Source organism: Schistocerca piceifrons, chromosome 1, assembly GCF_021461385.2.
Source record: "Schistocerca piceifrons isolate TAMUIC-IGC-003096 chromosome 1, iqSchPice1.1, whole genome shotgun sequence".
NCBI lineage: Eukaryota > Metazoa > Arthropoda > Insecta > Orthoptera > Acrididae > Schistocerca > Schistocerca piceifrons.
The window spans coordinates 83,062,528-83,206,706 of NC_060138.1; positions in this window are offsets into that span (position 1 = coordinate 83,062,528).

Genomic DNA, 144,179 nt, shown 5'->3' on the forward strand with positions numbered 1-144,179 from the left:
GAAGGCCCAAACAATCTAAGCTTTAACAAGTAAGGAATTTAAATTTTAAGATAGCTGAAGGCCCATGATTGAAAAACACAACTACAATAAATTTTCAAAAGTCAGAAGGTACAAAGCTTTATCCAAAAAATATTTTAAATGAGGCTGAAGGCCCAAAAAATGCAAGACTTGACAAGTAAGGAACTTTCAATTTTAAAGCGGCTGAAGGCCCATTATTTAAAACCCAGCTAAAAGCATACAAACTCAAACCATCGGCTATGAGCCATTAAAATACACAATAAAACACCAGTAAGAAAAGGCAGTACAGTCAGCGGCGCTCTGGAGCTCCCGGGGGTCGGTCTGCGCTTGAAACATTAACGTTCGCTTAGGGGAGACAGGGAGTCGGCCCAACTACATCCGATCCGCCGGCAACCCAACCAAGAGACAGGCAACGGACCCACCGCAAAGCCGACTTGCTTTCCACCCGACCAGTACACAAGGAACTCCAAAGCCAAAACGTAAAAGGAGTAGCAACCTGCAACCAAGTATGCAAAAGCTGTCAAAACTACCCACACGCGTTTGACAGCGACAACACGGTGAGGAAAGGACACTGCCTGAATTTTACGTCAGCGGCCAGGGTAGGTAACCGGAACGCTAACGGCCACAAGGCAGAAAATTCCGCTGGTGCACTCGGACTTCAAATAACCAATATATAGTGACACTCCATCGGATGGTGGCCAAACTTCCGCCAACTCGCCGTTGCTCTTTGGAATACCCCCAACAGCCAACCATGAAAACCAGCGGCACAATGTGAACAGACTGGCTTCGGTAATTAAATCACCACTCAACTTTGATGTCCTGGGTCGGTGAGCCGCGAACCTCGTAGAAATCGGAACAGCTCCCACACATTCCGACACTGCGTGGAGAACGCCAGCGGGCCCGGCCCACTGCGCCGCGCGGAGATTTCCTGGCTGATCCACACCGACCGACCGACTGCCACACATCAGCACGGAGACAGCACAATGTCGCAGCTTGTGAAATTTAAATGGCTCTGAGCACTATGGGACTTAACATCTGAGGTCATCAGTCCCCTAGAACTTAGAACTAGTTAAACCTAACTAACCTAAGGACATCACACACATCCATACCCGAGGCAGGATTCGAACCTGCGACCGCAGCGGACAGCACTAAAATAACGGAGCAGTCGACATCACAAGCTACACACAGTTTCACGAACACTTGCACGAAGGACTAGACAATACTAACGGCAGTGACAAGGACGAATCATGAGTAGGCACACGCAGGCAACCCATAAGCGATCGCCGGCCAACATACACGTCGTCCGACAAGGCGAGCGACCGACGACCAACCAAGGTGGTCCGCACTCGAGTGATACGTATCGGCAACCGTCGGGCGAATAATGGCTGTCCGGACCTCACTGCAGCAGCGTCCCGAGTGAACTTCTGCCGCGTCCTAAGTCAAACACTGTCAGGTCCGAACTGCACTGCTAGCGCCTCCCAACTCACTGGCAGATCCGAACCAACTCCGAACACACGACAACCGGGAAGTAATAGCAGTCAGCAAAGATAATACGCCAGGGCTTATATCGATAAGCGCCGCTGCTGCCGCTTCCGGCCAGGCAAGGCGGCAACTCGGTGACACCAGTAACTGAAACTAACATAACGAGGTGGTAGTACAGTAAAAACAGGATGTGAAATGAGATATGGCACGAACACGAGCCGCGCACGGCTCACAGATCCCTCCCCAACTCAAAAAGTTTGGAGTATTAAGGGCAGGGCCCCCCAACCAGCTTGAGATTTTGACGGTATAATACGTCAATTTGACAGAATTTAGCACGCTATCCCTCACCAGGACATCCAACTGTCAATCAGTGCCAAGGCGAATAACTGCTTGCATGAGTTCCAGAGGTGTACCTAAGCGTTATTAATAATTGGCAACCAATGCTGTACAATCGCAATAGAGTCATGACATGTTCAATTGACTCTTTTATTAGACCAGGTTACGCGTTTCGGGATTACACACATCTTCAGACATCTGTTACAAAAAAGTACAAAACATAAGTGAGCAACACGTCTCAACCTTACATACCACGAACTTGAACTCCTTCCTAACCAACCAGGCGTACAGCCTTGACAACTCAAAGAAAGTGTCGAATAACATATGACTATAACTGCGACACAAGCAGTCTTGAGGCAGAGCGTATAGTGACGCTAAACAAGTCGACTAGCAGCGAAGCGCCGTCAGATGATGTTCAGATGTGTGTGAAATCTTATGGGACTTAACTGCTAAGGTCATCAGTCCCTAAACTTACACACTACTTAACCTAAATTATCCTAAGGACAAACACATACACCCATGCCCGAGGGAGGACTCGAACCTCTACCGGAACCAGTCGCAGTCCAGGACTGCAGCGCCTGAGACCGCTCGGCTAATCCCGCGCGGCGAAGCGCCCTCTGTAGTGGGCGCTGCATGGTCATGTGCTCCATGCATTCACATGTAATTTAACAATAATGTACTCAGCATATAACATCTAACAGAGTGTAATTACGGCTAGCAACCGGAATAGTACTTCCGTACACGTTAACACTAAAGGGCTTTTTAAAAAATTAAAAAAAAACTCCAAAATTTTTTACATTGCCTTACTATACCTGTAGCCAGTAGTGGCACTAAGTACAACTCAAGCCATATGTCAATATAAAGTAAATAATAGGGGGGGGGGGGGGGAAGTTCTTTCTTGAATAAACCTTTCAACCGCTTAAATCTCTAAAAGAATACCACCAAATTAAATATAACTAACATTATCTGTCATAAACTAAAACCCTGTGATCAGCTCGCGTACGCAAACGTCTTAGGCGCCATCTGTTAAAGCCAACTGCAACCACATCGGCGGCAGCCATCGAATTACAGCCAAGTGATATTCATGGGCCATAACTGCTCAAATAGAAGCCTTCAAACAACAACTTATTAATTTACTCAACTTGTGAAGGTTTTCGTCTTGAACAAATCATACAGTTTTTCTGAAACTGTGCGTATTTGTTTGTATGTACATGTGCGTCGGAGTTACCGATTTCCGTCCCGATGGGATAATTCCTTCGTGGTGCATCAGTTTCTTTTTTTCGTTTTTTATATTTGGACTTCAGCATTCTTAACTAAGCCTTCGTATCACGGCTTAAAACGTTGACTTACATCTACTAGCGTTTGCTTTTTCTTTAAATAGCAACTTTCGCTACAAATATACCTCTTTGATGTAAACGCAGAATGTCACTTGAGTGAGAGACGTAATAACCGCAAGCTCTAGTAACGAACCACGCATCACCACTAGTCGGGTCCTCAGACGGTAGCGCCGGATACCCTTTGTCGGTGCTTCTCGCCGTACTCGAGCCGCCTGAAACAACAACCAGCGAGGCTCGTGACCCGCTGCTGGAGTTCCATTCAGAAAATGTCACTCCACGCCAGCGCTCCGTGATGGCACGCGCGCCTGCGAGGAAATTGCTTTGCGCCCGCAGAACGAGAAACTGGATGAAAGGCCCCCATCCGTCACGGCCGTGTCCCGCCGACGGCCGCTGCTCGGTAATTACTGCGAATAAAAACCCTGCTGCGGCCCTCCACGCCAGCCGAGAGCGCTACTGGCTCCCACCTACACAGCTCACTTACGTAACAGAAAGGCCATTTCCTCCTGGCGAATCAACAGACTGACGACCTCAATTACTTTTCCGAAGCACTCTCAGCTACAGATTCTGGGCGGTATAAACAGTGCAACGTAATACAGCGTTTTATTTCGTGAGTGGTTTTAAGTATCACCACTAGGATCTCGGCAAATAACGGAACACTTGGTTGCACTTAATCCTGTTGCAGTGGTGTTACTCGCACTTACTAGAGTACGAAGTAGGCACCGCGCACAGGTGTTTTCTGACGGGGTCCACGAGATATACGGGCCCACTAACGAATTTGTGACGTCACTCCAGTCACCTCGTCCGCCATACTTCGAAAACCCTTAGATCCGTGCAGGGTCCACGGGAAATAAAATACGTCAATGGTTCAAATGGCTCTGAGCACTATGGGACTTAACATCTGTGGTCATCAGTCCCCTAGAACTGCTTAAAACCTAAGGACATCACACACATCCATGCCCGAGGCACGATTCGAACCTGCGACCGTAGCAGTCACGCGGTTCCGGACTGAGCGCCTTGAACCGCTAGACCACCGCTGCCGGCATACGTCAATGAAAAGGTGCCCACTAAAGGTCTTAACTTTCTCGAGAGCTATCCAGAGCCTGCATGCATTTAAACGTGCAATTAAGAATTATTACACTCATCTGAATAAGTTGTTCGCTCCCCGCCGGAGACGGCTGCTGACGCCGGCCGCGGTGGTCAAGCGGTTCTCGGCGCTCAGTCTGGAACCGCGCGACTGCTACGGTCGCAGGTTCGAATCCTGCCTCGGGCATGGATGTGTGTGATGTCCTTAGGTTAGTTAGGCTTAAGTTCTTCTAAGTTCTAGGGGACTGATGACCACAGATGTTAAGTCCCATAGTGCTCAGAGCCATTTGAACCATTTGAACGGCTTCTGACACTTGTAAGATCTGCAGTGTCACGTGCTGTGACGTATCCACTACAGCCTCGTCTGTGAACGCTGACGTCATCGTTGACCCTCCCGTCTTACCACACCGCATAGAACAGTGCTTCTCAACGTTTCTGAGAACATCACCCCCTGAGTGCAAGCAAACAGTAGCTAGAACATCCCCAACCCCTCCTCCCCATCCTCAACCACCATACGAACCTAAACACATAACTACAACTTAGAATGAAAAGGAATTTTCTTTGACCACTTCTGTTCTCGAAATGACGAAAGACAAATGACATTTAATTTCTGTAGATGTTTTATTAAGCCACAAACTAATAATTGGTTCTGCTTCTATCTAACAGCCTTCTTATGGAATGATGAAGAAATTTTTTGTGCCATCTACAACCGATTCTCATAAAAGAGAGCTAACTATCGTTCTTGAGGATAGACACTTGTTAGAAAATATGCTCCATTGCACTACACCTTTGACTAGCGACACTTGCTTCCTTCACATTCTGCACCCCGATTTAAAATCAACCACGTAACAATATATGCGCTGTGCTTTGTAAGTTACTTGACTCAAGACTCCTTACCTCTGAATTGGTATGGAAGACTCCACGCTGCCAACGCTCCGTGCATGACCAGTGCCACTAATAACAACACCACCAACAATAATAATAATAGTAAGAATGTTAATGTGTGGACGTTACATCAATGTAGTACCCATTATACAGTTACTGTTGTGTTGTGCTGTCAATTAGTGAATAATGAAGAAGTTACTGCTCCATTGCGAGAGCTACCTGCAACTCGAAGAAGGTGTTTTGTGAGATATCTAAGCATATGTGGTGTATATGTGAAAAAGTGTATGTTTGTGTCTAGGGTGTTGTTCGGAGTTTCCAATTTCTTAGTTCCTGGTGTAGTTTACATGGAATAGCGTTGGCGTGATTTTGAGGCCGAAATTCCTGGAGAAGTTTATCAGGTTCTCTCCAATCTTGTTTGTCCCATTTCGGATCCTACGCTTTCCTGTTGTGTCTCTGACTTCCTTTCCCTCACTGCTAGTAATGCATTTACGTGCTTCATGGGGGTTTTCTTGGTTGTTTGCTCCAGATTTTCCCAGGATTCTATCAGCTGTAAGTTTTCCCTGTTGCAATTATTTGCGGGGACATGTCCACTGATTTGTTATAGGCTTTGTTTCCAATTCGTGTCATGAGTGTTGATACTTCTTCCGATTTTGAAGTGAAATCTATTAGAGAGTCAAATATCGATTTCTGTACTACTCTACCGTTTGTTTAAATTGCAACACCAAGAAAGAAACGCACGAATTCAATTAATTTAATACCACAGGTTAAGTACGAGGGCAGCTCAATAAGTAATGCAACACATTTTTTTTCTCGGCCAATTTTGGTTGAAAAAACCGGAAATTTCTTGTGGAATATTTTCAAACATTCCCGCTTCGTCTCGTATAGTTTCATTGACTTCCGACAGGTGGCAGCGCTGTACGGAGCTGTTAAAATGGCGTCTGTAACGGATGTGTGTTGCAAACAACGAGCAGTGATCGAATTTCTTTTGGCGGAAATCCAGGGCATCTCAGATATTCATAGGCGCTTGCAGAATGTCTACGGTGATCTGGCAGTGGACAAAAGCACGGTGAGTCGTTGGGCAAAGAGTGTGTCATCATCGCCGCGTGCGGGCCGGCCGTGCACAGCTGTGACTCCTGCAATGGCGGAGCGTGCGAACACACTCGTTCGAGATGATCGACGGATCACCATCAAACAACTCAGTGCTCAACTTGACATCTCTGTTGGTAGTGCTGTCACAATTGTTCACCAGTTGGGATATTCAAAGGTTTGTTCCCGCTGGGTCCCTCGTTGTCTAACCGAACACCATAAAGAGCAAAGGAGAACCAGCTGTGTGGCATTGCTTGCTCGTCATGTGGCTGAGGGTGACAATTTCTTGTCAAAGATTGTTACAGGCGATGAAACATGGGTTCATCAGTTCGAACCTGAAACAAAACGGCAATCAATGGAGTGGCGCCACACCCACTCCCCTACCAAGAAAAAGTTTAAAGCCATACCCTCAGCCGGTAAAGTCATGGTTACAGTCTTCTGGGACGCTGAAGGGGTTATTCTGTTCGATGTCCTTCCCCATGGCCAAACGATCAACTCTGAAGTGTATTGTGCTACTCTTCAGAAATTGAAGAAACGACTTCAGCGTGTTCGTAGGCACAAAAATCTGAACGAACTTCTCCTTCTTCATGACAACGCAAGACCTCACACAAGTCTTCGCACCCGAGAGGAGGTCACAAAACTTCAGTGGACTGTTCTTCCTCATGCACCCTACAGCCCCGATCTCGCACCGTCGGATTTCCATATGTTTGGCCCAATGAAGGACGCAATCCGTGGGAGGCACTACGCGGATGATGAAGAAGTTATTGATGCAGTACGACGTTGGCTCCGACATCGACCAGTGGAATGGTACCGTGCAGGCATACAGGCCCTCATTTCAAGGTGGCGTAAGGCCGTAGCATTGAATGTTGTGTAGCTAAAAGATTGGGGAATAACCTGGTGTATTTCAATGCTGAATAAAACAACCCCTGTTTCAGAAAAAAAATGTGTTGCATTACTTATTGAACTGCCCTCGTACATGATAAGTAACAAATGATTACGTTTTCAAATCTGTACACGTCCTTTGAGCCCAACTATTCAGTATGTCGTGTGGCCACCATGCGCTGCAGTTAGAGCTGCTGTACGCCGTGGTATTGAACCAATAAGGTTCTGAATACGTTCCAGAGGGATTTCCCTCCACGCAGTTTGTATCCGAGCCCACAAATCCGTGCCACGAGGACCGCGACGCACCAGGTGCCGACCAACCATATCCCAGACATGTTCGATGGGCGACATATCTGACGAACGTGCAGGCCAGGGAAGAAATGGTGCCCGTCGCTCTTCGAAGTAGGCCTATACATTCCTCGCAATTTGTGGCTGGGCATTGCCCAGTTGAAATGTGGCCTGTGAAGACGCCTGAAGCAGGGGGAGTACCTCAGGCTGCACAACCTCCGTTAGGTATAGGTTACTGTTCAAAGTGCCCGCAGTACGTACGAGGCGAGATCGGTTGTTGTAACCAATGGCGCCCCAAACCATCACACTTGTTGTTTGTCCATTATGCCGCCCCACAATGCAGCCCTCCAAGCTGCGCTCACCACGGTTCTGCCCCACGCGTATACGACCATCACTGTAGGACACGTTGAAGCGCGAACATCCGGAAAGATTACATGTTGCCACTCAGCACCCCAGTGACGGTGTGCACTTGTCCACTACAGTCGGAGGAGCTTGTGGTTTCTGGACAATGGAAGCAGTTCAACCTGCAGCAGACGGCGACGCAGTGTCGATGCTGACAAGATCACGACTGTTGCAGTGCTCCAGCGACGAGCCAACGCTGTGGATGGCGCTGTACGGTCCGTAATGGCCATGCGGACAATATGACGGTCATCCCGTGCTGTGGTTATGTTCCGTGGTCCAGTTCCCGCTCGGCGCTGCGTACGACCTTCCTCTATCCACTGCTTCCACACACGCATCACTGTCGTAGCAGCATGCCCTATGCGAGCCGAAATGTCACGGTATGACAACCCTGTAGACCGGAGACCGATCATTCCGCCCCGTTCGAACTCGCTCACATGCCGATGTGGCTCCCTTTGACGTCGACGAGGCATACTGGCGCTCACTGTATTGTTTCCACCTTGTGTGACAGCTCTGCCCCGACTGCACTAGGTGCCACAACGACCCTGTCGGACAGACATGAGAGGGCTCTGCTCGGCCTACGTGTACCCCATCTTGCCGCGTATCGTATCACGTATTGCTTGCACACCCGTCGCCACTTCCACCAAGTGTGGCGCTATTCGGGTAATTCCTTCTCGGTGTAGCACTTTTCGCAAACGGCAGTGTACAAATCCTCTTCCAAAGAGTTTGAAATATCTACCTTGGATGGTTATGATTGGTTTCCTCTTGTATATTCTGTAATTTTCCGAATCACAGTGGTTCTCATCTGAGATTTGTGTTTCCTGTACTACTAAAACTTTTATACTATGTTTGGCAGCTGTTCCAATTTACATGGTTTCTGTTGTGGTTGGCAGGAGAGCCAACACCGGGTTACTAGAGGAAGCCGAAAGGCACGCGTTTTAGCTCACGCAGGCTGGCGCGAGGTTTGGAACAGGACAAGGAAATTTAGAAAAACGGACGTAGCTGGTGAAATACTTAACTTTAATCCATTAATGGTGAACGTTGGTCTGACGGTACATGAATCACAAGATCAATAGCAACTGATAATGGCGCCTTGCTAGGTCGTAGCAAATGACGTAGCTGAAGGCTATGCTAACTATCGTCTCGGCAAATGAGAGCGTATTTTGTCAGTGAACCATCGCTAGCAAAGTCGGATGTACAACTGGGGCGAGTGCTAGGAAGTCTCTCTAGACCTGCCGTGTGGCGGCGCTCGGTCTGTAATCACTGATAGTGGATACACGCGGGTCCGACGTATACTAACGGACCGCGGCCGATTTAAAGGCTACCACCTAGCAAGTGTGGTGTCTGGCGGTGACACCACACTTTCAGTAGTGAGTTCGAGTTCAGCGTTCCCATGTAAGATATTCTCTTAGTCTCAAGAAGATTCTCCTCTTTATGACATGCGTGATCTCCTGGAATTCGATAATCATGTTTATTACCCAGTCTTAACCACTGGGGCCCAAGATAGTGGATTCTTTCCCATTCTTCTATCGTCATTATTGCTTTGTGTTGAGAGTTCGGTGGTGATACTGAAAAAGATGTCACACTGGAGATTTGAGTTCCAAAAGACTCAGTCACAGCTAAGCTAACAGACCCATCAGACACTGGCCAGAGTACTGGCGGCCTCCGCTCAACGAGACGGGATTTTGGTTCTTCACCTGTAACGCTAGGCAGGGTCCCCCAGAGTCTGCTACCATCCGGAGCCAGGTGGACCCAGATATTCTGACAAAGTTGTTACTCTACCCCTCCTCATACATCATCAGTTGCGAGATAAGGCCTAGGGTTTCGAAACGGCTATGGTGGAGCTCTCACAATATTTACAATACAATATTGAAAATGCAATATTTAACTAATAAATAAGTTAATAATAATGTTCCAATACATTATTATTAATATTAAAATGTTTATTAGTTAGATAAATAAATACATTTACCTGTATTTAAAAATAGACTGCAGAGCCAGAGAAACTAATATAGTGTAGGGCCACAGCGAGCATGCAGAAGTGCCGCATCACGAAGTGGCATGGACTCGACTAATGTCTGAAGTTGTGCTGGAGGTAACTGACACCACGAATCCAGCAGGGCTGTCCATAAATTCTTAAGAGTGCGAGGGGGGTCGAGATCTCTTTTGAACAGTACAATGCAAGGCATCCCAGATATGAAACTTCCTGGCAGATTAAAACTGTGTGCCCGACCGAGACTCGAACTCGGGACCTTTTGCCTTTCGCGGGCAAGTGCCTTGCAAGGTTCGCAGGAGAGCTTCTGTAAATTTTGGAAGGTAGGAGACGAGATACTGGCAGAAGTAAAGCTGTGAGACCGGGCGTGAGTCGTGGTTCGGTAGCTCAGATGGTAGAGCACTTACCCGCGAAAGGTAAAAGGTCCTGAGTTCGAGTCTCGGTCGGGCACGCAGTTTTAATCTGTCAGGAAATTTCATATCAGCGCACACTCCGCTGCAGAGTGAAAATCTCATTCTGGACGCATCCCAGATATGCTCAAAAATGTTCATGTCTGGGCAATTTGATAGCCAACGGAAGTGTCCCTGGAGCCACTCTGTAGCAATTATGGACATGTGGAGTGTGGCATTGTGCTGATGGAAGTGCCCAAGTCCGTCGGAATGCATAGTGTACATGAATGGATGCAGGTGATCACACAGGATGCTCACTTACGTGCCACCTGTCAGACTCATACCTAGACACATCACTCCAATTGCACACCGCCGGCCGAAGTGGCCGTGCGGTTCTAGGCGCTGCAGTCTGGAACCGCGAGAACGCTACGGTCGCAGGTTCGAATCCTGCCTCGGGCATGGATGTGTGTGATGTCCTTAGGTTGGTTAGGTTTAACTAGTACTAAGTTCTAGGGGACTAATGACCTCAGAAGTTGAGTCCCATAGTGCTCAGAGCCATTTGAACCATTTTCCAATTGCACACGCCCCACACCATTACAGAGGCTCCACCTGCTTCAACGGTCACCTGCTGACATGCAGGGTTCATGGATTCATGAGGTTTTCTCCATACCCATACACGTCCATCGCATCGATACATTTTGTAACGAGACTCGTTCGACCAAGCAACATGTTTCCAGCCATCAACAGTCCAATGTCGGTGATGACGGTCCCAGGCGAGGCGTAAGGCTTTGTGTCGTGCAGTCATCAAGGGTAGAGGAGAGGGCCTTCGGCTCCGAAAGCCCATATTGATGATGTTTCGTTGAATAGTTCGCACGCTGATACTTGTTGATGGCCCAGCACTGAAATCTGCAGAAATTACCGGAAGGGTTGCACTTCTGTCACGTTTGACGATTCTCTTCAATCGTCGTTGGTCCCGTTCTTGCAGGATCTTGTTCCGACCGCAGCGATGATGGAGATTTGATGTTTTACCGGATTTCTGATATTCATGGTACACTCGTGAAACGGTCGTACGGGAAAATTCCCAGTTCATCGCTACTTCGGAGATGCTGTGTCCAATCGCTTGTGCACCGACTATAACATCACGTTACTTAAATCTTGATAACCTACCATTGTAGCAGGAGTAACCGATCTAGCAACTCCGCCAGACACTTGTTATCTTATACAGGCGTTGCCTATCGCAGCGCCGCAATCGCCTGTTTACATATCTCTGTATTTGAATACGCGTGCCTATATCAGTTTCTTTGGCGCTTCAGTGTATTACTGTACTCATTTAGTCAAGGGCTTTCGAATGATGTCAAAGGAAGTGTATGATTATATTAAAAATCTTTCCGGGAACGGAGGAAGGAAGCATAGAATTTAATATGGGAAAATGTGACCGTGTGTTAGTACTACTAGGGTACTTCCTATCAGCAAATTTAACTTGAATTGTCACTAGTCTGAAGTCCAATGATTTTTCAGGACTTGATTCCGGGGCTGCTCCTAACTTTTCGTTGTTAATCTAAAATCGATACGCCACTTGTTTAAGTCCGTGGAATGTCAGGATTCAAGGCTGCGACCGCCCCAGTATTAGGTCTCACACGCAGACACTTCATTGGCAACGTACGTCATCGTATTTTTACGCTGGTGTGGACAGCCAGTTTATGAAGTGATAAATTTATTACACTATCCAGTTCGGGAAGTTAATTTATATTAATCACATATATTAAAAATTAGAATTACATTTGAGTGTGGCGTTTGCAATTAGTAACACACAGGGTGTTTCATAAGTGATGGTCAATAATTCATACTGGAAAACATGTGAGAAAAGTAGCTAAAAAGCTCCAATAAACATGGACAAACAAATCAACAGTTGTCGAGATACACGTTTTCTGTTCACCAGTATCTAGCAGGAAATAGGATCTCTAAACGTTAAAATAGGTGCTAGAAACGTTGTCCATGCGTCATAACGCAGCACTGAACCCGCCTCAATGAATTGGGAATCTTCTCCGACAGTCATGGGGAATTCTATAAATGCTGGAAGGCTGCTTTGATCCGCAAGCGTAATTCCTCAAGAGATGACCTCGGTAGCGCAGACCAGGCTTTAGACATTACCCCACACACAGAAGTCAGTGGGGTTTAAATCCGGAGACCTTGGAGGCAGTGGCCCTCCTCTTCCTATCCAGTGTTAACCACACGTGCGAGTTAGAAGCCGGCGCATTCGTAAATGAAAGTGTGCTGGAGCACCGTCATGCGTGAACTACACTCCTGGAAATGGAAAATAGAACACATTGACACCGGTGTGTCAGACCCACCATACTTGCTCCGGACACTGCGAGAGGGCTGTACAAGCAATGATCACACGCACGGCACAGCGGACACACCAGGAACCGCAGTGTTGGCCGTCGAATGGCGCTAGCTGCGCAGCATTTGTGCACCGCCGCCGTCAGTGTCAGCCAGTTTGCCGTGGCATACGGAGCTCCATCGCAGTCTTTAACACTGGTAGCATGCCGCGACAGCGTGGACGTGAACCGTATGTGCAGTTGACGGACTTTGAGCGAGGGCGTATAGTGGGCATGCCGCAGGCCGGGTGGACGTACCGCCGAATTGCTCAACACGTGGGGCGTGAGGTCTCCACAGTACATCGATGTTGTCGCCAGTGGTCGGCGGAAGGTGCACGTGCCCGTCGACCTGGGACCGGACCGCAGCGACGCACGGATGCACGCCAAGACCGTAGGATCCTACGCAGTGCCGTAGGGGACCGTACCGCCACTTCCCAGCAAATTAGGGACACTGTTGCTCCTGGGGTATCGGCGAGGACCATTCGCAACCGTCTCCATGAAGCTGGGCTACGGTCCCGCACACCGTTAGGCCGTCTTCCGCTCACGCCCCAACATCGTGCAGCCCGCCTCCAGCGGTGTCGCGACAGGCGTGAATGGAGGGACGAATGGAGACGTGTCGTCTTCAGCGATGAGAGTCGCTTCTGCCTTGGTGCCAATGATGGTCGTATGCGTGTTTGGCGCCGTGCAGGTGAGCGCCACAATCAGGACTGCATACGACCGAGGCACACAGGGCCAACACCCGGCATCATGGTGTGGGGAGCGATCTCCTACACTGGCCGTACACCACTGGTGATCGTCGAGGGGACACTGAATAGTGCACGGTACATCCAAACCGTCATCGAACCCATCGTTCTACCATTCCTAGACCGGCAAGGGAACTTGCTGTTCCAACAGGACAATGCACGTCCGCATGTATCCCGTGCCACCCAACGTGCTCTAGAAGGTGTAAGTCAACTACCTGGCCAGCAAGATCTCCGGATCTGTCCCCCATTGAGCATGTTTGGGACTGGATGAAGCGTCGTCTCACGCGGTCTGCACGTCCAGCTCGAACGCTGGTCCAACTGAGGCGCCAGGTGGAAATGGCATGGCAAGCCGTTCCACAGGACTACATCCAGCATCTCTACGATCGTCTCCATGGGAGAATAGCAGCCTGCATTGCTGCGAAAGGTGGATATACACTGTACTAGTGCCGACATTGTGCATGCTCTGTTGCCTGTGTCTATGTGCCTGTGGTTCTGCCAGTGTGATCATGTGATGTATCCGACCCCAGGAATGTGTCAATAAAGTTTCCCCTTCCTGGGACAATGAATTCAGGGTGTTCTTATTTCAATTTCCAGGAGTGTATATGGTCAGGCGTCGGTTCAGTGGGATATCATAATGTACATCTATAAGTACAGTCCGCAGAAACCGCATCCGCATGTACTGCTGTCCGCTTAGTCTCTGTCGAAGGAAGTCTGGTCGAATTAGGCGGTCTCCGAGCAGTTCAGGCCAGACGTTTATGATGCTGATGTCGTGATACGAGTGTTTCATTAGGATTGAAATCGGCCCAAATGTGACAGTTACGGGACTGGCAGAAGCTCTCTTAGAGTACTTGTCGGCTTAAATTCGCCATACACTGCTATGGCTCAAGACACGCTCTTGGACAGTACTCGGACGTTCGTGTACAATGCGTAATATCCTTTCCTCAACATCTGTGTCGACCTTCTTGTGCATAGTGTGCGAAACTCCAGGTTTCTCTAAGGCGCTGGTGTAACCAGCTAAATGTACGCCTGTCGTATTGCCTGCGGAGAGGAGAACCTTCTTCATACAATCGTGCAGCCTCAAGGGCACTGCCATTAGCTTTGCCATACATGAAGTGCATGTCAGCGTACTCTTCACTGGTGTAACCTCTGTCAATGGTGCCTTCACGTTCGTAACTCATTGTGATGTCGGCGCGGCACAGTGCACGGAGAGGGAAATGGAAATAGTTGCTCGTGCGTAAACAGATAGTCGATTCCAAACCCTGAGACACCAACGTATATACTGCGTTATCCAGGGGCGTTCACAGTTGGTTCCCAATTCGAACTAATGCGATATCTCGGCACCGGTTGATTTGTGGACCCATGTTCGTTGCAGCTTTTTAGCTAATTTTGGCCTGTACTTTCCATGTGTGAATTATTTTCCATCGCTTCTGAAACAACCTGTATAAAATAATTAGGTGAACCAGGTGCCGGAATATATCTTAAGTATGCCATAATTGCTTTTACTTCCACAAAATTTATCGTATGCTGCACTGTAGCTAAAATTATTGGAATTATCGTTTACAGAAGTGCTCTAAAACAATTCATAGCTTTCTAACACTCACTAAGATTAGAACGAAAGTACTTCAGTATCTGTTTCCTTAGTTTTATTCGTTACTCTGATCGTAACAGCGCATTTGGGGACGCACTGTTACGGGTGTAAAGTAGTAGACTGCATTATGAGGCAGTGCATCAACGATGTCTGACACCGAATGGCTTGTCTGCGGCTCCTTGTCAAGGTCCGCGCGGCTTCCCCCCGCCGGTGGTTCGAGTCCTCCCTCGGGCGTGTGTGTGTGTGTGTGTGTGTGTGTGTTGTCCTTAGCGTAAGTTAGTTTAAGTTAGATTAAGTAGTGCGTAAGCTTATGGACCGATAACCTCAGCAGTTTGGCCCCATAAGACCTTACCACAAATTTCCAAAATTTACCGAATGGCTTATGAGGTGATATCTCTCAATCGACAGATGTTGTGGAATTGAGATAGCTGAGTCGTCCTACGTCGGAGGCCTAATGGCAGCGACTGTAACCGATAGTTTTTGTTTACACTCAGAGGCTCAAATCTGAGTGACCACTGAACAGACCGTCTGTGTGTTAAATCTGGCCATCAAACTCTCTTACGGGAGTTGGTTCGCTCTTCCTAGGTGTTCTGCAAAATTCGTCGGAATGTTCCATTAAGTTTGATTGGTCCCTACAGATTCTTTGCCTCACCTATCGAATTACTTACTAGCAACTGTTATTGTTACTGTGTAATTTTCTCTTTTTCCATGTTAAAGAAACACGCACTTGCGAAAAAATATCTGTTCTAAAAGCAATTCCAAGCAGTGTTTAATTTGCCAACGTCTCCCAGCGTCTGGAAATCTGCGTGTCCTGACAAGTCGTAAATTTCTTTGTCCTCAGTCTCATCTATAGTGCATTATCTCTGATCTGACCAGAACCCCACTGTATGTGATTGAGAAATCGTACCGGATTGAAGGCGCTGCCCTGACTGCGTCACACATTCGTTAAGACCCAGTGTTAAACTTTAATTGTCCAACGGAATCGCAATCTCAGAAACGACCCTAACATGGAATTCTAAGATGGAAAACTGATGTAATCCTGTTGAATGACTTTACTCAATGGACAATGAACTGAAGGAAACTACGAGTACAAGTTACTTGAGATGATACACAAATAAAATTACACTGATGGTTTTGTTATATTGAAAGGATGACATAGACTCAGTGATTGCAATAAAGCTACACATTCAAACGCTAATGCCAATGCAACCCACCAAATGTTTTAGTTACTCCAGTGGTTGGCTGAATGATAAATTAAAACGATACTGTCACTGAAACTGGGAATTACGGTACTGTGGCAAAGGTGCGTTCTCTTTGCAAACATCAGCGCCGGTGCTGATGAATACTCTCACCAGTCTGCTGTGGCGGTACGTCGGCCGTGCGTGGTCGCCTGTGAAGAACCAGAGTCTCGATCGTCGGGACTCGGGCACTGTGAAGTCCCGTCCACCGTCTGAACTCACAGTCTCCTAGGTGTAAAACGAGAGAGCTTTTATCTTCCACATCCAAACCAAGAGCGTCTAGCTTCACGTGTCCCTGTTCCCGACTCTGCAGTCTTGTACAAGGCGAAATTTCTCTCCAAAGAAGTACTGCATTAAAAAGTCATACATGATACTTCATATCTCCTGAACTTTGTGTCGCAAATGATATATTTTTCTAGGTGCATTCAGGGGCACATGCGGATGCTATCTGCGAAATGTGCTACGTGTAGAGTTAGTAGCACAGAAGCAATAAGTTAAAAGGTCATGCAGGATGTGGCAGTTTTCCACGCCTTTCACTATCATATCTCCTGAACTACGTGACTTACAATAACATATTTTTGTACGTACATTCAGCGGCATATGTGAATACTGTCTGCGAAAGTGCTACGAATAGAGCTAGCACAAAATAAGTACTAAATTTAAATGTGACGGGTAATTTTCCACACATTTAGTGTTTATGACATCGTGTTCATGAACTAAGTGTAGTACAACTATGTAATTTTCCTGGTACATTCAGTTGTGTATGTGTATACTTTTTGCAAAATGAGTCGCGTATACAGTTAGTAGTAAAGTAGTAATATGTTAAAACGGCGTGCTTCATGTGGCAGTTTTAATGCAAGAGCAGCGTAAACGTGGTAGAAGACAAACTTTTTTCCTTTTATCATTTTATGGGGTTGACAGAGAGAAAAAGTTTCATAAACGTTTGGAATAATGTGTAAAATTTGACCCAATTCTCTAAGTGCTCTCAAAGTCAAATACTGGATAAATAAATTACCGGTATCCTCGCGCCATGGGCTACCTGCTTAGTCACGCACCTCTTTGATAGATGGGTGGTTCTTACCCGCACAATGATCCTTTCCAGACAGTGAGTATCATATATACAAAGTTTGGTTGAAATCAGTCAGGTGGCTTAGTGTGGTGTCACCGCCAGACACCACACTTGCTAGGTGCTAGCCTTTAAGTCGGCCGCGGTCCGTTAGTAGACGTCGGACCCGCGTGTCGCCACTATCAGTGATTGCAGACCGAGCGCCGCCACACGACAGGTCTAGAGAGACGTCCTAGCACTCGCCCCAGTTGTACAGCAGACTTTGCCAGAGATGGATCACTGAAAATTACGCTCTCATTTGCCGAGACGATAGTTAGCATAGCCTTCAGCTACGTCATTTGCTACGACCTAGCAAGGCGCCATTACCAGTTTATATTGAGATTGTAATTATGTATCATCAAGAGCGATGTTCTCCAATTATGGATTAAAGTTAAGTATTCCAGAAGCTATGTACTATTTTTGGCTACTATAATTCCTTGTCATTTTCCAGACCTCACGCCAGCCTCCGTGAGCTTAAACGCGTGCCTTTCGGCTTCCTCCAAACTCCGTGAATTGGCTCCTGCCAATCCACAACACTTAGGAGGAGGTACATACTCATACATACGCTCATCCATTTGTATTATTTGTATGGATTTAAGCTCATGTGCTATACCGAGGATATCTACTTCCAGGTTACTCATGTAGGTAGCTGTTCTTCATTCCAGTACTGGAAAAATTAATTTTCTCTTCCTTGGTGAGGTAATTTAATTTTATTAGCACGCATAAGAACAGCTGGAAATCTCTAACTTCAGGCCTCATGCTTCATTGGCCTCAAGAAACGAGTTTCATTCAAAATAAAAGACAAGCTGTCGTATTGGATACCAAAGTAGCGTGAGACACCACAGTCCAGGTAGGAAAGGCTTTAAGCCCAGCACAGTATGATACCCATGGATTTCATCTATTTAGCTGTGCTTTTTCTCTGGGGACATATAGAACTTCTAATTCATTGTTTCTTTGAACAAGTTTTAATAAAAATGGGACACAATAAAGTTTAAACTGCAGTACGCGTGCAGTGAAGCAGCTAAATGAATACAGTAAAGCAGACCAGTGGCGATGTTTTTAACTGCCTTTCGCTTTGCGGCTCCGTGTTGAGTGTGATGCCCCACCAACCAGCTCTGAACAGTCCAAGATATAAAACAGTGCTACTCTCCCACTCAGCTGTGGCCAAAAACCTGCACCCAAAGGCCACTGAACCACAGTACGATCAGCATCGTAAAGAATATAGTGCAGCCGAGCGATCGATAACATACTTACCAAGTAGCTTCGTCGGGAGAAAACCCATCAAGCATCAAAATATGCTTGTTGTAAAGATATGTGCGAGATGATGGAATGTGTGAAAATGACCAAAGTCTTTTCGCTGAATGTGCTATATGGACTATGCCAAGATTTATGAAGATGATGTTTATATGCAGACTGATGCGACGAATGGAAATTTGTACCGAGCTCGGGCCTCCTTCTCACTAGGCGTAAGTCCTAACCGTCACGCCATCGTGGTACAGTGGCTCCTCACAATTGCACGGACTACGCCAGGGCGCCTCCCTCCACAAATTCAAATTCCCTTTCACGCCTCACCCCATTTGGTATTCCCAGTAAACTCGAACCGCGCTGCAGCGGCTCTCCAACTGTATTAGAATAGCACCTCAGCACTGAAAGAAATGAGATATCCTACCCGAAATTCAGGCCTAGCGTACTTTAATCAAATGAAGCAATGTGGTTCCAGAGGTCTTCTCCAGTGTCAAACGTCTGTCGCGTATGTATGCAGACTGAAGTGAGGAATGAAAATTTGTAACAGTCCACTGTTCAAATGGTTCAAATGGCTCTGAGCACTATGGGACTCAACTGCTGAGGTCATTAGTCCCCTAGAACTTAGAACTAGTTAAACCTAACTAACCTAAGGACATCACAAACATCCATGCCCGAGGCAGGATTCGAACCTGCGACCGTAGCGGTCTTGCGGCTCCAGACTGCAGCGCCTTTAACCGCACGGCCACTTCGGCCGGCAGTCCACTGTTCGAGTGTGGCGTAGTGGTAAGCGCATCTGCATAGTGATCGGAAGACACAGGTTCAAATCCTGCCTAAGGTATGAATTTTCATTCGCCGCTTCAGTCTGCATATATAAACTGATGTGCCAAAACGATTATGATCCTGTCCTTAATAGCTTGTTTATCCGTCTTTGGAACGATACGTCACTGATTCTGCGCTTCAGGAATCCCAGAGTTTGTTGGTAGGTTCGTTGAGGTATGTGACGTTAGATGTCTATGCACAGGTCATGTAATTCGCGTAAACAACGGGCCGCTGATTTGCGTACGCGGTGTTGTCGCCCGATAACGAGCCAGGTGTGTTCCATAGGATTTACATAAGGTGAATTTGGTCTCCAAGACGTCAACGTGTGTTCATTATAACGCTCCTCAAACCACTGTAGCACGATTCTGGTTGTGATCACGGACAACTGTACTGCTGAATGATGACATCACCTTCGGGGAAGACAACAGGCATGAAGTGAAGCAGGTGGTTCGTAGATGTCCACGTGTCTTCTATTATTACCACAGGTCCCATGGAAGCTCAAGAGAATGTTTACAGTAGCAAAATACTGCTCCCACTAACCTGGTTCCTTGGCGCACTGTAAGTGTCGAGGCGCCATTGACCTCGATGACGGTGTTCGTGGAGACGACCATCGACCTAGTGCAGCAAAAATGTGTTTCACCTGAAGTGGCAGCAAAAGAGGGGAAGAAAACCAATGTGCACTCCGTGTGCATACCGGGAGGAGTCATTCCAGATATGGAAAGGGTCCTTCCGGATACCATGAAGAGTAAAGGGTGCACCCATCTGCAGGTGGTCGCTCATGTCGGCACCAATGGTGTGTGTCGCTATGGATCGGAGGAAATCCTCTCTGGCTTCCGGCGGCTATCTGATTTGGTGAAGACTGCCAGTCTCGCCAACGGGATGAAAGCAGAGCTCACCATTTGCAGCATCGTCGACAGGACTGACTGCGGACCTTTGGTACAGAGCCGAGTGGAGGGTCTGAATTAGAGGCTGAGACGGTTCTGCGGCCGTGTGGGCTGCAGATTCCTCGACTTGCGCCATAGGGTGGTGGGGTTTCGGGTCCCGCTGGATAGGTCAGGAATCCACTAAACGCAGCAAGCGGCTACACGGGTAGCAGGGGTTGTGTGGCGGGGACTGGGCGGTTTTATAGGTTAGATGGCCTCGGGCAAGTACAGAAAGGGCAACAACCTCAAAGGGTGTGGGGCAACGTCAGGACATGCGGGGACCAAGCATCAATCGGTATTGTAATTGTAAACTGTCGAAGCTGCGTTGGTAAAGTACCGGAACTTCAAGCGCTGACAGAAAGCACCAAAGCTGAAATCGTTATAGGTACGGAAAACTGGCTGAAGCCAGAGATAAATTCTGCCGAATTTTTTACAAAGTCACAGATGGTGTTTAGAAACGATAGATTGCATGCAACCGGTGGTGGCGTGTTTGTCGCTGTTAGTAGTAGTTTATCCTGTAGTGAAGTAGAAGTGGATGGTTCCTGTGAATTATTATGGGTGGAGGTTCCACTCAACAACCGAGCTAGGTTAATGATTGGCTCCTTTTACCGACCTCCCGACTCAGCAGCATTAGTGGCAGAACAATTCAGAGAAAATCTGGAATACATTTCACATAAATTTTCTCAGCATTTTATAGTCTTAGGTGCAGATGTCAATTTACCAGATATAGACTGGGACACTCAGATGTTTAGGACGGGTGGTAGGGACAGAGCATCGAGTGACATTATACTGAGTGCACTATCCGAAAATTACCTCGAGCAGTTAAACAGAAAACATCTTGGACCTACTGATAGCAAACAGACCCGAACTTTTCGACTCTGTAAGCGCAGAACAGGGAATCAGTGATCATAAGGCCGTTGCAGCATCCCTGAATATGGAAGTAAATAGGAATATTAAAAAAGGGAGGAAGGTTTATCTGTTTAGCAAGAGTAATAGATGGCAGATTTCAGACTACCTAACAGATCAAAACGAAAATTTCTGTTCCGACACTGACAATGTTGAGTGTTTATGGAAAAAGTTCAAGGCAATCGTAAAATGCGTTTTAGACAGGTACGTGCCGAGTAAAACTGTGAGGGACGGGAAAAACCCACCGTGGTACAACAACAAAGTTAGGAAACTACTGCGAGAGCAAAGAGAGGTTCACTGCAAGTTTAAACGCAGCCAAGACCTCTCAGACAAACAGAAGCTAAACGATGTCAAAGTTAGCGTAAGGAGGGCCATGCGTGAAGGGTTCAGTGAATTCGAAAGTAGAATTCTATGTACCGACTTGACAGAAAAACCTGGGAAGTTCTGTTCTTACGTTAAATCAGTAAGTGGGATGATGGTATTGAAACAGAGGATGACACGCGTAAAGCTGAAATACTGAACATCTTTTTCCACTCAACAACCGAGCTAGGTTAATGATTGGCTCCTTTTACCGACCTCCCGACTCAGCAGCATTAGTGGCAGAACAACTCAGAGAAAATCTGGAATACATTTCACATAAATTTTCTCAGCATGTTATAGTCTTAGGTGCAGATGTCAATTTACCAGATATAGACTGGGACACTCAGATGTTTAGGACGGGTGGTAGGGACAGAGCATCGAGTGACATTATACTGAGTGCACTATCCGAAAATTACCTCGAGCAGTTAAACAGAAAACATCTTGGACCTACTGATAGCAAACAGACCCGAACTTTTCGACTCTGTAAGCGCAGAACAGGGAATCAGTGATCATAAGGCCGTTGCAGCATCCCTGAATATGGCAGTAAATAGGAATATTAAAAAAGGGAGGATGGTTTATCTGTTTAGCAAGAGTAATAGAAGGCAGATTTCAGACTACCTAACAGATCAAAACGAAAATTTCTGTTCCGACACTGACAATGTTGAGTGTTTATGGAAAAAGTTCAAGGCAATCGTAAAATGCGTTTTAGACAGGTACGTGCCGAGTAAAACTGTGAGGGACGGGAAAAACCCACCGTGGTACAACAACAAAGTTAGGAAACTACTGCGAGAGCAAAGAGAGGTTCACTGCAAGTTTAAACGCAGCCAAGACCTCTCAGACAAACAGAAGCTAAACGATGTCAAAGTTAGCGTAAGGAGGGCCATGCGTGAAGGGTTCAGTGAATTCGAAAGTAGAATTCTATGTACCGACTTGACAGAAAATCCTGGGAAGGTCTGTTCTTACGTTAAATCAGTAAGTGGGATGATGGTATTGAAACAGAGGATGACACGCGTAAAGCTGAAATAGTAAACACCTTTTTCCAAAGCTGTTTCACAGAGGAAGACGCACTGCAGTTCCTTTTCTAAATCCTCGCACAAATGAAAAAATGGCTGATATCTAAATAAGTGTCCAAGGAATAGAAAAGCAACTGAAATCACTCAACACAGGAATGTCCACTGGACCTGACGGGATACCAATTCGATTCGACGCAGAGTACGCTAAAGAACTTGCCGCCCTTCTAACAGCCGTGTACCGCAAGTCTCTACAGGAACGGAAGGTTCCAAATGATTGGAAAAAAGTACAGATAGTCCCAGTTTTCAAGAAGGGTCGTCGAGCAGATGCGCAAAACTATAGACTTATATCTCTGACATCGATCTGTTGTAGAATTTTAGAACATGTTTTTTTCTCGCGTATCATGTCATTTCTGGAAACCAAGAATCTACTCTTTACGAATCAACATGGATTCCGGAAACAGCGATCGTGTGAGACCCAACTCGCTTTATTTGTTCATGAGACCCAGAAAATATTACATACAGGCTCCCAGGTAGATGCCATTTTCCTTGACTTCCGGAAGGCGTTCGATACAGTTCCGCACTTTCGCCTGATAAACAAAGCAAGAGTCTACAGAATATCAGACCAGCTGTATGGCTGGATTGAAGAGTTTTTAGCAAGCAGAACGCAGCATGTTGTTCTCAATGGAGAGACGGCTACAGACGTTAAAGTCACCTCTGGCGCGCCACAGGGGAGTGTTACGGGACCATTGGTTTTCAGAATATATATAAATGACCTAGTAGATAGTGTCGGAAGTTCCATGCGGCTTTTTGCGGATTATGCTGTAGTGTGCAGAGAAGTTGCAGCATTAGAAAATTGCAGCGAAATGCAGGAAGATCTGCAGCGGATAGGCACTTGGTGCAGGGACTGGCAACTGACCCTTAACATAGAAAAATGTAACGTATGACGAATACATAGAAAGAAGGATCCTTTATTTATGATTATATGATATGATGCGTGCTGAACGATTTGGAGTGGAATGATCATATAAAATTAGTTGTTGGTAAGGCGGGTGACAGGTTGAGATTCATTGGGAGAGTCCTTAGAAAATGTAGTCCATCAACATAGGAGGTGGCTTGCAAAACGCTCGTTCGACCTATACCTGAGTATTGCTCATCAGTGTGGGATCCATACCAGGTCGGGATCACAGAGGAGATAGAGAAGATCCAAAGAAGAGTGGCGCGTTTCGTCACAGGGTTATTTGGTAAGCGTGATAGCGTTACGGAGATGTTTAGTAAACTGAAGTGGCAGACACTACAAGAGAAGCGCTCTGCATCGCGGTGTAGCTTGCTGTCCAGGTTTCGAGAGGGTGCGTTTCTGGATGAGGTATCGAATATATTGCTTCCCCCTACTTATATCTCCCGAGGAGATCACGAATGTAAAATTAGAGAGATTCGAGCGCGCACGGAGGCTTTCCGGCAGTCGTTCTTCCCGCGAACCATACGCGACTGAAACAGGAAAGGGCGATAATGACAGTGGCACGTTAAGTGCCCTCCTCCACACACTGTTGGGTGGCTTGCGGAGTATAGATGTAGATGTAGAAGTTCCGACACGTTTCCTCTGACTGACTGTCGAATCCCGCTTGTTCCCGTGCCCACTGCGATAGTAAATGGCGATGTTAGGTGGGTCAACATGTGAACACGTAGAGGTGGTATGCTACGGAGCTCCATGTTCAACAATGTACGATGAACGGTGTGCTCGGAAACCCTTGGCATGCATCAGCATTGTGCTCTTTCAGCAGAGCTGCCACAGATCACCACCTATCCCACTTTACAGGACAGACTCCGAAACTTATGTTCTTTGAAGAGTCACTGACGTCCAGTCATTTAGCGACTAGTGGTAGTTTGAGTGTCCCTCTACCCTTTTTCGTAGATGCTCGCGACAGTAGCACGTGAACATGCGACCAGTTTCGCCTTTTCGAGATACTCGTTCAGAGGCTCTGCGCAATAATAATGAGAGTTGCTTATTTCAATGCATTTTCCCATTTTCACTAGGGTGATCCTCCGTTCATTTCTGCTCTGCTCACGTATCTTTGTTGCCGCATCGCCACAAAGTGACATCCAACACAAGGTCAAGGTGGGCAATGGTCATAATTGTTTGGCTGATCATAGACATTTGAAACTGGAACCATATAACTTCATTTTAGTTAGCTTATCTCAATGCATTTCCTCATTCGCAGCCCATATCTTCGCTAGGACGATCCCCGTCCGTTTCTGCTCTGCTTCCATACTTTTGCTACCGCATCGCTGCCAAGCGGCGTCTAAAGTCACGGTGGGGAGTAGTACTAGCCTTTTGGGTAATCAGTGTACACTATACATGTCTGAGGCCGGAAAAAGTCTCTGGAGCCATATAGTTTCATTTGAGTTACCAAAATGAGGATTTTTTGAGATACCATCGTATTTTGCAGTTCTTCGTCTGTTTATATGTACCTGCCTAAGTCCACACATGATAAATAATCCTGTCAAGTATTTTTATCTGGTTAAGTTAATCTGTAACGTGAACTGTGCGTTAATACTCTGTGCACTGATAGTTCTCCTGTTATCGCGTACCTTTGATTGTCACAGACCGATGTATTGTCCTACGCTGACTGTGCTTCGCATCCCCGAGGAAGACAAATGGTCGTTGCGTTTCCAAAATCGATCTGATGGGACTCGTCTCGTGAACGGTCGGGCGGGCTGTGGTCCCAATGTGTTTGCAGAAACTGAGGTAAGCGGGGAAGCGGCTGCCGTAACCGGCCGGGGCGTTTTTCTCGCGCATGCGCGCCCGACAGATACACCGCACAGTAGATGCGTACTCCGCTGATGGATACACGATTGTGGTAATGCCCGCGCCTTTGACACACGCGGCCATTTGTCACCGGCCGCGATACGTCGCGGCCGCAGCCATCCGTCACGCTTCCGGTCCCCGCCATATCGCCCTGCGCGCCGGACAGATCGCCAAATAAACAAATGAGGATATACTGCTGCCCTTTGTGGCGTTACCCAATATCGAAGAGCATTTGTTCCCAGAGGAACCGAAAGTCCTATATTTGCAAGACAGCCGCAGCTACGTGTGCCTGTCACTGGGGCGTACGCACAATCAATCTTGCTAGCATATTTTATCTCTTTCCGATACCTAACTACACGCGTGTGTCTGCGAGCGAAATGCCGCAACTACATGGCCCTGGAATTACATTTTAAACGATTATTTTCCCTCTGCACCCTTGTCTCTCCACACATCATTTGCGCAGCACCAGTTACATGTTCGTATACATGAAATGTATTAGCAGCTGCGAATATGGACTGCCATCAGCTGTATAATGCAATGATGGCAGTGAAAATTTGTGCCGGACCGTGACTTTCGAACCCGGATTTCCCGCTTATTGCGAGCGGTCGCCTTATCAATTCTACCAAGCACGACTCACGGACAGGCCCAAACCTCCCCAAGTCGTTAACCATGTGTCTACATCCTGTACTCGTCAATCCATTACGTGTATTCCCGTACAGTTAAGACATTTTATTTGAAAGTCGCTTGGCCGGTGCTGGCGGTTAAATACGTTACAGCACTGCCTGTTTTATTCCGAAGCAATGTTCCTTCGGGCATGGATGCACATGGCAAGGCAAGCGCTCGCGATAAGTGGGTAATCCAGGTTCGAGAGTCCCGTCCGACACAAATTTTCAGTGTCGTCATTCCATTCAACAGCTGATGGTTGTCCATATTCGCAACTGTGAATGCATTTCATGTGTTTTATAGCGGCTGTAATAGTCGCAGCGTCTGTTCCTTCAGTCGTGTATGGACGTCCGAAAGAACATTTCATCGCAATTCGGAATAATACAGGCACTATCTATATATCGCTTGCGCCTTGTTCCTGCATTGTGTGCGGGGTTGGCGTGATTAAATCGCATTTGGCATGTTAAATTCAAGGGGTGGCCAGATGCCCTTGCTGCCGCCACCACGTACCTCCCGGGATGGGATCAGAGTACCCCATCTGTGTGCGTCTAGTGTAAATCATGGAAAAGTGCAGAGTCTGTGAGTCGTGAAACTGAGACGGGGCGTGGGGACCAGCCCGGTATTCACCTAGAGGGATGTGGAAAACCGCCTAAAAACCACATCCAGGCTGGCCAGCACACCAGCCCTCGTTGGTAATCCGGCGGGCGGATTCGATCCGAGGCCGGCGCCCCTACCCGAGTCCAGGAAGCACCGCATTAGCGCCCTCGGCTAACCTGGCGATTTAGGAATAATACAGGCACTGCAGTATCGTAATTATATGTCGGCAACATCTCCTCCTTACCTGTGTGGAAACAATTCCCAGGACGTGCGACTTTCACGATACACGAGCCTGTGTTAACATTTAATGCCTCCCAATTTTTTCATGTGAAAACCCTTAACGGGAGTGTAGGCAAAATTATTCAAAAGTGTTGATTTTTTTTAGAGTTTAATTCGTGCTGCGAATGATGTAAAAACCACATTGTTTCAACCAATGCTCAGTGTCACGCCCCTTTTTCCACGCGATCCTGCCCTTGTTTGTAATATTTTACTGTTTCCAGTCATCAGAGAAGACATCTGTAGAGTAAATAAGCCTGTGAGCCCTTTTACGGCGCGTTTAATTACGATTTATTAAAGAAATACACGCTTGGTGGAACACGTAACCTGAACGAAAGCTTTAATATCCTCGTTTAGAGGAGACGAACAAAGACAACAATTTGCTCCGCTGCTATTGTCATAATTTCCCCATACGAAGCTTTTCTGGTGTTCAGTGGTGGTAACACTGGAAGAATCAGGACCCTCATAAGACTAGTATTTGATACAAACTGCTTCACTGAAAACCTATTGAATGAGACTGATGAGGTGCGTATTGCTAATTCTCAAATATCACCGAGGGGTACTAAGGAAAGGGCACACCAGAAGGATCAGACTAGGAGAAAAGAGTCACATAAAAGCCAAAAAGACCAACTGTATGGGTACGACTAACATTAAGGTACTTGTTTGTGGCATGAATATTAATACAATTTGTTTCTGCATTTGCAGTAACTTCGATTTTTCAGTGCACAAGGAAAATTTTCTGCTGAACCACTGCAGATAAAAAGGTGAAATTTGCTACAGATTTCGTACATGCTTCGTGTGGTACAAAGTTTTTCAAAGTATGTTAGTGTGAATTTTTTAAAAACGTTATGAAATAAAAATAGCTATGTATCATACGCATAAATTTTAAAAAAAATTGCGAGATGTCTATGATCGATTTAAAAAACTGATTCACAGATTATTTTATCTATTACTAAGAATAACCTTCCATATTTTGAAATAATAAGTGAAGTAACTTATAGAAAACCATCATCATGTGATAGTATGTGTTCTGAAAGTATCCGACACTGTCCTGATCAAGTTCTTTGCCAGGAAAATCGAAAAAAATCTAATTATAGCCTGTAACATAATGACAACACGCGAAAATTGTTGTTCAACTATCTCTTAAACAGTAAAAGTTAAATTACCTTGTATGTACCCGTGTATTTTCTCGTACGTCCCCCTTAAGGAGACTAGTTCGTGAACACAAGCGCAAATCTAGAAAAATCTGTCAGTTTCTTAAACAGTGCAGCTCAAAGAATAGGAGCTGTAAGCCCATGTATTGCTTACTATCTTTTAGTAGATCTTTTGGGGACATTTTGATGTAAGAGCCACACCTTTTGCACTTACACTGTTTTCTAAATATGTTTGGTGTTGAAATTGAAATAAAGCAATTTAATTATTTATTCAGCGTAGGTACACATATATCGAAACAAAAACAAAGTAGAAGCTTTATTTTTCTTCCGGAGGTTCTTCACCCCGTTATCTTCAAAATTCACTTTTTAAAAAGTTTTGGTACATAAATTATGATTCAATTTTTTTAAAAACGAAATTCAGTAATTAACTCATAGTTTTTCTTTAAAAAAGCTTTTAATTTTAAAATTTAAGTATAAGAATTGTCTACTTTTTAGTTAAGTATATTTTAAGACAGTATAAAAACTTGCAGCCTTCTATCTACATACCTTTTAACCAAAATATTAAGAAAGTTAACTTCCAGGGAATTCAAGTTCAATTTCAGATTTGTTTCTCTGTCAGTCCTGCGTAACCCTAATGCATCCCGTGTCGAAATGCATTTCGTTTCTGCTGTTGATCTCCCTCCCTTTCCTTTTGCGGCGTTCTTTTATTTTTAGTTCTTTGGTGGCTTCCAACACTGATTTCTCTGCCTCGAAGAGTTTTCTCATTTCAGTTTTGAGTCCTACCATATAATTATTTCTCTAATTATTTTTTGTCACAAAGACAAAAAAGACCAAAAAATCATAAAAAGCAAACAAGCCAAAATCAAATTCTGTTTCTAACAGAATTGTCTGTGTGACGTGGGGGCGTCATCATGTGTGCAGACAGTTTAAATACTTCTAATTTTGGTGCTTTTTCTGTACAATTTCTTTGAAGTAAACTTTTTCTTATTCAGAAAACCACAGAGATTTTTTAAGGACAAGAATTAAAACATCGATGTTTTATCACTTATTTACGTAACAGAGATTATAGCTATTTGAATAAAACAAACGTTATTAACGAACATATTTCTCCCAACGAGTGACCAAGATTTGACTTTTTTGACGGAACCACAACCTCGTCTCTGCTTCCACCGTTTCATTACAATCAAAGTGGAGTTCTGGAAGTTGTTCTTTAAGTACTGTATACAAGTGAATATTGGGTGGGGCCACGTCCGGACTGTATGGAGGATGACCCACGACAATGAACCCAAGGCGTCGGATTGTTGCAGATGTCACGGCGCTGGTGCATGGTGCTCCATGTGAGGACGAACTCTTCGAATTTGTGTTTTCATTCTTGTGAGGCTGCCGCAGTACCTTGCAAAGTATATAGTCGTGCCTTTTTGGCATGAATTCCAAATGCACCACACCTTGAATATCCCAGAGCACTGCTGATTGCATGAACTTGAACCTTTTGGCGTCGACAATCCCTTGTAACGCCATTGGCGCTCTCTCGTTTTCTGGGTCAAAATGACGAACCGAGATCTCGTCACCCGTCAGAATGGCGTTAAAGAACCCATCAGCCTCACGCTATAAACACAAAAGAAATTATTTACAGATCCGTGCTCCTCTGTTTCATTTCAGGACTGAGCATTTGAGGCACCCACCGTGCCCGTAGTTTTTTGCCCGTTATTCCGCAATGTCTGCCTGTACATGCTTTCGCGATATGCCAGACTCCCCTGGGAACTATACCTGAGTCGTCCGACGGTTCCTCTGATGAGTTCATTGACCTGATTCCGATGTCTCGTCAGTTGCCATGTACGGTCGTACACTTCGAGCTATTTCACATACGTTCAGGTTGGCACCTCAGTTTCCTTAGTAACATGCACGAAAACCCAATGCCACATATTGCTGATGACGATACAATCATCACTACACACAGTTTTCATTCACCGAAATAGTTACGTTACACACCATCGTGGTGTGTATAACTAACTGCGCTACAATTCGGAGCCATCCAGCGGCAGAAATGTAAAATGGAAAATGTGCTTGTACGTAAATATGTTTATTCATACTGTTTCTCAAATCCATGTATCAATCACTGGAAACAGAAATTATTTTTTGAATAGTCTTAGCTTTGTAAATTTATATTCACATTGTGCCACTGAATAATACTATTGAAATCAAACCAGGACCAGAATTAACCTAAATCTGAAAAATATAGATATAGACTGTACATGAGTACACATGGTTCGAAATGCATCGTGCATTGAAATAAAATCGCGATTGTGACTGAAGGCCGTTGTTCTTTATTTTACAAAACTATTTCTTCCATTCAATAGTTCGCGAAGTTCTTCTTTACTTTCACCTAGGACAGCATTGTCATCATCCAATGTTACCACTGATGTCCTTTCAAGCAAAATTTTATTCCCACCTCTGAAACTGTCTTTTATTTCCGTTATTGCTGATTCGATGTATATATTTGTGCGGATTGACAAATCCTACGAGCATCTCTTATTTTTGCCTAGGTCTTGCAACCATTGTCAAGCGCAAGGTGATAATCTAACTCTCTGGTGCCCTTGCATTTCTGAAACCCAAAGTGCTCATCGTATAATAGGTTCTCAATTTTTCTTTTTTATTCTTCCGCTCACTATTCTTTTCAGCATCTCGGGTGCATGAGCTGTTAGGCTGATAGGGCGATAGAGCTCGCACTTATCTGCTCTTGCTGTCTTCGGGATTCTGTGGATAATTTTTTCCGAAGGTCTTATAGTATGTCTTCAGTGTCACAGATTCTATGCACATGCTTGAATAGTCGTTAGGTTGTCCCTTCCCGCAATCGTTTTAGAAATTCCAGAGGAATCTATTCCTCCCGTCTCACTTGTTCGCACGTCTTGCAAAGTTCTGTTAATCTCCGACTTTAATACCAGAGCACCTATGTATACCATATCGATCCCCATTTCTTCTTCTATCGCTTCATCAGTCAAGTCCTCCCCTTCGTAAAGCATTCTGCTATTTCTAATGTGTTTAACGCTGGCACTGCTGTTGTGCACCTTATGTTGACATCTTTGCTTTTGACTTTTTTATGTGCTCAATCATTCCTATCTATGTCAATTCCTTTTTAAATTTCTTAACATTTTTCCTGCAAGCATTTCATCTTGACTCCCTTATTAGTCTTATCTAATTCATTCACGAATGAATTGTATTGCTTTACTTTAATTCTTCCTTAGAGGACGTGAACTATTTCTTCTGTTTTCCAAGGTTTCTCTTGTACGTGTAAATGGCTGTACAGTTTTCATGGTTGCCCTTTTTAGAGATATCCTTTCATCTGCAATTTAAATGCCTCTTCTGGTATTACATACTGTAGTATCTGAAGCCTTCCAGAACTTCAGATGCACCTCATCATTCCTCAGCACTTCAGTATCGCCCTTCTTCCCGCTTTGATTCCTCTGGGTGATTCTGTAGTACTTCAGTCTACTTTTCATCACTACAAAACTTTGATCTGAGTCTGAATCTGCTTCTGGGTATGCCTTACAATCCAATACCGGAATCTCCCGTTGGCTATGATGTAATCCAGCAGGAATCTTCCTGCATCTGCCGACTCTTTCAAGCTGAATTAGTAGCACAGCTATAAAGGAACTGGCCCACTTTGGCTTTACACGACCTTGAAAATTACAAATGCTTGTTTGGGTTGGCTACGTGCCGCAGACGATGTCGTCACAGTTCATAGATGGCGAATGTGGGAAATTTTATAAATGCAAGATAGTGATGATGAGAAATTTAAAAAAAAAGAAGCAATATGGTGCAAAAACCTAAAATTTAAGAAGTTTAAAAAATCCCAGATCACAGAACTAGCTTATTTGTGGTAACTGTCTTTACGGTGTAGTATTCAAAAGCATGATTTGATGTTTACGCCACGTCCAAACGTATCCATATGATTTAAATTTTTGCGCCATGTTCGAAAGTATCGAGGCAATCTGAATTTAGAGTCATATTTAAAAGTATCTAAACACTCTTAATTTTGCTTTACGTTGAAAAGTATCCACACACACACACACACACACACACACACACATACACACACACACACACACACACACACACACACACACACACACACACTCACATTGTTTGCCAGTTCTAGGTTAAGAAGTACTTGTGAACACCCATAGCATCCATAGTTCGATCACTGTGCCACAGTTGGTGCAAGGCACAATGTGCCCTCAAATTAAATATGTCCACATCTAAACTGATCTATGAAACAACATAATGCTCTTGAAGTCTCGCAGTGTTATTTACAAGTGTAAGATGATGTTTATTTACACATGCTTCTCCCAAAAATGATATCTGAAACATGACTTTGAACTCTCAAGTTGAGTACCCACATGTGGTTTCTGTAGCTAAATTGTTACAAAATACTTGTGGCTAGGAAGTAACGTATTAAACAAACAGTCGTTATTTCATTTTTAGGCCTAATGAGGCTTTATACAGGAACGCACCTGACCAAGCAACTTCACAGAACACGTATTGGCTAAAATTCTGTGATAAGCAGGCAAGTAGTGATAGCTGACGCTGACAAATAGACAGCCTGAACTACTATCAGCTGCTGGAAGAGTGCTATTAATGTATAACTTGCACTTGATGTATAAAGCATGACTGCGAAGCCTCAAATTAATAACCACAATTCTGATTGCAAATCTACGTTGTTCCATTACTGTACAAATCACCTGTAGCATACTAAGCAAGCAATATTCCATCTTAGGTCTAAATGAAAGACACCTGACCAATCACTATTTTAGGGTGTACGGTAATAACTATAGACATATACACACATAATGTTTATGTCAAGTGTCTCAACGTTACTCATATTTAAAATGTACATAAGAAATAGTGCAACATATAAGATTTTTTTGTATAAATGCTTCTAAAAAAATATAGATGTTTTAATAGTACATCACCTCAGCAAGCATCGTTATAGGGGAATGAGAAGAATTTAATGCCTCACATTCTACGTTACAAGATATAATCAAGTACATTGCTATGCTAATATTGCATTTAACTGCTGTCTGTATTTTCATAATCAACTACTAAATAGTACAAAAATTTAATTGTCATACTCCAAAATATAGGATGTAAACATACACCACAACAAAAGACAAATGAACTGACTAAGTACCATTTTTGCTGTGATCTTTACTGTCACTTAATGTACGTGTTACCATAAAACATAATTGTAAGTTCATCATGCTCCAAACACAACATGAAAACAAGACTAAAAGCAATGACAGACAATGTTCGACAGACAGAGAGAGAAGTTCAGTAAGTCAAACATACGGTTTTTGAGTCAAACTAAAATTATTTAGGAAAATACATAACGATTTCAATCACAAAACACAGATTTTGTGAAATAAATTTGAAATTTCTAACTTGGCACAACAATAAATTTCTAGTGCAAATCACACTTGCCCTCGTTGTCATAAGTTAGATATTCTGTAATTGTAAAAAAAAAAAAAAAAGGACACATGACTCCGATATTGGCACTATTGATAAACCCTATGGGTTCAGCAGCACTTGCTAGCAACTAAAGTTACATATCTGTACCACTAGACAAATGCCACTCAAGGCACAATGTCACTCAAATTAAATGTTCCCGCATATAAATTGTCTGTTTTAGTTACCAAAACACACTCGAGTCTCTTATTGATACTACTGGTGTAATTTAAAGCTAGTCCTGAGGTTAATTGGATCGTTTTACCACTCATAAAGGAAACCGAAATGCATAGAAAATGGTTCTGTGACAGTATAAAACACACATGGGTATTACTGCTGATGCAACTTACAGCTTATAGTGCACTTATTGATGGCAAAATTTTTATTTTTGAACGTAAGTAAACAATGTTATTCCCACTTATGAATTTGTCAAGCGTTAGTCTTAGTTCAGCTAAAACTGATATATTCGTTAGCCAAACAATACAGTGACTCCTATGGTATGATATTAATCGTAACTTGCGGTACAAAACTTTTGTCGTCTTCTGCTAATAGAGCTAAATCACGCTGTCACACAGTGAACACCACATGATATTTTAAGCTGTAAATCGTCATATTACAGTAGAAGTATAATAAACTGGCCAGTACATCGGTACGATACAACAAAAGTGTAACAAAATACCCCATACAGAGTCATGTTACAGTAGAACTACAATAAATTGCCCCACATATCGACACGCTACTGACTTGGTTGAAAAGGGTGTCATAAGGCCATCTCCGTGTCGTTCACAGCGACCATTAAACATCTGATGCCGTTCACGTCCCATAAATACATTAAAAGCCTTGGCGGCAACACTCAACACGAATAACATCTATGCACTCTAGAGGTCGTTCTCCTTGTATAGAGAATTGCAACTCTTATCACCGCCGATCGTGTGCCTGTTGTACTGGTTGCTTTGGGGAGAACAAAATTTATTCATATTGACTTATGAACAGTGCCATGAATTAAGACTTTTATGATTCTTCAGCGATGTAAAAAAAGATGTACAGAAAAAATATTTATCATTCAGTGTAATTGTATTTAAAAACAATACCGTGTTACTATTATATTATTCTTTGTTATGCGTTAAAAATATTAATAGCTGTGAAACGGCCGAATGATTTTATGTAATTTACTACTCTGGTCTTGATCTTGGATGAGGACAGACGTGAGAGAGGTTGTAAGTGTACATACGTTGCATTTTGCTTAAATATATGTGTTCATTAGGTCTTAAAACCTTTATTTAAGTATCTTTACCATCCATGATTTGTTTTTTCGGAGTATCATAGAGCGCAATACAGCGCGACCCTATAATTTATTGTTACGGCCACTTGCACAGCCGCAATGTTTTATTTGAATATTTCCAATATTAAGCGGCACAGAGCTGCAGAAATAACTTACAAAGTTTGCATTTTAATTATATTATTTAACTTCAGTGTAATTTTAATTTATTTGCAAAGACTAATAGTAATTTTCATTAAGCTCCTGTGGTAAACGCGTAACGGCTAGCTGCTATGTCAGCTACGTAAATTCACAGAAATTAACTTACTCCGAAATGATCGGTGATAAAGCTGCCACACAATAATATTTCCCTACGCGAATCCATGACATTAAAGAAGTGTTAATTTCAATTAAATTGCAATGCGAAAAGAACTTGAGATATTTTATTAACATAGGAGCTGGTACAGTGCTTTACACTTATATTTACGTGTTTCACATTGGGGGCATTAAACCTTCAAATAAATTTCCTTAAAAGAAGGACAGTGTAAGTTGCCCGTGATAAGTTGTGTTGTCATTTTAGTATATTTGGCGTCATTTGATGTGTAACTATACGTGCATGTGTCTACAAATCATATAGCTTAATAAACTGCACACGTACGCACACTTAAGGTATACCATTTGACATACAGAACAAAACACAACATGCACATTAAAAACAACACAATCTGTGTGAAGTTACATTGACATCAACCCATGTCATCTGAGTGCTTTACATGTTTTATTTTTCTTTGTCAGCCAGTGTACAAAAAGCTATTTGAAGCCAAATATTACTTCGAAGCCGATGGAACTGGCTTATTTTACCACTGCTTACCCCATAGAACTCTGTGTTAAAAAATGGTTGTCTACAAACGGACGAAATGGTTAAGAAAAGAATAATGGTATTAATAGAATGCAGTACAGCTTCAGGAAAGGGAGGTACACCGCAGATGCGATAAATTGCGCAATGAATGTTGTGAACACCTCGGACGACCAGTAGGTGATAGACATATTGACTGATACAGATGGGGCGTTTGAAAATTTATTTTGGACTGCCCTGTTCAAAATACAGAAGCATGTGGACTGTCCCAGGTGTCTCTATAAAGCTTACAGATGAGTATACAGTGATTCAGCTGCCCTTATCGGTTCGTTTTATGCAACCTGCGCTACGTCTCCTACCAGCTAACAGTCACTCAAACCTTTGTGAGGGAACTTATATCTGTACGTGGCTGTCACTTGTGTGGGTGCTGTTCCTGATACAAGTGTAGAGTGGGTTGCATAAATCACCTTGTTTATCTGTGCGCCAGATCGCCGAGCGTAGTACGCGGAACTTCTTTCCTTTCCGTTAGAAAAATACTATTACTACAGTTTTTTTCAGTGTCGATATTTTATGTAGATTCCTCCCACCCCCCCTAAAAACCATAATGCTTAATGCATGGTTTGAAATTATGTTAAAATATTATGTGCTATATTTATGCCAATTCATGTGCGACATTTGGTCTGTTCTCGTACCTTGATAACAGAGTAATAAACAGCAGTAAGTAAATATGTAAAATGTCGCTGGATGGATTTGCTACAGTCTGTGTCGATGTGCACAAAAGACCGATTACAACAGAAACGAATAGATTATGGAGATCGATCATGACTCAAAATATCATAGCACGACGATGAATTTGACAATGATATAAATATTGCACTTCCGGTCTCCACCGGATCAGAAATACGGAACAACATGAAAAATATGCGCAGCTGGATTGTAAGGCGTACCCAGGAGCAGATATAGACTCAGATCACAATACAGTAGTGATGAAGAGTAGGCTGAAGTTCAAGACATTAGTCAGGAAGAATCAATACGCAAAGAAGTGGGATACGGAAGTACAATGGAATGACGAGATACGTTTGAAGCTCTCTAGCGCTGTAGATACAGCAATAAGGAATAGAGCAGTAGGCAGTACAGTTGAAGATGAATGGACATCTCTAAAAAGGGCCATCACAGAAGTTGGGAAGGAAAACATAGGTACAAAGAAGGTAGCTGCGAAGAAACCATGGGTAACAGAAGAAATACTTCAGTTGATTGATGAAAGAAGGAAGTACAAACATGTTCCGGGAAAATCAGGAATACAGAAATACAAGTCGCAAGGACATCAAAAGCTGACTCGCTATGGCAAAAAAGGCATTTCTAGCCAAGAGAAGTCTACTAATATCAAATACCGGCCTTAATTTGAGGAACAAATTTCTGAGGATGTACGTCTGGAGTACAGCATTGTATGGTAGTGAAACATGGACTGTGGGAAAACCGGAACAGAAGAGAATCGAAGCATTTGAGATGTGGTGCTATAGACGAATGTTGAAAATTAGGTGGACTGATAAGGTAAGGAATGAGGAGGTTCTACGCAGAATTGGAGAGGAAAGGAATATGTGGAAAACACTGATAAGGAGAAGGGACAGGATGATAGGACATCTGCTAAGACATGAGGGAATGACTTCCATGGTACTAGAGGGAGCTGTAGAGGGCAAAAACTGTAGAGGAAGACAGAGATTGGAATATGTCAAGCAAATAATTGAGGACGTAGGTTGCAAGTGCTACTCTGAGATGAAGAGGTTAGCACAGGAAAGGAATTCGTGGCGGGCCGCATCAAACCAGTCAGCAGACAAAAAAAAAAAAAAAAAAAAAAAAATTAGGTGCGCTTCGATTTGCAAAAGGAATAAAACGATGTAGTATATCGAACCAGTTGTGGAAATTTCAGAGGGGAAAACACACTACTAAAACAAATAAGTTTCTTTTTATCTGTGAAAGGACTGAAGGTGACTGGACTGTGAATGCGTCACTGTTGTCTGAAGGTCCCATTTGTTGAACACAGCACCAGTGATGAGGTACCTAATCACCCACTAAACCGGCACATCTTGGCACATCTTCCGAAGCGAGAAGTCTAGGTTGATGCAACTCATAATTCAAGGAAAGATAATAGTAAAACGTGGACCATATTGGAAAGATTTCATACGGAGAAGAAGGGATGATATGTGTCCACTAAATCAGGCGAATTCTGCTGTAGAAACGATGTTGATGTGATGAAGATCTCAGTAACAAACATAAGATACGAGAAAAATAGAATTTAAGGAACTGCTTCTAGATCCAAAGATAATAAAATAATGTGCTACTACAGTTAATCAAATTTATTATGTCGTGTTGTACCTTATTCACTTAAGTTAGTCACAACCTACTATTAGAGCAACAGGCTGAGTGCCTGGATACAGATAAACATTGCAAATGAAAGTCTAAATGTAAAATTTCTCTCTTGATATGGATATATGCCGAACACTCCATTCGTCCAATTACGAAATGTGCTGAATATATCAGCCCCATTTTTAATAAAGGAACTGCACACGCCACTGCAGGTATACTGGACCGGAAGATCGACTGAACGCAGCGTATAACGCGGTTGGCGGAGCGCTATCTCGTTCGCGCGTGCGCAGAGCCCGGGAAACAATGATGTATGAAAATTGGCTCGGCAAATCCCACCGTAATACTCGGCGTGATAAATTTGGCGCGTAAGCCCGTTAATGAGAAGTTATGTTAACGCAGAGTGCGCCAAACCCCGTGATTAAATTCAATTACTCGCATCATTTTTTCTTTCACAAGACGCTCTTTCTTCGGCCCACGGCGGAGCGGTTTAAAGTTGACGTCACCGTGGGGCGGGTGCCTTTCTTGGTCGATCTCTGGCAGAGCGAGCGCACTGCAGAACCGTGCTAAACTGCCACTCCTACGTCTGCAGGCCACCAGATATCTGTAAGGTTTTGTGACAGATTTTTCTATTCCCTGTGACTAGAAGACGATACACCGAAGACCGTTCAAATCTCTTACATTTCGTCTGACTATCCTGTTGCCCAGTGGTAATGCATCTTTCTCATTCATTTGATTTACACGGTGAACGGACTTGTAAGCAAAAAATCATTGCCTGTTGCAAATATCCTTGCTTATTCGCCAATAACTGATATAAGAGAATCTGAAAAGTGTGTTCTGGGAGGTGTGCAGCTGTCCTTTCCGTAACTGTCGCTGGAAGATGATGATAAGTACACATTGTGTCCCAGTTCCATTAGGACTGTGGCTATGAAAAATAAAAATCATGGATTGTAACAAGTTTGTTTTGCGTGGAAACTGTAACACCTACAGTGCCTCTCGGTGTTGAAAAAACAAAAATAGCTCGCAAATTAGCTTCCATGTCCTTAAAATGTCAATCAACAAAATGACCCAATTCCATCCACAAGTAGTAATTACGAAATATAAATAAAAAACAAATAGAGGGAAATATCTAGTATAGAAAGCAAAAGAAAAGAAAAGGAAAATTTAATTATAAATTTTAGAAACATGGGAAGGGGGAAAAGCAATAGAAAATATTAAAATATTAGTTATTCCAATACGTAAGAAAATCAATATTACAGTCATAGAACGTAGGTCTGGGACACTAAAGATAGTGTTTATTAAAGTATAAATATCCATACATTGTAATTACGATACTCCAGTCTCTAGTCTGTTCTAGTTCGGAAGTTATTTAGGACGTACAGCTTTAGAGAACAACAATTGGGACTTTATTAAACGGGGATCAAGAATAGATCGTGACGAGATTGTTTTTGAGGATTGTCGATTCAAGACTTTAATTTGGACATTTGTCAGATTATATAAACGGGAAAGTGAATAGTAATTTCTTTGGCTTTAATGTCAATTCGTGTGAATCTTTAAACGCTTTACTGAATTGAGAATTTTAACCGGATTCGGACTTTGAATTGTGATAGTGGGACACTTTAACTTCACGTGACTAGTGATCATAGTTAATGACAGTTTGCGGATATTAAATAGAAATAACTTATTTACCGAAAGTGACAGGATATTTTCTAACATCTCTGATTCTAGAGGGAATCCTACTTAGACATCTAACTAAAGAACTTCTTTGAATGAGATCGTATGAATGAACCTATTTATTAATAATTCTTGTCAATAAACTGACGTTGTTAATTTGAAACATAATACAAGTCTTGAACATTAATTTAACTTAGATTAATAAACGTTAAGGTTACGTGATCTATGCCAAGAACAAACTAGCGATTCGTAACTAAAACAATTGAACGAAAGGTTGAAGTATCGTCGTCTGTGAACATTGGTAGTAAAGCTACTAAAGATTTTTTTCTCTCAGAGTTGGGAAGACTATACGTGTAGTGACCCACGTTTAACATTGGGTTTTAAAAGTAATCTAACTGATACTTAGCCGGGACAATATTAAATAAAAGTAAAACCCTTCAATAACAGTCAATGTGTAAAAAATAAAATCAAACTTTCACCTATCAGACGAAAAAGCGAAAACAGAAAAAGGGCTGCTACAACACGCAGAATACAGAAAACCGTAAGCAATTACATATTCACATAAAAAATCGCGATGTGAACTGTTCGATAATCTAAAAATAATATAACTGTATCGTTATAGATCCCACTTATGATGCCTTTGAGCAAAAAAAGCCGAAACGCGACTGGGAAAATAAATGAAGCTGCAGCAAGAGAAGGCGCATTTATTTACAAAACAAGTATCGTCGATTATGTTCACAAAATCACTGTATTCATTCAAAATATTCTCCCTGTGAAACAACACACAGTTAAATTCGTTTTAAAAGTGTTTTGAAACAGACAATGTAGTCCATTTTTGGAATTCCATCTCGTTCTGCAATACCATTTTCTTGGATGTCCTCAGCTGCATCGTAATTGTGTCCCTTTTTGCCAACTTCAGTTCGAGAAGCGACCAGAAGTTGGCTGGGGCCAAATCCGGCGGAAATGGCGGGCGATCCAGGACTGTGATCCATTTTCTGGCCAAAAACTCGCAATCAGTCTTCACTTTGTTGGGCGGGGCATTGTCGTGCAGGAATGACCAGGAAGCTGTGTCCCGGTATTCCTGTCGAATTCGACGAATTCTCGCCCACAAACGACGGAAGACTGAAAAAATTTATGTTGCCTCACCGCTCCAACACCTTTTTCCGGTCAGGACGTCTGTGCAACGAAGCTAACACTTTGGCCTTCTACACAGCTGTTGTTGAAACTTCGAGGATCTGAATGCTACGAGATAGCGTTGCAATTTTTAATTTCCACAAGCAGTCCTAACTCAACTGGGACACAATGTAAAGTAGTCTTCGATGTATCAAGTGTGTGCTGTAGTATGCACCTCGTGCAACAGTTTCCGCACCATGCCTCAAATCAAAACAAGTCTATTCCCTAGCCTAAGGCAAGTCTTAGCTGATGTAATCTCTGTACTCCTCTGCCCTCTCACCCCGTGTGAGCAATGTTTCATACCACTGATTACTCCAAGTGCCTTAATCATACTCAAGCTAATTATTTATCCTGTTACCCTCAGTTGGAGTGATGGACAGATTCTGTTCAACCTATATTCTCCTGGTTTCGAGTTCTACCGTTGGTATCTCTGTCAATTTCCTCAGTGTTTTTGTAATTTTATTTTGTTGACGGTGGGACATTCAAAAACCCATTTGTCCTGGATGAAAAGCTTCCTATATGAGAATTTGCCGTTGGTAGGCGTTTTGTTCTGGACTTGGTGGGGACATTATAATGAGATGTCATTCTTGATATTTTGAAAGTTTGTGAATATTGACCAGGCGTCTTATTACTGCTGTCAGTTGCTTCTCCGGCCACATGTTTGAATTCAAGTGGCACCAACTTTTTTGTCCTTGTACTTTGGTAATTTTATGAGTTTTTCAAATATTTATTTTCTTCTACATACCGTCATTCGATTCTCAAAAAAATGGTTCAAATGGCTCTGAGCACTATGGGACTTCACATCTATGGTCATCAGTCCCCTAGAACTTAGAACTACTTAAACCTAACTAACCTAAGGACAGCACACAACACCCAGCCATCACGAGGCAGAGAAAATCCCTGACCCCGCCGGGAATCGAACCCGGGAACCCGGGCGTGGGAAGCGAGAACGCTACCGCACGACCACGAGATGCGGGCTTCGATTCTCAGATCTAGTGTTGAAACCCCAGATGCAACTTTTTTTTAAATTCAGGAAATGCTTTAGTTTTTGTCCCGAGATATCGAAGATGTAGATATTTTCAGAGAACACTTACAGATCCCAAACACTGTTCTCCTTGTTCTCCTTTTCCTCTGCGCTATATCGTATCCCAAAGAGTATGCGCCACAGAGTTACGGGTTAAAGTCCACAGTGGGGTTAATTCATCATATTCGCCTTTAGAGCTGTTACGTAAATATCTCACGGATTCAACCAATACGTCCCATGCCTGCAGACGACAATTCCAACTATTACACTCCCTCCACTCAGAGCTGTCATTTCACTTCTTTCCTTCCTTGGCCGGCCGGGGGGACCGAGCGGTTCTAGGCGCTACAGTCTGGAACCGGGCGACCGCTACGGTCCCAGGTTCGAATCCTGTCTCGGGCACGGTAGCGTGTGACGTCCTTAGGTTAGTTAGGTTTATGTTGTATTAAGTTCTAGGGGACTGATGACCTCAGCAGTTAAGTCCCATAGTGCTCAGAGCCATTTGAACCATTTGAAACTTCCTTGAATTTACAGCTTAAGTACTAGGCGTGGAATCTGTTGCTAGACCGACAGTATGTCTCAGTAACATAAACTAACTGGAAGCTCTGTATGTAAGTAGTATTAATATTCCGACACCGCGCGAGCCATAATTCCCACCTTTTTTTCTGCAACCTAACGCACTGTGCAGTCAGCAGTCACCATGGATCGATTCCCAGAAAAAGATATATCTCACTTTCTAGGCATAGCACAAGTTTCTAATATCTTTTTATCTCCTGAGACCACTGTGTCACACCCGGCATGCCCCTTTTCCCACGCCATGCTTTTGTATCTCATCCGGTGGTATTTGTGCACTAAAAAGCATTTTGGCACGTCGCACGCTGGTAGCTGCTTTAATGTTGATCATAGCAGTCTTAATTGCTATTCGCTTGATACAGCACCTGTTTCAGGTTGTTCAGTGTGCCTAGGAAAGAGTTTCCCATATTCTTAACGGATGATGTTTTTCTGCTTTCCCCGTATGCAATGTAAATCTTCGATACAGTGCCATTTAAAACACCAAACACTTCTACATCTATATCCATGCTCTACAAACCACTGCGAAGTGCATGGCAGAGAGCACGTCCCATTGTACCAGTTATTAGGACTTGATATCATTCCATGCACCGCCGGAAAAGTGTTTGAATGCGTCTGCGCGTGCTGTAATTATTCTAATTTTGTCCACACAATCCCTCTGTAAGCGATACGTAATGGTTGTGAAGTGTTGACAGAAGAGCCAACACCGTGTTGCTAGAGGAGGCCGAAATGCACGCTTTTAAAGCTCACGCTGACTGGCGTGAGGTCTGGAACAAGGTAAAATAATTATCCTATAAAGAAAAGAACGTAGTTCTTGGAATACTTAACTTTAATCCACAATTGTCGAACATCGCTCTTGATTGTACATGCTTCATAAGATAAATATCAAATGCTATGGCGCCTTGCTAGGTCGTAGCAAATGACGCAGCTGAAGGCCATGCTAACTATCGTCTCGGCAAATGAGAGCGTATTTGTCAGTGAACCATTGCTAGTAACGTCGGCTGTCTAACTGCGGCGAGTGCTAGTAAGTCTCTCTAGACCTGCCGTGTGGCGGCGCTCGGTCTGCAATCACTGACAGTGGCGACACGCGGGTCCGACTTATACTAATGGACCGCGGCCGATTTAAAGGCTACCACCTAGCAAGTGTGGTGTCTGGCGGTGACACCACAGGTTGAATCATCATTTAAAGCCGATTCTTCAGACTTTCTCGGGATAGTTTACGTCTGCCTTCAAGAGCCTGCCAGTTCAGTTTCTTTAGTATCACATCCCATGGGTGAACCAGATACAGTATGTGATCATTCGAGCTGCCGTTCTCTGTATACTTTCAGTATCCTCTATTAGTCCTATTTAGTACGAGTCTCACACATTTGAGCAAAATTATAGACTTGAGTCTTTTGTAAGCAATCTCTTTGTAGACTGGCTCCACTTCCCTAGCATTCTACCAGTAAACACAAGTCTACCACCTGCTTTACGCAAAACTGATCCTACGTGATCTTTCCACTTCACATCCTTACAAAGTGGTACATCCAGTTGTTTGTATGAGTTGGCAGATACCAACTGGGACTCACTGACATTATAGTCATAGAATAGTACGTTTTTTCGTTTTGTGAAATGCACAATTTTACATTTCTGAATATTCAAAGAAAGTTACCAATCTTTGCACTACTTTGAAATATTAACAAGTTCTGCCGGAATATTTATGCAGCTTCTTTCTGGCAATTCTTCATTATAGATAACTGCATTAAAGGAAAAAGTCTGAATTACGTTTAATATTGACCGCAAGGTCATCAATATACAATATGAACAACAAGGGACAAAGCATACTTCCCTGGCGCATGCCTGGAATTACTTATGCATCTGAGGACGACTCTCCAACCCATCCTTACTATCAAAAAGTCCTCAGCCAGTCATAAACTTCACTCGATACACCATACAATCGAACTTTCGACAATAAGCGTAGATCTGGTACCGAGCCAAATGCTTTTCGAAAATCAAGAATTACTGCATCTGCCTGACCGCCTTGATCCAAAACTTTCAGTGTATAATGTGAGAAAAGTGCGAGTTCGGTTTCACATGAGCGATGTTTTCGGAATCCATACTGGATGGCATGGAGGAGGTTATTCTGTTCAAGATATCTCATTATGTTTTAGCTTAGAATATGTACTAAGGTTCTAGAACAAATTGATGATAAAGAGACTGGACGGTAGTCTTGTTGATCATTTCTACTACCGTTCTTGAAGACGGGCGTCACCTGTGCTTTCTTCCAACTACTGCGCACGGTTTTTGTTCGTGGAATCTATGATTGATTATAGTTAGACGATCAACTAAATCAGCCGCAAACTTGATATAGGATCTGATAGTGGTTTCATCAAGCCCTGAGACTTTGTTTAATTTTAACGATTTCATCTGTTTCTCAACACCACTGACACTAATACTGATTTCACTCATCTTTTCAGTGGTACTAGTTTTAAATTGGGTCAGTTCTCCTGCGCTTACCTTTGTAAAGGAACATTTGAAAACAGAGTTAAGCGTTTCAGCTTTTGATTTGCTACCCTCAGTTACTGTTCCTATCTCATTCGCTATGGACTGGGCACTAACTTTGGTGCCACTAACAGCCTTTACAGACGCCCAGAATTTCTGTTGCTTCTGCGAAAGATCGTTTGACGATATTGTGCTGCGATAGTTACTGAAGGCTTCATATACTGCCCTCATGACAGCCAAATGCGTTACATTCAGCATTTCTCTATCTATAGTCCTATGCTTTGTTTTGCACCCATTATGTAGCCGTCACTATCCCTTTAGAAGTTTCTTTACAGTGAGTGTACACCATGAAGGGTCCCTCCCATTATAAACTGTTCTGCTGAGTTCATATCTATCCAGCGCATGGTCAAGTGTTCTTTTAAACTTGGGCCATAGTTCCTCTTCATGCCCCTGCCCTGTGGTGAAAGTTCCAAGTTCCGCATTGAGATATGACGCTACTGATTTTTTATCTGGTTTACTGAACATATATATATTTCTACTTGTTTTAGTTGCCCTTTGTGCTTTGATAATCATTGTTGCTACAACCGGATCGTGGTCACTAATACTATTTTCGATGCGGACATCCTTAAACGGGCGAGATCTGTTTGTTGCCATTAGATCAAATACATTTCCATTATGAGAAGGATTCCGAACTATCTGTTCTCGGTAGTTTTTAGAGAAGGTGTTTAGAAATCTTTCACACGATATCTTATTACGCCTGCCACTAACAAAACTGTAATTTTCCCAATTGATTGTCCGATAATTAAAGTCTCCACCGATGATTACAATATGAATGGGGAGCACACAAACAAGTAAACAGAGGTTTCCTCTACAATTATCGGTTACATCAGGAGGTGAGCCTGTTTGGGGATAGAAAGATCCCGTTGTCATTTTATGCCCATCCCTGATGCTGGGTCTCGCCCAAACCACCTCACATGCAGCTTTAATTTCTAGCTCAGTGGATTTGAGTTTCTTGTATGCTGCGCCATATACACCACCTCCATTTCCCGCTCTAGTTGGAATCACGAACGACGGGGGTCGCGTTTAGGCTTGTTCTGCGCATCTACGTCACGCATTGTCCGACAGCCGATAAGCGTTTACTAGTGCTCTCAACGCTCTGCTGTGAATTTCGTAGCCAGTGCAGACATTAATGGTGATCCTAGCGAATTACTTCACAAATTTTTATTCCATTTGTTGCGAGTTGTCATCACTGATGCTGGTGGTAAGCAAGCGAGAGACATAATTTGTAGTATACACGTTTTCTTCAAGCTCACAGCATGTGTATGCGCTTACGGCAATCGTCACTTGGACCCGGTGACAATGCAGTCTCGGTCTGTGTCTCGAGCGCCGCGAACTGCCATTGTCTGTGGATCCGACAGACATCCTTTCGACATACACGTAAATTTTCCACAAAAGTCTCACAGCTATCAATTTCAGGTTCCAACCAGCTTTTTCAGGTGCGTTTCAAAATCTGGTACTTTGTTGCATATGCGTCGATATTTAACCTTAGTATTTTGGTACTCTCGCCTGCGAGATGCATTCCTTTGGATCTTACTCTGATATTTCTGGTTTCCTACAGCTATGGTTATCTGGACTGGATGGAGAGTAGCCTAAGAAAAAAAAAGCCGCTTGTGTGCACCGCACACACGGTCAGCTACCTAGATAGCAGCCCATGATGTGTAGTACACACCTGACCCACTTAGATGCACCTTTATAGTTCACAACCCTATGGCGCAAGTCCATGTCTCAAATCTTAGCTTGTCACAGAACTTCCGAAGTCTGTGGTTCAGTCCTTCTACTCCACTCAGAACAAAAGGGCCACGATCTGTTCAGGATAATATTGCAAATGGTGAGTTTCGTTGAACCTTGTGTTCAAGGCTGGTCTTCTCTACCTTCTGTACCAGTTGCAGGAATGATCCCAGTATGATCTCGGGGCCCAGACAACAAGCATCCTTTTTTCCAACGTGCGCAACGATCTGCATCTGTTTGCACCCTGTTCCCTCAATGGCTGCCGGAACAGCCTCTCCAAGATGTTGAGTGAGGCCGCCAAACATACACACTGAGTGCACTTGGTATCCTTTCCTGCCACTTGCTGCCATTTCCGTAACGGGTACCATCAATCGCCGTACGTTTCACCTGCCCACGATTAATAGATCCCTACCCTTTTGCGTTTGCTTTGTCTTGACACTGGAGAAAACAGGTTTCATCCACACAGGTTGCGATAGTCAATATGTTCCTATGTTAAAAATATGATTCGGACTGTTGTTATTCGGAGTGATTGTAAGATTCAAATCGCATTTACGGTCAATAGTCTCACAAAAAAATCTCTTATTGTTATGTAACTAAAGCTTCGAAAGTCACTAAATATCAAGACTTGATCACGTGATCGAAAACGCTCTAGGTTTTTACGTACTTTTTCTGCAAATTATGTAGTTATTTAGTGATGTAAAACGCATTTACTACTTTTAAGTAACAGTAGAAAGAAATTTTGTGAACGCTGATAGTAGTGGAAACCTTACGAAAATTGATGCGTTTATGCTCCACTCATTTAGAGTGGCGATATGTGCAAGGACGTACATTCATTCCCCTGCTCCCTCCAACACCATTAAAACTGTTCAAAACTAAGGAAGTGTGGAACCTTCGCAAATAGGTCTGTTTCTTATATCTAGATTGTCAATTATCAGTCATGAAATACCACCCAAAGCACAATAAAATTATTCTTAGCAAATCTTAGAGCTAGTTTCCGCTATTCAAGATACTCAGGAGAGACAGAGACGAGCGCAGGCTCTGTGGAACATTAATTAGCGGATGTAACTATGGATAAGAAGAACACAGGCTTAAATCTTGGAAGGTTCACAAATTTTTAGAAGTTTTAAACGAAATATGAAAACAGTGTTAGTAAGAACTCAATGTAGCAGCAGTTTCGATAGTGGGATGTATTGAACACAGCTTCACATTTACCTTAGCCTGTGAAATGGACAAATGCGGAATAATGCATCTACTTTGCTTGCAAACAATTACCTTTTGGGGAAAGCACTGCTAGAATTGAAGACATCAGCATACTCCCGCAGTACAACGAGGTGTAGAACAATGAGGTTTTGTATATGGAGAGATAGAAAGCTTGTGCAATATGCAGGTAACACAAACGTAACGTCTGTGCTGTTTGTAAGTGTAAACTAACGTCAGTTTCTGAAACAGACTTAACTTCGTCTTATGTTCGATGATGAAATCTCAAAAGCTTAAACAATAAGGATCCTGGCTGTACAGTACGAAAATAAAAAGAACATTGTTTCTAATAATGTAAAAAGTGTGTGGTCACATTAACTAGAAAATATCTTTTTGAGTACGACGTGTGTGAACAGCTATTGCAAGTGCAAGCTCCTGTATACGCCAGGGAAAACATAACAATACTCTGTTTTTGATCGGTGATGTGAACTTTTGTAATTGTGATTTGATTTTCATATGAAAGTGGTGTCGATTTGTTTTATAAGTTAAAGTATTGTTGCATGATAGATTCGAACCAGAAACCCACGGATATCATCTTTTAAAATTCGACAATCCACGGCTCTACCAGCCCAACTACCAATGGTATGCAAAGAAAAGAACAATTTTTACCAAGAGCTTAATTTCGTCGACGGACACTATCTTTCATTGTAATATTGGGAAAACGTATCTCGGAAGTAAGTTAATGTTAACTTCACAGTGCAAGAGATTTTTAATTAAGTAAGGGAACTTGGGCATCGACCTGGTGGCATTTTGCCGGTACAAGAAAACTAAACCGCGGACGAACAGGCCGCGAAGGCGCAATGGTACCTACCGGCCGCCGTGTCATCCTTAGGCCATAAGCGTCACTGGATGCGGATATGGAGGGACATGTGGTCAGCACGCCGCTCTCCCGGCAGTATGTCAGAATGTCAGCATTACGAGACCGGAGCCGCTATTTCTCAATCAAATAGCTCCTCAGTTTTTTGCCAGTACAGTGCAACCAATTTTTACACACCTTTTCACTCTCTGAACACTCAAGAACAATTTTTCAAGAGATTTAAGCGTCTATTTCTACGGCATAGTAATACATAACATTTGTAATCCATTTTTCAAAACGTAAATTCAAAAACAAGACATCACTCTCAATTAGGTTCATGGCAGTAGGAGCAGCGAGTTAGCCAGTGACGTCACAGGCATCACATGACTCGAATAGAGGGTTTTAGCGGGATTTCAAATTATTTGAATTTCATTTCCGTTTCTATAAAAGAATGCCGAAATTCAAAAAGGAAAAAAAACGTTATGAGCATAAAATGACATAATTTAACATTTAAGACGATTTCCACAAAACAGTCAAATACCTTATTACGACGATAACCACGTGAAGACACATGCAAATCCTCAAGCAATCATGGGAGAAAGGCGTCAGGTTGGCTTTATTGTCGTTGTGTTAGCAGGATTTATGGTTGACAGATGCCTAAGGCCATACACTTTACCGAGGTAACAACTGATGTTCATCACCAACTTCTGCACTGAAATTATCCACTATATTGAAAAACGTTATATTTCCATAATAACAACGTATGCACGATCCTAATATCTACGCCTCGGACAACAGTACCTAACACAAAGTTCGAGTGAGCTATGGATTGGTCGTAGAGATCAAGTATCATGCCCTCGAAGTTCATGTAAGTGTAACACCTCAGATTGCTGGCTGTGAGTGCCTTTAAAGACGTTGGTGTATCCACACATCTCGGCAACATGTACACGTTACAGCAGTGTATGGACCATTCGTGTGACTGTTTCTGAAGGCAGCTAGGTGTGTTCGACGAGTACGACGTTATATGAGATGGAACTATGAATAACGCTAAGAACGAGTGACAACCACGTTGAGCGCCCACTGTATAGTCAATAGGCATAAGGCTGTCGAAGGGCACAAGAGCCAATACCACGATAAGTATTTGTTCCCAGACCTGTTACAACACTTTTATTTCTCTTTTTGATGAGTACTTAAAGAAGACCGCAAATAGGACCTTTTTAAAGACCGATTCTAGTCATCTTCAGATGAATTCGTTGTATCTACACAATTCGCTGGTGCCTGCTAAGAGATATTATATCTTCAATATTGCGTAAGCTTTCAAATCATCAGGGTTATTGTGACGTGGCGTTCTGAATCAAACAGATTGCTAGAATTCTTCATTTGTGTGGCCATAGTATCCGTAGTTGCTTTATAATTCATGAGGGTATTTTATATCCTTCGTTGCGACTACAAAAATGCGTAACTTTTTCACCAGATGCGTTTCGTTTTATTGAGGTAAAGCATCATCAGTGGTCCGTAATTAAGTTTATTTAAATTTTGATTTGCTTTTTAGATCGAAAAACAATTCGTTAAGAATAGGTTGGTTCGTACTTACGGTGATTTTTCGACTAATTTCTCGCTTACATCGGGAAATGCCGTCTAATAGCACATCGTCGTTTTCCTGTGTTAAACACTGATACTTTTCGCCTACATTTTAGATGTTCTGCACCGCTATGCATTTCTCACAACACACTAATATTCACACCACTGTATTCTGTTTGTTTTCGTACACAACTCTGACCTACAAATGTTCTTTTTTAAATCAAACTATTGTATGTGTGTAATCCTTGTATACCTTGCACTACAACAAAAATGGCATACAATGACCTACTACAACAAATTCACTCATAAAATAGGAAACATATTCAAAAATCATGGCATAAACATTGCTTACAAAACAAACAATTCATACAAAAGCGCATCCCAAAACTAAAGTCAAAACCAGACAGATCACAACAATGTGGTATCTATCAGCTCAGTTGTAGAGACTGTGAGGAGATATACAATGGAATGACTGGCAGGACATCTTCAACTTTTATAGTCCTGTCTTCCTCAGTTGCGTGTAATATTACGGTGTATTGATAATTTTTACTTATGGACCGTCTGTTGCTGTCAGACGGTCCATAAGTAAAAATTATCAATATACCGTAATAAGACTGGCAGGACGTTTGACACAAGTTATAAAGAACAAATTAGAGCATTCAAATGTGGTACAAGTCATTCAACATTTGAGGATCATCTGAAAGAAGTACACCATAGACCAAGCAATATTGAAGGCGATATGAATATCATGAAAATCGGTAAATACAGACACCTCCTTCCTTTCCAAGGAAATTTCCACATACAAAAAGCATTAACACAAAATAAACAGTTGCTCAATGACCAGATACATATAGGAAACCAGACTCTATATAGAATAATTGATGAAATCACATGAAAAAGAAAAGAGCCTTTTCCATCCTTTACCCCGTCACACTCTTCCACAAGCCCCCCCCCCCCCCCCCCGCACTTACAGTTTTATTTTACATCTCGCCCCTCACTTTCTCCTCAACCTAACACTCTATCACACTACTGTGTACTTATATCTCACGTACACTCATTATGCTTTCCCCCTGCAAAAAAAAAAAAAAAAAAAAAACCATCGCTATTCCTTCTCTACTCTTACACAGTACATAAATACACAGAAGCATGCTTAAGTAGAATTAACACACATACAGTAATCTAATTTTAAAAAGTATATTTGTAGGTCAGAGACAAAGTAGTGGGAAGGTTATTATGGCAACACTACAAAACACAAACAGCAACACATATTTGAAGCACAAAAACAAACAGAATACAATGGTGTGCACAAAAGTGTGTTGTGAGAAATGCATAGTGCTGCAGAACATCTAAAAAGTAGACGAAAATTATTCATGTCTAACACAGAAAAACGATTTGCTGGCAGACGGCATTTCCCGATGTAAGAGAGAAATCAGCCGAAGAATCACCGTATGTGCAAACCAACCTACTCTTAACCAACTTTTTTGATCTAAAAAGCAAATCAGAATGTAAATAAACTTATTTACAGACCATGCTTTATCTCAATAAAGAGAAAAACGTCTGATGAAAAAATCACGCATTTTTGTAGTTGCAACGACGCATCAAAAGTACCCTCAAGAGGTTGCTAGAAATGTTGTGATTACTCTAGGGACGAACTTATACGAATTAAAAAGCAAACCATAAAAGTTGCTTGTCACACTACCAACATTCTGAAGTATACTTTCTTGTGTACATTCTGGGTAGCAAGTATACTGCAGAGATGTTCTATATCACGGTATCAGTTACTGAAAGTATCACACTCTTTGATTAGCTGAGGAGGACACTTTGGCGAGTTGTGGCGGTAACCAGGTGGAGGTGAGCGTGGCTGTCTGAACCACACAAAACTTTCTAGTCTTATTTGGGTTTCCTGTCGGCGATTCCGGGTTCTCCAGTTTTGCTATGGACGAATAATGTATTAACTTGCTTTGAAGTTGCTTCCTGTTGGTCATTCTCAGACCACGAACTACAAATGTATGGTTAGGTTATGACTTGCTTTTATTCCAGCACCTGTTCACAAATTATTTTGCAGTAATGAGCATAAATATTCGCTAGCGGTTGAATAAAATGTACGTGGAAACTTAAGCATTACGTTAGGTTAAAATAGGAAGGATATATCTTGTTAGTGATCCGTAGTTCATTGTACAACCGAAAACGGTTACCAAATGTAAATCGAGAGCTAGACTGATTTTATCAGTTTTAATAATTCTGCTGTGTTCCTCTGGCACTACGTCTAATATTGTAGGTAGCTGTTATGTTCCTATACGAACCACATCAACTGCTGGTTGCGACTTTGTGTTTATAAACTTGCAGTTTTTTCTGACACGCAGATGCAACATTTACTCAAGCAAAAGGATGTTAAACGTCAACGCCCTGTCTACGGCGATGTCATTAGAAACGGAGCACAAGCTCGGATTAGGGAAGGGTGGGGAAGGAAAGCGGCCATCCCCTTTCGAAGGAACCATCCCGGTATTTGCCTTAATCGATTTAGAGAAGTCATGGAAAACCTAAATCAGGATGGCCGGAAGCAAGTTTGAGCCGTCGTCCTCCCGAATGCGAGTACAGTGTGCTAACCACTGCGCCACCTCGCTCCGTAATACTTACTCAGTACCACGGGTGCGAATTACACATCTCCTGGTGCCCATCGAGTAGTGTTTTCCCGCATAATTCGTTAATTAATTAGTCTTATTACGATCTGAAACTTGTAGCATCCTTAATCACCATGAAAACATAGACATACGAACATACTACCCATTACCCAAACACTAAATCTATCTTTTGTTTATGAGATTACATGTCCATTAATTTTATATCTTTCGCCAATTGTTCATTAAGATTTATGTTTAGAGGAATGCACTTAACGACAGGTATTTGAGTACACAACTCGGTTATGTCGCTTGAGGAGCAAACGCTTCGAAACGTCACTGACTCTTCAATGTGTCTTAGCTTTTCTTTTATTAATTTTAGAAGAAATGGCAAGTTTAACCAACTTAACTCCGCAACAACTTATAAACTAAAATTATGGCTCATTGGGCAAGTGTCTCTTGAAATCAAACTTTCAATTTCGGCCTTGGATATCGAATACCTCACAGAAGAGCATTAAAGAGTAACAGCTGTCATTCCACTTTTGCTGAACATCTTATGTACAAGAAATATAACCCAACAAACATCAATACTGATTTGAAAATTCTCAAATGCAGCAACAGCCCCCCCTCCCCCCCACAAAAACTAATAATTGAAGAAAATTATCAGATACAAAAAGCCATAGTGGAAGGAAAACAAATGATAAATGAATACACAGCTCTCTGCAATGGAACTCTGTTCTCCACCCTCAAAGAATTATTAGACGTCGGCCGGAGTGGCCGTGCGGTTCTAGACGCTACAGTCTGGAACCGAGCGACCGCTACGGCCGCAGGCTCGAATCCTGCCTAGGGCATGGATGTGTGTGCTGTCCTTAGGTTAGCTAGGTTTAATTAGTTCTAAGTTCTAGGCGACTGATGACCTCAGAAGTTAAGTCGCATAGTGCTCAGAGCCATTTTTTGCCAATTATTAGACAAGACCAAATAGAGCTCTCACCCCCCCCCCCCACCATCCCCCCCCCCCCCCTCGCAAAAAAATCCTCAAACCTACTGTCACACTCTTTCTTTCTTTCTTTCTATCTCTCTCTCTCTCTGTCGCTCTCTCTCTCTCTCTCCCTTTTCACACACACACACACACACACACACACACACACAATGCACAGACACGTCTGAAAGACTGAGAACAACCGCCAGGAACACCTTCAACTGTTCCACTGTCGGCCATCTTGTTTTTACACCTTCAACTGTTGCACTGTCAACCATGTTTGTTTTTACAGCTGGTAAACAGTGAAATAGTGACAGTGACAGCTCAATATATAGTGTTTAATAGTGATGAAGATGAGGAATAAGAAAACGTAAGTGACACATAATGTAAATAGACACACACACACACACACACACACACACACACACACACACACATAGAATTAATGAATTTCAAGCATAGAAATAACAATTTTCAAATCGTAATTTTGGCTTAAACAGTTTATCTACTTTAAGGTGTAAGTAGTTGCAGATGACAAACTGTGAAACAAAACAGTCACTGTAGAATCACAATACATCAGAAAACCCACACCATGTGGTAAAAAGGTATGAATTCATAATTTTATGTGTTTCTTAAATATCTGTAATTACTATTTAAAAACTAATAGTTACATGTATACAAACAGTAAAGAACATTCTTTATCTTTAACAGCCATAAAATAAAAGCCCACTGAAGGTGCTGAAACTGCAGTGTAACATGTTTGGGTTAAAAAACAAAATTGTGTTTTGCTAAAGGCGGACCCTATCAAAAAACATTCGTATTCTTAAAGCAGACACGGAAAAAAGAGCTTCAACCCCAAAATGATTATATCGAATACCTCAGTTGGTTCGGTCTCTCTACCGCTCCTCCTTTACAAGATAATATGGAAACTCACCACTTTTCACTGTCCTCCAGCAGACCAGGCTGTAGAGTCCGCTCCAGGGGCTTCACTGCGTGTTCTCGCATATTTATAACAGTAGTGACGGCTGCGTCCCTGTCACTTGCACTATACCTAGCCCGAACGCGCTTTCTGACAGCTGTCACTCTCACCACGTGACCCGTCTAGGGTCTGTCTGAGATCGAGTCCCTGTCTACCTGCTGGGAAATGTTACAGACCTACTAAATTAAATAACCGCTCGCAGGCACTAATATAGCGTTTCCAAAATGAACAGCAAGGGAGCCACCATTTGTAGGGCAACGCTGTGTCAACATGGTTCGTTCGTGGACTTCTTTCAGTTGCAAGATGAAAAACATGAGCAAAAATAAAGACAGAGAGAATATTACATTTCACATATTAGTTATTTCTTGTTATTTGTTACTATCTAACATTAATTTTGGATAATATTTTACCAGAAAATTAATAGTTCTAGGTCAGCGACCAGATATCATACGAATGTTTGTGTGCGTTTACATTTCTTCTCTCTGCAATCGCTGAGAGAATTTTCGACTTAAAGTAACCATCTGCTGCGCTCTGCTCATTTTAAAGACGTAGACAAAAGTGCGAGCAGACGTCAACTAAAGGAAGTTGCTATACTCACAGTATTTGAGCTATCAAAATGGTTCAAATGGCTCTAAGCACAATAGGACATAACATCTGAGATCGTCAGTCCCCTAGAACTTAGATCTACTTAAACCTAACCAACCTAAGGACATCACACACACACCCATACCCGAGGCAGGATTCGAACCTGTGACCGTAGCAGTCGCGCGGTTTCGGATTGAAGCACCTAGAACCACTTGGCCACCACGGCCGGCTGGAATTTTCACTAAGCACAGAAACCACGAAGTCCGGGAAATGATGTCGAGGATGTTCGAAACGCGTGTGAGAACGAAATGCCTGGTTCAAGTCAATTCTTCATTTCAGGTGAAGGAATAATGCAATGAAATTATGAAAAGGAAGATAGATAATGTTGTGTTCCATAAAAAAGTTAAAGGCAGTGAAAAATAAGTGCACAAGAAAGGAACGGAATATGTCTGAGTTATAAAATATTAAAAAAGCACTCGAAGAGGAAAACTTATTTTAATGATAAAATAATCTCACTATATGATCCTTCATCAGTTTCATGCAACTATCTTTAATAGATAACACGCCGGGCTTTTCGCTCCAACTAGTCAGAATGAAGCCCTACATTCTTTAGCACGTATGTGTAACTTCCCATCTTTTTGAAAAAGTGTAGTTAACGAGGAGCTTGGAGCGGTAAGGTATGGGGTGGTAAAATTTTACAGAAAAAGACATTTACCCTTAAACACAGGCTACCGCTAAGTTAAATAAATATATTTTATTGTTTGACGCAGCTTAAGCAATATGACAAGAGAATTTTACAGTTTTAATCTTGTAAGATATGAAATTAGTTGAGTTTCATGTCTGCAGTACCTATGTTTCCGTCTATATTTGTCAACACAGCTACACCAAAAACAGAGTCTTCATAGAGAAATGACGTACAAATAAAACCAACACAAAAGAGGATTGACATTTGGCTAAGAGCAGAAAGTGAGCCATAATTACAAAACACTATAAGAATAGTGGGCAATAAAAATATATGCAAGTGAAGTTCAAGAAAGAGATCCCACCATTGACTGCGGTAACACATATGGGTACAAATAATAAACTTCAGCCAGAGGCACATTCTGTATGAGAAGTTTGGAATGATAACTACGTACAAGAAATATTCAAGGGATTACTCCCAATTAATAATAACTAGAGAACTAAGACCATTCAGTTAACAAATAAGCCTACTGTCAACTTTCGAATTAAGGAAAAAATCGTTAAACAATGAACAAAGATAAAAAAGGTATCGAAAAGTTAACACCAAAATGACCCAGCTGGCTTTCACTAACAGAATGTTTGTACCAAAGACAGCACAAGTAATTCTACAAACTGCACATGGGTCTCGAACTCCATTGAACAGAAATATTTAAAAAACAACAATATAAGATTCTCAGCAAAATATTACTTCCATCCTAGACAATTTGATTAAAAGGTGTATAAATAGAATCAAAACAGGTTGCCCCAGTAGATTCAATTGAGATAAGAAAACTGAGCTTGCCTGCATGCCAAAGACATGTTGCACACGACTTAACGATCTTCATGAACTATCTACAATGTTCAAGGGGTAAATGCCACAGACACAAATAAGCCTAACGCAGAATAAAATTCATGGACGCAGTTACCAGTAAATACACCTTCGCAAATGTATCAGCTGAACCACAACGTACAAACAATCCAAAGCATAGAATAAAATACTGACCAAACAAGTCCATTTACTTCCTATGTTCCATTCTGCCAGTGCATACAGAGGGAACAAACAGAAGTGGTGAAAAAAGGCTTTCTTGCAATTCGAGTGCAGTTTTTGCATCAAAGGTAGTTTGGCGATGCAGACGCTGGTTCAAAACACCGCTAGACTCCGGAAGGTGCTTATAGCCTTCAAGATGCATATAACCGCTAATTAAAGTTGCTTGATGGTCTTCCTCTGGTTAGTGTTGAGCAACGACTCATTGCAAGGCGATTCAGAGAGGCGTTACGTAAACATACCAGAGCGCGTGAGTGCCCTCTCGTGGGACACCATGCAGAATGTCACTTGGCAACTGGCAGAGAAGTTACATTGTCCCTTCAGTTTGATGTTGAAAGTGTGGGCAGCGCAATTTCCCCCCCCCCCCTCCCCCCCTCCCACAATTGTTAAACTTGAGGGGAGGGAGTGCAGTTTGTAGCCAACCTGAATACGTCACACTAGGGTTTTTTATGGGTCTTGGCTCGCTTCACTACCAACTGAAGCACCCATCTTATCATACGGGATGGATATATTCAGAATCTCGTATGGACCAACGAATGCAGCAAAAATTTAGCAGATATTTTGTGTGCTCCCTTGCTATAGGCGCAAAAATTCTTTACAAAAACCATGTCACCGACCTTCAACGAGGTGGGTGCCTAATTTTGTTATGTCTGTGAGCCCCCCCACCTGTGTACGAACTGAATGCTGTTAATCGTCATGCTCCAGTTCCTTTTGATGATGTGAGCATCAGTTTCCTCTGGCAAGAGTCGTTCACAGACCAAAGGTTGGAGATCGACTAATTAACAGGGTAAGCCCATCAATAATTTAGCCGGGATTGTCTTACGTGCATCATGTACCACCGAATTGAATGCGGAATTAAGCCAACTAATAGATTTATCCCAGCTGCTCTGTGAGTGGCTGTGACAGATAATCAGAGCAGATCCAGATCACTAAGCGAGTATTTATGTGTGTCCCAGGAAATGGCAGCAGTTAGGTGCTCTTAATTCGTTTCTCCATTGCGGCTTGGTAGGGGCTTGGAAAGCGCATCACGGCCTTTCTCAGCCATGTCACAAACTGATCTTCAAAGTCATTGTATTTAAGCTAGATGTTACGAGACGTGACGTGCTTTACGTCATATTTCAGTGCAAACGCCGTTTGGTACTGATTGACCGAAAGTACTCTAGTGGCCGACGGTTAAAAACGCTGGCCACCTGCGTGCTCTCGCTAAGCTGGTTAGCGCTGCTGTCTATGCCGCCCGTAGCAACGAATCTCTGGAACTCTCACGGATAGTTAACAGCTAACATTCTCTCCCTGTACACTATTCCTCTGAGTGCATTTGAAATTCAAAGCATTTTCTTTGTTTCCTAGGCAAGCATGGTAGTTGCTTTGTCTGCTGCCATCTTGCCGTTCCGTTTTAACACACTATTTGGTGCATTAACAGAACTTCTCTATTGTTCTCAACAATTTTTCAGTTTACATATTTTCCCATGTGTAACAGTGCTACTTCCACTAATACTCTAGTATTATGGATTAGCGGCTCCTTTATCCTCTTTGTTCCCTCGATCTACACATGTGGGCCTTCGTCCATTACTCTTTTTCTCCTTAAATAGAGGTTTTTTCCGCTTATAGACCGATGGCCCACGAGTGTGGACCTTCTGCTTCTTAGTTTTAAAACCAGGGAGCAGCACGTTATAAGGAACAATTCGTGCATTAGTTTACAGCTATTATGGACGTTGAGGATTAGTTCAGATTTGCATAAATTTTGCTCCTTACTATGAAATAATACACTTTCTGAAGGTCCTACTTGGACTTCCGGTCGTAATGCTTGTTTCCTAATTTTAGTTTGGTCTTTCATAATGGAATACTGATTTAACTGTTATTTGCTATATTCTACGGCAATGTATGAAACATTAACCGATGAGCAGCTATAAGTTTTTCTTAATGACAGCAAGGCGGAATTGTCTGATCGGGAAGACGACGAATTTCCGTTTGTGACTGAAGATTTGCCTACTGATCCTGATGAAAGCGACTGGTAAACAGGAAGAATGTTAAGGTGTCGTGCCAGTAGCTAGGAGAAGAGGACGTCGCCGTACAGTGAATTCCTCTGACTGTGAAGGTCTAGATGATGTAGAAAATGTGAATAAAAAGCCAAGAAGGACTGTATTACAACCAGCTTCAGAAGTTAGGTTTACTGTATTAGCCAAATACCAACATTTTTTGAGGCAAAGGATCTGTCAAAATGTAAGAAACCTGGCTGCAATTCCAAGACAGAAGACTTATGTTTCGAATGTGTAATGTATTTATGTGTTACGAAAAATAATTGTTTTGAAGCTTGTCACAATAGGTATCGTAAAGATTTATTTATTGCCAACAACATTATTATTTCCATGCATTTATGGACCTATGGCGACCTATGTTTGGGAGGTTCCACTTGTCGGCTTTGAGTCTTTCTTCTATTCTGTAATAGATGATTTTTGTGCTTTTAAATTTCTAGTTCCTCTCCGCACATCCTGCAGTAGTAATGATTAGATCTTATAAAAATCTTTATTGCTTGCTCCTCCGCAGCTTTACGATATTTATTAAAGGACGTCTTCTAAACACCATGAGCTCCACTTGAAACGTTTATTAGCCAAACCGGTATTCGGGTACATAACCCACTGTGACATATTAAGTATCACTACATCAATGGTAGGCGTGTCAGTTAATACAATAGGATATGAAATCCGTCCTATCACGTAATAGACAGGTTTCGTGTATGTTAGTGCTGTCAAATCTGAATCAAGAACTGCCACTGATTAAGATATTACAGCAGAGACATATACGACAAGCTGTGTACTACGTGGTAGGACGGATTTCATATCCTATCGTATTAACTGACATGCATGTCATTGCTGCAGAGATACATAAAATGCCACTGGCAATGGGGCGTAGGGACCTACACCCAATTACCAGTTTGGGAAATAAACATTTCAAATGTAGCTCACGGTGTGTAGAAGACGTCCTTCAGTAAATATTAGATTTTGCTAAGACCACAGCGTCATAAAAACGAGTTTGATGGTTCTGTGGTAACGGTGCATGATCTGCTGCTGCTGGTTTATCCGTCTTGTCCAAGCGAAAACTATTCTCGTGCTCCTTAAGGCAGGTGTTAATTCTTGTTTTTTGTGCTTCCTACGTACACTTCGCCACAAGTACATGGGAACTGATGCAATACTGCTGTGAGCAGCAGCGGCCACTTGCCCTTTGCAGTGTTCAAATGTACGCGCGCTTTTCTTATCGTCACACCGTTTGAGCCAACGAGAATGGTGGACGAACATTTGAATACTGCGAAGAACCTACGCCCTCTGACTGCTATAGCAAGACATATAAAATCCCATGGATTTGTGGCCAATTGCATGTTGGAATTCGAGAAGAAACATTAGCACCTGCCTTAAGGAACACAAGAGGAGGTGTCGGTTGCGCAGTACGGATAAATCACCAGTAGCAGATCATGCACTGTGACCAAAAAAGTACCAAATTCGTTTTTCTGACACTGTGGTTTTATTATGATCTAGTCACTACTTCACTAGTATGTACAAGGATGTCATAAAAATTCAAAAGCACAAAAACACCTTTAACAGAAAAAGAAGGATTGAAATTAGAGACGTTCTGCACTTAAGTGTTAAATAAAACAAACAGTACCAACTCGTGTCTTTTGAAACATCAATAACATCCCTCGGAGTGGTTCTGCAACCTGAAGTAGGGGTCTGATGACGTTACGAACCGACCACTGTGTTGATACAAGTAAACAGTTTGGCTTGCTGGCCTTGTCTGAGACTATAAATTGAAACGTCCCCTTTGGAAAATTTATGAATTACTGTGCTAGTAAACCCCCTTACGTTATTTGATTTTCAAACAGCTGAGCAAAACTGAACGTACTCAGACATTTCTCTCTTTACTTATTCTGATCGACACTAAACTGACACACAATATTTTTAGCGCAACGCAATCTGACTTTCAATAATCCCTACAAAAGAATAGCCCTGACTAACAAATACCTACATACCGAGCGAGGTGGCGCAGTGGTTAGCACACTGGACTCACATTCGGGAGGACGACGGTTCAATCCCGTCTCCGGCCATCCTGATTTAGGTTTTCCGTGATTTCCCTAAATCGTTTCAGGCAAATGCCGGGATGGTTCCTTTGAAAGGGCACGGCCGATTTCCTTCCCAATCCTTCCCTAACCCGAGCTTGCGCTCCGTCTCTAATGACCTCGTTGTCGACGGGTCGTTAAAACACTAACCACCACCACCAAATACCTATACCCTTCATGAATCACTTACCTCACAAAAATCTTCGTTACTCGAACTACTGCAGTACAGCGAGCGCCAATACTGCCAGTTAAATAAAAGATTCTAACTACTGAAGGCACTAATTACTGATAGTCATAGTTAGTAAATGAAAGATTTTTATAGAGAACAAACAATGTATTACCTTAATAGTGTTCAAAAGTCATTATATATATATATATATATATATATATATATATATATATATATATATATATATATATATATATAATCAGTTCATGACATCCAGTCTTACAAATTTACTCTTTCTGATGGACACAGGTCCAGATCATCCGCTCTCAAAACTCCGCCATTTCTCTCCCCACATCCACCACTACTGGCGGCTCACCTCCAACTGCGCAACGCTACGCGCTCTTCACATCCAACTGCCCAACACTACAATAGCGAATATTCCAACAATGCCAACCAGCCACAGACTACACACAGCACAGTAATCTTCATACAGAGCGCTACGTGACGTTACCAACATAAAAACCTAAACAGCCTACTTACAAAATTCTTTTGAGTCGTTAAAGCTGTAGGATTTGTAACTTATTTATGGTATTCGGTGAGCATGAGGTGAGTTCTCTTTTTATTCAATGACTCAAACTTCACACTTGTACACTGGTATTATCTCTGACAAGAGTCCGTCGATATGTTATGCCACAAAGGTTACGAGTACAAGCAATGTGAACTTTGGTTGCCAGCAGTATAGTGTTTGGCTGTTTAGCATTCTAGAGTGTTAAGTGAGAGTGTCTTGTGTTGGCCATGCTGCTGAGCGGTCTGGGAGTAACCAGCAGATGCAAACGCAGACGATATTGGTTTGTGGAAATATGGTTTTATAAAGAATGATTTCAGAAATGTGAAGACATTCAGGTAAGGTTCTCGCTGCATTGCTGGTCCGAGTGTAATCTGTAACGAGTTTATGAAATGCAGATTTTCAGTTTGATTTTTCTTTATAGATTCGTGTCGATTAGTTTGATTGTCGAGATGAGATTAAACAAAATTATCTGCTCACATGCCTGGGACTCAGAGTTATGGATTCACCGCTCCTTTACCGTTCCATTTACGAATTACATGGCAGCGTTATATTTTTTCATAACAAGTTAATTTTTCAATTTTTTGGTCCTGTCCTCCTCAGTTGCGCGTAATACTACGGTATGTTGATGATTTTCACTTATGGACCGTCTGACAGCAACTGAATAAAACACAATTTTAGTGCCATACGCGTTTCGCCTTTATTTTCTGCAAGGCATCATCAGTGGCAGGTTGCGTAGACAGTTTCTTACATATTACGCTCCTGTTGCATTTTTGGTCTTGTTCTCCTTCCTATGAGCGCCAATTTGCTGTTTTTTCTGCATTCCACAGCACTATGCACTGAACGCTTGTTTTAATGCAATGTTTTGGTTTCTGTTGCCGACTGTCAAATGATTTGACAGTCGGCAACAGAAACCAAAACATTGCATTAAAACAAGCGTTCAGTGCATAATGCTGTGGAATGCAGAAAAAACAGCAAATTGGCGCTCATAGGAAGGAGAACAAGACCAAAAATGCAACAGGAGCGTAATATGTAAGAAACTGTCTACGCAACCTGCCACTGATGATGCCTTGCAGAAAATAAAGGCGAAACGCGTATGGCACTAAAATTGTGTTTTATTCAGTTGCTGTCAGACGGTCCATAAGTGAAAATCATCAACATACCGAAGTTAATTTTTTTAAATAACGTTGTAACAGGTAAAAGTAAGTATGTCAATACAGTTTTTAAGTGCTAGTTCCTTCTACATCATTCAATAAGTTCAGTTTCGTTCATCGTCTCTTTACCAAAATATTATTTTTATAATGGTGTGTCAGTGCATTGCACTTAGCGGAACATGGTTGCTCAAAGCTTTAAAGACGATATTCTTAGCACAGATGCTTTTCCTTGCATTGCAACTGCGCAAGATTTTCTTTACCTGTTTTGCTGCTGCGCTGCATTTTTAGTATTCACGACTTTAAAGCAATACCGGCTTTCCGTTGCCACAAGGTAAGAGACGAACGTTTGTTAGGGCCAGTTTACTATACTATTAGCACACTGTAAGGTCGTTTACAGACAAGGGCTGTATTTCAGAATTATCATAGTGATCAGCTCAGATGAAGTTTAGTTCGGATCTCATTTCTTTTGTCAGAGATTCTTATTCTAATAGTGAAGCGACACGTGTTCGCATATGTGTCATTTAATGTTCAGAATTTTACTTGGTCAGTTTTGGTATGTAAATTTCCAGGGCATTTTTACAGAAGCATTTTGGACCTTTATTCTCTCAAAGATGGGTTTGTAAATTTGAGCAGGATTTTTACTTTGTCAGTTCCGCATATTGGAATTTCAAGACACCTACTGTGACGTCAAATATTGTAGTAGTGTTCACTGCACTGCACAATACAAGTTCCACATGATAGTTTCATTAGTGTACATTTTTAGATTTTCTAATTATTTTTAGTAAGAGTTAATTGGAATACAGTTACACTATTTCAGATGGATTTGACGTTTACATCTGCGTAGATACTCCGCAAGCCACCGTGCGGTGCGTGGCGGAGGGGACCCACTACCGCTACTTGTCACTTATCATTTCCTTTCCTGTTCGACTCGCAAATAGAGCGAAGGACAAACGACTGTCTGTATGCTCCCGGATGAGCCCTAATTTCTCGTATCATATCTTCGTGCTCCTTATGTATGTTGGCGGCAGTAGAAGTGTCCAGCAGTCAGCTTCCAATGCCGGTTCTCTAAATTTTCTCAGTAGTGTTTCTCGAAAAGGACGTCGTCTTCCCTCCAGCGACTCCCATTTGAGTTCCCGAAGCATCTCCATAACACTTACGTGTTGTTCGAACCTACTGGTAACAAATCTAGCAGCTCACCTCTGAAATGCTTCATGTTTTCCTTAAGTCCTGGTACGGATCCCAACCAGTCGGGCAGTACTCAAGAATAGGTCGTACCAGCGTCGTGTGTGCGGTCTCCTTTACAGGTGAACCAATCTTTCCTAAAATTCTCTCAGTAAACCGAAGCCGACCATTCGCCTTCCCTACCTCACTTCTCCCATGCTCGTTCCACCTCATATCGCTTTGCATCGTTACGCCCTAATGTTTAAACTACTTGACTGTGTCAAGCAGGACACTAGTAATCTGTATCTGAACATTATATGTTTGATATTCCTACTCATCCGTTTGAACTTATATTTTACCGCATTTAGGGCTAGCTGCTATTGATCACACAAACTGGACATTTTGTCTAAGTTGTCTTGTATCCTCCCACAATCACTCTACTTCGACACCTTACCGTACACCATGGTATCATCGGCAAACAACCGCAGACTGTTGCGCATCCTATCAGCCAAATTGTTTCAAATGGCTCTGAGCACTATGGGACTTAAATTCTGAGGTCATTAGCCCCCTAGAACTTAGAACAAATTAAACCTAACTAACCTAATAGGACATCACATACATCCATGCCCGAGACAGGATTCGAATCTGCGACCGTAGCAGTCGTGCGGTTCCAGACTGTAACACCTAGAACCGCTCGGACTCCCCGGCCGGCTAAGCCAAATTATTTATGGAAACATATCAATTGTACTGTTCAGCTGAAAGAACGTTCAAATTATAATACATAGACCAACGAAAATTAAGAACTGGAGAACTCTATACGTACAAAACAAATAAAATTGTTACGAAGCATCTGATGATGTTAGTCAAGGAATTACGCTCTGGACCGTGACCTAGTGCCCACAAAACAAATATCACCAATCAGTGACCCACTAAAAACTCTTATATTAAGGTTTAGTTCGATGCTGAACTTTGCTGTCGTCGTCGGCTGTACTGGATCTCGCTAGGGGTAATGATCTCAGAAATATTGGCAGCTGCAATTGTAGAGAAAAAACCATACTCTAAGGAGGGTGCGTGTAGACCAGGCAGCACGCCTCAGTGCAGGAAAGTGGCCCAGCGCTGCTCACTGCTGGCAAGGCGCCCTCCACAGTTGTTAGCGTCTGGAAAAAGTAATTTCGGGCCGGCCATTAGTCGCTGCCTCGCTTTGTTGTTTGTAACTTACGGTTTCTATTACCGCACAAGTCGCGCTTCCGGCGCTCGCGATCTTTCAGCGAATTTATTCTTGTCCATCGTCGCTGAGTCGCCTTCTCCTGCAACTTCCGCAACCCCTCTCGCTTCGGAAGCAGCATGAAGAGAATTAAAAAAAAAAGAAAGGGAGAGGGGTGGTGGGTGGGAGGGAGATGGAAACGCTCTGCTACTGTGCTTCGGGCCCCTCTGCGTACGTGTGTGTGTCTGTCTCTATCTCCTGCGGCTGTATCGCTTCTGTAATGCGATTAGGATGGCCCGACAGAGCCGAGGCGGTCCTTCGGCCGTAATCACGTTTCGCTGATATACGGCCGCCGAAATGTACTGCCGCTGGCCGCATAATGCTCTGTCCTCCATTACGAGCACGCGCGAGCGAAAAGTGGGGGCGGCTGGGCAGAGAGGGTGGGGGGGCGGGGGGGAGGCGCCGGCCGCCTGTGGAACGTCCGCCCCCGGCCCCGACGCGGCCGCGCGACGCCGGCGGACGCAACAGACCGCCTCAGCCGGCGAGCGCTAATCTACTCGTAAAAATGGATTCCAGATTACGCGAGTTTGCGAACTCGGGACATCTTTACGGCCGCGCTTCGCTCCCCTCCGTGTTTACGGGAACGGCACTGGGCTCTTTGCCCACGAGGAGGTTGCAAGGTAGTCGCCTTCAAGTTTCAGTTAAAATGAAAGCTTGTGCGTCTGGACAGCACCTTATGGCAGTGTAAGCGCTGAACTGGAAGTTTTCTCCCACTTCCGCGGACACTCCACAGTTCATTTTTGTGCGCGTGCTGTTTTATTGAGACGCGGACAGGCATTACATCCGACGGGAAGTATGAACCCCTTCTCTGCTTTCTTCCGAAGTTATTAGGAGCTTTGTTTTATCCCTTGTTTTTCGTAGCTTGTGATGTATGGGTGGTATAAGAATTCTGTTCAGAACTTTGTCCACAAAATTTTTCTGCACTTATCTTTTACTTATTGCGCATGGTCACCTTGCAAATGCTCTCCACCACAACTGATACACCGCTCCCAACGCCGTTTCCACTTAGGGAACCTGTCTCGGTATGCCTGTTGCTGGATAGCACGAAGCGCCGCCTGCGAATTTTCTTTCATCTCGTCTATCGTTGTAAGTCTTCGTCCTTTCAACGTGGTTTTCAACTTTACGAATAATAAAGAGTCCACCGGGGCAGGTCTCGAGAGGACGGAGAATGAGGCCGCACAGTAATTTCGTTTACTGTGCAATAGTCAGGCACGAAAAAAGACGAGTGTGAGGGTGCATTATCGTGATGCGAGAACCATGAATAGCGTCGCCCTATTTGAGGCCGTTTCGGTGTCACATTTCCTCGCAGGCGTCGCATCACGTCCCGATAGTACCATCGATTAACAGTTTGATCCTGTGGCACAAATTCATGATGACGCAATCCTTCAAATTCAAAGAAAAATGTCAGCATGGCTTTGAAATTTGAACTAATCTGGCGAACTATTTTTGGTCTTGGAGTACCTTTCCCGACCCATTGTGAAGTTCCAGTCTTGGTCTCAACATCATACCGTACACTCACGCCTCACCACCAGCTATGATTGTCTTAAGGAACATCTCGTTCTCATTTGCCCTATCCAAGATCTCTTCGTAGATTGCGAGCAGAACGTCTTCCTGGTCTTGACTCATGAGCCGTGGGACGAACTTGGCGACAATACTATGCATTCCAAGATGGCGTCTCGGGGTTTCGTGACATGATCCAACAGAAATGTTACATTCTTCTCCAATCTGCAGTCAGTTTTTGATTGGCACGCACGGTTTCGTTCAAGTTCCTAACATGAGCATCGTCAATAGACGTTGAAGGGCGTACTGAACAAGGCCCATCCTTATCTTCCGTGTGGCCATTTTTAAACGGTGTGAACCATTCGTAACAGCCAGTACGGCAAAAGCACTCATCACTGTAAGCTTCCCACGTCATTTGGTGTATCTCTGTACAGTTTTTCTCCAATTTCACGAAAAATTTAATGCAGACGTGTTATTCCTCTAACTTTGCCATCTAGAAATTCGCAGACTGTGCGACACAACGTTCTACTCAGTATAGCACTGAACAAAGTCTACCAGATATACAACAATGAAACTGCAGACAGTTATATATTAAACACAGGGGTGAGCAGGGATGACAACCGCATTTCACTCCAACGCACGATTGGCGCGAAATTACGAATGCTTCACAATTTTTTGCACAGACTTTGAACATGACGAGCGTTCCTGTTGTCTGATACCACGTTCGTCTTCTTGAAAAGTGGTGCAGTATTGTGAGCACAGTTAATTATATGAAAAATAGTAATGGTGTGCAGAACTTAAGAAAGGCAGTAACTTTTGCAGTATGTCTCTGCTCTGTAACAAGTTCCATGAAACTTAGACTATACATACAAATAACTGCTGCGTTGTAGTATAGAAGGTAATTAAAAGAAATGTTCAACCCGAACAACAGTATCTTCACCTTCATTGAAAGATAATAACTACACTGAAGTGACCATGATTTACGATCGTCTCCTAAAAGGGTGTGTGAACAGTACGGATGCTCTGCAATGTACTTCCATGCTGGCAACAAGTTTAGTAAGGAGTTCCAGTCTTCCACCAATGCGGTTGACAACTCCTACATGGTTCTTGGAGCATGTGGGCGCTCTGCAATACATTCCCCCTCTGCATCCCACACGTGCTTGATGGGATTTAAGTCGGGGGGATGGGCAACTCAGTCCATTCGCCGATTACCCTCTCGTTTCAAGAGTTCTACACCTCGGCTGCTCGATTTGGTCGTGTTTTGTCATCCATAAAAATGGCGTCAGGGGCAAACGCACCTCTAACAAGATGCGTATTGCCAAGTAGCATAACACTGACAGATGACTGTACCGTGTTCAAGAATTTGGAGGTCAGTACACCCTTACAACATTGCACCTATTCACACTACTACAGCTTGGTCACCAAAACGATCAAGTTGGACAACGTTCCTGGCTGCATCACGTGCTCCCACCTCTCGTCAGACAAGCGGACGTCCTACATTGTCGAACGAGACCGTCTTCGTGGCCCTCGCCTTATGGGAGTACTCATCTGCGAAACTTCCAAGACGCAACACTCACCAGTCAACGTTCTTCCGATACGGCCCTCCTTCCCTTTGTGCATCTTTTCAGGGGTGCATTCCGCCCTGACTTCGTTTTTCTGGATGAGAATGCGGGACAGCATCGAAGGGCACAGGTGAAGCAGCTCTTGGAAAGAGAAATATTCGTCAAATGTACTGGCCTGCCCGTTTCCTCAACTTAAAACCAATCGAGCAAGTGTGGGAAGCGGTGTGAGACGTATGCACCACGCCCACATGCCCCAACGAAAATCCAGTAGATGCCAAACGCTCCACAACAACTCCTTACCAATTCTATAAACAGCATGGGAGCACCTTGCAGAGCATGCACTGCCGTCCGCAGTGATCACACACTATACTGAGAAACATGTCTGGCTTTTAAAATATCCAGAGGACCATCATGAATCACGGTGTCTTCAGTGTCATTATTGTCTTTAACTAAAAGCACCATATCTGATAGTGTAATTGTTTATTTCTTTGTTATCTTCCGTATTGTACTGCAGCAGTTTTTTCTGTATAAGACCCAAGATCCATAAGGCTATGTTACTAGGCAGTAACACATCGTCTGAAACTTACTTCAGTCTTTAATTCTTGCACGCCAGCGTAAACATTCACGACTTATTATCGGTTGAGACAGCTTCTAACACAGAAAAAAGTGTTTGTGTTGGTCCGTAGAAGCAATTTATTTTATTTTGTGTACTGGCTACAGGTTTCAGTACACAGCATCATCCTCAGGCAGTGGTCGTCACGCTCACTTCCCAAGCAGATGTGCCAAAAACTCGACAGAACAATCTCTTCCACGTCCAACAGCATGATTTCTGAAAACGTCACCCAGTCAGGTAGGTGCAGCGCTTTTCACTTCCGAAAGTCATTTTTCTCAATACCACACGAACACTTCCTATTGAAAGTAGCGTATATATAGTATGCTTTTATTTTTATTTTTTTATTATTATTATAATTTTTTTTTTTTTTTTGGTCATCAGTCTACTGACTGGTTTGATGCGGCCCGCCACGAATTCCTTTCCTTTGCTAACCTCTTCATCTCAGAGTAGCACTTGCAACCTACGTCCTCAATTACCTCAATTATTTGCTTGACGTATTCCAATCTCTGTCATCCTCTACAGTTTTTGCCCTCTACAGCTCCCTCTAGTACCATGGAAGTCATTCCCTCATGTCTTAGTAGATGTCCTATCATCCTGTCCCTTCTCCTTATCACAATTGTGAAGACAGCAAGGAGAGATACGTGCGATAATTATCGCACAGTCAGCTTGACGGCTTGTGCATCGGAGCTGCTGATATGAATGACATACAGAAAAATGGAAAAAAAATTAAAGATCTGTTAGATGACGATCAGTTTGGCTACAGGAAAGTTTTGACGTTGCGCTCAATAATGGAAGCAGAAGTGTAGAAAAATCGAGACACGCTCATAATATTTTTCAACCTGGAAAAAGCATTCGACAATTTGAAATGGTACAAGAATTTCGAAAATCTGATAAAAATAGGAGTAAACTACAGGGAAAGACGGGTAAAAGAAAATATGTCCAATAGTCGTGAGGGAACAGTAAGACTGGAAGACCGAGAACGAAGTACTCATATTAAAAATGGGTAAGACAGGGATGTAGTGATTCACCCTACTGTTTAATCGATACATCATAGAAGAAATGACGGAAATATGAGAACGGTTCAAGAGTGGGATTAAATAGGTTTGTTTATAAATAAATAATTCTTCTGCTACCAGTCACGATTTTCTTTATTTTACTATTTGCACGACGCGTTTCGAGAAATAATTCCCATTTTCAAGTGCGTTTTTATGATGTGTGTTAAGCCATTTCTTTTGATGTTGTCAGTGTGTGGGAGTCTGCTACGTTTTGTTGACTTTTACTGTAATACATAAGAAACGCGATTTTTTAGTTAGGTATCAATATTTTCTGTGAGGTTAGTGGCTAAGGTTTGAGAACAATTTGTACTTACAATTTTCTAATGGTCCATTTGTGTAGAGAGTCACACACACTTAACATCACACACAATTTGTACATTTTACACATCGAAAATATCTTATATAAACAAAACAGTTACAAAGATCTTCTTATAGGTAGTTCACAGAGATAACATTATAGGTCTTCCACAGATTATGATATGCTTTTGTACAGAGGTTAATTTATCTTTACAATTTGGCTCACGAATTACTTATACTGATTTCACAATTGTGCTTATTTCTATGTTTTACTATTTTTATTTAAGTATATTATCGAAACATCTGAAGAAATTCACTGATTCACTTTCAAGTTTTTCATTTAATATTTTATCTTCATATATTCTGTAATGTGAATATATCTCCAGTTCTTCAAGCAAATCCATTTTATGTCCTTTATCTAGTCGGTGGAGTACTTTGACATTTTGCTCTATTTTTCCAAATGGGTGTCCTGTATTATGTATGTGTGTTGCTATTGCTGATGTAGCGTGTTTGTTGTGGGTGTATGCTCTAATGTGCTCTGTGTACCTGGTGTTGATATTTCGGCCTGTTTGTCCTATGTAGAACTTGGAGCATTCCTGGCATGTTACCTTGTATATTCCAGAGTCTGAATATGGATCATGATTACACTTTATATTATATATTAGTTTTTGGTGTAGTTTATTGGATGTAGAAAACCCAATTTTTACTCTGTGATTTTTGAAAATATTTGCAATCTTCTGTGATACATTGCCTATGTATGGAATGCTAGATATATATTTGTTTTTCTCTTTTTCTTCTGTGGTGCAGTTTGTACCTGGGTTTCTCTTCATTTTGTCTAAGATTGTGTCAACCATGGAAGCATTGTAACCATTGGCAACTGCAATCTTCTTCACTGTGTTTATTTCTTGTTGTATATTTTCTTGGTTCAATGGTATTTTTGTTGCCCTATGCAGCATTGACCTGTAAGCTGCCTGTTTATGAATATTTGGGTGACATGAGGTTGCAGGGATTGTGGTGTCAGTCATTGTGTTTTTCCTATAAATTTTGAATGTGCATGTGTTGTTGTGTCTTGTAATATTTAGGTCCAGAAAGTTGATACTTTTATTTTGCTCATGTTCCACTGTAAATTTGATTTTCTCATTTAGATTATTGAAATGATTAAGAATGTCTGTGATGTCTTTGGTATCTCCTTTCACTAACAGTAGTGTGTCATCTACATATCTCCTATAAAATTCTATTTTCCTTAGGCAGGGTTCCTGCCTGTCAAATAATTTTTGTTCTAAGTGATTTATGTATATGTCAGCTATGGTACCGGATATACACGATCCCATTGCTAGGCCATCCGGTTGCTTATAAATGTTGTCATTAAAGGTAAAGTAGTTGTAACTTAGGGTTAGCTGAAGGAGTTCCATAAATTCGACAATCTCTGTGTATGAAAGTTTCTTGTGTTGCATAAGGTTCTTTTGTATTACTGTTAGAGCTTCTTGTATGGGTATGTTTGAATAAAGGTTGGTGATGTCAAGTGATATAAACTGTGCATCTTGGGGGAGCTTTCTGGTTCTTAGTTCTTTGGCTAGAATCATGCTGTTTTTTATGGCATATGTTGTTTCATATGTATAATTTTTCACCAGTATGTTATTCAGTTTTTGAGAGAGTTTGTATGCTGGGCTGTTTATAGAGTTGACCACAGGACGTATCGGGTATCCATTTTTGTGTATTTTTGGCTGTGCTCTTAGGCGTGGTGCTTTTGGATTCATACATGTAAGGTATTTCTTTTCAGTTTCTGTCAACAGGAAATGGGTGTTCTTTAATTGTTCCTTAATTTTACATTGGAATTGTTTGGTTGGGTCTTTTTCAATGTGCTGAATGTTATTAGCAGCAACAAATTCATTTGTTTTGTCTATGTATTCTTTTTCTTTCATCACAACTAATGTATTACTTTTGTCTGACTTTACAACTATGGATTGGTTGTTTTTCAGTTTATTATTTATAGATTTTAAAGTTTTTGTATCATTTATTGTACATTTAGATCTAAATTTATCTTTATTCATTTCTTTCTCAAGAAGCTTGCTTACTTTGTGACCTATTGCTGCTTTTGTATTTGAATTTAATTTTGCAGCATCTGCTGCACTTTTAGTTGCAGCTATAACCTGTTTCAGTGTATGGTTGTTGAGGTTAGGTTCTACATTGTATTTTAGTCCTTTTTGGAGTAGATCGTTTTCTCTTTGGTTGAACTTTATGTCAGTGTTGTTTACCACTCTACTGCACACATAAGATTCAACAAGCACTGTCAACAACTAGGCATAATTCCGAAATATATAAAAGTGAAAATATGTTCTAGCAGCAACATAGCAAAACTTATAAAACATAAAGCAGAAAAACTCTGGCTGAAAACCAAAATAAGGCAGTTACATAAGAAAAAGGACTTACTAAACAGAAAGCTACTCAACATGCAGATAGAAGCAGCAAACAACATGGAACCTACAGTTTATGACAGAATTTGCAGGCATATCCAGGAAATAGTCAACAAGGAGTACTTGACGATTTGCAACACACATAACAAGAAACTACAGACCTTGACATCCAAACAAGACAAGAGATCCAACCTCGAGATAACTGACAAAAACAAACACACATTTTACAGTAGAGTGGTAAACAACACTGACATAAAGTTCAACCAAAGAGAAAACGATCTACTCCAAAAAGGACTAAAATACAATGTAGAACCTAACCTCAACAACCATACACTGAAACAGGTTATAGCTGCAACTAAAAGTGCAGCAGATGCTGCAAAATTAAATTCAAATACAAAAGCAGCAATAGGTCACAAAGTAAGCAAGCTTCTTGAGAAAGAAATGAATAAAGATAAATTTAGATCTAAATGTACAATAAATGATACAAAAACTTTAAAATCTATAAATAATAAACTGAAAAACAACCAATCCATAGTTGTAAAGTCAGACAAAAGTAATACATTAGTTGTGATGAAAGAAAAAGAATACATAGACAAAACAAATGAATTTGTTGCTGCTAATAACATTCAGCACATTGAAAAAGACCCAACCAAACAATTCCAATGTAAAATTAAGGAACAATTAAAGAACACCCATTTCCTGTTGACAGAAACTGAAAAGAAATACCTTACATGTATGAATCCAAAAGCACCACGCCTAAGAGCACAGCCAAAAATACACAAAAATGGATACCCGATACGTCCTGTGGTCAACTCTATAAACAGCCCAGCATACAAACTCTCTCAAAAACTGAATAACATACTGGTGAAAAATTATACATATGAAACAACATATGCCATAAAAAACAGCATGATTCTAGCCAAAGAACTAAGAACCAGAAAGCTCCCCCAAGATGCACAGTTTATATCACTTGACATCACCAACCTTTATTCAAACATACCCATACAAGAAGCTCTAACAGTAATACAAAAGAACCTTATGCAACACAAGAAACTTTCATACACAGAGATTGTCGAATTTATGGAACTCCTTCAGCTAACCCTAAGTTACAACTACTTTACCTTTAATGACAACATTTATAAGCAACCGGATGGCCTAGCAATGGGATCGTGTATATCCGGTACCATAGCTGACATATACATAAATCACTTAGAACAAAAATTATTTGACAGGCAGGAACCCTGCCTAAGGAAAATAGAATTTTATAGGAGATATGTAGATGACACACTACTGTTAGTGAAAGGAGATACCAAAGACATCACAGACATTCTTAATCATTTCAATAATCTAAATGAGAAAATCAAATTTACAGTGGAACATGAGCAAAATAAAAGTATCAACTTTCTGGACCTAAATATTACAAGACACAACAACACATGCACATTCAAAATTTATAGGAAAAACACAATGACTGACACCACAATCCCTGCAACCTCATGTCACCCAAATATTCATAAACAGGCAGCTTACAGGTCAATGCTGCATAGGGCAACAAAAATACCATTGAACCAAGAAAATATACAACAAGAAATAAACACAGTGAAGAAGATTGCAGTTGCCAATGGTTACAATGCTTCCATGGTTGACACAATCTTAGACAAAATGAAGAGAAACCCAGGTACAAACTGCACCACAGAAGAAAAAGAGAAAAACAAATATATATCTAGCATTCCATACATAGGCAATGTATCACAGAAGATTGCAAATATTTTCAAAAATCACAGAGTAAAAATTGGGTTTTCTACATCCAATAAACTACACCAAAAACTAATATATAATATAAAGTGTAATCATGATCCATATTCAGACTCTGGAATATACAAGGTAACATGCCAGGAATGCTCCAAGTTCTACATAGGACAAACAGGCCGAAATATCAACACCAGGTACACAGAGCACATTAGAGCATACACCCACAACAAACACGCTACATCAGCAATAGCAACACACATACATAATACAGGACACCCATTTGGAAAAATAGAGCAAAATGTCAAAGTACTCCACCGACTAGATAAAGGACATAAAATGGATTTGCTTGAAGAACTGGAGATATATTCACATTACAGAATATATGAAGATAAAATATTAAATGAAAAACTTGAAAGTGAATCAGTGAATTTCTTCAGATGTTTCGATAATATACTTAAATAAAAATAGTAAAACATAGAAATAAGCACAATTGTGAAATCAGTATAAGTAATTCGTGAGCCAAATTGTAAAGATAAATTAACCTCTGTACAAAAGCATATCATAATCTGTGGAAGACCTATAATGTTATCTCTGTGAACTACCTATAAGAAGATCTTTGTAACTGTTTTGTTTATATAAGATATTTTCGATGTGTAAAATGTACAAGTTGTGTATGATGTTAAGTGTGTGTGACTCTCTACACAAATGGACCATTAGAAAATTGTAAGTACAAATTGTTCTCAAACCTTAGCCACTAACCTCACAGAAAATATTGATACCCAACTAAAAAATCGCGTTTCTTATGTATTACAGTAAAAGTCAACAAAACGTAGCAGACTCACACACACTGACAACATCAAAAGAAATGGCTTAACACACATCATAAAAACGCACTTGAAAATGGGAATTATTTCTCGAAACGCGTCGTGCAAATAGTAAAATAAAGAAAATCGTGACTGGTAGCAGAAGAATTATTTATTTATAAACAAACCTATTGTATCTACAGTCGCAGGCTTTCAAAAACCATTTATAATGGATCAAATCAGTGGGATTAAAATTCAGGATGAAAAGATCATATGATAACATGATAATATTCGCTGATGAAATTGATATTGTCGGTGAAAATGAAGTAATATTACAATATCTATTGAGTGGAGTGGCAGTCTACTAGTGACCAGGAAGCAGACAACGTTAAGAAATTCTGCTACCTTGAGAGTAAAATAACCCATGACAGACGAAGCAATGAGGATACAAAAAACAGACGGCATTCCTCGCCAGGAGAAGTTTTCCAGCATCAAACATAGCCCTTAATTTGTAGAAGAAAATTCGGAGAACGTACGTTTGGAGCATAATAATATACGTTAGCGAATTACGGACACAACAAATCGAAACATTTGGGATGTAGTGTTACAGAACAGCGTTGAAAATTAGGTGAACTGATAAACTAAGGAATTAGAAGGTTCGGCACAGAATAGGTGAAGAAACGAAATTGAGGATAACAATCTACATCCACATGGATACTTTTGTGGACTGGCAAGACAGCCAATCCACTAGGACGGGAGGCCGAAGGGCACGCGTTTAAGCTCACGCAGGCTGGAGTGAGGTCTGGAACAGGACACGGAAATGAGACTGGTAAAAAACGTACGTAGCTTCTGGAATACTTAACTTTAATCCACAATTGGTGAACATCGCTCTGACGGTACATGCATCACAAGACAAATAGCAATTGATAATGGCGCCTTGCTAGGTCGTAGCAAATGACGTAGCTGAAAGCTATGCTAACTATCGTCTCGGCAATTGAGAGCGTAATTTGTCAGTGAACCATCGCTAGCAAAGTCGTCTGTACAACTGGGGCGAGTGCTAGGAAGTCTCTCTAGACCTGCCGTGTGGCGACGCTCGGTCTGCAATCACTGACAGTGGCGACACGCGGGTCCGACGTATACTAACGGACCGCGGCCGATTTAAAGGCTACCACCTAGCAAGTGTGGTGTCTGGCGGTGACACCACAGATACTCTGCAAATCACATTCAAGTGCCTGGCAGAGGGTTCATCGAACCACCGTCACAATTCTCTATTATTCCAATCTCGTACAGCGCGCGGGAAGAATACACACCAATATCTTCCGTACGAGCTCTGATTTCCCTTATTTTATCTTGGTGATCGTTCCTCCCTAACAAAATATTTTCGCATTCGGAGGAGAAAGTTGGTGATTGGAATTTCGTGAGAAGATTCCGTCACAACGAAAAACGCCTTTCTTTTAATGATGTCCATCCCAAATCCTGCATCATTTCTGTGACACTGTCTCCCATATTTCACGATAATACAAAACGTGCTGCCTTTCTTTGAACTTTTTCGATGTACTCAGTCAGTCCTATCTGGTAAGGATCCCACACCGCGCAACAGTATTCTAAAAGAGGACGGACAAGCGTAGTGTAGTCAGTCGCCTTAGTAAGTCTGTTACATTTTCTAAGTGTCCTGCCAATAAAACGCAGTCTTATGTCAGCCTTCCCCACAACGTTTTCTATGTGTTCCTTTCAATGAAAACTGGAAACAATGACGTGAAGAAGGGACCTGTTAAGACATCAGGGAATATCATCCATGGTAGTAGAGGAAGCTATAGAGGGTAAAAAGAGAAAAGGAAGACTGAGATTATAATACATCCAGCGAATAACTGAGAACGTGGAGTGCATTCTTCGGAGATAAGAGGTTAGTGCAGGAAAGGAATTCATGGCGGACAACATCAAACCAGTCAGAAGACTGATGACTCAACAAAAAAATCCCGTATAAACGTTCATGCAAAGTTTCAAGAACCAGTATTAATCGAACAATCTGGATACATGCTTCAGCCTCATATGTAATGCTCCCTGACCTCGACTGCAGGTCGTGTGGTACAAGCAGCGCTACATTACAATCAACGTTTGTTTAAATTACAGTCATAAAGTTACTTGTAGTGAGATAAAATGTTTAATATAAAGCAATGAATCCAAAAACGTACAATGAAATGAAGCTGATATAACTTCACAAACAACTACACATCTGGAACTTAGCCGCTGCCTTGTAAGCTGTCAAGTGTACGCAAAACATATAACAACAAAGCACAAAACAACCAATTAGCTGCAGATAACATTTAATATACTTCAACGTGTACCATTGTCAATTAAATTACGGTATCCTACTTTCTAAACTCTGCGTGCAGCGTTAAAGTCGACCGTGTTACCTGTATTTACAGCAATAAATATTCATCAAACTTCCATCATATAGCGGCTGTCAATTACAATAATATATATATATATATATATATATATATATATATATATATATATAAAATTAAACGAAATATACAGTAAACTGTTATTTCAATTTAATTGAATTGAATTGAATTGTGCTGCAGATCCGATCTTTAAAACAATCCTGCTAGCGTGCGAAGACACTGACCTTTTTAATATCTCGCTCGGAGCAGACAGGACATCAGTAGCACTGGACACCACATAAAAAAGGTTTCGATTTCTCAGTAGTTAAACAGAAAAGATTTACGGCTGGTAGAATGTGAACATCATTATTGCATGTAACATGCGCTCAAATCGGTACTAATGAACAAAGCTAGACTCGTCCTGAACAGCAACATGCACAATCAGAGCTCCAAAATAAAATTCTACATTCAGAAAAGAGAAGTAACAGTTATCTTTGGATACTAGCTTAACATAGGATTTTACCGCGTGGGATTTATTTACAGTTTTACTTGAGTTGAAAGGGTTCAGTACCGCCCGACATTGAAAGTAGGTACAACATACTTCATTATTTTTGTCAGAACAACACATTTTTTTCTAATAATAACTCAATTTCAATTAATACAGCAAAGCCGGATACCAGTGTGGGAAAGAATGACAATTTATTTATTTAATTGATCACATGTGCACTCCCACAAAATAAATCCCTACATCCAGTTTGGTGAGATCTGTGAAATGAATGAATGTATGGTCGTCTGCTAACCGCAGATAGTGAATGTGAATATATGATCATCTTTGAGACGATCCTTTGGCCATCTTTGGTGGGACCAAAGAGATGAAATTTACCTGAGCTTTGAGTGCCTGAAATGTGGCTGACCAATACGGTAGCAAGGTGCTCCCCCACTTCGACAGAGGTGCGAGAGGGCCTGAAGAACGGCCATGTTTCAGCACTCTGCCGCTGGATCTTGTGCTGTTAAGACCTGTTTTTAGTTGTGCTCCGTAATGACGAAAGAGTTGAGACATGGTATGCATGTGGAATATTTAAGAGTAGTTTGAAATATTAATTTCTCTATTTCAGGAACTTTTGTGGGGAGAATTAAATGTCAGGCAGGTAATATTAATGGGTTCGTAGTAATCTTTGGAAGTGACCAACGGTCACAATGAAACCACGTGTAGCAATAAGTTGAACTACTTCCGTGTGCTTAAGTTAAACTGAATTACTAGCATGTGTACAATAAGTTGAAATATTTAAGAAATAGCGTGTGTACCATAAGTTGAAATATTTAAGAAATAGCGCGTGCAGGCCTTGAAATTAGAGGCGAGTACTTCCACGTGGTGAGTACTGTGTGAGCCTCAATCTGCGTATGAGACAAAGGATAAAGAGAAGTACTCGTCCATGGTATCAGTTGAGGCCTCGTGTGTGTGATGAATATGTTCTCAATATTACTTTGCGCGATATGTTTCCGTGTGAGGCTTGATTCAAACTATAACAATCTGAGAGAGAAACAAGGTGAGTCAGCCGTCTATCCAGCAACGCCACTTGGCTTGCACTGCACAGGAAGACGTGCATATATCTCCACAGTTCATAGTAGGAAAGTAGAATTACGAAGTGGGGCAGTGTCGTGTGATACTGGGATAAATATTAATTGAAGTGGGAAAGCTGAAAGTGGTAATGTTGTGACTATTCCCTGTGTAGTATTTCATGTTGTAGTGTGGTGTATGTCATGTAATTTAAGTATGTGTGGTTTGCATGGGAGTGTAGCAAGGTAATTTCAGAGGTAGTGGGTTATGCGTGTTCCTTTTGTACTGCTCGGTCTGGAGGAAAGTTTCGTGATGATGATTGTGAGAGTCGAAGTGTGAGATATAATAAAAGATCCACCATCCTATCCAGAAAGTGCACTGTAGCGTTAAATAATTACGAGACCATAAGATAGAGATTCACCAATGTAAAGCCATGCCCACTGGGCGGAATTTCTCATATGTTATTGTTGTAGGTTATAGAATTTGTGTGTTTAGGTTATAGAATTTATCGGAATAAATAAGATAGTGAAAAGAAAAAGATTGGTGGCCTTTTCCTTCGAATGGTATGTTGTCATGATGTCCCGAATTTATAATGTGTGCGCAATTCATATTCAGTGCGGTGGCCACGTGTTGATAAAAGCCGTTACATGTTGTTGTTGTGGTCTTCAGTCCTGAGACTGGTTTGATGCAGCTCTCCATGCTACTCTATCCTGTGCAAGCTTCTTCATCTCCCAGTACCTACTGCAACCTACATCCTTCTGAATCTGCTTAGTGTATTGATCTCTTGGTCTCCCTCTACGATTTTTACCCTCCACGCTGCCCTCCAATGCTAAATTTGTGATCCCTTGATGCCTCAAAACATGTCCTACCAAACGGTCCCTTCTTCTAGCCAGGTTGTGCCACAAACTTCTCTTCTCCCCAATCCTATTGAATACCTCCTCATTAGTTACGTGATCTACCCACCTTATCTTCAGCATTCTTCTGTAGCACCACATTTCGAAAGCTTCTATTCTCTTCTTGTCCAAACTGGTTATCGTCCATGTTTCACTTCCATACATGGCTACACTCCATACAAATACTTTCAGAAACGACTTCCTGACACTTAAATCTATACTCGATGTTAACAAATTTCTCTTCTTCAGAAACCATTTCCTTGCCATTGCCAGTCTACATTTTATATCCTCTCTACATCGACCATCATCAGTTATTTTACTCCCTAAACAGCAAAACTCCTTTACTACTTCAAGTGTCTCATTTCCTAATTTAATCCCCTCAGCATCACCCGATTTAATTTGACTACATTCCCTTATCCTCGTTTTGCTTCTGTTGATGTTCATCTTATATCCTCCTTTCAAGACACTGTCCATTCCGTTCAACTGCTCTTCCAAGTCCTTTGCTGTCTCTGACAGAATTACAATGTCATCGGCGAACCTCAACGTTTCTACTTCTTCTCCATGAATTTTAATACCTACTCCGAATTTTTCTTTTGTTTCCTTTACTGCTTGCTCAATATACAGATTGAATAACATCGGGGAGAGGCTACAACCCTGTCTCACTCCTTTCCCAACCACTGCTTCCCTTTCATGCCCCTCGACTGTTATAACTGCCATCTGGTTTCTGTACAAATTGTAAATAGCCTTTCTCTCCCTGTATTTTACCCCTGCCACCTTCAGAATTTGAAAGAGAGTATTCCAGTTAACGTTGTCAAAAGCTTTCTCTAAGTCTACAAATGCTAGAAACGTAGGTTTGCCTTTTCTTAATCTTTCTTCTAAGATAAGTCGTAAGGTTAGTGTTGCCTCACGTGTTCCAACATTTCTACGGAATCCAAACTGATCTTCCCCGAGGTCTGCTTCTACCAGTTTTTCCATTCGTCTGTAAAGAATTCGCGTTAGTATTTTGCAGCTGTGACTTATTAAACTGATAGTTCGGTAATTTTCACATCTGTCAACACCTGCTTTCTTTGGTTTTGCAATTATTATATTCTTCTTGAAGTCTGTGGGTATTTCGCCTGTCTCATACATCTTGCTCACCAGATGGTAGAGTTTTGTCATGACTGGCTCTCCCAAGGCCATCAGTAGTTCTAATGGAATGTTGTCTACTCCCGGGGCCTTGTTTCGTCTCAGGTCTTTCAGTGCTCTGTCAAACTCTTCACGCAGTATCTTATCTCCCATTTCTTCTTCACCTACATCCTCTTCCATTTCCATAATATTGTCCTCAAGTACATCGCCCTTGTATAAACTCTCTATATACTCCTTCCACCTTTCTGCCTTCCCTTCTTTGTTTAGAACTGGTTTGCCATCTGAGCTCTCGATATTCATACAAGTGGTTCTCTTCTCTCCAAAGGTCTCTTTAATTTTCCTGTAGGCAGTATCTATTTTACCCCTAGTGAGACAAGCCTCTACATCCTTACATTTGTCCTCTAGCCATCCCTGCTTAGCCATTTTGCACTTCCTGTCGATCTCATTTTTGAGACGTTTGTATTCCTTTTTGCCTGCTTCATTTACTGCATTTTTATATTTTCTCCTTTCGTCAATTAAATTCAATATTTCTTCTGTTACCCAAGGATTTCTATTAGCCCTCGTCTTTTTAGCTACTTGATCCTCTGCTGCCTTCACTACTTCATCCCTCAAAGCTACCCATTCTTCTTCTACTGTATTTCTTTCCCCCATTCCTGTCAATTGTTCCCTTATGCTCTCCCTGAAACTCTCTACAACCTCTGGTTCTTTCAGTTTATCCAGGTCCCATCTCCTTAGATTCCCGCCTTTTTGCAGTTTCTTCAGTTTCAATCTGCAGTTCATAATCAATAGATTGTGGTCAGAATCCACATCTGCCCCTGGAAATGTCTTACAATTTAAAACCTGGTTCCTAAATCTCTGTCTTACCATTATGTAATCTATCTGATACCTTTTAGTATCTCCAGGATTCTTCCAGGTATACAACCTTCTTTCATGATTCTTGAACCAAGTGTTAGCTATGATTAAGTTATGCTCTGTGCAAAATTCTAGAAGGCAGCTTCCTCTTTCATTTCTTCCCCCCAATCCATATTCACCTACTATGTTTCCTTCTCTCCCTTTTCCTACTGACGAATTCCAGTCACCCATGACTATTAAATTTTCGTCTCCCTTCACTACCTGAATAATTTCTTTCATCTCGTCATACATTTCATCAATTTGTTCATCATCTGTAGAGCTAGTTGGCATATAAACTTGTACTACTGTAGTAGGCATGGGCTTTGTGTCTATCTTGGCCACAATAATGCGTTCACTATGCTGTTTGTAGTAGCTAACCCGCACTCCTATTTTCTTATTCATTATTAAACCTACTCCTGCGTTACCCCTATTTGATTTTGTATTTATAACCCTGTAATCACCTGACCAAAAGTCTTGTTCCTCCTGCCACCGAACTTCACTAATTCCCACTATATCTAACTTTAACCTATCCATTTCCCTTTTTAAATTTTCTAACCTACCTGCCCAATTAAGGGATCTGACATTTCACGCTCCGATCCGTAGAATGCCAATTTTCTTTCTCCTGATAACGACGTCCTCTTGAGTAGTCCCCGCCCGGAGATCCGAACGGGGGACTATTTTACCTCCGGAATATTTTACCCAAGAGGACGCCATCATTATTTTATCATACAGTAAAGCTGCATGTCCTCGGGAAAAATTACGGCTGTAGTTTCCCCTTGCTTTCAGCCGTTCGCAGTACCAGCACAGCAAGGCTGTTTTGGTTAATGTTACAAGGCCAGATCAGTCAATTGTCCAGACTGTTGCCCCTGGAACTACTGAAAAGGCTGCTGCCCCTCTTCAGGAACCACATGTTTGTCTGGCCTCTCAACAGATACCCCTCCGTTGTGGTTGCACCTACGGTTCGGCCATCTGTATCGCTGAGGCGCGCAAGCCTCCGCACCAACGGCAAGGTCCATGGTTCATGGGGGGAGCCGTTAAATAAAAGACAAAAAGAAAATGTGGTATTGCCAGTGCGTAGTGAACAGTCAGAGTTCTGTAAATTACTGATGGTCAGATGTGGGTTTCCGTTGCATATTGTTCATACAGGAGGATAATTTGTAACTTAATTGAGAGTACGAGAGTTCATAAAAGAGATGAATACACTAAACAGATTCAGAAGGATGCAGTAGGTACTTGAAGAAGCTTGCAAAGGATAGAGTAGCATGGAGAGCTGTATCAATCCAGTCTCTGGACTGAAGATCACAATAGCTACAAAAGTTGCCTTGGACAAAGGGGTCTTGCTATGTTGCTATGTTGGGCCATATGGCGGGCAGCAGTTAGGTTGTTACCCCTCCACCATCTCCATACAAGCCTTGCTATGGAATCTTATTGACTAGAGTAGAATTGTCGTCACTCATGAGTCTGGCTTCAAACTGAATCCCAATTGCCAGTGGAGATGTGTCCAGAGATGACCCAGACAGCGATAGGATACCAACCTGACTGTTGCATGCCATATGGTCTGATAACCAGGAGTGATAGTCTAGGGTGCCATTTCTTTTCATAGCAGTACACGTTTGGTTCTCACCCTTGCAGAACAGCGGTATGTCGACGATATTCTACAGCATTTCGTTGCTTCATGGTAATCCATTTGGAGTTATCTTTCAGCAAGATAATGCCCACTAGCACATCGTGAGAGCTTCTGCTGCTTGTCTTCTTGCTTGCCAAACTCTACCTTGGCGGCCAAAGACACCAGTTCTCTCCCCAATTGAGATCGTTTGGAACATTATGGTTTGGGCCCCTCACCAATATCGGTATTTCGACTATCTAATGCGCCAATTGGCCAGAATTTGGCATAACATCCTTCAGGAGGACATCAAACAACTCTGTTAATCAATACTAAGGCGAATAACTGCTTGCATAAGGGCCTGAGGCAGACTAACATATCAATGAGTTGGTCTATTTGTGAAGCTCTTTCTTTAGAATATATCATTCAGTTTTTCTGAAATTTTTGTCTTTTTTTCTCTGTATATGTACAACTGTTCCAGTTGGATTAATGCCTTATGGTACATCACCTTTTTTTGTCTGAGGGTGTAACGTACCCAGGTGCCACTGATCACAGTCCTTAAGAGTGTTGCATTTTTCCGGAAGTGTAGATGAAACTGTAGCTGTATGTATCGAAAAAATTTTTGTCTCATCAGTATGCACACCTTGGCGGCTGGGCGTATTGTCCGCTGCCGTACCACCACTCCCCTGCTCTGTGCGGGACGTGCGCAGTACCGGCGGTTACGCCGACGGGGGTCGGAACCAGCCAGCCTCCAGCATCGCGAATTTCCGTCACGCGTGCAGCCGGCCTTTCAGGGGCGCTGAAAGCCGCCCCGCGTACAATGGCGGCGCAGCCATACACAGTCCGCGGCCGGGCACGCCGCGCCACTCCGCGCCGACTTACCGGTATTTCAAAATACGGCGCCGGCTGCGGGGGCAAATCCAGACGCGGAAAGCGGGCGGTTCTGCAACTCGCTTTAGCAAATTGGAGGGCGGGACAGAAACAGGGCGTGCCCTCGTAGCGTGCCGTGCACGGGCCGGTGAACGCGTTCCAGATAACGCCGGCCCTCTCGTGACGAGCGCCGGCAGCTACTAATTAATGACAGGCGACGACGCTCACAGCGAGCGACTCTGCTGTCCACCTCCGCGGTCTACTAATCTACACGGTGGTCAGTAATCTTGACCTGCAAATAATATACAGTAAGCCAGTGGCCACCGACTGCTTGTTAGTTTCACTGCAGAACTTCCTCATAATAGAATTACATTGTGCTTCAGAAAGGGAGGTACGCCCAGCAACCCTTTTACTTCATGAATAATTTATTTAAAATCTTTCGCAGTTACAGTACACATAGAGGGAGATTGAGCTGCCCCTAATGCTGTCATTTTCTGAAAACCACAATGCTATAGCAGGTCCTCATCAACCATGGGCGAGATTTTCATATTCTCTAGCTCACTACACACAAACTATTAGTTCTACAGAAAAAATGAGGTGGAACATTTTGTAGGAAATTTAATGCAGTTAAATTTTATACTGAGATATGTTTTCGCTGGAGGCCACAGGTTTCAAGTTATTAATAAGAAACCTACAAAAGTGATCATCAAATGAATCTCCATCCGATACTGATTCCTCGGCAGTCGGGATTTCTAGTATGTTGTTCATGGCACTCACTCCTACCACCGTACAAAAATTTCCGACAACGCAACTATTTGGCGATATTTGACATTTTTTACTCTCTACTGATTGGGCTACTAAGCCACCACCGTAGCCAGCTTTTTCGTTAACCTTATTAAATTACACATGTTCACGAAGGTAATGAATGAAAAACCAGTTTTGTAAACATTATGCTGAAACTAATTGGGTTGACAATTCGATTCAAACTTAACTATTACAACCACTCTAGTTTCGTAGTCAGAAGGCCTGACGAAAATTGTGATGCAGTTGTTTATTTTGTGCTGTTAAAATTCACGAAATTGTTAGATAAAGTTTACACAAGTGCTCGACTGTGCCGGTGTCAGTGTGGGTGTGCGCCTTAAGGCCACTTGTTTACGTTTTTCGTGAATAATTCTAAAACTACAAGCATCCCAGTACAAGATTTAACTACATTAAATTTCCTACAGGAATGTTCTTTTCAATTTTTTTCTGTGGGACTGATAGTGTGCTGGTAGCGAGCGAGAGAATATGAAAATCTCGCGCATTGTTTATGAAGGCCAGCGATAACATTGCGGGTTGCATAAAACGACAGCGCTAGGGGCATCTCAGTCGGCCTCTATTATGGCAACTACACTCATGCTCATAAATTAAGGATAATGCTGATACATGGTAAAACAACGCTCTGGTGGGCGGTTTGCGGGTTTAAATCACCTCGGGATATGACCGTGCAGTGCATTTGACCTGCGGTAGTCGCACGGTGGTGTTGGCAGCCGTCCACATAGAGGTGTGTTGGTGCATGCCAGAGTACGGTGCAGCGAGTAAGTGTGCAGACGTTTTCAGACGTGCTAATGGTGATTGTGTGGTGAAAATGGCTCAAACAACACATATTGGTGACGTTATGAGGGGCACGGGCCCTCCGTGTGTGCCACAAAGTGTGATCTTAGGATTATGGCAACGATTCCAGCAGACAGGAAAAGTGTCCAGGCGGTACAGTACGGGACGTCCACAGTGAACAACACCACAAGAAGACCGATATCTCACCATCAGTGCCCACAGATGGCCATGGAGAACTGCAGGTATTCTTGGTTGGGACCTTACCACGGCCACTGGAGCAGTTGTCTCCAGACACACAGACGACTGAACAGACATGGTTTATTCGCCCGGAGACCTGCAATCTGTATTCCACTGACCCCTGGTCACAGGAGAGCCTGTAGACCCTGGTGTCAATAACACAGTACATGGTCATTGGACGGTGGTCCCAGTTTATGTTCACGGACGGGTCTAGATATAGTCTGAACAGTGATTCTCGCCGGTTTTCATCTGGCGAGAACCAGGAACCAGATACCAACCCCTTAATATCCTTGAAAAGGACCTGTATGGAGGTCATGGTATGATGGTGTGGGGTGGGATTATGATTGGTGCACATACACCCCTGAATGTCTTTGACAGAGGAACTGTAACAGGTCAGGTGTATCGGCACGTCATTTTGCACCAGTATGTCCCACCGAGCTGCCATCGTGGCAGAAACAGAAGATATCAGGCGAAAGGAGTGCCTTCCTGTTCTCCACACTTAAACCCCATCGAGCACGTCTGGGATGCTCTCGGTCGACGTGACGCTGCACGTCTTCAAACCCCTAGGACACTTCAGGAGCTCCAACAGGCACGGTGCAAAAATGAGAGGCTGTACCCCAGCAGCTTCTCGACCACCTGATCCAGAGTATGCCAACCCCTTGTGCGGCCGGTGTACTTGTGCATGGTTATCATATCCCATATTGATGTCGGGGTACACGCGCAGAAAACAGTGGCGTTTTGTAGCACATATGTTTCGAGACTGTTTTCTCAACTTATCACCAATATCGTGGACTTATAGATCTGTGTCGTGTGTGTTCCCTACGTGCCTATGCTATTAGTGCCAGTTTTGTGTAGTGCCACGTTGTGTGGTATCAAATTCTGCAATTTTCCGTAATTTATGAGCATGAGTGTAGTTTCCATCCGACAGGTTCTTTCTGAAGCCTGACCTACTGAGCCTCTAATAGATAATTTATACTTTTGTATTTGTGAACAGTACAATACAAATATGGAATTATAAATATGAACAGGCGTTAACTACTTGATTAAGACATACTTGCTCAGAAAGTGCTTGATCTTAATGACAACAATCTGAAATTGACAATACATGAATCATACAAAGATAGCAGATAAACGACACAATATACGTGTTATTGTTGTTGTTGTGGTCTTCAGTCCTGAGACTGGTTTGATGCAGCTCTCCATGCTACTCTATCCTGTGCAAGCTTCTTCAGCTCTCAGTACCTACTGCAACCTACATCCTTCTGAATCTGCTTAGTGTATTCATCTCTTGGTCTCCATCCACGATTTTTACCCTCCACGCTGCCCTCCAATACTAAATTGGTGATCCCTTGATGCCTCAGAACATATCCTACAAACCGATCCCTTCTTCTAGTCAAGTTGTGCCACAAACTCCTCTTCTCACCAAATCTATTCAATACCTCCTCATTAGTTACGTGATCTACCCATCTAATCTTCAGCATTCTTCTGTAGCACCACATTTCGAAAGCTTCTATTCTCTTCTCGTATAAACTGTTTATCGTCCATGTTTCAGTTTCATACATGGCTACACTCCACACACATATTTTCAGAAACGACTTCCTGACACTTAAATCTATACTTGATGTTAACAAATTTCTCTTCTTCAGACACGCTTTCCTTTCCATTGCCAGTCTATATTTTATATCCTCTCTGTCGATCATCAGTTATTTTGCTCCCCAAATAGCAAAATTCCTTTACTACTTTAAGTGTCTCATTTCCTAATCTAATTCCCTCAGCATCACCCGACTTAATTCAACTATATTTCATTATCCTCGTTTTGCTTTTGTTGATGTTCATCTTATATCCTCCTTTCAAGACACTGTCCATTCCATTCAACTGCTCTTCCAAGTCCTTTGATGTCTCTGACAGAATTGCAATGTCATCGGCGAACCTCAAAGTTTTTAATTGATCTCCATGGATTTTAATACCTACTCCGAATTTTTCTTTTGTTTCCTTTACTGCTTACTCAATATGCAGATTTAATAACATCGGGGAGAGGCTACAACCCTGTATCACTCTCTTCCCAACCACTGCTTCCCTTTCATGTCCCTCGGCTCTTATAACTGCCATCTGGTTTCTGTACAAATTGTAAATAGCCCTTCGCTCCCTGTATTTTACCCCTGCCACCTTCAGAGGGCATTCCAGTCAAGACTGTCAAAAGCTTTCTCTAAGTCTACAAATGCTAGAAACGTAGGTTTGCCTTTCCTTAATCTATTTTCTGAGATAAGTCGTTGTGTTAGTATTGCCTCATGTGTTCCAACATTTCTACGGAATCCAAACTGATCTTCCCGAGATCCTCTTCTACCAGTTCTTCCATTCATCTGTAAAGAATTCGTGTTAGTATTTTGCAGCCATGGCTTATTAAACTGATAGTTCGGTACTTTTCACATCTGTCAAGACCTGTATTCTTTGGGATTGGAATTATGATATTCTTCTTGAGGTCTGAGGGTGTTCCGCCTGTCTCATACATCTTGCTCACCAGATGGTAGAGTTTTGTCAGGACTGGCTATCCTAAGGTTGTCAGCAGTTCCAATGGAATGTTGTCTACTCCCGGGGCCTTGTTTCGACTCAGGTCTTTCAGTGCTATGTTAAACTCTTTAGACAGTATCTAATCTCCCATTTCATCTTCATCTACATCCTCTTCCATTTCCATAATATTGTCCTCAAGTACATCGCCCTTGTATAGACTCTCTATATACTACTTCCACCTTTCTTGTTTTCCTTCTTTGCTTAGAACTGGGTTTCCATCTGAGCTCTTGATATTCATGCAAGTGGTTCTCTTTTCCCCAAAGGTCTCTTTAATTTTCCCTGTAGGCATTGTCTGTCTTACCCCTAGTGAGATAAGCGTCTACATCCTCACATTTGTCCTCTAGCCATTCCTGATTAGCCATTTTGCACTTCCTGTCGATCTAATTTTTGGGACGTTTGTATTCCTTTTTGCCTGCTTCATTTACTGCATTTTTATATTTTCTCCTTTCATCAGTTAAATTCAGTATTTCTTCTGTTACCCAAGGATTTCTACTAGCCCTCGTCTGTTTACCTACTTGATCCTCTGCTGCCTTCACTACTTCATTCCTCAAGGTTACCCATTCTTCTTCTACTGTATTTCTTCCCCCATTCCTGTCAACTGTTCCCTCATGCTCTCCCTGAAAGCCTGTACAACCTCTGGATTAGTCAGTTTATCCAGATCCCATCTCCTTAAATGCCCACCTTTTTGCAGTTTCTTCAGTTTTAATCTACAGTTCATAACCAATAGATTGTGGTCAGAGTCCACATCTGCCCCTGGGAATGTCTTACAATTTAAAACCTGGTTCCTAAACCTCTGCCGGCCGGAGTGGCCGTGCGGTTCTAGGCGCTACAGACTGGAACTGAGCGACCGCTACGGTCGCAGGTTCGAATCCTGCCTCGGACATGGATGTGTGTGATGTCCTTAGGTTAGTTAGGTTTAATTAGTTCTAAGTTCTAGGCGGCTGATGACCTCAGAAGTTAAGTCGCATAGTGCTCACAGCCTTAATCTCTGTCTTACCATTATATAATCTGTTTGATACCTTCTAGCATCTCCAGGCGTCTTCCATGTATACAACCTTCTTTCATGATTCTTGAAGCAAGTGTTAGCTATGATTAAGTTATGCTCTGTGCAAAATTCTACCTCTTTCATTTCTTACCCCGAATCCATATTCAACTACTACTTCACTCTCTTTTCCTATTATCGAATTCCAGTCACCCATGACTATTAAATTTTCGTCTACCTTCACTATCTGAATAATTTCTTTTATCTCAGCATACATTTCACCAATTTCTTCGTCATCTGCAGAGCTAGTTGGCACATAAACTTGTACTACTGTAGTAGACGTTGGCTTCGTGTCTATCTTGGCCACAATAATGCGTTCAGTATGCTGTTTGTAGTAGCTTACCAGCACTCCTATTTTTTTATTCATTGTTAAACCTACTCCTGCATTACCCCTATTTGATTTTGTACTTATAACCCTGTATTCACCTGACCAAAAGTCTTGTTCGTTCTGCCACCGAACTTCACTAATTCCCACTACATCTAACTTTAATCTATCCATTTCCCTTTTTAAATTTTCTAACCCACCTGCCCGATTAAGGGATCTGACATCCCACGCTCCGATCCGTAGATCGCCAGTTTTCTTTCTCCTAGTACCGACGTCCTATTGAGTAGTCCCCGCCCGGAGATCCGAATGGGTGACTATTTTACCTCCGGAATATTTTACCCAAGAGGACGCCATCATCATTTAACCATACAGTAAAGCTGCATGCCCTCGGGAAAAATAACGGCTGTAGTTTCCCCTTGCTTTCAGCCGTTCGCAGTACCAGCACAGCAAGCCCGGTTTGGTTAGTGTTACAAGGCCAGGTCGGTCAATCATCCAGACTGTTGCCCCTGCAACTACTGAAAAGGCTGCTGCCCCTCTTCAGGAACCACACGTTTGTCTGGCCTCTCAACAGATACCCCTCCGTTGTGGTTGCACCTACGGTACGGCTATCTGTATCGCTGAGGCACGCAAGCCTCCCCACCAACGGCAAGATCCATGGTTCATGGGGGGAGGACAATATACATATGATGGCTATTTAAGTCAGTATCAAACTGAAAGGAAACGTACCAGCAGAAATACCAGCAAATGTTCCGCGGCACTGGTGTCCCGCCTCGAATTCAAGTGCTACCAAACGAGCATCGCATTTTAAATAAGAGTGCATCGAAGCATCTTTATAAATCATACAGTCAGTATAATAAATAACGATAATATAGTATACAACTGTTACACAAATACGAAGGGTTATGTCGCGCAACATAGCTGTTATCAAAATGTTTACTCATTCAGAATCTTTTGAAAAATAATAAATACTGTTCCTCTTGCCATTAAATTAATACAAGAGCCATTAACACAGTAGCAATAAAAACAGCTTCTTGCAGCATTGGTTCATCAACTTTTTTCATCCGTGACCAGATTCTGATCTCCATGTCTCACAACTACTTTAGCTGTACAGTCATTTCGTATGAACGAATTACGCTTCATTACAAGAAGCAAAACGGAGGAATACATTTACTTCGGGATTTGCATAACTACAAAAATTATGCGGTACTGGTCAACCATACTGTGTGATTAAAAAAATTGTCAACATAGTGCCTATCGATAAATTACAGCATCTGTCGATATTTTAACATCGTGATCAGACTTCATCACCCAATTATGTGCCATACAGTAGGCAATACGCAACTTCTTATCCACTGTGAGGGTACAAAACCCAGTTTTGGGCACTTGGCTTTAACAAACGTCAGACTGAAAATAGCCGTTATGCCGGGCCTGCATGTGAGAGCCTTCTATATGTCATCAACTTAAAAATCTATATAAGTAGTAATTCTCAGTTCCATCTGTACCATGGGACCTGTTGATATCTGTAAGTGATCTTCTTACTTTTATTACCCAATAGCAGTAATATCATAGAACACGCAATAAAAGTAAATGCAGAATGGTCATATTACACATTTACGTATTTCTGTAACAAAATAAAATAACAACACTCTTGCTTACAGGATAGTTAAGTAAAAACTATAATCATTTACGTCAGAAAATATCGCTCCTAAGCATTTTCTAGAAAAGCGTTCGATGAAATCATTATACCTAATTTAGATGTTAATTTCGGCAAGAATTAATTCCTTTTGAGTCTGATCCGATAAACGGCCCAGCCATAAGAAAGGTGATCTACATATATATACACTCCTGGAAATGGAAAAAAGAACACATTGACACCGGTGTGTCAGACCCACCATACTTGCTCCGGACACTGCGAGAGGGCTGTACAAGCAATGATCACACGCATGGCACAGCGGACACACCAGGAACCGCGGTGTTGGCCGTCGAATGGCGCTAGCTGCGCAGCATTTGTGCACCGCCGCCGTCAGTGTCAGCCAGTTTGCCGTGGCATACGGAGCTCCATCGCAGTCTTTAACACTGGTAGCATGCCGCGACAGCGTGGACGTGAACCGTATGTGCAGTTGACGGACTTTGAGCGAGGGCGTATAGTGGGCATGCGGGAGGCCGGGTGGACGTACCGCCGAATTGCTCAACACGTGGGGCGTGAGGTCTCCACAGTACATCGATGTTGTCGCCAGTGGTCGGCGGAAGGTGCACGTGCCCATCGCCCTGGGACCGGACCGCAGCGACGCACGGATGCACGCCAAGACCGTAGGATCCTACGCAGTGCCGTAAGGGACCGCACCGCCACTTCCCAGCAAATTAGGGACACTGTTGCTCCTGGGGTATCGGCGAGGACCATTCGCAACCGTCTCCATGAAGCTGGGCTACGGTCCCGCACACCGTTAGGGCGTCTTCCGTTCACGCCCCAACATCGTGCAGCCCGCCTCCAGTGGTGTCGCGACAGGCGTGAATGGAGGGACGAATGGAGACGTGTCGTCTTCAGCGATGAGAGTCGCTTCTGCCTTGGTGCCAATGATGGTCGTATGCGTGTTTGGCGCCGTGCAGGTGAGCGCCACAATCAGGACTGCATACGACCGAGGCACACAGGGCCAACACCCGGCATCATGGTGTGGGGAGCGATCTCCTACACTGGCCGTACACCACTCGTGATCGTCGAGGGGACACTGAATAGTGCACGGTACATCCAAACCGTCATCGAACCCATCGTTCTACCATTTCTAGACCGGCAAGGGAACTTGCTGTTCCAACAGGACAATGCACGTCCGCATGTATCCCGTGCCACCCAACGTGCTCTAGAAGGTGTAAGTCAACTACCCTGGCCAGCAAGATCTCCGGATCTGTCCCCCATTGAGCATGTTTGGGACTGGATGAAGCGTCGTCTCACGCGGTCTGCACGTCCAGCACGAACGCTGGTCCAACTGAGGCGCCAGGTGGAATTGGCATGGCAAGCCGTTCCACAGGACTACATCCAGCATCTCTACGATCGTCTCCATGGGAGAATAGCAGCCTGCATTGCTGCGAAAGGTGGATGTACACTGTACTAGTGCCGACATTGTGCATGCTCTGTTGCCTGTGTCTATGTGCCTGTGGTTCTGTCAGTGTGATCATGTGATGTATCTGACCCCAGGAATGTGTCAATAAAGTTTCCCCTTCCTGGGACAATGAATTCACGGTGTTCTTATTTCAATTTCCAGGAGTGTACATACCCGGCCAGCACCGTACGTTGCGTGGCGGAGCGTACCCCGTACCACAACTAGTCACTTCCTTTCCTGTTCCAGTCGCAAGTAGAACGAGGGGAAAACAAGTGTCTATATGCCTCCTTAGGAGCCCTAACATTTCTTATCTTGAGGGGAAAACAAGTGTCTATATGCCTCCTTAGGAGCCCTAACATTTCTTATCTTATCTTTATGGTCCTTACGCGCAATGTGCGTTAGCGGCAGTAGAATCGTTCTGCAGTCGGCTTCAAATGGCGATTCTCTAAATTTTCTCCTTAGTGTTCCTCGAAAACAAAGTTGCCTTACTTCCAGGGATACCCATTTTAGTTCCCGAAGCAGTTCCACTTGCGTGTTATTCGAACCTACCGGTAACAAATTTTGCAGCATACCTCTGAGCTGCTTCGATATCTTCCTTCGACCAGACGGTGCGGAAACAAAACAGTAGTACTCATGAATGGGTCGCACTAACGCCCTACACGCGGTCTCCTTTGCAGACGAACCACACGTTCCTAAGATTCTCCCAGTAAACGGAAATCGACCCTGCGCCTTTTCCCCTACAGTCCTGACAGCTCGTTCCGTTTCATACCGCTTTGCCAAGTTACACCTTCCCTTTACTTTGCTGAAACTTGACGGAAGAAACTCTTTCCACCAGCCACGTTTAACTGTGCTCACGGGGCGGAACAATCCCTCACATCACCTCAGATCACCTGAGATCACCTGAGATAGCTTTCGCGCCGGCCGAAGTGGCCGAGCGGTTCTACGTGCTACAGTCTGGCACAGCGCGACCGCTACGGTCGCAGGTTCGAGTCCTGCCTCGGGCATGGATGTTTGTGATGTCCTTAGGTTAGTTAGATTTAAGTAGTTCTAAGTTCTAGGGGACTGATGAACTCAGATGTTAAGTCCCATAGTGCTCAGAGCCATTTGAACCATTCTAAGTTCTAGGGGCCTCAGCAGTTGAGTCCCATAGTGCCCAGAGCCATTTGAACCATTTTGAGATAGCTTTCTGCATAAACAGGGTGAGATGGGCCTTTCTTTGTGCAAGTCAGAGATCTGTCAGCTTCCCAAAGACGTCCTTACAAAGCGAGAAGGGGGAAGGGACTAAAGAGAGAGAAAGAGAGAGAAAGAGAGAGAGAGAGAGAGAGACATGGAAAAAGAGAGATAGATAGATAGCGAGATAGAGGGGTTGGGGCTGATTGACAGATGCAGTGACGCACAGAAATACGGATCTGTGCCAGATTTGTCCTCTATTACAACACGAAAATAAATAATGTAATTATATCTCCGTTATGATAAAAGGTTGACGAGCTATGATGAAAGGTTGCAGAACATTACAGCTACTTTTCTGGGTGAACACAGAGTTGTTGGCAAAAACAGTGCATGTTGTCGAAAGACAAAGGGATGTGTATAGATAGATATTTTTTTAATATGTCATTAGTGCAGTCAGACCCGCTAATGAACAATGATCGTGTGCATCTCATTATACTAAAGCCCGATGTGGTTTTCTTTTTTTTTTTTTTTTTTTTGTACATGTCCCACCTCCAAATATGCGTTACAGTTTGTACTGAGCTGCTGAGATGGCAAATGACATGCAGAACAGAGTTTCAGTTTGTGAGTGACGGGGAGCAAATCCTGCAAGTAAGTTCTTTTGGGCACTGGTCGTGGAGCTTACAGATGGGTGTGTGTGTGAGCCTTACTTGCAGTCCAAGACAAAATTTGCCCGTAATGGCAGAGATAATTGATATCGGCGGTCGCCAGTGGAAAAGACAGTCAACTGACTGGTTTGTAGCCATCTTTTCTCTTACAAGTGCTATACCAATATTTACAAAACCTGAATGTTTCGTAGATATACTCTGGCAGCATGTCACGCACCTGTTTTTTTCAGTGTAGAAATTATCCACACACTGTGGGGCCCACGATTACGCCTTTGCAAGGAACACCGCAAGCTGGATAGTTCTCAACGCATCACTAGGGACAGTTTATTACGCAGCACATTGTTATGATATAGTGAAAAATTCCCTTTGCACTTGTTTTATAGTACGCTAAGGTGACAAGTCATGGGATAGCGGCATGCAAATATACAGATGGCGGTAGTATCGAGCACGCAAGGTATAAAAGATCGGTGCATTTGGCGGAGCTGTCATTTGTAATGAGGTGATTCACGTGAAGAGGTTTCCGACATGACTACGCCCGAACGACGGGAATCAACAGACCTTGAACGCGAAATGGTAGTTGGAGCTAGACGCATGGGACATGGTTAGGGATTGTATTCCAAGATCCACACAGGCAACAGTGTGTGTAACACCCCAAGAAATCCGAAAACCCAAGTAAGAATGTCATGATAATTTAAAGGAGGGAACAGTGTTATCCTGAAAGGTACGACAACTTTGACAATAATATAACAGCTTAAAGTTTTGATGAACACCAATTTCAATAATTACTGAGTATGTCTTGATATAAACGTAGAAAGAAAGAAAGGTTATTTTTAATTAACTATCAAAGATCTCAGTAATAACTGCAAATCAGTACGACGAAAGTTAAGTGCAAAGTAATATGTCGGTCAGAGATAACATTTATTGCGAAAGAGAGTTGTAAACGCGGCGAAAAGGAAATTCAATGCGTCTACAATGCTCGATCATGGAAATGTTAATCGCTTGCTAGTTTGCTTACTATCAAGTCGAGAGAGAGAGCACCATTTGTTATAGTACTACAAACGGAACGCTACGAGATCGTTTCTATTCAAAAAAAGTAATATTGTGTGATAGAGATGCGCGGCCTTTGTTCTCAGTTATTCTGACTTGAGAAATTGAACTGAAGTGATATTCTGATAGTGTGCGACGAGTTAATGAACTTTAATGATCGGAGATATTATTGTTGGACTCAACCAGATATTATTGTTGGACTCAACCTACATCAAAGTGAACAGTTACAACGAAGAGTGGATATATTGAAGACTGCAATACCTGAGTAGCCTAGAGTAGAAAATATTAATACGAACACACGAAGATAATACAAATACGCCGATTGTAAAAGTTGTCGTAATTGTCACAATCACCGAATTGAAAAGAATCGTAATTGATCCGATCCATCGGTGTGCGTGTGGTGTGATGCTAAGAAGGAACAATAAAATTGTTCGTCAGTAAAGGAAATCTCACGTGTTGGCTCCATCATTAATTGAACTGTGTGATAGTTGATAATCAAAATTAATTAACTGTGAACTTTCGAATTGAAAGAGTGACCTGATGAACATTGAGCATTGAAAGGAGTGTTTTGCCGAAATAATATCACGACGCACAAAAGCAAGATAGCATTATAGATTATCTCTGGATTTGCGTCGTGCCGTAGTGAACAATTCTGCGTAGCAACGTAACAACAACTACCGATAGTGATCCGCAACTGAATTTTCCTCGCTTCTCGCTTCAGTGGTGTGCAACGACGCCGGTGATGAATGATTCACTCAGTTAAGTCCAAAGTAATATGTCGGTCAGAGATAACATTTATTGTGAAAGAGAGTTGTAAACGTGGCGAAAAGGAAATTCAATGCGTCTACAATGCTCGATCATGGAAATGTTAATCGTTGCTAGTTTGCTTGCTATCAAGTCGAGAGAGAGAGAGAGCACCATTTGTTATAGTACTACAAACGGAACGCTACGAGATTGTTTCTATTAAAAAAAAAAAGTAATATTGTGTGATAGAGACGCGCGGGCAGACAAATTATCATAAAACCATAATAGACAATTAAAGTCAGCAGTTCGCATCGCTGAGAAGACTGTGCGGACTGGCCAACGGACTTTCGGACATTACGCGAGGAACAATTTTCTTTAGAGATTTTCAGGTGCTGTTCCACGTTATCCGACGGGGACAGCCATCATTGAGCGTCGCGTATCCATTCCACCGACCGAGCTGTAGCAGTAGCGGCTCAACATCAACAGCAACAACAAAAAGGGGAGAGGGGACGTCACATGTGCCGACGATAGCAAATTTCAAGAATTAACTCTCGCCAGGGACAACGCACTGGCCGACGTTCCTCCATCAGCGGCCGACAGCAGCGGCGTTTGCGTAGAGTTGTCAATGATAACAGACCCGCAACGCTGCGTGAAATAATCGCACAAATCAAAGTGGAACCTACGACGAACGTATCCGTTAGGACAGTGTGGAGAAATTTGGCGTTAATGGGTTATGGAGGCAGACGACCGACGCGAGTGTCTTTGCTAACAACACGGGATCGCTTGCAGCGCCTCTCCTGGGCAAGTGACCATATCGGTTGGACCCTAGACGACTGGAAAACCGTGTCGTGGCCAGACAGGAGCTGATGGTAGGGTTCGAGTGCAGCGCAGACCCCCCCACGAACCCATGAACCCAAGTGTCAACAACGCACTGTGCAAGCTGGTGGTGACTTCATAGTGGTGTGGACTGCGTTTACGAGTGGGCTGGGTCCTTTGGTCCAACTGAGCCGATCATTGACTAGAAATTTTTATGCTCAGGTAGGTACTTGGAAACTTTTTACAGCCATTCATGGTATTCAAGTTCCCGATCGACGGTGGAAATTTTTATGGATTACAATGCGCCATTTCACTGGGCCACAATTGTTCGCGATTAGCCGCAAGAACATTCTGGACAAGTCGAGCGAATTATTTGGCCAAGCAGACCGCCCTACACGAATCCCATCGAACATTTATGAGACACATTCGAGATGTGAGTTTAGGCATAACATCCTGCACCGGTATTACTTCCGTAATTATGGACGGTTATAGAGACAGCGTAACTTACTATTTCTGCAGGCGTGTTCCAACTACACGTTGGGTTACTGCACTACTCCGGGAAAAAGGATTTCCGACTCGATATTAGGAGGTACCCTGTGACTTTCGTGCGTGTTTGGAGCTTACGGGCGCTCAACGTCGCCCATGTCTTTTTTCACCTCAATGTACTAAACAAAATTAACATATAAATTCAGAAACAGACTAGCGCAGATTCAGCTGAGTCCACGTGTACACTGCACTGGTTTCCTCCGTACAGAACGCGAGCAGTTAAAAAAAATCGAACATACAGCACGGTACACGCACTTCGTCAACGCCACTCGCGACCGCTGCAGCGGAAGTGTAACTTTGCTGGCTGTATCAGTTACTAAGAAACCCAGCGCCACGGCATACCCGGACGGGTTTCGTGCAGCGTAACGAGCTCGGCGAAGCGTGGAGGCGAGAGATGTACGGTCGTAAGTCGCCGTATAATGAGAATTTTATATGGGCTCGCGCTAGAGCACTCACAGAAATTGCTTGTATTTCATTTCACAAAATAGATAACCTTCCGCTCTCCCCCGGCTCTGCCCCGTAGAAGCTTTCATCGATCTTGGCACAGCACCCACCAGCTTGCTGCCGTTTGTAACCTGCTTATCCTGCACCAGTTCTTTCAAAGGTCCTGGCAAGGTTCGCTAGGCTCTCCCTTGACAGTTTTCTTAGCCTCTGTTCTGTCAACTAAAATAAATTTCCGATTACATACAAATGTGGGGAAGAGTATGGTTTCGATAGAGTAATGCACTCTTTCGTAGAGGCAGCACGGCGGCAGCGTTATAAGTTTCATTGTGTCACGCAGTCCCTTGGCAGGAGAAACGAAGATTTCCAATAGATTTAAAAAAGGCGCAGATCATTTTTGTTTGCACGAAAAGTTATCGAACAGATCCACGTAATTTTACATCTACGTCTCCGACGTCCCTATGCAGGAGAATTATCGAAAATGTTTTCTGATCATGTATTACGTCCTTTTTGGAGAACGAAAATTTCCTTAGTAGGAATGGACATGGATTCCGCAAACAGAAATCTCGCTTCATTCCTCCACAGGGTCTAGAGCGCCGCGTATATGAGCGACATAATGTGAATACAGTAAATGAGCGTATAATCAAAGTTGGGACCTATACTTTCTGTGTTGCACTGAATTACACAAAGTGGGTTGATCAAGAGAGATTAATTCCACGTATAGGATTCTGACCTACGACGAAGGGAATTAAATTTACTGTACAGCTCAAAATCTACATCAACATCCACATTTACAAACATACGAGGGTTGTTCAGAAAGTAAGGAACGATCGGTCGCGAAATGGAAACTACCGTGATAGTCAAATCTGTTTTCTTTGCACATTTCGCTACACCTTCCAGGTACTTCTCTACATAGTCGCCGCTCCGACTTAGACATTTGTCGGAGCGTTGTACCAAATTTTCAACTCCATCGTCATGTGATGCAGCCGCCAACGCTTTCCGATAACTCTCTACTCTGGTCTACAGCGCATAGCCTGCGCCCAAGTTTTGTCTACTTATCCAGCGTTTCATGTAAACAGAGATGATACTCAGGACGAGCCAGTTAGGGATGTGTTGTGGGTGATCGAATGCTTCCCATAGAAAAGGCTGCAGGAGCGTCTTCGCTGCCCCCGCAGAATGCAGCTGAGAATTGCCGCGAAGAAGGAAGTGCGTGGCAGTTGTGTTAGGCGGGCTCCATTCATTAAGGCGAAGCCTCTCAGTGGGCCCTCCTATTTGGTTGTTTACGCGCCTTTATTCGCTCACAGTGCGCTCACACCTGAAAAGAGCGTCTTGATGTGATCGACGGTCATACTAGAGACACCGACCGAAACGTCTGTGAAAAGCCTCTTCGGATTTTCACAGTGGTTTCCATTTCGTGACCGATCGTTCGAAATGGTTCAAATGGCTCTGAGCACTATGGGACTTATCTGAGGTCATCAGAGCCACTTAAACCTACATCTGAGGTCATCAGTCCCCTAGAACTTAAAACCACTTAAACCTAACTACCCTAACGACATCACACACATCCATGCCCGAGGCAGGATTCGAACCTGCGACCGCAGCGGTGGTGCGGTTCCAGACTGAAGCGCCTAGAACCGGACGGCCACAACGGCCGGCACCGATCGTTCCTTACTTTCCGAATAGCCCTCGTAAACCACAAGCCATCGCACGATGCGTAGCGAAGGCTGCAGTGTATGGCTACCAGTCATTTCCTTTCCAATAGCAGTCGTAATTAGGGGGAGGGAAAAACGACTGTCTATATGCCTCTGTACGAGACATAATTTCTCGCTGTATCTTCGTGGTCCTTACGCGAAATGTGCTTTGGTGGCAGTAGAATTGTTCTGCAGTCACCTTCAGACGTCGGTTCTCTAAATTTCCTCAGTAATGGAAAAGAAAGTCGCCTTCCCAACAGCGTGCCCCAGTTGAGTTCACGAAGCAACTGAATAATACTTGTGTTCTTCGAAGTTACTGGTAACAAGTCTAGCAGCCCGTCTCCAAGCTGCTTCGAAGTCTCTCTTTAATTCGACCTCGTGCAGATCCCAAATACTCGAGCAGTACTCAATGATGGGTCCCATTAGTGTCCTATACGTCGTCCCCTTTACAGATGAACCACGACTTTCTAAAATTCTCCCAGTAAACTGAAGTTGACCGTTCGCCTGCGCTATTACAGTCCTTGCACATTCGATCCATTTCATATCGCTTTGCAGCTTTATGCCCAAATATTTAATCGACGTGATTGTATCAAGCAGCACACTATGCTGTATTCGACCATTACGGTTTGTTCTTCCTGCTTATCTGCATTAACCTACATTATCATACGAGTAGAACTTGCTGCCACTCATCAGACGAATTAGAAATGTCGTGTAAGCCGTCTTGTATCCTCCTGTAATAACTAAACGACGACACTTTCATGCACACCATGGCATCATCAGCAAACGTCCGCAGATTGATGCTCAACCTGTCCGCCAGATAATTTATGTGTATAGAAAATAACAGCGGTCCTATCATGCATCCTTGGGGCACTTATGACGACGGCCTTGTCTCTAATGAACACTCGCCGTCAGGGACAACGTACCGGGTTCTATTACTTAAGAAGTGCTCGAGCCACTGACACATGGTATAACCTATTCTATATGCTCATACCTCCTTTAACAGCCTGAAATAGGTCACCCTGTCAAATTCTTTTCGGAAGTTTAGGAATACGGAATCTGCTTCTTACCCTTAATCCGTAGTTCTCAGTATATCAAGTGATAAAAGGGAAGCTGAGTTTCGCACGAGCGATGCTTTCTAAAACGAAACTGATTCGTGAACAGGAGCTTTTTGGACACAAGGAAATTTATCGTATTCGTACAGAGAATATGTTCAATAATTCTGCAGCAAACCGATGTGAAGGATATTGGTCTGTAATTCTGCGGGTCCGTTCTTATATTCTGGAGTCACCTACTCCTTTTTCCAGTTCCTTGAGACTTCACGTTGGACGAGAGATTCTCGATAAATGCAAGGTAAGTTGTAAGTAGGCTGTTTAGGTTTTTTTATTGGTAACGCCACCTCTGTATGAAAATCACTGGCTGTGCTGTGTGCAGTCTGTGGCTGCTTTGCATTGTTGTAATACTCGCCATTGTAGTGTTGGGCAGCGGCAGCTGGATGTGAACAGCGCGTAGCGTTGCGCAGTTGGAGGTGAGCCGCCAGCAGTGGTGGATGTGGGGAGAGAGATGGCGGAGTTTTGAAATTTGTCATGAACTGCTATATTTATATATGATGATATCAAGGTAAATACATTGTTTGTTCTCTATTAATATCTTTCATTTGCTAACTATCCCTATCAGTAGTTAGTGCCTTCCATAGTTTGAATCTTTTATTTAGCTGGCAGTAGTGGCGCTCGCTGTATTGCAGTATCTTGAGCAGCGAAGATTTTTGTGAGGTAAGTGATTTGTGAAAGGTATAGATTAATGTTAGTCAGGGCCATTCTTTTGTAGGGTTATTGAAAGTCAGATTGCGTTGCGCTAAAAAAATATTGTGTGTCAGTTTCAGCACAGTCTTGTATAATTGTTCAAAGGGGACGTTTCATAAAGTAAGGGGCTAGTACCGTACAGTACACTTCGTAAAATCGAATTGAGATTCCATCCAGGCCTGACGAGTTATTTGCTTTCAATAAATCTGCACTAAATCCTCACCCTTGCCTTTACTCGAACATGCAAAATGGAGTATCAAGAAAATCAAATAAATATCATTCTCTGACATTAAATACAGCTATCACAAGTATGTAGAACCAATGTTGTCTTTAATGATACGTGTTCATGCACCCAGAAATGTGCACAGTCACTCGAAATACACTGACGCACGCAACCAAAACAATTCACGTATTATTGTAAACAAACAAGACCCAAACACTTACACATCAGCTGCCAGAATTGAATACAGCTCCCGCTGCGGTTTGCAGGCAATCAGAACAAAACACATTTATTAATTCGGGCGCAAACCACATAATGGTGGTTTACAAATCTTCTCACATCACAATTTAAATTATTTACTACGAGAGAAATCACAATCCGCATAAAGGGCAAACAGACTGAATGAGAGCATACGTTACTGCTCTTTTACACATTAAGAGAAAGATTGGAGGGAGAGGTGCGGACAAACACTACACGGTTACTACTGCCGTGGTGACAATACTATCTATCCGGGTGACAATTATTGAAGTATATGAAAAAAACATAATTCAGTTACAAACTACGGCGTGCACGCTCTTTGTTCAACATGTAAACGTCACTACAGATATTTTCGATGTCCCTGCCATCATTGGCGATGATGTGGCTCAGATGAATAGCAAAATTCTGCATGACACCTGAAGTGTCGGAATATCGAAGAGGAGGAGGAGGAGGAGGAGATTAGTGTTTAACGTCCCGTCGACAACGAGGTCATTAGAGACGGAGCACAAGCTCGGATTAGGGAAGGATGGGGAAGGAAATCGGCCGTGCCCTTTCGAAGGAACCATCCCGGCATTTGCCTGAAGTGATCTAGGGAAATCACGGAAAACCTAAATCAGGATGGCCGGACGCGGGATTGAACCGTCGTCCTCCCGAATGCGAGTCCAGTGTGCCAACCACTGCGCCACCTCGCTCGGTCGGAATATCGATGCTGTCGATGACCTTCTCAGTGGCTGTTTTCAGCTCAGCAATTATATTGGGGTTTTTGCTATACACCTCATCTTTAATACAGCGCCACAAAAGGGAGTGGCATGTATTCAGATCCGGAGAATATTGCGGCCAATCGAGGATCTTGCCAGTGGCCTCTGGGTACGCCAGAGCCAGAATGCGGTCCCCAAACTGCTCCTCCAGAACACCAAACACTTTCCTGCTTCGATGAGGTCGAGCTCCATCTTGCGTGAACCACATCTTGTAGAAATCAGGGTCACTTTGGGTCAGGGGTATGAAATCATCTTCGAAAACTCTCACATACCGTTTGGTAGTCACCATGCCATCAAGGAATATCGCACCGATTTTCCGTGATGGGACATTGCACACCAGACAGTCACCCTTTGAGGGTGAAGAGACTTCTCGATCGTGAAATGTGGATTCTGAGTCTCCATCCAAATGAAAGTAGACGTCTTCGCTAAGCCAAACCATACATGCGCGCACTAATTCCCATCCTGCCCCGCGGCCAACGGTGCGGTTTGAACGTCCTAAAGCAAACCGTTCAGAAGTTATGACATTTTTGTTTCATATATACTCCTGGAAATGGAAAAAAGAACACATTGACACCGGTGTGTCAGACCCACCATACTTGCTCCGGACACTGCGAGAGGGCTGTACAAGCAATGATCACACGCATGGCACAGCGGACACACCAGGAACCGCGGTGTTGGCCGTCGAATGGCGCTAGCTGCGCAGCATTTGTGCACCGCCGCCGTCAGTGTCAGCCAGTTTGCCGTGGCATACGGAGCTCCATCGCAGTCTTTAACACTGGTAGCATGCCGCGACAGCGTGGACGTGAACCGTATGTGCAGTTGACGGACTTTGAGCGAGGGCGTATAGTGGGCATGCGGGAGGCCGGGTGGACGTACCGCCGAATTGCTCAACACGTGGGGCGTGAGGTCTCCACAGTACATCGATGTTGTCGCCAGTGGTCGGCGGAAGGTGCACGTGCCCGTCGACCTGGGACCGGACCGCAGCGACGCACGGATGCACGCCAAGACCGTAGGATCCTATGCAGTGCCGTAGGGGACCGCACCGCCACTTCCCAGCAAATTAGGGACACTGTTGCTCCTGGGGTATCGGCGAGGACCATTCGCAACCGTCTCCATGAAGCTGGGCTACGGTCCCGCACACCGTTAGGCCGTCTTCCGCTCACGCCCCAACATCGTGCAGCCCGCCTCCAGTGGTGCCGCGACAGGCGTGAATGGAGGGACGAATGGAGACGTGTCGTCTTCAGCGATGAGAGTCGCTTCTGCCTTGGTGCCAATGATGGTCGTATGCGTGTTTGGCGCCGTGCAGGTGAGCGCCACAATCAGGACTGCATACGACCGAGGCACACAGGGCCAACACCCGGCATCATGGTGTGGGGAGCGATCTCCTACACTGGCCGTACACCACTGGTGATCGTCGAGGGGACACTGAATAGTGCACGGTACATCCAAACCGTCATCGAACCCATCGTTCTACCATTCCTAGACCGGCAAGGGAACTTGCTGTTCCAACAGGACAATGCACGTCCGCATGTATCCCGTGCCACCCAACGTGCTCTAGAAGGTGTAAGTCAACTACCCTGGACAGCAAGATCTCCGGATCTGTCCCCCATTGAGCATGTTTGGGACTGGATGAAGCGTCGTCTCACGCGGTCTGCACGTCCAGCACGAACGCTGGTCCAACTGAGACGCCAGGTGGAAATGGCATGGCAAGCCGTTCCACAGGACTACATCGAGCATCTCTACGATCGTCTCCATGGGAGAGTAGCAGCCTGCATTGCTGCGAAAGGTGGATATACTCTGTACTAGTGCCGACATTGTGCATGCTCTGTTGCCTGTGTCTATGTGCCTGTGGTTCTGTCAGTGTGATCATGTGATGTATCTGACCCCAGGAATGTGTCAATAAAGTTTCCCCTTCCTGGGACAATGAATTCACGGTGTTCTTATTTCAATTTCCAGGAGTGTAGTTCAATAATCGTCACGCCGTAAGAAAATATTACAAGTAGAACAATATTTTATTTTAAATCGATGTTATCAGACAGCTTTTGCATTTTGCAGTCCGTTTCTAAAATCTCCACTCTGGCTGCACCTCACGTCTTTGCAGACTTCCGAATCAATGTGGCGACGATGACGCGTGATGACGGTATGCGACGAGGCTGTGTCCAAAATAATATCTCTAGATTCACTGTATATGTATTCCAAGAACAATACACAGTTTACATTTCACTCGGAAGCAATCACTGCCTTCCTGCAGTTCACACTGACTCGGTCATATGTCCTCTGAAACGAAAGTCAGCCAACCAGTCATGCCCTCCCGACAACAACCCGTCTCTCTACACAGTGACTTCAGCACGCAGTTGTTCAGTATCGATAGTCCAAACAACCTCTCTTGTAAAAGAGATGCACAAAGGTACTCCCGAGTGCAAAACCTAAGAATAAAAGTAAGTTTCGCATTAGGTCAATGGAACTTGGACTATATATTTAGAGATACAGCATAGTATAGTATAGTACAAAAGGTAAGTGAAAGAAATACGCAATGAGACGAACAGAAATGACTCTTTTATTCAAACACGTTAAAGACACTGAAGTTACCGCTGTCTGTGACTGTTCCCTAGACATTACAAACGGTGGGGCGTGGTTCTTAATAGGGTGTGTGATCACCACGAACGGCAGTGCATGCTCCGTAACGTGTTTCGAAGCTGACTACAAGACTGATATGGAGTTCCTACGGTAGAGCGTTCCATGCTTCCACCAGGGCTGTTGAGAACTGCTGGAAAGGCGTTGGTGCATGTGTAAATTCTGCAGTACGTCTCACCAATGCATCCCACACGTGCTCTACAGGAATTAAGTCGGGGCAACAGGCAGGTCAATCCCTTTGTCGAAGAGCTCTTCTACCTGCGTAGTTCGATGCGCTCGCGTATCGTCACGCACAGAAATGACGTTCTTCTACTTTCATTTTCGCAGTATAACTATTCTTCACATCGTGTCTTGAAACACCAAACACTTCGGCTCCCTTGGTTAAGGAAGCATTAACAATTTGCCCACGTTGGGATTCACGTAACTCCGACGTAAAGTTCTCAAAACTACACAAAACGGTGCTGTGACCACGACTAACCCTCACATCGTAATCAGGACATTGCAGTAGTGCTATTCTTGGTCAAATACAACAGTGTAACCTGCAAGCCTAGCTACAATGTACATCTAAGTTTAAGCATGTATTTCTCGCGTTGTTTTCGTATTTTTGTCCAACCCTTGTACATCATCTGAAAAATTGTCTTACTGTGCGATATGAACTGTCCTAACGACATGCCTGGAGTGCACCGAAACTACGTACAGTCAGTGCCACTAGAAAGTGCAAGCCATAATTTTAAATGTAACACCCGCAGCGACGTCTCTTTTAGTGGTCTCGAGTCTGTAATCAATGCGCTTTTGCACTGTGTACAGATAAAAAGTGTGAGACTTGAATGTTTTATTTTGTCGGTGGAAGTTAAGTATGAGTGCAAAATATCTGAAGCGTCACGAGGCAGTATTCCTTGTAAATCATCCAAACGGACCAAAGCTTTCACATGGAGCTGCTGCTATATTACTAAGAAAGTTAAAGACATTTGTGGCGAAGTGGATTAAACGATATTTAGAGGTTGGAAACGTGGATGATTTATCGGAGAGAGGGCTAAGGTGCCAACCTATAATAGACAATGGCGGCGATTGGATTAACTATTAGATAACTGTGCAACTAGTAATAACAAGTATTTTCATGTAAACATATATTTCATTCAGGTAAAAGCGTACACTTTCTTGTGGAACTGACAGTACATTTCCGTCGACGACGACTCTCCATCCAAGACAAAACGCTGCGTCAGTCCTACCAAAAATTCTTCAGTCCTTCCATATATCTTGGAGAGTGAAATGGTCCAGTAACACTCTCTTTGATCTTGAACCACTGGAGAGACGCACAAGGGAGATGAGCACGATGTTACAATTACGCTGACCGGTGGGTGTACCGTATTTAAAGATTTGGATGTCCTTTCGCCCAAGCAACATTAGGCTTCGCCACACAGTAACTCTTGGACCGCCAAAGCGGTCATGTTCGACAATGTTCCTGCATATTCTCACTTCTCACGATATGTCGGTCAGACTGAATGTGCTGTCATCCTTAAAGAGCAGGTGACCACACTTCTCGTCGGTCCAGTCCCTGTGCTCTTGGCACCATCGCAAACGGTGCCGTCGTTGTGCGGATACCGACGGAACACCGTGTTCATTGGGCACAGAGACCACCCACACGCAGTCGCCGTGACACTGTCGAGCATGAGATTGCGTGTTTTGCAATCCTGTTAAATCTACATCTACATATACATTCGCAAGAGGGTACCCTGTACCACTACTTGTCATTTCGCGTCTTCTTCCACTCGCAAATAGAGCGAGGGGAAAACGACTGTCTGTACACCTACTTATAAGCCGTAATTTTTTGTATCTTATTTTTGTGGTCCTTACGCGCGATGTTTGTTTGTGGCAGTGGAATCTTTCTGCAGCAGTAGAATCGTTCTGCAGCTTCAAATGCCGGTTCTCTAAATTTTCTCGATAGTGTTTCTCGAAATGAACGACGCTTCCCCCCAGGGATTACCTTTTGAGTTACCGAAGCATCTCCGCAGCACTTACGTGTTGTTTGTACCTGTAGATAACAAATCTACCAGCCCGCCTCTCAATTGTTTTGATGTCTTCCATCAATCCGACCTGGTACGGATCCCACATACTCGAGCAGTACTGAAGAATAGGTCGCACCAGCGTCCCATATGCAGCCTCCTTTACAGGCAAACCATTCTTTGCCAGAATTCTCCCAATAAACCGAAGTCGACCATTTGCCTTCCCTACCACAGTTCTCACATTCTCGTTCCATCTCATATCGCTTTGCAGCGTTACGCCCAGATATTTAAACGATTGACTGTGTCAATCAGGACAGTAGTGATACAGTATCCGAACATTACAGATTTGTTCTTCCTAATCATCCGCATTAACTTACATTTTTCCACATTTAGGGATAGCTGCCATTGATCACGCCAACTAGACATTTTGTCTAAGGCGTCTCGTATCTTCATACAGTAACTCAACTTCGACACCTTACCGTGCCCACCCTGTCAACCAAATCATGTATATAGAGAGCAACACCGGTCCTATTACATAGAGAACAACGGCAGTCCTATTACACTTCCCCCGGGCACTCCTAACAATACCCTTGCCTCTGATGAACAGCCACCGTCGAGGACAACATGCTGGGGTCTAATACTTAAGAAGTCTTCGATGGTGATGATGATGTTTGGTTTGTGGGGCGCTCAACTGCATGGTTATCAGCACCCGTAGAAATTCTCAACCTTTGCTCAGTCCAATCTCGGCACTTTCAGGAATGATGATGAGATGATGACAACACAAACACCCAGTCATCTCGAGGCAGGTGAAAATCCCTGACCCCGCCGGGAATCGAACCCGGGACCCCGTGCTAGGGAAGCGAGAACGCGACCGCGAGACCACGAGCTGCGGACAGAAGTCTTCGAGTCACTCACCTATCTGTCAGCTTCTCCAATATGCTCGTACCTTCGTTAACAGACTGCAAAAAATGGCTCTGAGCACTATGGGACATAACATCTCAGATCATCAGTCCCCTATAACTTAGAACTACTTAAGCCTAACTAACCTAAGGACATCACACACATCTATGCCCGAGGCAGGATTCGAACCTGCGACCGTAGCGGTCGCGCGGTTCCAGACTGAAGCGCCCAGAACCGCTCGGCCACCAGCGGCCGGCTAACAGACTGCAGTGGAGCACCGTGCCAAGTGCTTTCCGGAAATCTAGAAATACGGAATCTGCCTGTTGCCCTTCATCCATGGTTCTCAGTATCTCATGTGAGAAAAGGGCAAGCTGAGTTTCACATGAGTGATGTTTTATGAAAGCATGCTGATTCGTGGACATAAGCTTCTCAGCCTCAAGAAAGTTTATGATATTCGAACTGAGAATTTGTTGAAGGATTCTGCAGCACAACAGAGGTTAGGGATGTTGATCTGCAATATTGCGGGATCGTTCTGGTACCTTTCTTATATACTGGAGCTGAAGTCTGGTTTCACAGGATAGAGCGGATCAGGTTATGGTTTTGGAGGGAGCCGTAATCAGTTGCTGTTAGTTGCACAAAACACACAAACTTTTATTTTCCCAAGAACCACTTAATTCTACATTGCCTTAAAAGGATCAAATTAAAACAATACGGCTGATGGCCAAGTTAAGAAAATTTGTGATACCTCCTGGGCTGAAGGCCCAAAACCACACCCTAAACAAGAACAGCTAAAGGCCTGAACGGAAGTTATAAAAATTGCTTTCAAGAATACACACGGCTGAGGGCCTTATTTTAAAAGAATATTTCACATAAATACTTGGCTGAAGGGCACACACAAGACTTTGAACAACTCAGGACTTAGGGCCTGGATAACAAGAATTTCAGCTAGAGCAAATTTTTAAAAAGATTATTTTTAAACAAATCAATTTTCAAAATTTAATTTAAGATGGCTGAAGGCCTTATCTTAAAAACATTTCACGTAAAAGTTCGGTTCAAGGCCACACACTGGAAATTGAACAACTGAGGGCTTATGGCTAGATAACAAGAATTTCAGATAGAACAAACTTTCAAACAAACTTTTAGACAAATCAATCTTCATATTTTAATTTAAGTCGGCTGAAGGCCTAATTTTAAAATTAAAACAAACTAAATTAATAGACGGCTGAAGGCCTCGCACAGTACATCAGACTGAAATGAAAATCACAATCTAAGACCAACAGAACAGTGGTGCTCTGAAGTGCTCCAAGGGTCGCTCTGAGGAGGTAGCTCTAACATAAGGTGAGATGAGACAGGCAGCCAAGAGCAACAATAAATAACCGGATGGAAACCCGACCAACAACCTAATCAATTCTCTTCCACCCGACCAACGGTACGAAAACGGAACATATCAGCCGACGACGAAGATACCAGCAGCATTACGTCTTCAAAATTGTCGTCTAAAAACAGGGGTCAGAAGGAAAGGGATGTAAGTACCCTTCTTGTAGTTTTGAGAAAACTGAGGTTAAATTTCACAAGGCTTCAGGATTGCCTTGAGATTGCAAAACAGATTTCAACTCTGTGTGTGTCTATTAGACTTAAAAATTCTTTGTAGCATTTTCCTTTGCATGTTGGAATAATAGGTTAACATGAATTGTCGGTTTCACGTCACAGTTCGTCTGTAAACTCTTGTGTCGATTTGCTTCCAGAATATTGTGAATTAAGAAGCCTTTGATTTATGTTTACACTATAATGCTTTATTATTAATCGTTATTAACTCAATTATCATAACATTACTATTTAGAGCTATAACATAACATTTACGTAATTCTATATGAACACTATGCCTTTAGTGTGGCTTTCAATAGCACAACAAGATTAGAAAGAACAGTGTTTAACGCAATATCCCATTACTGAAAATATTTCGCGCCACTTGGGCCACTTCCTTCTCCTCGTGTTTCGTAAAAAAGTTATTTAGATAACATGTGAGTTCAATACTAGGAATCAGAATAACCCTAAATGAATATAACAGATTTTATTGATACAGCATTTGAAGCAGAGCTAAAAAATAGGAAACAGGCTATTCAAAATCTGATTCTAGCAAGTCTTTCTCATTATCTGATTTAAATTCTTCATGTGGATCAGCCCTAGTTGTTTTTCTTGTTTGTCCTACTTCATGTGGAAGTGAGTGTCAGCATTCATGATGGATAGGTGGGACAAATGGAAGAAAGTTCAAAAGATTTTTGTCTTTGCGAAGCTTAAGCTTTGGAGATTGGTTGTACGGAGGTGAAATTCGTGGGAGTTTTGCCTTACCTTTCATGTTTTGTTACACACAAGTGCAGAAGCATCTCTTTGGCGCAAACTGTTTCATGACATCTTGTGACTACACTCTGATTCCAATTACATGTCAGTTGAAGACTTTCACTTGCTGCCACAGTGTTGTCACATCGGCTGCCGGCTACCGCTCGATTGTAGGTGACATAAAAACACGGTGGGTCACTTCACAAATGCCGTTAATGTGTAGCGCGAAGCAATGTTGAAAGTAGCCGCCGCGAAGTATGTCGGATATGCGAGATACTCGGTCGACAACTGATTTTAAGTGATCAGTGACTGAACTGCGACAGACGACGGGTTTTGTAGCCCACAGTTTAAACTCAGGTCCCAAGCCAACCACACACTCGTGATGTGCAACGTTTCCGAGAAAACGGCGGCCATCAGTGTACGGCAGAACTAAAATCGCAATTGTTTTTTCACGGCGATTAAAGCTAACCTCTACCACCACACTCAAATCAGAAAAAATTATTTCAGCGCTAAACGCAAACTGTAATTTCTTGCTGTCAATGGTTAACCTAACTATCCTCACACTGGCTGCATGAGCCGTCACGTTGCCAACCGATGGGCAGTCCCGGTTAGCACTTGGTTGCAGGTTGTAGGCGATACAAGCAGATTCCAGAAGACAAAAAATGAATCATAGGAAGAAAAATGAGAGAAAATAATAAAATCAATACGAGGATGAGGCCCCCACCCCCCAACAATAGAACATAGCCCTTGTCGTTGATGGGGAGGCTTGAGTGCCTCAAGGATAAAGATAGCCGTACCGTATGTGCAACCACAACTGAGGGATATCTGTTGAGAGGCCGAAGGGGAAACCATAGCCGTAATTTTTCCTGGTATCATGCAGCTCAACTATATAGTTAAATGATGATAGCATCCTCTTGGGTAAAACATTCCAGACGTAAAATAGTACCCCATTCAGATCTCCGGGCGGGGAATATTCAGGAGGGTGTCGTTTTCAGGAGAAACAGAACTGGCGTCCTGCGGATCGTAGCATGAAATGTCACATCCCTTAATCGGGTAGATAGATTAGAAAATTTAAAATCGGAAATGGAGAGGTTAAAGTTAGATATAGTAGGAGTTAGCGAAGTTAGGTGGCAGGAAGAACAGGACTTCTGGTCAGGTGAATACAGAGCTATAAATACAAAATCAAACACGGGTAATGCAGGAGTAGGTCTAATAATAATAATAAAAAGAAAAAACTAAATAGGAACGAGGGTAAGCTACTATGAACAGGATAGTGAACGCGTTATTGTAACTAAGAGAGACATGAAGCCTACGACCACCACAGCAGTACAAATATATTTGCCGACAAGGCCTGCAAATGATGAAGAGATTGATGAAATGTATGATAAGATAAAAGAAATTATTCAGATAATTAAAAAGAAACGAAAATTTAATAGTCATGAGAGACTAGAATTCCATAGTAGGAAAAGGAAGAAAGGAAAAAATAAAGAGGAACTCGCTTGGTAAAATTCTGCATACAGCATAATTTATTATAACACTTGGTTAAAAAATCATGAAAGAAGGCAGTCTATGAGGAAGAGACTTGGAGATACCGGAAGGTTTCAGACTGACTATATAATGGCATGACAGAGATTTCAGAACCAGATTTTAAATTTAAGACATTTCGAAAGGCTGATGGGGACTCTGACCACAATTTATTGGTTATGAACGATAGATTAAAACAGGAGATTCTGCAAAAAGGAACGAATTTAAGGAGATGGGGCCTGGATAAACTGAAAAAACCGGAGGTTGTAGAGAGTTTCAGAGGGAGCATTAGGCAACGGATGGCTAGAACAGGGGAAAGGAACACAGTAGAAGAACAATGGCTTTAAGAGATGAAAGAGTGAAGGCAGCAGAGGATCAAATAGGTAAAAAGACAAGGGATAGTAGAAATCGTTGGATAACACAAGATATATTGAATTTAATTGATGAAAGAGGAATGCAGTAAATAATAAAAATGCAGTAAATGAAGTAGACGAAAGGAAATACAATCGTCTAAAACATGAGATTGATAGGAAGTGTAAAATGGCTAAGCAGGAATGGCTAGAGGACAAATGTAAGGATTTAGAAGCATGTATCAAGAGGGGAACAATAGACACCGCCTACAGGAAAATTAAAGGGTCCTTTGTAGAAAAGAGAGCCATTTATATGAATATCAAGAGCTCAGATGTAAAACTAGTCCTAATCAAAGAAGGGAAAGCACAGAGGTAGAAGGGGTGTATAGAGGATCTATACAAGGGAGACGTACTTGAGGGGGACATTATGAAAATGGAAGAGGACGTAAATGAAAATGAGATGGTAGATATGATACTGCGTGAAGAATTTGACAAAGCACTGAAAAAGGGCCCATGAGTACACTACATACCGTTAGAACTACCGATAGCCTTGGGAGAACGAGCCGTGGAAAACTCTTCCATCTGGTGAGAAAGATGTATGAGACAGAGGAAATACCCTCAGACTTCAAGAAGAGTATAATAATTAATAATTCCAATTAAAAAGAAAGCAGGTGCTGACAGATTTGAAAATTAATCAGTTTAATAAATCACAGTTGCGAAATACTAACACGAATTCTTTACAGAAGAATGGAAAAGCTAGTAGAAGCCGACCTCGGAGATCAGTTTGGATTCCGGAAAAATGTAGGAATGCACGAGGCAATACTGATCCTACGACTTCTCATATAAAATAGGTTGAGGAAAGGCAAACTTAAGTTTATAGCGTTTGTGGACTTAGAGAAAACCTCTGACAACGTTGACTTGAATACTCTCTTTCAAAATCTAAAAGTGGCCAACATACAGAGACTGAATGGCCATTTCCAGTATGTACAGAAGGTTATAAGAATCGAGTGGCATTAAAGAGAAACAGTGGTTGAGAAGGAAGTGAGACACGGTTGTAGCTATCCCCGATGTTATTCAGTCTGTATACTGAGCAAGCAGTAAAGGTAACAAAAGAAAAGTTTGGAGTAGGAATTAAAATCCAGGGAGAAGAAATAAAAGCTTTGAGATTTGCCGCTGAAACAAAAGCAAAACGAGTATAATGGAATGTAGTCAAATTAAATCAGATGATGCTGAGGGCAGTAGATTAGGAAATGAGGCACTTAAAGTAGTAGATGAGTTTTGCTATTTAGGCAGCAAAATAACTAATGATCGTCGAAGCAGAAGGGATAGGCTGGCAATGGCAAGGAAACCTTTTCTGAAGAAGAGAAATTTGTTTACATGGAGTGTAGATTTAAGTGTAGCCTTGTATGGAAATGAAAAATGGCCGATAAACAGTTTAGACAAGAGGCAAATAGAAGGTTTTGGAATGTGGTGCTACAGAATAATGCTAAACATTAGACGTGTAGATCACGTAACTAATGAGGAGGTACTGAACAGAAGTGGGAAGAAAAGAAATTTGTGGCACAACCTGACTAGAAGAATGGGTCGGTTGATGGGACACATTCTGAGACATTAAGAGATCACCAGTTTGGTATTGGAGGGAAGCGTGGGGGTTTAAAATCTTAGAGGGACACCAAGAGATGAATACAGTAAGCAGCTTCAGAAGGATATAGGTTACAATAGTTACTCGGAGATGAAGAAGCTTGCACATGGTAGAGTAGCATGGAGTGCTGCATCAAACCAGTCTTCGGACTGAAGACCACAATAACAACAACGATGACGAAAACGATGCTGCAAGCAATTAGAAATGATCATTTAAACCAATTAATCAAATAAAAATATTAATAAAACTCTTTTGATTATATTCAGAGTAAAAACATTGGCTACATTTAACGAGATTCGAATCTACGACCTTCCACTCGCCAAGCTTATACGCTAACATTGCAGTATACCACGACACTTCGTTCAGTGGCAGTATTTACAGCTGTAGTCACCCAGTCGCAAAGATGAACTGCAGGCTTCAAAAGTTTGGCTTTACGCAGCGTGGCGTGGTGCTTATTTAATGTAAGTCGATCTCTGTGATTATAAAAACTACGTATTTGATGCTGAATTACCTCTTGTGCGGAAGGATGCAGTTTGTGTGTGTTGTTTCTGGTGTGATATCCTGCGTGATGAAATAAGAAATAAAGGTACCACGCCCATAACTCTGGATTCAAACACATCAAGAAAGAAAGCCAGACAAGGAACTGGAAGTGAATTAACCAATTGTTGTGGCAATCTGGCAACGGCGAACGGTTCGGGCGCTACGCTGAACTCTCTGATTGGAGGAAGCCATTTCCAACGCGTGAAGTACCAACTTCAAGTAATTTTAATCGGGGTTTTCTTTTCGTTCGCCAGGCAGCAGCAAAAAGAGGTATTTCACTTTTGTTTCTTTGACACAACAATTTTACTCGCTTTACGATGTTCTTAGAGGCACTTATCTCATCTTCCTGGGAAGTGTCGCTTGTACACGTTTGGTGCTGACATCCTCAGTTGTATGTGGCGGCTGATGGGAAGAGAGGTTAAACGAGTTCGTCGCGATGGACACATTACGAAAGTGAAGAACCTAAGGATATACGTCAACCTCTTACTTCCGTCACGACAATATTAGGCTGATTATAGAGGGCACTGTGGCGTTTAAGGAACTCTGCTTACGCTATTGAAATACGAAAAGCCGGAAATTGTTTTACGGTGTGAGGCAAATAAAAGTAGCCAGGACCATTTGTGGCGGCATTAACGGAAGAGGAAAGGAAGTTCAGTTACTTACAACAGGATGGAACAACAGCCTATACAGCCGGTCGAATCTTGGAGCTCATTTACACAATCTTCACGCCTGACAGAGTTGTTATCAGAAGTCAGTCTGGTCGCGGCCCTAGCTGTCCACACAGGTCACCTGATCTGTCAGTGTGCGATTACTTAGTGTGGGGAGCCCTCAAGTCTGAGGTGTATCGCAACAACCCTCATAGTCTTCAAGAACTGCAACAGAACATTTCGGATGTAACAATTCCAGCAGTCCAGCTCAGATCCGCCTTCAGCAACTTGGTGACCAGGTCCCAAAAGTACCAAGAGATGAATGGGTGCCAAGAGATGAATGGTGTTCACTTTCAACATCTGCTATAGTCATATTAGTACTGTATCTCCATTACTCTGCTGTGTTCCTTTTTATTCTGTCTTTACTCTGTTCTCTGGGCTACTTTTCTTTGGCCCAGCTTGTACAATACTATTGATCTATCTGGTAAAAAAGCAAGAAAAATGTTTTTTTTCGTAAAAAAAGTCACCATATTACTCGAATTAGTCTCCTAAAAGTGATATGCACTTGGTACAGATATCCTCCAGCTGTTTCATCACATACGAAAAGTAGGGTCTATCAGACCTATCAAACTACTCGTTGACTTCAACTATCACTTCCTCATTTGAAGCAAATTTCTTCCCAGCAAACCAAAGTTTCAAAAATGGTTCAAATGGCTCTGAGCACTATGGGACTCAACTGCTGAGGTCATTAGTCCCCTAGAACTTAGAACTAGTTAAACCTAACTAACCTAAGGACATCACAAACATCCATGCCCGAGGCAGGATTCGAACCTGCGACCGTAGCGGTCTTGCGGTTCCAGACTGCAGCGCCTTTAACCGCACGGCCACTTCGGCCGGCCCAAAGTTTCAAATTAGGGAACAGGAAGAGGGCACTTGGGGACAAGTCCGGTGAATAATATGGATTAAGAATCAATTCAAAGCTTAGGTTACACAGTTCCACCGTTGTTACTCCGGATTTGTTGCATGGTGTATTATTCTGGTGAAAGAACACTTTCTTTGGGGGTCAACATTGGTCCGTTTTCACCAAACTCCAGTTCCAAACGATCCAGTATGAAGGATAATAGGGTCCAGTTATGTGTTTGTTTTTCTTTTATGGGACTTACCTGCTAAGGTCATCAGTCCCTAAGCTTACACACTACTTAACCTAAATTATCCTAAGGACAAACACGCATACCCGTGCCCGAGGGAGGATTCGAACCTCCGCCGGGTTCAGCCTCACAGTCCATGATTGCAGCGCCCTAGACCGCTTGGCTAATCCCGCGCGGCTTTTTTTTTTTTAAGTAGTGTATGGGGATTATTCCTTCGGAATTTCGAAATATAATGGCTGTCACCTTACCGGCATAGAAAATGGCCTTTGTTTCTTTGGTGCACGTTCAGCAGCCTTTGTCGACTATTTTAACTGCCTTTTTCTTTCTGGTGTGTAATGATGGACCCGGGTTTCGTCAACGGTCACAAATCGGCGCCAAAGTCTTGGAGATTGCAATTAAACGTCACCAGACATTGTGTTGGAATGTTGTTTTGGATGCGCTTTTGACTGACTATGAGCAATCGCTGCACCACCTCGCACACAGCGTATTCATAGGCAGCAGGATATTATGCACTCACTCAGCTGAGATGCCTAGAGTCTTGTGTTACCATAACAAGGACTTTGTCAGTGATTTTTTTTGTGGCGATCTCAATTGGATGGCCGGAGCGCACTTGGTCTTCGGCGCTTGTCCGACAACGTTTACATTCATTAATTCAAAAGCAAATGGTCTTCAGTAATGGTCCAGTGTCCGCGTGAACTTCATCCAATTCTATTTTGATTTGCGCAGCAGTCCAACCCTACAAATGCAAATGTTTAATGACAGTACGAAACTTGTTTTTTTTTTTCCATTTTCAATCGAAGTCGGCACACCGACCAATTCAGACGGCTGTCAACAACGGACTGCACACTGTACATTATTAAAGCTCTTTATACGATACTTGGAATAATCGTGATTACCAACCACGAAGACACAAAAATATGTGCCGTTCTTTCGTGGAAAGTTACCTTATCAAACGACGCTTGTAAGAATCCTCTATCATGCATTTCACAGCGCTTATCAATGTAGAGATAGATCTACGAGTATATAAGGAAAAATGCTGCACCATTCAGAAATATTTCAAACTGGCAATGACTGCTATTACCAACGGCACGCGCAAATACAGGGCTATTACAAATGATTGAAGCGATTTCATAAATTCACTGTAGCTCCATTCATTGACATATGGTCACGACACACTACAGATAAAGTTTTGTTCGGCTGAAGCTGCACTTCAGGTTTCTACCGCCAGAGAGACAAAATGGCGACAGGAGCCGAGACAGCGTATGTCGTGCTTGAAATGCACTCACATCAGTCAGTCATAACAGTGCAACGACACTTCAGGACTTAGTTCAACAAGATCCACCAACTGCTAACTCCATTCCGCGATGTTATGCGCAGTTTAAAGCTTCTGGATGCCTCTGTAAGGGGAAATCAACGGGTCGGCCTGCAGTGAGCGAAGAAACGGTTGAACGCTTGCGGGCAAGTTTCACGCGTAGCCCGCGGAAGTCGACTAAAAAGCAAGCAGGGAGCTAAACGTACCACAGCCAACGGTTTGGAAAATCTTACAGAAAAGGCTAAAGCAGAAGCCTTACCGTTTACAATTGCTACAAGCCCTGTCACCCGATGACAAAGTCAAACGCTTTGAATTTTCGGCGCGGTTGCAACAGCTCATGGAAGAGGATGCTTTCAGTGCGAAGCTTGTTTTCAGTGATGAAGCAACATTTTTTCTTAATGGTGAAGTGTTTAAACCTCCTCTACCAAGAAACGTGCCAGAACTGCGAGCTCGCATCAACGATGCTTTCGAACTCATTGATGGGGACATGCTGCGCTGAGTGTGGGAGGAACTTGATTATCGGCTTGATGTCTGCCGAATCACTAAAGGGGCACATATCGAACATTTGTGAATGCCTAAAAAAACTTTTTGAGTTTTTGTATGTGTGTGCAAAGCATTGTGAAAATATCTCAAATAATAAAGTTATTGTAGAGCTGTGAAATTGCTTCAATCATTTGTAATAACCCTGTATTTCAAATGATGCAACACACCATAAGGAGAACAAGGGAAGTTTGTAGCATGTAATTATTTATCTCAGCGCACCCTTTTGATAAAACATTGCACAATATGGGTAACGATTGATTTTTTAAGGTTTCATGCATTCAAGGTCAAGAGAGAGGCGCTCATTCGTATTTGGCGGTGCTATATATTGCGTTCAAAAGTACCCGGAACAAAATTTTGCCTTGACCATAGTGTTCGTATAAGATGTATATCAGAGAATGTCACTTTGGCAAACCTTTCAATCAAGTATACGACTCACACACTGATCAGCCAGAACATTATGACCACCGACCTACCATCGATATAAACACACTCAGACGATAGCAGTGCCACCTGGGGAGGAATAACTGCTAGTCAGATACGCACACGGTGAATGTAGTATCAGTTGCGTACTGTTGGTGTGGAGAACAGGGAAGGCGCGCCATCTACCTGAGTTTGACCGAGGACGGATTGTGATGGCCCGGAGGCTCGGCACGATCATTTAGAACACTGCAGACGTGTGGGGCGTTCGAGGAGTGCTGTGGTGAGTGTCTCCAACACTTGGCGAAACCGAGGTGAAACCACGCCCAGACGTCGTGAGGTTGGGCGGCCACCCGTCATTACAGATGCTGGACGTCGTAGGCTGGGCAGACTGGTAAAACAGGACAGGCGGCGAACTGCGACGGAACCAACATCCGGCTTTAATGCTGGGCGGAGTACAAGTGTGCCTAAACACACGGTGCACCAAACACCTCTGACGATGGGCCTCCGCAGCCGACGACCCATGCTCTAACATCACGATATCTGCAGCTACTACTACTGAAATGGGCACGTGACCATCGACACTGGACGTTGGTGCAGTGACGGAGCGTCGCATGGTCTGATTAATCCCCGTAATTTCTTCATTACGGCGATTAAATGAAATGATCGTATGGCACTGTTGGCCGGGAGGCCCCATGCTGGGGAGTTCGGCCGCCGTGTTGCAAGTCCTTTTAAGTTGACGCCACTTTGGTGACTTGCAGGTCAATGATGATGAAAGTGATGACGGACACACAACACCCAGTCGCCTGTCGGAAATGGAACCCGGGCCCCCTGCGTGATAGGCGGAAACGCTACCGCTACGCTACGGAGGCGGACATTATGGCGATGGGAGGACGGGAATCCGTCGTCTTCCTTGGCATCTGTACCGCGGGACGGAGAGAAGCTGGCCGCGGCTCCTTTATGCTCTAGGAAACATTGATGTGGGTATCCATGGGCCCGCGAAGCTCGTGCAAGGCACCATGACGACCAAGGAGTATCGTACACTGGTTGCAAACCACACACAGTCCTTCATGATGATAATTTTCCCGGCGGCAGTAGCAATTTTCAGCAAGATAGTGTGTCACGTGACGAAGCCAGGAGTGTGTGAGAGTGTTTCGAGGAACGCACTGGCTGTGCTGGCCTCCCAACTTGAGAAGCCTGAACGCGATCGTACACACCTGGGACGTGATTGAACTTGGTGTCAGAACTCATGGCCCACCTCCCCGAAATTTACAGAAATTAGGTGGTGTGTGTGCAGATGTGATGCTATCTGCCTCCAGCGACCTACCGAGGCCTCATTGTTGCCATGCCACGACACGTCGGCCTCTGTAATCCGCGCCAAAGATGGACATACCGTCTATTAGGTAGCTGGTTATAATCTGCTGGCTTGATCAGTGTATCTTCCTTCAGTTTTACGCAACTGTGCTGTAGTGAACGCTGTGGGTATAAGCGGATGGGGAGCGATGAGCTGCTCCCTTGGTGGAATATGCCCTCGGCACTCGTCTACGTGTCGCACGCTCGGGTCACTTTCCCAAGTTTGGTCCAAGTCCTGCTGGGACTTCTCTCACCCTTCGCAGCAGCAATACTGACGTCACCCTCGGCGCTCCCTCTCGAACTGCGCGACCACACCAGCGAATTTCATTAATTATAGTCGGCAGACGTCTCGCCCTGGCGACGCCCACTCACTGTATTGACCGCCCGCACCTATATCCTAGTTCTGCCTGGCGACCCGTGCTCCCGAAGGTGCGGAGACCACGCGGTTGTAGGGTTCCCTCAAAAGAGAAACCGCCAGATGTGCTTGCCGTGTAATGAGCACCCTTTGCCCAGGAGCGCGCAGCAGACGAGAAGGAACGGCGCGTCCATTGTAGCTTTGATGTAGCAATGTGCTAGCACGAACGCCTGCACGTCTCTTTGTAGAACGGCCTGCACATGCTTGTACCTCACATTATCGTTCATACGCAACCATCTAATTGTCCTCAGCCTATCTATAATTAATTCCAACAGTACAAATAGATCATTGCTGTCTTTGCTGGAGGCAAAATGAACATTACGTGGAATAGCTTCGTACCTATTGTAAAGTGCAACTCGGCCAGAATTCATAAGCAATGGCAAGGGATCACGAATAACTTTCAGAATATTTGAGTGGAAATACATGTAAATGCATTTTAAGTATATTTAAGCCACGATGGTACACACAGTGCACGTAAATACAGTATGTGGAGCAAAAAGCCACACCACGTGAAATGTTCGAACAAAAGAAAAAAGCTGCATACCTCAGAAAATTTTGTAAGAAGGTGAAACTTCCTGGCAGAATAAAACTGTGTGCTCGACCGAGACTCGAACTCGGGACCTCTGCCTTTCGCGGGCAAGTGCTCTACCATCTGAGCTATCGAAGCACGACTCACGCCCGGTACTCACAGCTTTACTTCTGCCAGTATCTCTCTCCTACCTTCCTAGGTCCCGAGTTCGAGTCTCGATCGGGCACACAGTTTTAATCTGCCAGGAAGTTTCATATCAGCGCACACTCCGCTGCAGAGTGAAAATCTCATTTTGTAAGACGGTGATTAACGGGAATGTGATGACTTTATATGCATTAATATTCAAAAAATGGCTCTGAGCACTATGCGACTTAACTTCTGAGGTCATCAGTCGCCTAGAACTTAGAACTAATTGAACCTAACTAACCTAAGGACAGCACACACATCCATGCCCGAGGCAGGATTCGAACCTGCGACCGTAGCGGTCACGCGGTTCCAGAGTGAAGCGCCTTTAACCGCTCGGCCACACCGGCCGGCGCATTAATATTTGTTTGTATTAATGGATACCATTATCTGCACAGTGTTTTGAAAATCACTTACTTTAGAAAGCCCCGAAAGTAACATCTCAACGCAGAAAGCACTTAATAAACGTCTGGAAATACTGTGAATATCGCTACACCGCAATACAGACTAGAAAACAGGCACACGTCAAGAGCACGATGTCTGCGTGTGAACAGCAGAGACTGACTTTAAGCACCTTACCGCACCTGCACATCCGAAACCGCAGCACACGACTCTCGCTTTATGAATTCCAACAAACCGTTCTCTATCTGGCCACGTGCCGCTCTTGTTTGTCATTGGCTCGCGGATAATGGAATCTCAAAGTTCTCTCCTGTCGTTCTACTCAACGTGTCAAAGAAAGTCATGCTTTTAGTACTCTGTAACTCGGTACCGCATGTGTCTTTGCAGAGTGTCTGCGATTTAAGAACATGCGAAAGAAATTCAGTACAGAAAGTTGTGAATGTGAGAGGTAACTTTTGACAGGTTCTCTTGGACTGTGACAGGTGAACACACTCTGCAACTGTCACTTTTTGTCTCACGGCTTGTTTGGAATCTTATTTCATTCTGTATTCCAATAACATCACATAGCGACACCGAAACGCTGCCACTGTAACTATTTAGCCATTTCGCACAATATTGGTAGGGCACTTTGTACTGCACTAGACCGAATTATACACCTGACGGTATGTGCCACCCTAGCCAGTAGAGTCTTGCTCCACCCAGTAGGTACCACCAAATCTGCAGTCAGTGGGCGATCGGGTGCTGGAGATATCTTGGGCGACCACAGCTAGTACCACAGGTCTCGTCGAGGTAGCTGCAGAAACCACCTAGGGGAATCTTAAGCTGTCGGGCACGGGCCCGGGCATTCAACATTCAACGTGCTGACTTGAGCTCCACCCTGCAGCTGAACGCTGGGAAATGGTCCGGCATCTGCATACGGTACGTGTGTCTGAAGCTGGTATTCGCGACTGCAGCACATTCCAGTGGCAATCCGCAGCCAAAGATGAAGGGCGCGAACTACGCTACAAACACGACTTCTTGAAATGGACAAGCATAAACTAGCTGCGGTAGCCTTAAGCCACCCATTCAGGACTAGGCAGTTGAAGTTGTGGACGCGGATGCTAAAACGGACCGCTCGAGGCACAGCACACTGAATGTGCTGGTTAACGTGTGGTTAACGCGCTTTGCTTGTGTGGGAAAAAAAAGTTTGCCACTGTTATTGGAAACTGCAGCGCTCTCCAGCAGCAACAGTCTGCCTCTCAAATCACACACTTTGTTTACGATATGGACGGGAGAAAATTCCTAAGTTAGCTCCATTAAAACGCACATTGCTTCCTTGTTCATATATTAGTCACGTTTTTCTAGTTCTAGTGCAGATACCTAGAAACTTCACTATCCTTGAACATGTCGTAAGGCAAAAAGGATGATCAATGTGCGGTCAGTAAGGACATCAGCTTATAGCGGTTCTATTACAATAGTGTGATAAAAATTTGCAGTAGTCTTGCACATAATATAAAAATTATTTCATCATTCTCATTATGTACTAAAATCCTGCTGTCACTCCTACTTGATCACTGTTTCTATTCAGTAGCACAATCCTTATGACACGTGAAATACACGTTTGGAAAAAAGGAAGTGCAAAGTATGTCACTGCAAGTAGTACAAGAACTCTGACACTTATATTTACGTAACACCGAAAATGACAGAACATACTTCTATTAGGTTAATAAGGAAAGTCGCAGAACGTTCCAGAAAACGAGATGTAAATAAAAAATTTTCAGATATAGCAAGGTATCAACCAGCTAGACACAACACTCGCCACTTCGCATCTCTGTTGATTACATTGTACCGACCTTCCGTAATACACGGCCATGTTTTCTTTGTTACCATCTTCTGAGCGCTTATTTGCCGATATATTATTAAATGACATTTAATTATAACAAATCGTACCAAAAACAACGCGTTTCTAAAGGCTATTCAGTGTGCCGATCCTTTGAACGGCATATTTCTGTAAGACGCAAGTTATAATGCGGAAACATTTAAATATGGAAATTCTTTAATCATCAATATCACGTTTCCCGTCATTTTATCAGCAGAATTCGTATCAACAACGACACGTTTTCGAGAGAGCTTCAATGTGCCGGTGCTGTGAAAGAGCATGAATTCATAAAATGTAAGTTATAATAACGGCTTTTTCAAAATTAGTATCGGGATTTTAAGGCTTTGTAGTATTTATTACGTTCAACTTACAGTTATAAATAAAACATGAATCTCAAACATTCTGGTTTGTACACTGGTGCTCATGCACTGTTTTTTTCTGCATCTTTCGACAGAAAGCGCTAGTAGCAAAAATGGCGACTAGTTAACGCAAAAGCTTTTGTAATTTACGGTTTACAAGGACTGAATCTGTTGTTAAAGTGAAACATGCATTACATCTTAACTTCCATTGTAATCCTTCAAGTGATAATACCATCCACGGGTAGTATCATCAGTTTGAAGATACAGACTGCCTTTGCAAAAGAAAAACTACGGGACGGCCAAGAGTGACTGAAGAACGTGTTGAAGTAGTGAGACATTTTTTCACGCGTAGCCCCTAGAAATCAATGCGGAAGGCTTGTCGCCAATTATTTATTTATTTATTGATATATTTAACCTGGCAAGATTAGGGCCATCAGGCCCTCTCTTGCATCTAACCAGGCATTCTACTTATTTTACATTCATATGTTTCAGTTGGCATGTTAATCTACATCTAGTACAAGTACAAAAAAAATAAATTACAAAGGCACAGTTGGAAAAATACATACATATAGAGTTTGTATTCGTAGATGATAAGTGCTGTTATAATTAGACATCATGAAAGAGACAGATTTTGGATAGGAGTGCTAGCAGCAGGTAGTAGGAGGGAGACTGGAATTAGGCATTCCAGTGACGTCTGCACGGAGACAATTAAGGTGATGCTTACAACTACGTCCTTGTTGTTTGCATTTGTTACAAGGTCCAAAGTCTACAGATCACAGTTTACGTACCAACTTTGCAAACAAAATGTTGCTGCATGACGATGAAGATATTCTGGATCATGTCGTCTTCGGCGATGACTCGATATTTGACTTAAATGCAAATGTGACAAAGATACGAGACTCTCCTAAACTGATTTTTTTTTTTGTGCCTTATCCCAGCGGAAAGTTTATGGGCCTATCTTTTTGGGTGAAGCAACTGTAGCTGGTGTTTCTTATCTTGATGCGCTGGAAATCTTGCTGTTTCATCAACTGGAAGAATCTAAACCAAAGAACTTTATTTTAGACAAAGGTACGCCGTCTCACTGGCATAACTCAGTACGTGGCTGGTTAAACGACGTTGTAGCTGACCTCTGGAATGGCCTCGAGGGGAACGATGACAGCTGGAGTCGCATAGCCCCCACGTTCACTGGATCTGGCGCCACGCGATTTTTGTCTTTCGGAGTTCAAAAAGGATCATGTATATCAGTCTCCGTCACCAACTGATCTACCCGATTAAGAAAGAGGATTGAAGCAGTTGCTGCAACATTTACTCTAGACACACTGATCAAGCTTTGGGAAAACCTCGTATATCGAATCGATGTGTGCCGTGTGCTCACATTGAAGACTTCTGAGAAAGAAAAGTCTCTTAGTTGCTCTTTCATTTGATGTATTATTTATAATTACAAGCTGAGTGTAATAAATGCTACAAAGCCTCAGAATCCCGATATTCATTTTGAAACACCCAGTATAAAACCCACGAAACATTGGCTTCAACAGAAATCCAATACGGCGTCTCCCAACTCTGTACTGAAAATAGACAGGCCTATATACAGTGTGAGGCACACAAAAGTGGTCCGGACGAGTGGATACGATTGGTCGTCAATGTATGAAGATAACCACACAACGCGACCCGCACACCACGTGTACGCCCGCCACGTGATCCACACCGGTTCAGAGCATAGTACGGGCTGTGTCAGTGTGAGTGGGGCAGTGCAAAGATGGTATAGTGCTCACAGTGGAGCAGCGGGTGTATGTTGCGGAAAGTAACTTGACAACAAAGTCGTGGAAACGGTGTGGTCAGTTATTTGCTGAGAAGTCTAATGGTGTCAAAGAACCAGCAATGAGTGTCATGAACCTTAGTCCGAAAATGGCATCACACAGGATTTGTTCTGAACAAATCCACGAAATTCCGAAACGAGATGCCCGCACACCAAAGAATATGACTACATACCCACAGAAAATGCTCAGAGAACTACCAAATGGCCGGCCGCTGTGGCCGAGCGGTTCTAGCCGCTTCAGTCCGGAACCGCGATGCTGCTACGGACGCAGGTTGGAATCCTGCCTCGGGCATGGATGTGTGTGACGTCCATAGGTTAGCTAGATTCCAGTACTTCTAAGTCTAGGGTACTGATGACCTCAGATGTTAAGTCCCATTGTGCTTAGAGCCATTTGAACCGTACAACCAAATGAATCCGACACCCACCTCAAGACACCGGCATATTATGTCGACCATGAGGACGAATACTGCAACCAGACATGCACCTCCATCCCTAACGAGTATCTGTTGTTCATGCTTCACAACCAGCAAGTACTCCTCAGCACCTGCAGTTTTGGTCAAATCATTCAAATGGCTTTGAGCACTATGGGACTTAACTTCTGAGGTCATCAGTGCCCTAGAACTTAGAACTACATAAACCTAACTAACCTAAGGACATCACACACATCCATGCCCGAGGCGACCGTAGCGACGGTAGCGGTCGCGCGGTTCCAGACTGTTGCGCCTAGAACCGCTCGGCCACTCCGGCAGGCTGCAGTTTTGTGAGTAACTGTTCACTGAGACAACAATCAATGGCTTGGATCTGTCCTTTATGTCTGATGAAGCCCGGTTTCACCTGAGTGGTTACGTAGACCCACAAAATCACAAGTTCTGGGGCGCGGACAACCCACATAACTTCCACAAAACACCATTGCACGTTAAGGTTGGATTTCGGTTCAAAAATTGGCTCTGAGCACTATGGGACTTAACTTCTGAGGTCATCAGTCCCCTAGAACTTAGAACTACTTAAACCTAACTAACCTAAGGACGTCACACACATCCATGCCCGAGGCAGGAATCGAACCTGCGACCATAGCGATCGCGCGGTTCCAGACTGTAGCGCCTAGAACCGCTCGGCCACTACGGCCGGATGGATTTTGGTGTTCATTGTCTGCACGGTTCATTATTGATTCCATCTTCTTTCATCAGACGCTGATTACTTGGCGCGTTACATTGCCAACATTTTGAAACCATTTGTGGCAGAAAGAAAAGACCTATATTTAGATCCAACAGCAACTTAGAGCACATTTACACAATCTTCACTCCTGAGTGAATTGTTAGCACAGGTCGCTGCCCTAGCTGGCCACCCAGGTCACATGACCTATCAGTGTGCGATTGATTTGTGTGGGAGGCCCTCAAGTCTTCAGTGTCTGCAGCAGCACATTTGGATGAGAGTGCTCCAATTCTATCAGTCCAAGTTCGATCCGCTTACAGCAACTTACTGACCTGGACCCAAAAGTACCAAGAGATGAATGGTGGTCACTTTCAGCTTCTGCTGTAACCGGGTTAGTACCGTATTTCCTTTCCCTGCTGTGTTTCTTTGTACCCTGGAACTATTTTCACCGGGACACTTTTATGTGCCCCACCCTGTATATAATGGAATACATGTGAAGTAGATGGTGATCTTCCATCTCATTGGTTGACGTTCAAATTACCGTTCAGAATATCTGAAATGTCTGATATTGCTCTGCATGTTCGGGAAGGCATCTCAGGGTGTTTTTCCGCTTTAGGACGTCAGAAATTTGGCACGCTCAGCGTTGACGTTTGAATACGCTGTCCATGTGGCGATGGCCTTAAGCTGACCTCACACGGGACAGCTTTCTTATTGCGAAGCACGCCACACGTGGTGGTTACTGCACGCTCTGAAACGACCTCTTACCTCTCAGGGAACGTTTTCCCCGTCGTAATTTGCGAGCTCAGCGCTCTCCAACGACAGTTCCTGGATGCATCTGGCACACTAATCACGCAGTTTCTTTACGAAAATGGAGGTGCATGGTACAGTCTTGCGTCAGCTCTGTTAGCGATTGTCGAAGAAGATCGGAGTAAATCAAAGTAGATTCTTGAGACGTTGATGACTTAAACAGCGAATTGATGGTGGAAAAACACTACATAATGCTGTACAGTGATCTGAAATACATACCAGTAGAACTTATTCGTTATCTCAGTTGAATCTCCATCCCATTTTCTGTTTTATAAGTGGTTTTCAAATGAAACCCGGCCACTAGTGTAACGCCAAGGTAACGATTTTATTAACTCAAAAATGTAGTTATACACAGTACACATACTCAAAAATAGTTGCCAAAATTGTTGGCACATTTATCCCATTGCGACACTAACCGGTCGATTCCATCCTTGAAGAAGCTAGTAGGCTGCTGTCGGATCCAGCCTTGGACCCAGTCACACACTTCGTCGTTCGTTGCGAATCGGTGTTCGTTAATAGCTTGTTCTAGAGGTCCAGACACATGAAAGACACACGGTGAACCATCGGGAGTGTAGAGTGGATGTTCCAGCGTTTCCCACCGAAACTGCTGCAGTGTCGTCTTCACCGCATTGGCCATATGTGGGTGGGCATTATCGTGCAGGAGGATAACGCCATTGAACAACATGCCTCGGCATTTCAACTTAATGGCTCGTCTAAGGTTCTGTAAAGTGGCATTATAACGCTGGGCATTGGTGGTGGTTCCCCGTTCCAGGAACTCGACAAGCTATAGGTCCTTGTGGTCAAAAGAGAAGGACACCATGCTCTTACCAGAACAGGTGTGCATGGCTTTTACTTCTTTGGAGGTGGTGAAGTAGCATGTTTCCAGTGCTGGCTCTGACACTTGCTTTCCGGTTCAAAATGGTGACATCATGTTTCGTCACCGGTGACAATACGCGTCATAAATCCGTATTCCTCCCAATGATAACGTTGCAGATGACTCAAAGACAGCGCCATTCGAGTATTGCGGTGTTCGACAGTCAGTTGGTGGGGAACACATTACGCACAGATTTTTCGAAAGTTCAAGTGTTGATGCATGATAGTGTGGGTGGTGCCCATGCTAATACCCAGTAACCGATGGATCTCGTCCACGGTGGTTCTGCGATTGTCCAAGACTAAAGCATTCTAAAACTGTGTGCCGGACCGAGACTCGGGACCTTCCCTTTCGCGGGCAAGTGCTCTACCATCTGAGCATGCCTACATAACAGTTTTTGTCTTTAGCTTTAAGTTCAGTTATTACATAATAATTAATGTGAATGACGACAAAGTTCACCAAATGCCACCAGCTGACATTGCGAAGAGGACAAGAAACACTTGAGACTCGAAAAATCTTCATAGATGGTCTCTGCTACGTCTTTGTCATTTCCAATGATCATCATTGATCTCAAATAACTGTTTCCTTGGCGTCCTCACATCTTGATAATCCTTCACTTTTCTCATCTCCAGTGTATCAGCTGCAGTTCGGATTTTTCCTTTCAGTCACCTTTTGTTTTCACCTTTTGGTCTTTACTTTTGGCATCCCTTAATATTCTCACGAGTTGTAACTTTTCTGGAATTCTCAGGAGAAGTTTAGATCGGTTTGGCTGCTAATATTGAAGTCACCAACTCAGCCATAGAGGAATGGAGCGTTTCACTTCCTGTTTGAGGCTCGTCCTCCAGTTAGCCATGTCACCTGGAAGACGTGTAACAGCTACATTATTTAATGGAGGTCTGTCGCAGCGTAAGCCGGGTATGCGTCTCCATTAAAATGGGCGAGTCAAGTAACAATATTTCAGGTGTTTTTGCATGCAAACGTCATACAGACAGGAGTGGTAGTCATTTTCGCTAGCGGGACCAACACAGGGGGATATACTACAAATCTAAAATGTTTCATCTAGATGCAACATTATAAATATTCTACAGCAGCTGTAGTTTATTTGTACAGTGAACTGGATTAGTCACTTTTTCTTGCATTGGTCAACAGCTTAGAATGACAATGGATTTCGTTGTTGTCCATTATAAAGAGAGGTGGATTTTGGTTTGGGGAAGAAGTGTGCATAAAATGGTGAATAACGTGCTAAAGACATCCACTGTTCTTAACTCCTACTTAATCCTTCACGTGTTGTATGGTCCTTGAAATAGACCTTCAACAGTTCACTTTAGGAAGATGTGGGGGACTGAGACTAACACTTCAAGCAATAATAATGCAGTAAATGGCGATCAGTGTTCCACGTTCTGGTTTGATAATTTGCTTCTTGCCTTTCTCATGCAAATCTCTGCGAGAATTTGTTTATTGTCAGTGTTCCGGTCTTATTGAAATTGCATACACGAAGACCATTAGCAAAGTATGGCTTACATTTCCTTACAGGTTCTAGTTTGCTGAAATATATGACTTGTACCGTGGGGTGAATGCAGTGGCCAGGGCTGCGGTGCAGACTTTTGGGATCCACGGTAAACACGTTGGAGATCTTCTGTGAAATCTCTTCAGCCAATCAACGGATGTCAGTTTCTCCACATGCCATTTACCGAGAACCTTATGGTCGTTTTTCACTTATAGTTCATAAGCTAGCTAGCAGCAGTCTGTGAGACAGAACGTCTTTGTACGTGTTAGGATGTAATCATGCAATAACTGTTCCAGATCTTTTGGAAAATTTTGCTCCATGACGTAAGTTGGACACTTTAGACTCAAGTGATCAGCTTTGTATTTTTACACACACACACACACACACACACACACACACACATTCTAATTATTTCTTCAAAGCTGCTGCACTAATGCGCCGTTCAAGAGCTTGCTGCGCACCTTCTTTCACGGAAAGTTCCGAAAACCAGCGTATCTGTTTTGTTCTTTCGCGGAATTCTGAAAAAAACTGAAACCATTGCTCGGTAAAATAAGTTCTTATTTATTGTTTGAAGAACCATTGAGAAACACAAGTTGAAACGTGGTAACCAAATAACGCAATTTGAAATTTTCACACACTGTATGGCAACATACAGCATAATTTAATTAATATATCTTGTACGTTGTGGTGAAACGCATTTTTACCGCCGTCTTGAAAATATTCTTATCTCCCGCTATGTACAGGTGAGAAAACGTGATAGTATAGTTACCGGATTGTAACGTGGACGAGTTAACATTTGTTTGAGATTGTGTTATTTATTATTACTGTTCCCACAAAAAATGTTTCTTTTTTGTCTTGCTTGACGAGAGCGGGAGTGCAGCAATACGACGCGGGCTGGGTCTTCGTCACCACTACTACGGTCACAGTGAAGGTCATTGACGTCAAGAAGATACTTCCGCCAAGTGTTGCCCGTCTCTGCTCCTCATTACTAATTAATTACAATAAGGTAATTAACTAAAAAGATCAACATGAGAAATGTAACACCATTGTACATATCATGTGTGATGAAGCAGTCTGCATATTGATGTCAAACTTAATGTGTCACGTGCGTATGGGACGGGCGCAATAAAATACAAAGAAGTGCAAATTTATTTCTCTGCCTACTCAACCATGAAGTATTAATGGATTTATAGACTTGGGGATGAAGACAAAGTTTAAACGAATATATCAGAGTAACAGAAGATTAACTTTCAAATTTTACGGAAGTGTAATCATTAGACTTGAGATACTTTATAACTTGCAGAAAAGAGCAAGTAGGTACAATAAGGGGTGCTGTCGTGACTTCACAAGCTTGAAGCCGACGTCCGCCACGTTAGTTGGTCCAAAAATTAGCTTCTGGTAGAAGTTCTTCGATCAAAAATGCCAGTATGCCTCTTTTAAGGGTGTACTAATCATTGTGATTATAGCCTAAAGCGTAAAATGTACACGTTTTTTGTTCTTAAATGGACTTGTTCAAATGATGTTTTCTTTTGTATACATGAACTTTCGTTGCCCTGTTTGGTTTTACTATAGTGGTTTTATTTCTGTCATTTGTCGTTAGATTTCTATCAGTCCAACTCTGAAAGGTCTCTGAGTGACCGCCGTGAGGGGGAAAGATTGGAAATCTACCAAACATACCAAAATACGTTCTCGGCGTTTCCGGGAAGAAGATGTAGACCAAACATCAGTTTCCTCAGTCTATATTAGGATAAATTTTGGATTACGAAAAAAATGGTTCAAATGGCTCTGAGCACTATGGGACTCAACTGCTGTGGTCGTAAGTCCCCTAGAACTGAGAACTTCTTAAACCTAACTAACCTAGGGACAGCACACAACACCCAGCCATCACGAGGCAGAGAAAATCCCTGACCCCGCCGGGAATAGAACCCGGGAACCCGGGCGTGGGAAGCGAGAACGCTACCGCACGACCACGAGATGCGGGTTTTGGATTACGAACGCAGTCTTTTCATATCACATCCTTCTCTTTTGATTATCCAAGACGTAAAATAAAAAGGAAGTTATGTTAACGAGACGAAATGCTTTGTATTACTGGATAAAGTCTAAACTCAAGACCAGAAGAGCGTCTGAAAATTCTTTCCTGGCGCTGAGCTGTTCACGAAAGCACTGTAACATTTTCTCTTTAAGAGGGGTTGGGTTGTTTGGGGGAAGGGGCCAAACAGCGAGGTCATCGGTCTCATCGGATTAAGGAAGGACGGGGAAGGAAGTAGGCATTGCGCTTTCAAAGGAACCATCCCGGCATTTGCCCGCAGCGATTTAAGGAAGTCACGGAAAACCTAAATCGGGATGGCCGGACGTGGGATTGAAAAATCGTCCTCCCGAATGCGAGTCCAGTGTGGTAACCACTACGCCACCTCGCTCTGTCTCTTTAAGACAACTGTTGCGTGCACATGACAGAAATTAATAACAATAAATCGTAAACAGTACTCTACTAATGTTAAGGGGCAACTAACATGCCGCACTGGTTTCAGAGAAGTGTACAACGTAAGAATGTAGCACCGTCTTCCGTTATTATACGTCCAGTGCAAAAAGCCACAGAGATAAACATAATCTTCTGCATATCGGCAATATCCGGCAATTTTACTGGAACAAAAGAGTGCAATTTTCTTCAAACCTCTGGCGAGAAATTAACTTGCTGATTGAATTTAAAGTGAATTTAACTGAACGTAATGAAGATTTTAGCTACGTGTTGCGCCCTTGTTCCAAGTATTCCGAAAACGGTGTGACAGGTTAATTGAAAAGAAGTCGTGGCTACCTAAGCTTCGTTCATCGGATCCAGGTGACTGTGGCAGCGAAACAACCACCTCTACGAGCCATCCACCTTGAAGCCGTGAGTTGGCTTAAGTGCCTCCACGATACTGCTGGCTGTACCGAAGGTGCAGCCACATCGGAGGGGTATCAAAGAAGGGTCTAGAGTCTAGACAAACCTGTGGTTCGTGAAGAGGGGCAACATACTGTCTGATGTTGCAGGAGCCTTGTAAATTTAGACAACTTGGTCTCACTACGCTTTTAGTGCGGACAGCTGAAAGCAACGGAAAACCATATCCATTACGTTTCCCGAGAACATGCAGCGCTCTTATTTGGCTTAATGATGACATCGTCCTGAGCAAAATATTCCGAATGGAAAACACTCATGTAATTCATTGCAACGACATCAGGTGGATGTCTTGCAAACTTATAGAAAAACTTGTTTTCTTAACGTTGTTGAGTTTTAGAAGATGAACGAGATGATACGAGCCATTGGTGTCGAGTTAGGCCTTTACGAAAATAGTAAAAAAATCATCCAATGAAATACTTCACGTGAAACTTCCAGTTTTTCACCCAACACTATTTCTTTAAACACACACAGTAAACGAACTACTCGACTAAGTTATGAGCTGCCATGATTTTGAGAAATGGCAAACTCTAAAAAGAGTTGGAAGTCATAGTGAAGCACATCTATTTCCTCGCCTCGTTTCATGAATCCCGCTATGCACATGTTTTTCAGTAACAGACAGCATGTGCCACAGGGTAGTGCATTCAGAGGAACAGAATTGAACATGACAACGAGTACGGTAATTAAAGGATTTCTCGGTATTTATTTTTTCATCGTTCCGATTCTTTCCGGTAACCCAGTTGACAGGTAGTGGAGATTTGCAGCTTTTTGATATCCCAGTCGCATTTTGTCGATGGATCAGGACGTATCCTAATATTTATTTTTACAACTTTTTGCTTTTTAGATAATCTGGAGATGCCTGCCACAGGTGAAATGCGTCACTGAAATTTGAAAATAAAAACCTTCGCACCCAATTTATTATTTATAATCCTTGTTTACATCAGTTTTATCCTTTCCTGCGAATGTATCTGAAACACGTTGTCTGCCTGCTGCCCTCAGATTGGCTGCGTAACACAAACAGCTGACACACCTTCTTTTGTTCCCATCGTACTTCAAGTCCTGACAATGTTCCTGCACCAAAGTCGTAAGTATGCACCGGCCTTATTCTAAAATTTTGCAGGGATCGCGAGTATAACATACATATTGCTTTCACCGGCAACTATGACTTAACGACCACATGGATGGTGAAATGCAAGCTATCGTGGAACCCCCCACACTAGTAACACGTTCGCACGAACTTTTTCGTAGTAGAAATCTGGCTGTGATGGAAATGCAAGCTACATTTTGTGGGATATTGATTTCATTTCTGTATTTTCTCGAGACCCATGTGCAGTTACTCTTGTTTATAGTCAATGCCAAAGTGGTGTGGTCGGTCTTTCATTTGTCACGTAGATCATTCCGTCACCATGAGAGCTCCTTCAGTACACAAAGAATCCGAGTTTTTTGTTCCTGTTTTTCCCGTAATCTTTGTTTGAGACCATGGCTCCGTTCCTCCTTGCCCGCCACAACTAAATCTTAAGCGAATGTGCTTCAAAGTGGTGAGAAGCTTAATAGTTTTCACTTTACTAACTTTTTACCACAGAGCGCCTTGTCTTTACAGGAAAATTTCTTTTTTTAGCTCAGTGAGGTAAGACGATGACCGTGCGTCTACTCGCCAGCCTCGTATAACACATAGTTAATTTTCTTTCACGGTATAGTCCAATTCTGCGGCCTGCCGTGCGCTTAGGCAATGACACAGATTTGGTTCTCTCTCTCTCTCTCTCTCTCTCTCTCCTAACGACCCGCCTCCCATTGTGCACGGCTGGTCCTATGGCTGCACGACTTGACTGGTGTAGTGGTAATAAATTATGCGACTACACACAAAGCTTTCTCGTGAATGAGTCTGTGAATGCAGATCGTACCAAAATCGCTACTATACTTCCAGTGATCAGCTCTACATACAGACGGAAAAATGCGGCGGAGGACTTCAATTCATAATATGTACAGATTCTGGCTAAGCCTCACTGCTCTCAGAAGTTGAGGCAAGTGATTGCTTTATTGCTATTCTCGCCAGATGTTACCTCTTCTGTAGGTGACCAACCCATAGCTCCCATAATTGCCATAAGATGTGACTCCAAACGCCAATTAAGTGTGGAGCAGCTAACATGTATGTTACGCATTCGTCATTACTGTAATTACAAACTATATCCACAAACCTTCCTCGTGAAACAGTCTATGTATTGGGAAAAAACGTATCAAAATCCTCCTTGATCTTGGCCTTCACACGCAGACGGAAAACCACGGTTGTGACATTCAGGATTAACGAGAACTCCACCGACAACGTTTCAGATGTTATTCAGGGATACCTCCTGAGTATTTTAGTACGGCCTCCTGCGTCTCTAAAGAGACAAATAAAGCAATTGTGATTTTTTTCGTGTTGTTGCTGAAATCATTAGTTACGATTTTTTTACGCAAATCAGCGTTGTTTCTGATAAAATACCTTCATATGAATGAAAATAACAGTAATATGCAAATCAGTCTAACATGGAAGGATCAGGTTCTAGTAGACGCCTATGTACAGATGCAAAACATACGCTGAAGAGTTTGCGGTTTCTGTAGCAACAGTGCGGCTTGACACCATTGTGCCGGTATTCCATTGTATTTAGTGAACCCTCACTTGAGGCTTAATGTTTATCTCCAAATCGGTTCATACTGCTGTGTATGAGTGTTAACGCACAACTAACACCAACGGAAAAACAAACCCGAGATGTAAACGAGCAGTGCTAAAGATTAATTTGGTTACTGCTGTTGTCAGTAGCAAGTATTTGTGAATGAATGGAAGAACTTTGTTTCCAGACAAGATAGAGAGCACATACTATCGATATTTGCACTGTTCTGGTCTGTTTCCAGCGCAACATAGATACAAAGCTAATCGGAACAAGAAACCAAATGAAATGCTGGTGCAGCGATGGGTATCTTGGGACTGGAAAAAAGCGCAGGTCATTCCCGCAGGGCCGCAGGACAGATGCACACAATTATAGGCCTATATACGAGTACGTAACGTCAATCTGTTGTAGAATTATGGAACATGTTTTGTGCTTGCGTATTGTGACATTTTTGGAGAATCTCCTTTGTAAAAATGAACTTGAATCCCGCAAACAGAACTGTAGCGAAATTCAGCTCGCTCTTTTCCTCCGAGAGCTCCATAGTGCCGTACACATCGGTAGTTACGTTGACGCCGTTTTTCTTGACTTTAGGAAAGCATATGACACCATGCCGCACTGCCGTTTAATGAAAAGAATACGAGCTCAACGAGTATCGGAGCACATTTGCGACTGTAGTCAAGGCCTCGTTGCAGACAGAACTCAAAACGTCGATGTTAACGGAACAAAATTGTCATATATGAAGGTAATTTCAGGAGCAGAAAGTGTTACAGGACCGTTGCTTCTTACAACGTATGTAAATAATCTAGCAGAAAGTGTCGCCGGCCGGTGTGGCCGAGCGGTTCTAGGCGCTTCTGTCCGGAACCGCGCTGCTGCTACGGTCGAAGGTTCCAATCCTGCCTCGGGCATGGACGTGTGTGATGTCCTTAGGTTTGTTAGGTTTAAGTAGTTCTAAGTTCTAGGGGAATGATGACCTCAGATGTTAAAGTCCATTGTGCTTTGAGCCATTTGAACCATTTGAGAAAGTGTCGGAAGCTCTTTAAGACTGTTCGCAGATGATGCGGTTGTCTGTAGAAAAAGAGACATTGAAATGTACCCTTAGAAAAATTATAAATGACTGTGCTTAAACGGACACACAATATTTCTAGCGCAACACAATCTGACTTTGAAAAATCCCTACAAAAGAGTGGCCCTGACTAACAATAACCTATAACTTTCATGAATCACTTACCACAGAAAAATCTTCGTTACTCAAATTACTGCAATACTGCGAGTGCCAATACTGCCAGCTAAATAAAAGATTCTAACTACTGAAGGCACTAACTACTGATAGGCATAGTTAGCAAATGAAAGATTTTGATAAAGAACAAACAATGTATTTACCTTAACAGTGTTCAAAAGTCATAATATATATCAGTTAATGATATCCAGTCTTACAAATTTACTGTCTTTGATGGACACACGTCCAGATCATCTGCTCTCAAAATTCCGTCATCTCTCTCCCCACATCCACCACTGCTGGCGGCTCAACTCCAACTGCGCAACGCTACGCGCTGTTTAACAGCCAACTGCCCAACACTACAATAGCCAACAACAATGCAAACCAGCCACAGACTGCACACAGCACAGCCAGTGATTTTCATACAGAGCGCTACGTGGCGTTACCAATAAAAAAAAAACCTCTACAGCCTACTTACAACATGCCAAAAGATAGTATCGATTAACAGAATTAACTGCAGAGGATTGGTGAGTGGTGCACTTTTCGGCAGTTGACCCTCCACGCAAATAAATGTAACATATTGGGAATACGTAGAAAAGAAAGCCACTACCGTGCATCTACACTATTGATAAACTGCTGGAAACCGTGTAAATATCCAGAGCGACCTTACGTTCAATGACCACATAAAACAAATAGCAGGAAGAGCAGATGCCAGACTGAGACCCATAGGAAGAACCTTAAGAAAATGATCCACGAAAGAAGTGGCTTACAAGGCGATTGTTCGACCGATTCTTGAGTATTGTTCATTAGTCCGTGACCCTTTCCAGATACGGCTGATAGAAGAGGCACAGAAGATCCAACGAAGAGCGGCGCGTTTAGTCTGGGAGAGAGTGTTACAGAGATGCTCAACAAATTCCGGCGACAGACGTTACAGGGGAAGCGTTTTTGTGGATCACGGAGAGGTTTACTACCGAAACTTTGAGATAGCAGTTTTCAGGACGAGCAAAGCAATGTATTACTTCCTCCCACATGCATCGCGTGAAATGACCACGACGAGAAAATACGAGAAATTAGAGCTAATACACTTGCCGACAGCCATTCTCACGCGCCATTGGCGAGTGGAACCGGGAACGGGGGGATCAGTTAGCGGTACCAGAAGTAGCCTGTGTCACACATCGTCAAGTGGCTTCCGGGAGTATTGGTGTAGGTGTGGAACTCTGTAACGAGGCGTCGGAGACCGTGGGTCCCCTGTACCAAAGGACTCAGAAAGTATCCCTGAACAAAGGCTGAAAGTTTGGCGGTAACCTAGTTCATCCTGTACGTGTGTGTGTGTGTGTGTGTGTGTGTGTGTGTGTGTGTGTGCTTGTGTGTGTGTGTGTGTGTGTGTGTGTGTGTTTGTATGACTGAATATGTGTGTGTTTGTGCGTGTGTGGGATAAATAGACAGGAAGCTTTCAACATCTCAGTGGCAGCAGCTAGTATCCGTTTGTAAAATCTTACTTTCTGCCAATGTACCAGTGTACACTTTACCAGTGCGTTACTGTCACCGACGTACAAAGCTGAAGAGAAGCCGAGATGCACCGAGGAAAGGCTTGGCTGCTCCGTTGCAGCGGAAGCTGTGAGCTGTGAGATGGCCTTATCGCAGCGAGGTTCTGTTCAGCTGCGCAAGCAGAGGCGCGCCTCTGCCGACAACAGGGCGTCTGTTTACGGTCAGAAGTGCATACTGCTCTGTACTCTGTTGTACTGGCGGGGCGGCGCTGCTGAGACTGATACTGTAGCGGACTCGACACATGTCACGTGCGTGCCCTGGCTGACTGAGGACAGGGCAACGGCGGGCAGCAAACAGTGGCAGGTGCGTGGCGTGTCGCAGCCGGCCGGTGCAGCGCAGCACACCATCTCATCACCAGACATCGGACTTTAAGGTTCTAAAAATCTTAAATTAGATTCCTAAAATAGGTTCTGCCACATACAAAATAGGTTATAAAAATCACTAAATAGGTGACCAAAATCTGACATTTTACTGTCTGGAAAGATAAACAGACAAAAATCCACATTATATTATTGTCCATCTCCATAATTACCGTCACAGTAAATAACGAACACTTTCTCCAGATTTTCCGTTGAGAAACTGCGTCTCTTGTCTGTTAATAGCAACTCATATGCCGAGAATGAGCGTTCCACGTCAACAGATGTCACCGGAGCATATTTAAACGACTGTATTCGGCGCAATGGGACCGCACACTCATGTTCTGTTGATTTACCTGATAAGATTGCGAGGTGCCGGGGCTAGCAGTGTATTTAACACTAAATTCTTCTAGAATCTACATATGTAAATGATGCTCTAAGCCCCCCTATTCCAACTCCGACTTTTGCTGTTGCACAAGGATTAAAAAAAAAATATGCGAACTGACTCTAATCAACCCTGCCAGTGGAGTAGAAGAGAGTTTGGCACCTGCAATAATTTAATTTTATAAATAAGTTAAATAAACGAAGGTTTCATTAACATAGTGAGGAATGATAGGGTTGCTCTACCGATTAACAGAATGAAAGTTCTGTCCAAAATAACAATATGATTTATTAAGACTAAACACAAAATAATAAACAAAAACACATGAAACATTTACAATACATCAAATTGGCTCAAATTGGATACTCAATCAAATGCTGTGAATGTGAAGTTGTCCCTAAACTAGATTGTGAGGATTATGACGAAGTGGTATGTGGAGCCAATTCCTTGCAACTCAAATCTTAAGAGAAAACCCATAGCCAACCCAACATTAATTGCTGGTACCCAAGACAGAACAAAGTTAGAAAAAGACGAATAGGCGCGCTCTGCTGAGCTCTGATTATCACCTAGGAAAATCCCTGTCTGCCGGTGCTGCGGACATACCTTACCAATCTGTCTTCTTAAGTGCAAGAACACGATTTGGCGTACCGGAGGCGATGGCTGGTTGCTTCGACGTCCTCGACCGAAAGGCGAGAGCCGACTCCCTAGAGCACCCATACAGGCCGAACCCACAACATTCCCGCCCCCACGACAGTGGTCGTGGTTAAACGTTCCAATCAGCAACTCAAAAACCGGCGGAAAATTCCACTCTATTGCCGGAACACTACCATTCCACCAATTGAGATTTTTGGCGCCAATTTCTGCGCTGATTTTGCTACATCACGGAGCTATGCCCTGAGCAAGCCAATCACAGTTACTATTTTGCAGAAAGCGCGGGAATTTTCCCGCCACAACTGCCTGGGTACACAAGTCATTCCCACGCCTCGCTGGTAGCCCGCCAGAAAGTGTTTTCGCTAAGTTTCTGCGAAGTAACGGAACCTCTAGCCCAGCCGCTACTTCAGACCCCTTCAGGCGTGTCTTTTGACAATGTCGGCGTCTGCAAAGCATTCACTCGACTTCCTCACGCCTGTCGACTTAACCCTTTCTAGATCAGAAGTGCTCGCCTGTCACCGGACCACCCGGGTGACGAGAGACGCTGCGTGGGAAGTCCGCGTGTGAAGGAATAGCGACTTTTCACTGCATGCAATTAGAGAGGAAAATCGTAAGATAGAAATATGAGAGGGGGCTCATGTCACCTCTCATAGCCCCTACGCCATTTTAGATTGTAATTAGTGAGCGGTTGGCTCACTTAGGAGCAAGGTAGTGAGTCAATCACCCAAGAACAATCTCGTAAACTGGCTGCACATGCCGCACTCTATAAAGATGTAGCCATCTTCACCTTCTTAATATGGAACACTAACACTCACATCACACATCCATACCCAGGGAGCCCCTTCCAAACACCGATTCACACAGACATTCACTCTCTAAATATGGCCCGGGCATGTGAGCCAAATATGGAGCAATTTATTCTTTACAATCAGAGTTGGAGTGCTCCGCAATTAAATGCCCAAGATGTTACAACAATTTTAATCATTAAACTAACCTGAACTCACTCACACATGATACTATTTAAGTTAACAATCCATTTGTGAGCTTTCAGAATCTAATTACAACCTCCGATTCATTCTGTCTCCCTGCAGCAAGAATAACCTTTACAAAATGTTCCCTGAACTGATGGTCCATTCACAATGACAGTGGTGGTATCTGCTTCAGTTTATGGGGACTTCAGGCGCACTGTTTGCTTACACACAACAATAAATACAAAATACAAAAAATACATGGTGTGGAGAACAATACAGTAATTTGTAATAAGAATTACAGTGTAAAACACAAACACATACAAGGTATAACATACATTAAAAAAACAACACTAGAGAAAGAAATTTAAGAAAAAAAAACAAGGTTCATGGGCCATAAAGTTGTGCATGCACATTGCACAATGTTCACGACTGTGCTGAGAATGAAGCACTAAATCACATTGTTAGAAATATTCGAAGCACTTCACAAATTCCACAGTACTGACATCACATAGGGCTAAACGTCGGGTGTTGTTGCTACGTTGTTGCAACGGCAATAGGGTGTGCTGGAGCATCTGCAGTACTCTGTTGAGATTGCACCAAGACCCACGCATATGATCACGGCAGTACGGTAGGAAGACACAGTGATAGACTCTCCTCATGTCGATTAATTGTCTCTGAGGTTTACTTGTTGGGATACATTACTAGTCTAGGTCTCTTCTCTCGCTGGACAGTACTTTACGTTTCCCAATATTGCAGTTCGACGAGGCATGATGGCACGTGGAGTGACTCCACAAGTGTGTGAGGTCATCCATACAGGATCGAACTAGGAGCGACGATTGCTAAAACTGCTCTCTAATAGAGAGGAGAAGTTAGAAATGAGACCATACATTTATTAGTGTGGCACGATACTGCTTTGTGTATGCAGATCGGCCAATGCTAGTGAGTTGCAAAAACCCAAACAGGTGAGTATATAGCGTCCCTTTCTGTCCTGAGGCACATGAGGCACAGGTTCTGACACGATATGTGATCTTCTTCGTGTACTCACGACAACGTGGTCTGCCGCAGGGAATCCCTCCAAACGGCTGCTGCATCCAGAGAGCTAGCAGGCTGTCGCGTGTGGGTTGCGTGTCAGTGTCAACGGCCAGCCTCACTTTCGCTTGTGGCCCGGCGAGGATCCCGCCTAATCCCTCAGGTATATGGCCCGGTGACTGTCAGCTTGCAGGACCGGACGCTCGCCTTCTTGCAGGTAGCCGAAGACCTCTGGTTTTTGCGCTGGCTGGCCTCTGCATTGCCACGATACCCGTCATCTGCACAGTTCTGACAAAAATCTTATGCCTAACTTTTTCCCATGACCTTCTATGTTATAATAAATTTACATAATGACACATTGATGGTCTGTCATTTCAGACACTGTTATTTTACTTTTATAGTTATTAATCTATGGCTATCATTATAACAAAACCTTGGTGTATCAAATTTAGACATGGAAATAATTTATCTTGATATTTGTGTAGAGACCGGTCTCACTACTGTACATGGTGTGTGACGCTACACTGGATGAACAGCTAACTGTGCGGGCCCACACTAATATTACTACTAATTATATAGATCGACAGTAGACACGCTCAAGAATTAACTACCATTTGCCAACGATCTACAGTCTATGTCTTTTGAATAAATTATCTTATTATGCAGGTCGTAGTTTTACTGAGCTTATAAAGAACAAGCAGCTATTCTACGTTCGCTCGCCGGTCGTCCCTCCATCTTGGGTCTGCGATTTGATGACCTGGAAAATAACATCCCAACAGGCGGGCGCCAAACACTTGTGGTAGAAAACCCCCTCAATATTAATCTAGTTATTGTTAAATCCTACAGTTTAACTTATCCTAGTATTTCGTACCTTTTTCTATTACTATTATTATTTTTTTTTGACCTTGTACAACACTCTTACATAATTCCTGTTACGCTGAGATGTCTCGCTGCTCGCCGCTATTGACGACAGTGATGTGCGCGCCGTACGACATGGCCTCCGAGTTCTCACTACGCCTCACTGAAACTCCAGAGACTGGGTTAGCCATGGCTATACAAGACAATAAATTTATAGTTGCAACTTCTATTTCTATATTATGCAGTATTCGCGATCAAAGCACACCTTTCCAGAGGTAATGTAATATGACCAAGCCAGGACTGGTTCCTGTTGAGGATTCCGTCGCCCACCACACATCAGCTACACAGTATGT